The 144179-nt window shown below is 37.5% G+C and overlaps 4 protein-coding genes and 1 long non-coding RNA gene across 9 annotated transcripts in view; 4 read left to right on the forward strand and 1 right to left on the reverse strand.

Moving 5' to 3' along the window:
- The window catches only part of LOC101841800 (aldo-keto reductase family 1 member C18), a 12272-nt gene extending 5535 nt beyond the window's left edge, over window positions 1-6737 (reverse strand). The window contains exons 1-5 of one of the 3 annotated variants that reach the window (XM_005071745.4): window positions 6654-6737; window positions 4090-4257; window positions 3258-3374; window positions 2250-2327; window positions 1283-1405 (exon numbers count right to left, since the gene is read on the reverse strand). In XM_005071745.4, coding sequence (XP_005071802.1) covers window positions 1283-1405; window positions 2250-2327; window positions 3258-3374; window positions 4090-4257; window positions 6654-6737 — 570 coding nt within the window. Of the gene's footprint in view, window positions 1-1282; window positions 1406-2249; window positions 2328-3257; window positions 3375-4089; window positions 4258-6644 lie in introns of all 3 variants that reach the window. The other 2 variants (XM_005071746.4, XM_021228169.2) reach the window with 2 other exon arrangements.
- A 27356-nt stretch (window positions 6738-34093) lies between these two features.
- Window positions 34094-46080, forward strand: LOC101842245 (aldo-keto reductase family 1 member C13-like). The gene is made up of 9 exons (NM_001310556.1): window positions 34094-34177; window positions 36787-36954; window positions 37365-37481; window positions 38665-38742; window positions 39200-39322; window positions 40007-40116; window positions 40649-40814; window positions 44044-44126; window positions 45831-46080. Exons 1-9 carry the CDS (start codon window positions 34094-34096, stop codon window positions 45871-45873), a joined length of 972 nt encoding a protein of 323 aa, NP_001297485.1. The 3' UTR covers window positions 45874-46080.
- Window positions 46081-57734: 11654 nt separating this feature from the next.
- Window positions 57735-79473, forward strand: LOC101838853 (aldo-keto reductase family 1 member C13). 3 transcript variants are annotated; one of them, XM_040755560.1, is made up of 10 exons: window positions 57735-57886; window positions 64500-64627; window positions 66866-67033; window positions 67820-67936; window positions 68764-68841; window positions 69352-69474; window positions 74124-74233; window positions 74473-74638; window positions 78048-78130; window positions 79208-79473. In XM_040755560.1, the coding sequence occupies exons 2-10, from the start codon at window positions 64544-64546 to the stop codon at window positions 79248-79250; spliced, it is 972 nt and encodes a 323-aa protein (XP_040611494.1). In that variant the 5' UTR covers window positions 57735-57886; window positions 64500-64543; the 3' UTR covers window positions 79251-79473. The 3 variants fall into 3 exon arrangements, with proteins under 3 accessions (XP_040611494.1, XP_040611496.1, XP_040611495.1); XM_040755561.1 differs by having other exon boundaries at window positions 57805-57886; window positions 64506-64627; XM_040755562.1 differs by lacking the exon at window positions 69352-69474.
- An 18722-nt stretch (window positions 79474-98195) lies between these two features.
- LOC101842874 (aldo-keto reductase family 1 member C13) lies at window positions 98196-115767 on the forward strand. The gene is made up of 9 exons (NM_001310569.1): window positions 98196-98279; window positions 100954-101121; window positions 101530-101646; window positions 102983-103060; window positions 103545-103667; window positions 110492-110601; window positions 111116-111281; window positions 113704-113786; window positions 115516-115767. Exons 1-9 carry the CDS (start codon window positions 98196-98198, stop codon window positions 115556-115558), a joined length of 972 nt encoding a protein of 323 aa, NP_001297498.1. The 3' UTR covers window positions 115559-115767.
- A 19609-nt stretch (window positions 115768-135376) lies between these two features.
- LOC121132733 overlaps window positions 135377-144179 on the forward strand; it is a 14873-nt gene continuing 6070 nt past the window's right edge. The window contains exon 1 of the long non-coding RNA XR_002383052.2: window positions 135377-135524. This is a non-coding gene — a long non-coding RNA (uncharacterized LOC121132733). The remainder of the gene's footprint in view (window positions 135525-144179) is intronic.

The following is a 144179-nucleotide window of genomic DNA, read 5'->3' on the forward strand; positions in this document are numbered from 1 at the left end:
AGACAGGCAAATTTCTTATATATAAGTTATGAAAAGTATCTCAGATCAGAGAATCAGCACTCAATAGATGTTGTCAAGCAGCAGATCAACTCTAAGCATTCCTGCAACTTCCTGTGTATGTATTACATCAACTACCAGGATTGTTGTATTTTACACTGTTCCTTTATTATTTTTTTTACACACAGATAGCATTTAATGCAGATACCGATTCACCTGCTATAGGAATACGACACTGTTTTGTCATTTCAGAAATATCAGTGTAACACAAGAAAGCACAAAACCAAAAAAGTTATCTAGGTAGATGGAAAGCAAGAAGCAAGCTATGCAGAATTACTGTGGCCTTGTAGAACAGCTCAGATAGGGGCCCTTAGTCACCTGGTAAGGTACAAAGATAAGCAACAGTTTTCTTTGCTTTCACTTACATTGTGCTAGGCAGAGCAAAAGTACTATATGAGCTCTTTATAAATTAACTAGTTGAAGTCATTTGCTAAACGCACATGCTATGTATTCCACTGTCTACAAAGAGATAGACATTACACAGTGACCGACTGGAATAGAAATGGGAGAGACAATGAGTTCACCTGTATGTCTGGAAAGGGCAAGCAAGAGTTGACTAAATTAGAGATCATGTTTACTAAGACTGAAGTTATATATGCTTATTGTTATTTGTTTTTTCAGTTTAAATTTAGATAAGAAACAAGGTTGCTTCACAATTCAGTTCCAGGTCCCTCTCCCTTTCCCTCCCCTCCTCCTCCTCCCATGCCCTCCTCCCAACCCCCCACATTATCCCCTCATTTCCCCAGGGAGGGTGAGGCCCTCCATGGGGGTGTCCATAGTCTGTCATTTCATATAGGGCAGGGCCTAGACCCTTCCCCAAGAGTTCAGGGTGAGAGTGCACCTCACATTGTTGGATGGGAGTCCAAAGTCCATGTGTATACTCGGGATGGGTACTGATCTGCTGCCCAAGGCTCAATAGATTACCTAGGCCTCCTCACTGACAATCACATTCAGAGGGTCTTGATCAGTCTCATGCTAGATTCCCAGGCTGATGCCTGGGTTTCAGGAGTTAACCTTTGTCAGGTCTGTCTCCCTTCATCATTGTTTTGCTTTACCAAACAATGATAAAATTACAAGCCCTGCAGGGAACCCTGGATGAAGGCTCTATTCTTAGCACCTTTTGCTCCATAAAAGAGGTTGAACAAGTAGGGAGGACACACAGACACTTGTCAATGGGACATGAAGAAAGCAAAGAGCCTGAAGGAAAATAGGTAAGGGAGCTCACCTGGTTGCACACAGGCTTATACTTGAGCCCTGGCTTGTTCAGGATCATCTCCAGCTGCCTACAGTTGAAGTTGGACACCCCAATGGACTTGGCTAATCCTGCATCCTTACACTTCTCCATGGCCTGGGAAGAAAACATTGGTGAAGAATACATACACAGTTGGAATGTGATTGCCAGAAATACAAAGCTGGAAAGGAACAGTGCCAAGAAAAGAAAGTGAAGTTGACTGGTATTTATTGGTAAGAACTGATAATTAATAAAGTAAATGACAGAAAAGTCCTGTGCTCTTCTTAGGCACTCCTGATTGTTGTATAGGGAGGAAATCAGGTTACGATTATTCTTCCTACTTACACTTTGTTTTTACTGTGCATTTCCTTACTACTTAAGCAGAGAAAGACCATAATGTCTACAGCAAAGATACCTCATCCCTTTACTTCTTGTGGAGTTGAGTGAACTTGACCTCTCTAGTTTTTTCAGTCACACTCACTGAATTGGTTCTTTGAAAATGCCCTCTCACCCTACAAGCCTCTTTCCCACATTCATTTCTTTTGTTTTGGGGCCTTTTGAACTTAATCATGATTATCTATGTGATCATGGATTTGGAAATATCTATTGGAGTCTGGTGGTTTCCTGAGTGGATACCCAACCGAAGACAAAGATTGCCCCTTCCCCAGAATCTATTGCCAGTAGCCAGTTCAACAGGGGGAGAAGGGGTAGGACCACATGATTCCTTCCAAGATTTATGATTGACTGCCGACAGACTCGAACTTGCACAGGTTTATTTGGGGGTTAGAGGGATAATGTCTGTATTGCCTGTATCATGCCCTGAAGACACCATTCTTCTCTCTGTCTTAGGACTCTTCCTTCCTTCCTGCCCAGAGTAATAGACATTCTGATCACTCAGCTATCATATTTTCTTGCTTTCTCTTCTTCTGTTTTCTCTGTGGTGTTTATTGTAGTCACTCACCTCCCATGTGGCACAGAGATCCACTGTGTCAAGTATTATGTTTCCATGTTCATCTTGAGGTAAAATATCATCCCCTGGCTGCAATAGTAACAGTCATTAGAGAAATCTTATCATTTTAACATCTCTTCCTGTAGCTGTGTTCCCAGATAAATTTATGGTTGGGAATCAAACCCATAACATAATTCATATACTAATGAAGTACCTTTCATGCAGTTCTAAGAGATGTCTTTCAGCAACAGTACTTTATGTTTTCATATGCTGTGTGTGATAATAAACAATACATTTCCATGTCCTGTGGCATGTACTAGTTGACACATTACTTTTAATACACCTATACGTCTTCCTATTGTAGTGTCCATCTTTCTCTGACAATGTCATTAGTGTCATTGAAGTGATTTCAGGCGATTACACATTGTAACCTTGACACAGGATAATCAGGGCTCCAATGCATGGACTTTAGTGTTTTGAGTGCATGAGTGATAGAAAGTTAGGAAAGTGAGAAAAAGTCAATTGGTTCTTTGCAAGATGGACTTTGATGATGGAACATATAGGAAGCCATCTAATATTATTGTGCATGAGCATTGAACTAAAGGCCTTATTTAATCAGCAGTAGAAATGGTTGAAAAAATACTGACCAGTCTTCTAATAATATAGTCAGGGTATGCATAAGTGGAGACATTTCCAAAGACCACTCTTTACCTCTGCTCCTTTGTACGATGAAGTAAATTTTTCATGTAAGTTATCTTGAGTAGTGTTTTAAAATATTCTTTTTATAATTTATTTATTTTTTGATTTTGGTATGAGTTCATGCAACATGGCAGATGATCAGAGGACAACATGTAGGAATCAGTTCTTTCCTTCCATCATTTCTGTAGCCATACCTTGTTTTATAACTTGTATAAGTAAATTGTGATTACATAAATTTTTATAAATTAAATACATCTACTCACAAAATGAAAGTCATGTTGACAGGTGAAGTTAGACACTTCAATTTTACAGATTGCCTACCTTCAGAGACACTGGGAAATGAATGAGATAGAGGTCAATGTAGTTCATATTAAGCTTCCTCAGTGAATTTTCCAAACTGGGTCTGACCAATTCTGGACGATGGGAAGTTGACCAAAGCTACAGAGTATAAATAATGGGAATGTGTTAGATTAATACATTACCACAGTCAGTGGCTTTCTGTCCCCTAGTATTGAGATGTTTTCAACTGCTTAAAAATTGACCACAAGACAAAAAAGAAAAATACTGGCTTTAATCCTGAATATACTATGGTGCTGTCCATCTACATAAACTCTCATATGAGTGGTTGTTATTAGTAAATATTTTAATTCCTTCACCCACCGAACTCAATGGGGGAAAATTCAGTATTCCTTTAATTTATATGACTAAAGAAAAGGGTTTTAGTATTTTAATATTTTGTGAACATAGTCCTAGACACTTTAGTTATTTCTTAATTTAATACCCAAAGTGCTATTTTATGATGTTCTGTCTTACCTATAAATATGACATATGTTCATAATTTAGAACATCATTCAGCACATAAGAGAACTTTGTAGACACAGCAGAGTCCTCTCTGATAACATAGTTAATGCTAAGTCATAGTACTTTCATCAGTCTCAGAAAAGCAAGGGGAACAGTAAACTTACAAATTTAAATACAGCAATGCTGAGACAGCCATCATCTCCCACGTTTGATACTGAATGCAATATGTAGGCATGCATGATTAAATGATTGCTTTTAAACACAATTCACCAACTACAGGTTAATCATACTATATCATCTAAATACATCCCCCATCACTAATTTGCACAATCATGCACTGTATATATGATACCTTTGAAGTACAGAATATATCTTCCCTTTTCACAGTGCCATCTTCAATCTTGTTTCGAATGGCCTGTCCCACCTCTTTTTCATTTTGGTAGAAGTGAGAACAATCAACATGGCGGAATCCAACATCTATAGCTATTTTGACAAAATCCATAGGCTTTTTATTGAGATGCTAAAGAAACAGAAATAAATAGTATTTAAAGGTCTCCATGATTAAGTTTAGTACAGGCAACAACTTTTATAAAAAACAATTTCTACCCGTGTTGTCATTCAGTTCTGCTTGGAGTGATGGATCCAACCATTGGTAAGAAATCTAAGTTTCCAGAAATCAGAAGACAATAGTCTTAGAATAGTAACTAGTATGCTATGTTAAACTTATTTTAGCAGTTAAATAATATACGTGTTACAAATAAATATGCACAGTGAAGATAAATCCTCAAATGACAGATTTATACAAAGAAACTATCCAGCTTACAAAGGAAAATTTCAAGTAGTTGTCAGATTTTACAAGGAAATTCATAATTTTAGGAAAATTATATATAAAGCAAAATTTAAAATTCTATTGTCCTCCAACTTTGGTTAAAAGATAAAAAATGATGAACCAGCATATTCTTCCTTATTATTTACTAATTAAATTTACCTTTTATTTCAAGCTTTCGGTTTGAAGGTAGGAAGAATAAAACAATTGTAAACATTCTTTTATGAAACAGTATTAAAGGTTTTTTCAGACAAGTAATAATCATACTATTTTTAAAATAGGAGCAAGTAAAACAGATGATGGCTGCCCTGAAGGAGAATCCTCAGAGGGATGTAGCTAGAGATCTTTGGAATGTGAATTATCACTTTGGTTGCTCCTACAGGCACCTGTGTGACTAGAGCTGCCTGTGATAGGAGAGAGGGGAAACAATTAAACCAGTATGAAAATATTTCCATGTTTTATTAAACCCTTCAAAACTAAATATAGGAACTCATCAGTTGGATATATATACATATATATATATATAGTCTGTTCTTAACCTTGCAATTTCATAGAGATCTAAATGTGTTTTTTTAATTATTAAGTCAAGAATTTGACATCACTACTGGAAGAGAAAGTTGTGAACCCTGCACGCTTCAGTAATGACTTAGCAAGATATGCCCACTGCTAACATAGTTGCATGAATATTATGGCAGTAACTAATTGGTTTTGAGTTAAGCCCTAGACCACAAGACACATCCCATGCCTGGCATCCTTCTGGGGTCATGAACCTGTGATCAGACAAGTCATAGGCCCTAGAGAAGAATTTAAATAGACATAGAATTAAACTGATTCCTAATGACTTATTTATCCTTACATCCATACATTAATGAATGTCTCAACTGTCATCAGAGAAGGTAATCAGGATATATTATATGAGAAAAAAATCTATTCTCAATAAAAGGGAAAAAGTAAAAAGCCATAAGTATGAGAGAAAACAATCATTATGTATAATAAAAATGATAGCTATTTTTAGCAGTTTTGTAGGAAATTAAAACGAATTGTGGTACTGGCATGAAAGTGATCACATAGATGAAGGGAATAGACGAGACATCATAGAAGTGATTTATTCTCCAAATGATTCTCAACAAAGGCACTAAAACACAAATTATAAAAATCACAGGGTTTTCAAGCAATGAAACTAGGAACACTGAATATCCCCATGCAGAGGATGGAAATGTGACTGAAATCTGTTACATGGTATAAACATCAATCAAAACAAATCAAAGACATTAATATAAGAAATGGGATGAGCCGGGCATTGGTGACACAAGCCTTTAATCCCAGCACTCAGGAGGCAGAGGCAGGCAGGTCTCTGTGAGTTCGAGGCTACCCTGGTCTACAGAGCAAGTTCCAGGACAGCCTCCAAAGCAATACAGAGAAACCCTGTCTCGAAAAACCAAAAAAAAAAAGAAATAAAAAGAAATGGATGAGAAAATGATTAGAAGGATCATGAAGGAATCTCTTTAAACATTGCATAGGTAATTTTTGGATGATTTCTCCTAAGCAATGGCACAATAGCAAAAGTAGACAAATGATAGTATACTAAGTTAAGGACTTTTTGCATAATACTGGTAATGATCAATAGTGTAAAGAAAACAATTTACACAATAGGAAAAAAGTGTCAGTCGGTTATCTCATAAAGACTAATACCCAGAATTTATATCAAACTCAGAAATAACAAAAACCAAGTAATTAAAATAAGCATAAATCGATTGAAAAACATATTTCAATGGTTGACAAATAATAATATGTTAACAAATAACTTAATATGTATTATCAGATAACTATAATAACTAAGCTTTATTTTTTCTCCTTTTCTGGGAATCAGATCAAAACAGAAGGAAGCACTTTGATAGTTGGACCAGAATAGTGAATGATCACATGATTAAACCCTGGTAGAGAACACAGAGTCTGCCTCTCTCTTCTTACATGGCATAGCTATAACCTGGTGAAGCAGAGGACCAGAAGCCCACCAGGATTGCACAGGAACTGGTAACTTCCATTCTTGTATTTATTCCAAACCTCCAACCCAATACCACACCCATTACCTCTTCAGTTGTATAGGTGCCAAAGCCCAATACAGGAATGTAGTGGCCATCATTTAATTTCATTTTCTGAGTTTTGGAAATCATTTTTATCCACTCCTGTGACCTAGAAGACTCTCTTCTGCTCTCACATGGCAATGATCAAGCCCAAATTATAGCTCCAAATGTGTGTGACTAATCATTAATCAATGATATGGAGGTGGAATCAATTACAACAACATTCTGCTTGTAAGGAAACAATTGGCACCAGTCCACCTATTTTTATACAAACTGGAATTTGTTAGAAACTCCTACAGAGTGACCTCCAAGTGATTTTATTTAATAAATGCTGTCATTAGAATACTCTATACATTATTTTAAACTGCAGTAAGAGAATGAGTGATTATTGAACATTTCTAGAGTGGAAAACTTGAGATGTCTATTTTCTTAGTTTTTTGTTATGTTATGAAGAAAACTCATTGTTCATATACTATGTGACAATCTAGAATATTTCAACAACCTACAATTGTAACTTTTGACTTTCTTTCATTTTTTCCTTTTTTTAATTTAAATTAGAAACAACTTGCTTCACATGTCAATCCAGCTCTTTCTCCCTCCCCTCCTTCCCTGCTCCCCACCAACCACCCAGTTCCCTCTTCCCTCCCCATGGAGGGTGCGACCAAAGTCTGTCATAACATCCAGGGCAGGGTCTAGGCCCTCTTTCATGTTTCCAGGCTGAGAGAGCATACCTCCATATGGAATGGGGTCCCCAAGAGCATTCGTATACCAGGGATAAATACTGATCTACTACCTGAGGCACCATAGATTGTTGAGGCTTCCTCACAGACACTCCCTTTCAGGGGGTCTGGATCCATCCCATGTTGGCCTCTCAGCCATCAATCTGGGGTTCATGAGCTCCTCCTTGTTCAAGTCACCTGTCTCTGTGGGTTTCACCAGCCCGGTCTTGACCCCTTTGCCAATCACTCTTCCTTCTCTGCAACTGGGTTCCAGAAGTTCAGTTCATTATTTAACTGTGGGTGTCTGCCTCTGCTTTGATCAGTTGCTGGATGAAGGTTCTGTTTTCCAGACTCTGGCAATGGGATTGTATGCTGGCACTCCCCTGATTTATGTCTAAAACCAATAAATGAGTGAGTGCATACCATGTTTCTCTTTTTGTGATTGGGTTACCTCACTCAGGATGGTTTCTTCTAGTGCCATCCATTTGCCTGCAAATTTTAAGATTCCATTGTTTTTTTTCAGCTGAGTAGTACTCCATTGTGTAAATGTACCACATTTTCTCTATTCACTTTTTGTTTGAGAGGCATCTAGGTTGCTTCCAGGTTCTTGTTATTACAAATAATGCTGTTATGAACATAGTTGAACAGATGTCCTTCTTGTATGAATGTTCATCTTTTGGATATATGCCTAAGAGCATAATTGCTGTATTTTGTGGTAGACTGATTCCCATCAGTTTTCCTTAAATAGTTTCCTAGATAGAGTGATCCTCAGTTGTCTTTGAATATGGTCAGGACACTTTTTTCCTTTGTCTACTTTCTGTTTCTGTTATCTTTTTTCTCATATTGCAGTTTTAATGCAGTTTTCTCTTTTTGTGCTTTATACTTCTTGGAGAAGTGAAGAATTGGAGATGTGTTGTTTCATTTTCTTACATAGGATATTTTAGAGATTGAGGTGAAATTTAAGGTTGATCTAAATAACAGAAAGTTCAACTCTACTGAAGTGTGAGGGCTATCCTATTTGATCACATACCCCTTGAACCTAATCTGTCAAAACTAGTACTATAACAGAAATAGCACAAAATAAATGATAAAGTTCACACTGAAAAATTCCCAACACCACAAATGTCTAGACCAGAGAGATTTTCATTTCAAAATAATTGGGAATAATGATCCCTTAATTTTTCCAAAAGAGTTCCTCGCTTGTTTTATGAGGTCCATTTCTATAGAAATGAAGACTATAGAACATCATCATTTATGAATATTTATGTGAAAAATCTTTCAAAATACATAGGCACTCCAAATTGAGGAGTGTATTACAAGAATCAAACACAATATTCTATGTAGAATTTCAAAGATGATTCTATATAGAAACTTTTTCCAGTGTAATACACATTAGGGAAAACTTGGTCTTGAAAACTCATACAGAAAACCACCTGGTAAAGTATAACTTTCAGGTGTGAAACAGAAAGCAAACTAGGAAACTCCTCAACACAACAAAGGGTATAAAAAATAGCTTTGGGCATCCATTAATGGTCTTGTTATCTATTCTTTGTCAGCATTTAACATCATGTTGTATATATATTTTGCAGTTTCTGAGAAGAGACTGCTCTGTCCTGATTTCTTTTGTCACTTTAGAGATACTTGTCTTACATATATAAACTCAACTTTGGGGAGAAAGTTAAGATATAACACACACACACACACACACACACACACACACACACACATACACACACACAATATTGAGTCTAATTTTATAACTGGATATGTTTAATTGTTTAAAAGATAGTCTTATTAGAGAAATGTTAGCTTTTCTCAGAAGGGCAAATATCAAATACTATAAGTTACTTCTAGATTTGTATCAAAAATATTTCAAATCAGGTCATCAGAAGGATATGGCAGTATTTAGGCAGCCATATTCACTCAATTCATAATATTGGGGACAGTCAACATTGGGATACCCAAAAAGATACTCATATCATCCAATAACATGGATGAAACTTAGAGATATTTTTCTGAAGTTGAGCATATTTATGAATATATAATTATTATATAGAAAAATGAGTACATTTTCTTCAGAATACAATATCATAAGCAATGTAGCAGTATGTTTTGATGAGATATATCTACACATCACACAAGCTTACTTTATCCTCCCTTTCTCCTGTTTAAATCCCTTTTGTCTTACCTAATATTTCTCATGAATGGTTATGATACCTTTCCCCCATAAATTCCATGTAAGGAAGTAATTTCTGACTCTTTGTGAGTCTGGATTACTTTGCCTATTTCTATTTGTCTATTTCATCACATTACTAATACCTTACTTCTCAAAACAGAAAACCTCATCCTATTATTCATACAGAGGAGGCACAAAACCTCAGTAGCCTCAACAAACTTGAAAAGGAATTACACAGCGATACTCCCACTTCTGTATATCAAAATTTACCACAAAGTGGCATTAATCAGACTAGTATGACCATGTAATAGAGGTGTGTAATTCTGAGGAATAAAATGAGAATATCTGGAAAATCCCATTATTTATGTGGTATTATGATGCTTGACAGTGGTGCCAACAACACCCAATGAGGAAGGAACTACCTTTCAGAAAATGGTGTTAGGGAAACTTGACATCTCAGAATAAAACAGTGAACTTCAAACTGTCTCACAGTCAATACAAAAATATCTTTCAATGAATCAAAGATTTAAGTATAAGAAAAAAACCTTCACCAATGAAAGAAAACATAAGAAAAAAATCTTAGCTAAACTGGATTTGACTATGATTTCCTGGTTCAGACATTGAAAACAGGCAGCAAAAGGAAAAAAATAGAGTTTTAAAAGTTTATTTATTTTATGTATATAGGTGTTTCATCTGCATGTAAGTCCGTGTACCATGTGCATGCCTAGTGCCTGTGAAAATTAGAAGATGGTGTCAGAAAACCCAGAACTGTACGGGGAATTGATCTGGATATCTCTGAAGATGCAACACATGCTATTAAACACCATCAAAATGTAAAACATATTGCAACAAAGGAGGAACATCTTCCTGTTAGTTCCTGTCATGGATGTCCCAGAAACTCCCCAAACAATATAGATGATTGCCATTGCTCTTGGTACCCACTAGAGCTCAATAGTAAGACTTTATTATTCAAGGTATAGCACAACTGGGTCACAGGGCATAAAAAATGGAGCTGGAGTTGAGCTAGAAGCTTCCTCACTACTAGCTACTCTTTATAGTTCTAGAAGGCACTATGTAGGTTACTGGGGGAGAAAAGTCATCAATGATCTTACCCAGATATGAATCTTACTGTCTTCAATAAGGATATGATTGACAACGTGTGTTTTCCTGTGCAATAGTGGCATGATTGTTATGGTGTGACCATTTTTTTCTAATTCAATTTTAGGCTTACTTCACAGGAGGACCCCAGGCTGATTCTATAAATCTGGTCAAGAAGACCCTGTAGTTTGATGGTATCATCTCTCCCAGGAGCAGGGAAAACTGTAGAAAAGAAGTTGGGAAAATGTAAGAACCAGAGACAGGGGAAGATGTACATCAAAGCAACTTCCTTTGAACATGACATAGCTACTGTGCACATGAACACACTGTAGCTGAAGTTATTTGCACAAGATGTATACACAACTAAGCTTGTTAACATGTTTTCACAGATGGAAGAGGGGTCCATGAGGCCCCAGTCTTCCCTGTGGGAGTGTTGGCAATTAATGGCTGTTGGGTGAGGGAGTGTTATTTTCTTTAGTCATGTAGCTTCTGGAAAGTTAACATTGCTCAGGGAAATAATTCTCCACCTATGCTGAGGCAAAAAACTCCAGTTAAACTCAGGGGGATACACACTAAAATGAAACACAAAAGTAAAGGGAGGCACTGTTGGAAGAAACATTTTAAGGGATTAAGGAAGAAGGTGAGAGACGGGAGTGGAGATAGGACATTAAAATTATCATATGAACATATAAAATGCTTAAATAGCAACAAATGTTTGGAAACATAGAACCAAACAATAAAAAAAACTTTTGTCACACCAGGGAATACTATCCAGGTAGTCAAATGACAATCCATAGCATGGATAAAATATTCACAAATTGTGTCTCTAATGAGGGATCAATACAAAGAATATGAAGGATCCTTATTAACACAATTACAAAAGTGCCAACATATCAATTTGTGCATTTGTAAAGGCTTAATGGTTTTCTTTTAAAAGACAATGTTCAAGTTATCAATGATATAAAACAAAAACTGTGAAAATGAAAAACAAAATCATAATGAGATATAATTTTGTGATCATTATGTGGGTACTCAAAAAAAGGATACTTAGGGAAAATCCCAAATTTCTAGAATTTGTGTGAACAATGTTGGGAATGAAATAGGAGTTATTTCTGTACTGAGAATGATCCATGATAGCTATACTTTGGGTTTTCATTAATTTTTTTTGCATATAGCAAGAGGGAGTATAAGAATAAAGCCTTAAGCAATAGATGAATAGAGATCATCAGATCACAAACATCATCCAGCAGGGATGACCGGGGAAGTGATTTTCCTTTTTCCTTCCCCTAGAGTCTGTTAGGGAGCACAGCCCATTCCTGAACAAGGGATCTTGGAGGACACTTTGAAACAAATGTGCTTGGATCACAGATCCAAAGGGCCAGCAATACCTCCAGAGTCATCTTCTCAGTAACCTTAAACACCACATGACAGTTTACTGATATAGTAAATCCTATGCTTGACATAGTGTAGGTGATGGGTCTAACATATATGGTGTCATTACCCTCCCCTTTAAGTTTGGTTTTGGCATCCTCAGTTTTGTTTACCAAGAATCATCTGCTGGTTGAACATATTAAATGTAAATTATTGAAATAAATAATCCTTGAGCTTTAAACTGAGAGGTATCCTGGTTAGCCTGATGAAATGTGGTGCCAACATTTTCTGTTCTGGTGAAATGAAGATTATCCCCCTTTTCTGTGTAAATAACTCTATGTCACTTACTGGCATCTTGCTCTATGTTGACGCATTATTTCAATGACTACTTTGCAGTAAAACTGATTTATTAACTTAAAAAATTTCACAATTAAAATGCTATTCTACTTACTTCTTTGTGCGATCATGTAGACACTGGCATCTTCTTATGTTGCAATAACCACTGCAGGACAGTAAATGATTTTTTTAGAGAAAGAAAACAAACTTACTATATAATATGGCTATACTTTACTTTCCTGAGCTACTATTGCTGATTTACTTTTTACTTTATTTTCAAATTAGACTTCATTATGTGTGTAAGGTAGACTAAACTATTAAACCAACATGGATAGACTCTGAAGTTTTCTATAGATGTAGATATCCACTCTGAAAGTCTTAGCATTTATACCAAGGGAATATTTGGAGAATATTATAGCTACATATTGTATCACATTGCATATATAAAACCATTCAGTCTTCATTTGATGGCTAAATTGCCTAAGTGTTTAAAAGATGATACTCTTGTGAAGAAAAATTAACTTTGGTCAGAAGGTTAAATATTAAATATTACTTGAGACCATTGTATATTTCCTATATTTCCAAAGATTTCAAAGTAGCAACTAAAAGAGATATTTTAGCACTTTATTTGCCATACAGAAGCCTTTTAATTTCACGAGGTCCCATTTGTTGATATTTAGCCTTATTTCCATTGCTGCTGGAGTCCTGTGAACTGCTTTCTGTGCCCATACCCTACTTTTCCCCTAGCATTTTCAGAGTTTAGGTTGAATGTTATGTTTTTTGATGCATGTAAAGTCGATTAAAACAGATATTTTTATGACAAAGTTCAAAGTAACCTTATTTAAAAACCCAGAATAAGTGGAAAATAAGAAGATAAAGAGAATAAGCAAGAATATGAGTGTAGCACGAATTCTAATTGGTATTAATAGCAAAAACATGCAGTCAGATATATTGGTGGGGAGGCTGAAAGATCAGAGATGCAAAGAAGTCAGCCTGTAGCTCTTACCTCTACCTCAGAACAAAGGGGCAATCCTGTATCCACAAACCCTCTGACTGAATGTTCAGACTGACTGCCTCAGACTTTATGCTTAGATTGCCCTGAGCTCCTGTCTCATCTGGCCTTATAATCCTCTACCCACTCAGCCATATCACTCCAGTCTCCATATCCCAAGTTATGGCATCACCTTTGTGCAAGCTCTGTTTCTCTTTTAGACAAATTCAATTTTGTGTAGTCTAGGGTGGCCTTGAACTCACAGAGATCTGTTCTGTCTGCCTCTGTCTCTCAAGTGCTGGAACTGAAGGTATGTGCCACCACTGCCTGGCCTCTATGGCTATCTAATGTGGCTTGCTCTGTGTTCTGTGCTCTGAACCTCAGGCAAGCTTTATTTGTTAGATTATAAGCAAAATATCTCCACATTTCTTCCTTTTTTGTCTAAAATAAAAATAATATAAGGAAAAACTATATACAATGTATATAGACAATAAATACATCAACAATGTCTAGTCTGTTTGCATTTGACAAATTCAGAGAAAATACTCCATATTATCTATCCAATCTTGGTGAGTCCAAAGTCTTGTACCTTATTCACTTTCTATCCTAATTTGCATTACCAATCAAAACTACCTTTTGATATCTCTCAATCTTATACACTTTATACCTCTTTAGTGAACTTTTTTTGGTAAACAAGGATAACTACTCTTCAACTTCCTCAGAGACCCCAAAAGGAAATAGTATTAACTGAATAAGCAGGAAATGCAAGCAAGTGATGTCTGAAAAATGTGAGAAATAACAGAAACAGATGACTGCCTGGATGGTTATACATTGTTCCTCTGTAACATTGGAGCATTTAACTTTGGTGTATAGGCCTAGAATATTCAGCAGACTTTTCTATGTAGCAGGATTTTTGAAGGACTGTGCACCTCCTCTTGGCAAGGCTTGGCAGTCACTCTCTTTTGTGTCTTTCTTGTCCATTTAGGACAGCATGCTGTCAGTAGTAGAGGCAAGGGAATGTTCTTGCCCAGTAGCTTACTTTTGCCACAAAGAAAGTCAAATCCATGTGGAGTTTCTTTGATGCCTGTCATCTTCTCCAAAGTAGATTGCTGCTGCCAGGAGCAGACATATCTCATAGTATTAAAAAAAAGAACTTATGCTATTAAAACATCTTAAATGCCATGTTCTGTATATCTCTGAAGTGTTCGAAGATGACCTGCCCAGGTAGGGTCTGACCAGATCTCACTAGCTCACATGCTTGGGCTCAGGGCCTTCTCACCTGTATAAATGGCACTAGGGCTAGCTCTTTTGTCCTGCTAATGTGAGGTGTGGCATCTGTTCTCCCAAGTGCTGTAGCTGGTAAGTGGGGAAAGGTTGTTTTTGGTGAACAATTTTTCAAAAGTTTGTTCTTGTGCATAGTTTCCAAATAATAATCAGTATCTCTATAACAGGCAGATCCTGATTCATATGAACATATACTAAGAGGTTTCAGGTTTGGGTCTTATGGTAGTGCTAATTTTAGTTTTAAGACAAATTTTTATGCTTTCAATGTGCTGTGGGGTGATCCTTCTTTATGGTGTGAATATGTTTTATTCTCATTGGTTAATAAAGAATCCACTTTGGTCTGTAACAAGGCAGAATAAGGCTATGCAGGAAAGCTAAACTGAAAATACAGACAGATAGACAGACAGAATCAGGGGAGATGTCAGCCAGCTGCACGGAAAGCAAGAGATACTAGAGGACAGGTAAAGCCACAAGACATGTGGCAATACATAGATTTATAAAAATGGGTTAATTAAAGTGTAAGAGCTAATTAATAATAAACCTGCACTACAAGTTGGCCATTTTTGTAATTAATGTAAGCTTTTGTGTGTTTTTTTGGAGCCAGGTGGTTGACAAAAGAAAAGCTCCATCTCCATTTACAGGTTAAGTTCTTATGAAATGTAAAAATGGTTCTTGCTACTTCAATACACAGATATGTGGAATCACATATCCACCATGAAAAAATCCTATGATAGAGCTTAAACTTAAAAAAATTAACTTGATATTTTCCTTCCTGAATCATGTGTCCTGCCTATATCTTCTCCTATCTCCTCACATACATTACCATATTTTAGTCTTCTTTCTAAATTTTTAGACTTACCCACACTCACAGATTACATATGTACATTAATATATTATAGGCCAGGGTCCACACATGAGGGAGAACATGCAGTTTTCCATCCCTGTGTTTGTGTCACCATGACTTATTTCATAATTTCCAGGTTCATCTGTCTTCTAACACATTTTATCTTTCTTTTTCAGCTTAATAATATTCTATTGTTTATATGAAGACAATCTCATTATGTATTTATCTGTTGGTGGATAGCATTTCCTTGCTATCATGAATAGAGCAACAATAAATATGGATGTGTGAAGATTGTATTTTTTATTATCAATCCAATTCAATTATCATTTTCAACTCATTTTTATGTAAACTTTACTCCCCCAGAATGCTTGTACACACACACACACACACACACACACACACACACACACACACACATCTTAGTTCTATTTTTGATCTATTAGTATTCCATATTACCCACAATACACACAAACAAGGTACACAATGCTTCTATCTCTCCACAAAAGTTCTATATTCTTCCTTGTGACTATTACTATTAACTACTGGCTGAGTACTATTTGATTTTCTGCTTATTGTATATTAATTTGTTTCATACAAGATCATAGGAACCTTTATTATATTTTGTTTAACAATTGTACTACATTTACATTCTCTAGAACAGTGTAAAAGAGTTTGTCTATTTTTATTTAGTTTACAGTTTGTGGAGGCTGAAGGGCATGATGGTGACCTGACTAAGCTCTGATGAGTTACACAATCCTGATGGTTCACCAAGGAAGAATTATATGCAGAGATTCCACCACTAGATAAGAAGACAAAGAACAGCTGTGAACCAATGATGTAATTTGCTTTTGCGTTCACTACCAAAGATCCCACCCTACTACGAGTTCCACCTACACAACTATATCTTTCCCCTCTCTCTTAAATCCTTAAGTGGGCCCAGAAATCGGTTTTTATTTTCCCTTAAAGAAAACAGAAATGGTGCAGTGCGGGACATATTCATTATTTTGATTGAATTGTTCTACAATGCATACACAGAGAAAAATACCACACTGCGTTCTATATAGTTACATATTTTGTCAACTAAAATATGTATTTCACAAAGATTTAATAGCTGGGTAGGATGGAGCTTCTTTGTGGTTTGATATTTAGGAAATATCTTTAAAGACTTTGACTAATGACTTGAAAAACATCTAATCATGCCTAGTAGATACCGTCTATATGACACAAATATTTCTATGCAAGGAATTAACATCTCCCTACTTAAGCGCTCTCTCTCTCTCTCTCTCTCTCTCTCTCTCTCTCTCTCTCTCTCTCTCTCTCTCTCTCTCTCTCTCCTGACCATGACCTAGCTGGCCACTAGATTCTGAATGGGTTCTGAAAAAATATGAAAGGAAAATAGTGAAATGTGATCCAAATCCAACAAATTTATGGTCATAATACCACACCACCAGCTATAAAGAGTGGGGTTTTATTTGTTTCATTGGTGCCAGGTTTGTGACTCTGGTTCCACAACAGACATGAGAATAGTGGGAATAAACCTACCACAAGACCCAGCAACTCCACTCTTAGGCATATATCCAAAAGTTGCCCATTCATACAACAAGGATGTCTGTTCCACTATGTTAATAGCAGTATTATTTGTAATATCCAGAACTTGGAAGCAACCTAGATGCCCCTCAACTGAAGAGTGGATAGAGAAAATGTGGTACATTTACACAATGGAGTACTATTCACAGAAAAAAAATGGAATCCTGAGATTTGCAGGCAAATGGATGACACTAGAAGAAACCATCCTGAGTGAGGTAACACAGTCACAAAAAGAGAAACATGGCATGCACTCTCTCATATATGGATTTTAGACATAGATCTGGGGAGTGCCAGCCTACAATCCCTGTTTCTGGGAAACAGAAACTTCATTCAGTGGCTGATGGAAGAAGAGGCACACTGCCACAGCTAAGTACTGAGCTGAACTCAAGAAAGCCAGTAACAGAGAGGGAGGACTGATGACCAAAGGAGTTAAGACTGGGCTGGTTTAACCCTAGAAACAGCTGACCTGACAAGGGTTAACTCTTGAATCCCAGGCTGATGCCTTGGAATCCAACATGGGACTGATCAAGACCCCCTGAATGGGGGTGTCAGTGAGGAGGCCTAGGTAATCTATTGAGCCTTGGGCAGTATATCAGTATTCATCCTGAGTATACACATGAACTTTGGACTCCCATCCAACAATGTGAGATGAACTCTCACCCTGAACTCTTGGGGGAGGGTCTAGGCCCTGCCCTGGATGAAATGACAGACTATAGACACCGCCATGGAGGGCCTCATCCTCCCTGGGGAAATGAGGGAATGATGGGGGAGTTGGGGGGAGGGCACGTGAGGAGGGGAGGGAAAGGGAAGAGGGAGAGGGACCTGGAATTGACTTGTGAACAACCATGTTTCTAATCTAAATTTAAACTTAAAAATAAAAAAAATTTAATAAAGAGAATAGTGGAAGCCTATTTCCTCCTACAAGGTAACATGTAATAAACTTTGAAATCCAGGGACATAATTTTTAAATCTTTTTTTAAATTTTAAAACAATCTTTTCTCATTTTACATACCAATCCCAGTTCCCACTCCCACCCCTCGCCCTGCTCTCTCTACCTTTTCCCCAGCCCACACCACTCACTCCTCAGAGAAGGTAAGCCTTCCCATTGGGAGTCAAGGAAGTTTGGCTCATCACTTTGAGGCAGGACCAAACTGCCACCCTATATCTAGGCTGAGCAAGGTATCCCTCCAAAGAGAATGGGCTCCAAAAAGCCAGTTCCATCACTAGGGAAAAATCCTGGTCCCTGTGCCAGTGCCCCACAGATTGCCCAAGCCACACAACTGTTATCCACAATCAGAGGTCCTAATTTGGTCCTTTGCAGGTTCTCCCACTGTTAGTCTAGAGTCAGTGAACTCCCAGTAGCTCAAGTCAGTGCTTTCTGTGGGTATCCCCTAAATTGTCTTGATCTCTTTGCTCATAGTATTGATCCTCCCTCTCTTTGACTGGATTCTGGGAGCTTATCCCAGTGCTTAGATGTGGATTTCTACATATGCTTCTGTCAGTTGCTGGATGAAAGATGAAAATTCTATGGTGATAATTCAGGTAGTCAGTCTGATTACAGGAGAGATCCAGTTCAGGTACCCTTTCCACTAATGCTTAGGGTCTTAGTTACGGTCATCCTTGTGCATGCCAGATTTCTCCATAGCTCCATAATGACTCCTTCAATCAAGATATTTCTTTCCTTGTTCTCCCTTTCTGTCATTCCCCCATCTGGACTATCCAGTTGCCTCATGTTTGCCTACTCCCTCCCTCCTCTCCCCTTCTGCCTTCCCCTTTCCCACCTTTTCTCCCCCACCCCTCAAGCTCCTTGCTTTGGCTTTTTTTCTGGTCCAATCTATTTAGTGTTGTATGCTTTCTGTACTGCGATAGGTATCTCCTTTTTTTTAGGATAGGGAAATTTTCTTCTATGATTTTTGATGAAAATATTTTCTGTTCTGCTCATCTGAGTTTCTTTTCCTTTTTCTATTTATGCTAGCATTAGGTTTAGTTTTTTTCACAGTGTTCCATAAATCCTGCATGCTTTGTGTCAGGAAGTTTTTAGATTTAAAAATTTCTTCGACAGATACATCCATTTCTTCAATGTCTGAGATTCTGTCTTCCATCTCTTATATTGTGTTTTTGAAGTTTGCCCCTAAAGTTCTGTTTTGAATTTCTAAATTTGTCATTATCATAATTCCCACAGTTTGTGGTTTTTCTTTCTTTCTTTTCTGTTTGTTTTAGTTGTTTCTATTTCTATTTTAAGGTCTTAAATAGTATTGTTCATTTTCTTTAATGGTTTTTCTCTCTCTGACACCCTGATTTTCTTTAAGAGACTTTTTTCATTTATTCCAATTGTTTGTGATTTCTTGGCTTTCTTTAAGGTATTTATTTATTTCCTCCAGTTGTTTTTGTGTTCCTGGATTTCTTTGAGTGGTTTATTAATTTTCTCTTTAAGAACCTCTATTCTGTTGACATAGTTGGTTTAAAATGTTTTTCTTATGCTTCAGCTATGTTGAAATATTTAGGACTGGACTCTAGTAGGGATATATTGTTCTGTCTGTTATTTGTTGTGGAAAACTGCTTTAATTATGTTAAGTTATGTTACATTTGTTTATGTTGCAGAATATTACTTTAAGTATGTAAATGTGTGTTGCATTTGTTGAACTTGGCAAAGGGGTGCTACATTTGTTTATGGTATGATTATTTAATTATGTGACGATGTGTTGCTTTTCACCTTACCTGCTAAGAGACATGATTGACCTAATAAAAAGCTGAATGGACAATAGCTAGACAGGGCTGGTGGGCAAAGAGAACAAATGCAGGAGGAATCTATGCTCAGGAGAACGGCAGAGGAGAGGATAGAATGATGGGGAAAGAGAGGGAGATACCGGGGCCAGCCAGCCAACCAGCTGTCTGTCACACAGACGCAGAGCAAGCAGTGAAGTTAGGATCTACAGGAAGAAAGGCAAAAGACCCTGAGGAAAAATATAGATGAAGTGAAGCTGATTAAATTAATTTATAAGAGCTAGCAAGAATTGAGCATAAGACAAGGCCAAGCATTCATAAGTAACCTGTCTCCATGTCATGATTTGGGAGTTGGTTGGTGGCCCAAAAGTAAGCCCATTACAGTTAATGATTGTGTTTTTACATTGGCATCTAATATCTGTGTTTGTTGTGGATATAGGTCTAGGTGCTGATTATTGAGTTTATCTTTGTTGGGTGTTTTTGTTGTTCCTTGGTTTCTTTTTCCTCAATGTGTTTTCATAGAGTGTGATGGCTGTGTGTTTCCTGTTATGCTGGTCTTCTGGGCTGATGGTTCATAGGGGATGTCTGCTGGTGATGGAGACTGGAATGCGAGGAAGAATCAGGAGGGGAAGGTCAGGAGGGGATGGTCTGTGGGATCATAGAGGGAAGAGAAGGTCTGTTTGCAGGCTACCTGGTCTTCTGGCAGGTGTGGTCTGTGGTTGAGCAGGGGGTGTCCATACAATCTGGGGCCTAGGACACAGCAAAGAGTGGGAGGAGGGAAAGCAAGACTGGGTGGTCTGCATCATCCATAGACAGGGGAAAGGAGGTCACAGCTGGTGTTCTGTTGTAGTGCTAGAGAGGAGCCTGATAGATTGGCTTTGGGGGAACAGAATACATCTAACAACCATTTATAATTCAAATAAAAGGAATTTGACATCTTTTGCCTCCTCTGGGGCCGGTGCATGCACACACATGCGTGCACGTGCACACACACACACACACACACACACACACACACAGAGAAAATAAAAAATAAATTAATATAAGTTTAACAGTGCTTTTTTATTCTGCCTATTTAGATTTGCAACAGTTCCAGCACCTTAAGTTTTAAAGATTAATGCACCAGAAATATTTTTAAAAACAGACTTTTTGTTAATTACCATCTAACTGTATGAAGAAGCTTCTCTGAGGAATGTTGAATGATGCTGTTTTACATTGTAAAGCGATATGTCATTAGGAGTCATTTAATGACTATGTCCCTTTAGAATAATAATAACTTGGTTTTCCTATAGGGTCTATTACCTATATTGGTTCAGGATTTTGGCCACTTTAGTGTCATCTGTGAGTTCCATTTCACATAGTGGGCCTTAAATTCAATTTTAAATAATGTGGTTGGGTGCTTCCATAACATGTATGCCACTATTGCCCCTGAATATCCTGTGGGCAGGTCTTTGATGTATGTTATAGGATTTTTATCTTGTGAAATCGATGATAATTTGTCTCTGATAGTGGGAAAAGTATTTTCCTGTTAATAGTGGTGAAACTTCTAGTTGGACACAAGCTCATGTTCATTGAAATGAGTAAGCTGTGTTTTCAGCTAAAGGGTCTTACCATCAGGTTAAGGAGAGTAACCAGTGCTGTGGCAATGACCTGTGATCTTTGGGGGGTGTCTGTAGATCCCTTTGGACAGGAATTCAACAATATGTAACCTATTACTTGCACTGGAGGTTTAACTTGGTGGCATAAGGAATTGGTTGTGGCCCAAAAGAAAGCCCATTGCAGTTAATGTTTGTGTTTTTACCCTGGCATAATCTAGTTGGGGTATTATCTCCTCCATATGATGACCTCATTTAAATTCTTTTCACACACACACACACTCACAATATATATGTATGTATATATTTGAGAAGCATCTAGAATTGTGTGGCTTTTAAAAAGGCCGTTAGTGTCAGTTGTCCCTCCCCATATTTCCCCCTTTACCCTGACCTCCCATCCCCCTTCCTTTTTAACCTTCCTATTCTAGTTTTCCCTTATTTCTCCAAAACACTATATTCTATTTCCCTTTTCTTAGAAGGAGATCCTCTCCTTTCCTGAGTCCCTTACTATCTACGTAACTTTTGTGTTTATTTGGGTTGAAACACACAAATTTCAAGCTTAAAAGCTAACATCCACTTATACAAGAAACATACCATATTTGTCTTTGGGGTCTCTGTTACTTCATTCAGGATAATTTTTTTCTATTTCCATCCATTTAACTGCAAATTTGGTTATTTTATTTTTCTAAACAGTTAAATAGTATTCAGTTGTGTAAATGTAACACACTTTGTTATCAATCTATGAGATGATAGGCAGTTAGGCTGCTTCCAATTCCTAGCTACTATGAATAGAGCATCTATGAACATAGATGAGCTAGTATCTTTGTAGTAATATTTAGAGACTTTTAGCTATATGTTCAAGAGTGGTATAACTGTAACACCCACCAAAACACCAGACTCCGTGGGGAAGCAAGTTGTGTGGTGATATATTCTTTATGATTTAATAAAGTTTACCTGAAGATCAGAAAAGCTTAACAGCCAGTCAGTAACTCTGACCTCTACCGAGGCTGAAATGGAGACCCTGTCTTCCCTGTGATTGGAAATTGATACCCTTTGCTTCTTCCTTATATACTTCTCTAGTGCTGGTATTAAAGGTATGAGCTCTCTGTTGTTTTATCATTTTTTATTTTAATTTTAAATAGCTTGTTTTACATGTCAATCCCAGGTCCCTCTCCCTACCCTCCTCCCGCACTCCCCTTCCCCCCCGGCCCTGCCCCCCCCCGCTATTGCCAAATCTTTCCACATAGGGGATATCTAGAGTCTGTCATTTCACTCTGGGTAGGGTCCAGGCACTCCCCTAAGAGTCCAGGCTGAGAGAGCATCCCTCTTTGTGCTATAGGCACACGATGACTGTTTGTATTCCAGGGATAGACACTGATCCACAGCTCAGGGCCCCATAGGTTTCCCAGGCCTTCTCGCTGACACTCACATTTGGGGAGTCCAGATCAGTCCCATGCTGGCCTCCCCACTGTTGCTCTGGGGTCCAAGAGCTCTCCGCTGTTCAGATCAGCTGTCTCTGCTGGTTTTGCCAGCCCATTCTTTGCCAATTTACTCATCACTCCTCTCTCTCTGTCACTGGGTTCCTTGGGTTCAGTTCAGTGCTTAGTTGTGTGTTTGCCTCTGCTTCCATCAGTCACAGGATGAAGACTCCCGGATGGTTATAGACATCAAGTTCATTATCAGGAATGGGCATTCGAGGTGGTCTCTTCACTATTGCTTAGCTTGCCAATTGGTGTTATCCCTTTAGATCACTCGAGGTCACTCTGGTGCCTGATCTGTATTCGATCCTATGATTCCCTCTTCCCCCTATTCTACCCCCACACACTCAACTTCCTGTTCCCCCATGACCAACTCTCTTCCTCTTCACCCCCTCTCTTCTTCCCAGGTCCCACTCCCCCCCACCCCTCGCCGTGTTCCCCATCCATTCAGAGGATCTTGTGTCAATCCTCTTCTCTTGGGTACTATGCGTATATGCATATCTTTTAAGTTCTTTCCTGTTTCCCAGACTCTCTATCAGTGGAAGTGCAGACTAGCACTATCCTGATCCATGTCTAACATCCATATATGAGTGGGTACATACCATGTTTGTCTTTTTGCGACTGGGTTACCACACTCAGGATGGTTTCTTCCAGTGCTATCCATTTACCTGTGAATTTCAAGATTCCATTGTTTTTTTCTGCTGAGTAATACTCCATTGTGTAAATGTACCACATTTTCTCTATCCACTCTTCAGTTGAGGGGCATCTAGCGATTGTATCTGGAACCTTTCCAGTTTAAAGTTTATTGGTGAATGTTAGTAATGAGTCTTTTATCATATAGATGTATAACCAAGGCCCCAAGTTGTCTTTCTAGTAGACATTCTTTGCTTCCAGCTAGGCATTTATTATCAAAATGCTTTATTCCATCCATAACAAGCAAATGAATGAATAGAACCCAATTTCATTTCCTACAAGTATGTTATGGATGGATCCTGGTATAGCTTTTGGAAGAAAAGGGTCTACTCTATGAGATCTCATTTCTTATTCTCCATGGCATGGAAAATTTTCTCATAAGTAGTACTGGAAATTACACATCATGAATCAAAATTTTGGCCTTCACCGAAGCAAATCAAGGATTATTGCTTAAATGTAGTACACCTTGTCCTGTTTATCATGTTTTGAAATATGCCTCACAACAAGGCTATTTCACAATATCTAGTTCAAATAGTTCAATGTTTCTGATAAAAAGAATTATTAATGAATTATGTAACTTGATACTCTTTTCAGATTTTAATATTTACTTTGATTTGTAATATTGGCACTCAAATTAATGTTACATTATAGGGAGTCTCTTCTGGTCACATATCTTCAAAGTTCTAAATGTCTCTTCAAGTACAATATTGAAAAGTTATGGAGAGAGTGGACAGCCTTGTCTTGTTCCTGATTTTAGCGGAATCATGTTGAATTTCTGTCTATTTAGTTTGATGTTGGCTGTTGGTTTGCTGTATATAGCTTTTATTATGTTTAGGTATGTTTCTGTTATCCCAAATCTCTCCAAGACCTTTATCATGAAGGAGTGTTGGATTTTGTCAAAGGCTTTTTTTGCGTCTAGTGAGATGATCATGTGATTTTTGTTTTTCAGCTTGTTTATATGGTAGATTACATTGATGGATTTTCATATGCTGAACCATCAGTGCAACCCTGGGATGAAACCTACTTAATCATGCTGAATGTTTGTTTTGTGTCTTCTTGGATCCGATTTGCCAGTATTTTATTGAGTATTTTTGCATCAATGTTCATGAGGGATATTGGTCTGAAGTTCTCTTTCTTACTTGTGTCTTTGTGTGGCTTGGGGATCAAGGTTATTGAAGCCTCATAGAAAGAGTTTGGCAAGGACCCTTCTACTTCTATTGCATGGAATACTTTGATAAGAATTGGTATAATCTGTTCTTTGAATTTCTGTTAGAATTCTGTATTGAAGCCATCTGGACCTTGGCTTTTTTTGGTTCGGAGACTTTTGATGACTGTTTCTATTTCCTTAGGAGTTATAGATCTATTTAAATTGCTTATCTATTATTGATTTAATTTTGGCAAGTGATAGATATCCAGAAAATTGTCCATTTACTTTAGATTTTTGAATTTTGTGGAGCACAGGTTTTCAAAGTATGACCTGATAATTCTCTGAATTTCCTCAGAGTCAGTTGTTATGTCCCCATTTTCATTTCTGATTTTATTAATTTGCATGTTCATACTATGTCATTTTTAAGTTTGTACAAAGGTTTGTCTATCTTGTTTTTCTCAAAGAACCAACTCTTCATTGCATTGATTCTTTGTATTGTTTTCCTAGTTTCTACTTTATTGATTTCAGCCCTCAGTTTGATTATTTCCTGGCATCTACTCCTCCTGGGGGAGTTTGCTTCTTTGTGTTCTAGAACTTTCAGCTGTGCTGTTAATTCTCTAGTATAACTATTCTCCAGTTTCTTCATGTGGTCACTTAGTGCTATGAACTTCCCCAATAGCACTGCTTTCAAAGTGTCCCATAGGTTTGGGTATGCTGTCTCTTCATTCTCCTTGAATTCTAAGAAGTCTTTAATTTCTTTTTTTTATTTCTTCTTTGACCCAGGAATGGTGCAGTTCTGCATTATTCAATTTCCATGAGTTTGCAGGTTTTCTGCAATTTGTGTTGTTGTTGAATTCTAATTTTAAAGCATGGTGGTCTGATAATGCATGGAGTTATTCCAATTTTTTTGAAGCTGCTGAGGTTGGATATGTTGCCAAGTATGTGGTCGATTTTTGAGAAGATTCCATGTGGTGGTGAGATGAAGGTATATTCTTTTTTATGTGGGTGAAATGTTCTATAGATGTCTGTTAATCCCAGTTGGGTCATTACTTCTATTAGAGCCTTTGCTTCTTTGTTGAGTTTCTGTCTGGTATTCCTGTCTAGTGGTGAGAGTGGTGTGTTGAAATCTCCTACTATAAGTGTGTGGGGATTTATATGTGATTTAAGTTTTAGTAATGCTTCTTTTACAAATGTGGATGCCTTTGTATTTGGGGCATAGATGTTCAGGATAGACACTTCATCTTTGTGGATTTCACGATGAGTAGTAATGACCTCCTTCATCTGTTTTGATTGATTTTATTTTAAAGTCTAATTTGTTAGATATTAGGATTGTTACCCCTGCTTGTTTCTTGGGTCCATTTGGTTGGAAAATTTTTTCCCAACCTTTAACTCTCAGGTAATGTCTGTCTTTGCGGGTGAGGTGTGTTTCTTGTGTGCAGCAGAAGGAAGGGTTCTGTCTTTGAATCCATTCTGCTAGCCTGTGTCTTTTTATTGGCGAGTTAAGGCCATTGATGTTGAGGGATATTTACGACCATTGATTGCTCATTCTTCTTTGATTTGCAATAGTTGTTGTTGGTGGAATTATGTGTGGAATTTCACCCCTTTGTTCTTTTGGCTGTTGGTAGAGAGGGATTCTCTAATGCCTATGCTTTTCTGGTTGTAGTTAACTTCCTTGGGTTGGAGTTTTCCTTCCAAAACTTTCTGTAGGGCTGGGTTAGTGGATGCGTATTGCTTGAATCTATTTTTGTCATGGAATATCTTGTTTTCTCCATCTATAGTGATTGAGAGCTTTGCCGGGTATAGTAGTCTGGGCTGGCATTCATGGCTTCTTTGTGTTGGTAGAATATCTGTCCATGACCTTCTGTCTTTCAGAGTTTCCATGATGAAGTCAGGTGTAATTCTGATACGTCTGCCTTTATATGTTAGTTGACATTTTTCCTTAGCTGCTCTTTATATTCTTTCTTTATTCTGTATATTTGGGGTCTTGATTATTATGTGGCAATGTGACTTTTTTTGTGATCCACTCTATTTGGTGTTCTGTAAGCTTCTTGTACCTTCATTGGCACGTCTTTCTTAAGGTTGGGAAAGTTTTCTTCTATGATTTGGTTGAATATGTTTTCTGCCCCTTTGAGGTGGTTTTCTTCTCCTTCTTCTATACATATTATCCTTAGGTTTGTTCTTTTCATGGTGTCCCATATTTCCTGGATGTTTTGTGTTAAGGATTTGTTGGACTTAAGATTTTCTTTGGTTAATGAATCTGTTTCTCCTAGTGTATCTTCAATACCTGAGATTCTCTCTTCCATCTCTTGTATTCTGTTGGTAATGTTTGTATCGGTAGTACCTGACTGTTTGCCCAGATTTCCTATTTCCTGCTTTTCTTCAGATTGTCTTTTTTTATTGTCTCTATTTCAGTTTTCAATCCTTTCACTGTGTGCATTGTTTCTTGCAATTTTCATCCATTTGTTGCCTTTTATGAATTTTTTGGTTTGTTCTTTCTTCCATTTCTTGCATTTTTTGGTTTGCTTTTTCTTCCATTTCTTGCATTTTTTGGTTTGCTTTTTCTTCCAGTTCTTGTATTTTTTCAGTTCTTGTATTTTTGGTTTGTTTTTTCTTGCATTTCCTGCCTTTTTTGGTTTGTTTCTTCTTCCATTTCTTGCCTTTTTTGCTTTGTTTCTTCTTACATTTCTTGCATTTTTTGCTTTGTTTCTTCTTCCATTTCTTGCATTTTTTACTTTGTTTCTTCTTACATTTACTGCCTTTTTTGGGTTGTTTTTTCTTCCATTTCCTGTATTTTTTGTTTGTTTTTACTTCCATTTCTTGCATTTTTTGGTTTGTTTTTTCATCAATTTCATTGAGGCTCTTTTAGGGCCTCTATCCTTTTTATGAAAGTGGTTTTAAGGTTCTTTTTAATGACAGTGTGGCATGTCTGCTCTTGGCAGCACCATTCTCTGTCAGAGTAGATTGATGGTTACCGAAGAAACTCCACACAGAGTTTACTTTCCTTGTGGCAAAGTTAATATATTGGGCAAGAAAGTGACCTTGCTTCAACTGCTGACAGTATGCTGCCTATAATGGACCAACAGAACACCAATAAGAGTGACTTCAAACTTTTGCAAGACAAGGCAGGAAAGTCCTTCAGAATATCCTGTTTCACAGAAATGTCTGTCAGATATACTAGGACTATAGATTGAAGATGGGTTCTCCAACATTGCAGGGCAACCTTTGATGACTGTCCAGGCATCCAGATGTTTCTGTCTTTTCTCAAATTTTTTGGAAGTCACTTGCTCTTACTTCCTGTATACTCAGTTAATAATATTTCCTTCTCAGGTGTCTGAGGGAGTTGCAGACTAGATAGTATAGTTATAGTTTTCTTTGTTTACCAGACTCAGTAAAGGAACTCACTAAAGTTGCGTAAAGTGTAATAGGTTTGAAAGACAATATAAAATAATTTGATAATGCAAATTAGAACAGAAAGTAAATTAGGTGCAAGACTCTGTACTCATCAAGAAAGAACAGACAATGGAGTATTATTTCTGAATTTGTCAGATAGTAATGCACTAGACCTTGTTGATGTACTTATTTCTTGTATACATTGTATATAGTTATTATACTTATTATATGTAGTTTTTCTTATATTAGTTATAACTTTTTAAAATGTTAGACAAAAGGGGTTATGTGGTGATATCTTGATTTTATGAATAAAGCCTGTCTGAAGGTCAGAGACTGGAGCTTACCACTAGCTAACCATAGAGAGCTGGAAGTCTGTACAGACAGACAGGAAATGAGCTAGCTAGGTAGGTAGCAACAGGTTTTAGCAAGGAGAAACTGGATCTCACTCTCTTGTGTGCTGAGTCTGCTAAGAAGGTGAGGTGTGGTGGTGGTTTGCTCCTTCTTCTCTCTGATTTCTCTACATCCTTCTCTATATCTGACTCCAAGATTTTATTAGTTAGACCAATTAAGAACTCCATTTAAAAGTACCGATATGTCTCAGTTTCCATTCTAGTCTCTGCTCCCTTTAAATTTTCTCTCACTAACTCAATCTAGGATGTATCATGTATTATTTCTATAATGAATGTCTGTACTAACCCATTCATTTTTCACACGAATTTCAGGGCATCTAAGCTGGAAATTATTTTCCTACTTTATCTAAATATATGTGTCATTTGCACAACTCTAGGCTTAGTGGCAAAACTGTCTTACACACTCAGGTGGATATCAGTAAACTAAAATATAATGAGTTTAAAATTCAGCTCATTGTCTTCCTGAGAAAATCTGCTTGATTCTTGTCTTCTCAGCCAGCTCAATCAGTTGTTGGACTTAACTAAAGTTCTGGAGTTAACCTGGACTCCATTTCCTTTTTCTTACTATGTGTGTGATATATTAGAAAATCTTGTCAACTCTGGTCTTCAAAATTAGCTATTTTACTAAACTGCTGGTCACCTTCTCTCTGATCTGATCTTGTGCCATTTTACGTATGAAAATTGTGAGAAGCCCAAGAGAACTTTATTAACTATGAGAACACAGAGAGAACTTATTTTCCTTCATACTTTCAGCACATTCTTAATAAACACAGCAAATGACCCTTTGAAAACACACTTGTCATGTAGCAATCATTCTGACAGGTCGTAATTATTCTCCTTTCCTTTCTGCATAGATATGAAAATGTACAAGTAATCATCAAGAAGGTATAAGGAAGAATCAGAATTCTTTTTTAATTTGTTTTTTTGCTTTTTAAATTTAAATTAGAAACAATCTTATTTTACATATCAATATCATTTCCCTCTCCTTCCCATCCTTCCATGCCCCCTACCAACCCCCCTATCCCAACCCCCTTCTGCTCCCTAAGGAGGGTGAGGCCTTCCATGGGGGATCATCAAAGTCTATCACATCATTTGGGGCACAGTCTAGGCTGAGAGAGTATCCCTCTATGGGGAATGGGCTCCTAAATTCCATTCATACACTAGAGATAAATATTGTTGCTCCACTACTAGACACCTGATAGACTACACAGGCCTCCTAACTGATACCCACATTCAGGTCACCTAGTTCAGTCCTATGCTAGTTTCCCAGCTACCAGGCTGGGGTCCATGAGCTCCCTCTTGTTCAGATCAGCTGGGTTTCCCCAGCCTGGTCTTGACTCCTTTGCTCATCACTCCTCCCTCTCTACTACTGGATTCCAGGAGTTTGGATCAGTGCTTAGCTGTGGGTCTCTGCTTCTGCTATTACAAATAAAGCTGCTTTGAACATAGTTGAGCAAGTGTCCTTGTGGTATGATAGAACATCCTTTGAGTATATGCCCAAGAGCAGCATAGCTGGACTCTGTGGTAGACTGATTCCAAGTTTTCTGAGAAAGCCCAATATTACTTTCCAAGGTGAGTGTCCAAGTTCATACTCCCAGCAGCAATGGAAGAGTACTTGTAGTATACCTGGGCATTCTGGAAGATTGATTCCAAGTTTTCCGAGAAACCACCACACTGACTTCCAAAGTGGTTGTACAAGTTTTCACTCCCACCAGTAAAGGAGTAGTGTTACCCTTATTCCATATCTTCTCCAGCATGAGCTGTCACTTGTGGCCTTCATCTTAACCATTCTAGGAGTTTTTCTTGGCCATTTGAATTTCTTCTGTTGAGAATTCTCTATTTATATCTATACCCCATTTTTAATCAGATTTTTTGGTTTGTTGATAACTAGTTTCTTGAGTTCTTTGCATATATTAGAAATTGGCCCTCCAGGCCGGGCAGTGGTGGCGCACGCCTTTAATCCCAGTACTCGGGAGGCAGAGGCAGGCGGATCTCTGTGAGTTCGAGGCCGGGCTGGACCGACAGCCTCCAAAACAATACAGAGAAACCCTGTGTCATAAAAACCAAAAAAAAAAAAAAAAGAAAAAAGAAAAAAAGAAATTGGCCCTCTGTCAGATGTGCAGTTGATGAAGATCTTTTTTTCCCCATTCTACAGGCTGCCATTTTGTCCTATTGACAGTGTCCTTTGCCTTACAGGAACTTTCTAATTCCATGAGGTTCCATTTACTAATTGTAGATCTTAGTGACTATGTTACCAGTATTCTGTTCAGGAAGTTGTCTCCTATGCTAATGTATTCAAGAATATTTCACACTTTTTTTTCTATCAGGTTTACCACCCTGAACGCACCCAATCTTGTCTGATCTTGGAAGCTAAGCAGGGTCGGGCCTGGCTAGTACTTGGATGGTAGAATTCTTTTCTTTTTAAATTTAAGTTAGAAACAAGCTCATTTCACATGTCAATCCTAGCTCCCTCTCCATCATCTCCGCTCCCACCCTTCCCACAAGGCACCCAACCCCCCCACCCAATCTCCACTCCAATCCCCAGGGAGGGTGAAGCACTCCATGGTGGATCTCCAGAGTCTGTCATTTCATCCAGGGCAGGACCTAGACCCTCCCACAAGAGTCCAGGCTGAGAGAGTATCCCTCATTGTGGGATGAGGACTCAAAGTCTATTTGTATGCCAGGGATAAATATTACCCAAGGTCCCATAGATTACCTAGGTCTCCTCACTGATACCCACATTCAGGGGGTCTGGTCAGGTCAGTCCCATGCTTTCCACATAGCCATCAATTTGGGGTCCAATAGCTCACCCTTGTTCAGGTCAACTGTTTCTGTGGGTTAAACCAGTCCAGTCTTAACTCCTTTGCTCATCAGTTCTCCCTTTCTGTTACTGGATTCCAGGAGTTCAGTTCAGTGTTTAGCTGTGGGTGTCTGCCTCAGAATCAGAATTATTAAGGTAATAAAAGAATCCCCAAAAGCAAATGGAGGAATTTGATATTACCTTGATGTTACCAAGCAGTTTAGGTGGAAAAACCAGACCATGTAGGAGCGTCAACTTCTGATTCTAAAGGTAGTCCTCTCCTTTCTTACCCTGGGAGCACATGGCCGAAGAAAGCATGGCTATGTATGAAACATGGGGCATGTTCCCATACCTGAGAACTTACCTCAGCATCTTGCCGCGACAGATGCTCCTCAGTTTTTACTATCTGATTCTTTGCTCTTGAAGCTCTTCACTTTCACACTACATTGTAATTGGTAGCACAGAATTACTTGGTCTGGAGTTTGTAGCTTTTGGTTAACACAGTTAAGATTGGTATTTTTCAGACCTGTGGGCTACCCACATCAACTTTCACACTGAAACATTTATAAACACACACACACACACAAACACACAAAAGCATTTTCCCCAGATAATAAAAAATAAAGTATGGTAACATTAAAAAAGTTTCATGAGTTCAGCAAGTGGAATGAACTGAAATTTCCATCAACAGATGAAGGTATAAACAGTATGTGACATACATGTAAAGAAATGCAATGTTATTAACCAATCAATCGAAAGAACTACTGGCTCTGTCAGTCAAATTGATGGATCTCTGTTTCTGTGCAACAGAAACTAGGCACAAATGAATTATAGTTGATACTTTTTTCTATTTCTTTAAAAGTACTATTTTTCATGTGCCTACATGTGTGTCTATCCACCACATGCATATAGTGCCCATGGAGGACAAAGAGGGCATCAGATCCCTTTGTGAACTGCCAATTGGTTGGTAAAGTAAAACCCTGGTCCTCTGGAAAAGGTGTTGATAGTCTTAACAATTGAGCCATCTCTTCAGCCCTCTTTTTAATTTCTTAGCAAACACTTTTTTTTTGCAGAATCCTACTTGATAGATATTAATTCTATACTTGAAAGTATATAAAAAGATATTAATCACCATAACCATTTCTTTCAGAAGAATGAAGTTTTATACATTTCAGTCTTACTTATATAAGGCACATTGTATGGCCACATTACATTAATAATTGTCACATATTCTACTCTCAAATGTTCTGGTTTAGTGAAAATATTCTAAGTTTAATAGCAAAAAGAACCTGCACCATCAAAATGTCACATTTACTCTTCAATTCCAAACTCATAGTAATTTTATTATTTTTAATTAGGTTTTTAATGAATGATGAATGAGGCTACAAACTATAAAATATTGATCTGCATTTTGGCATCTTGTTTATAGTTATGTAGAAACCAGGCACTAGAAAGATGACTAAGTGATTACAGGTAGTTGCTCTGAAGTTGTGGGACCAGAAGTTTTTACTTACATTCATATAACAAGCTAGGTTTTCCATGACTGCTGTTAACAACAAGCCCCAAGTGATCAGACACTCTTTTGGACTACCTAGCATACACATTAATATTTCAAAATTGCCTAACAAATTAGGGCTCTAGTAATATCTAAGTCTCCTTGCTTGTTGTAAAATAATACCCAGTAACTACCCATGGTTTATCAATTACTAAGCACTATTCTGTCTTGACCCCTTTATGCATTTCAGGATTGCACTTGTGACAATGAAAATGGAAAAATACAGGTAAAAATTTAAAAAAGACTAACCTTTTCTATTTTAATTTTTGATTAAATTTAATTGTTGAGCATCAACAATTTTTAAAATGTTCAATTGTGGCTTCTTTGTTCTTTGGATATGTTTATATGGTTAATGGTATCTCATTATTTCCAATGATGCCTGGTTAAGCAGAGGCTTCATAATGTCTAAAGGACAGTAAGTGTCTTAAGTATTGTAATTGGCCAATCAATATCTTCTCAAATATATGTGATAAGAAAGGGAAATTTACAGAAAACAAATTCTTTATCTGCATATAGTACTTTGTTTAGAATTCATCCTTCTTATGAAAATGAGTGGATTCTCTTCTTCCATGTGAGATAATGCTTTATTATACTGCCTCCTCTTTTCTGTTGGCTGTTAATTTATACATTAGGCATTCATTAGTATTGTTTAAAAATTAGCCAGGTTGACTGATCAAGACCCCCTGAATGACGGTGTCAGTGAGGAGGCCTAGGTAATCTATTGAGCCTTGGGCAGTATATCAGTATTCATCCGGAGTATACACATGGACTTTGGACTCCCATCCAACAATGAGAGATGCACTCTCACCCTGAACTCTTGGGGGGAGGGTCTAGGCCTTGCCCTGGATGAAATGACAGACTATGGACACCCCCACGGAGGGCCTCACCTTCCCTGGGGAAATGAGGGGATAATGGGGTGGGGTTGGGGAGAGGGCATGGGAGGAGGGGAGGGAAAGGGAGAGGGACCTGGAACTGACTTGTGAAGCAGCCTTGTTTCTAATCTAAATTTAAACTTAAAAATAAATAATAAAAAACAATTAAAAATTAGCCAGGTACTAGCACTAGCTAATCATTAGCCATAGAGTAGAAATATTTAAACATTGGCCAGTAAATAGGAATGTTTAACCACCACAATGGAAGTGTTACTTGTTAGCCATTAGACAGAACTTTGATATATGATGTTCACTGACTTCCCCCTTTAGGGCATCAGAAAATTCAGGACTTGCTTAGGCAGAGGAGTAACAGGTAATGAGTTCCAAACAGCAGTTTGTCGCTCTAAGCGATGGACACTTCATTCCTGCTCTGGGTTTTGGCACCTATAAACCCAATGAGGTAAGAATACTTGATTCTCATCATTTCCAGGACAGCGCTATTCCATGTATAAGAAGACAGATAGTCAAGCAGACAACAGGGTTTGATTGGGTCCCCACAGGTTTATTATTCCTGTTAAACAGATGTTACAACAGCTGCAATTGGTGGCTGTGGGCAGGAGACCAAGCTGTTTTCTTAGACAGGTTGAGTCAAGATTGTGTCAGAATAGGGTCTGTATTCATGCTTGTACTTGTCTGGGGAAAAAAATCCCTGCTTCTGGTGATCCAGCAGAGAGGCACACTTAATAGAGAACAAAGGGAAGGCCTGACTCTTCAAACATTTTCTTTGAGGGTGGGTGTTAGAGTTGGATATGATGGCGCTATAGGGCATATGCATCAGTGATGTTGGGACATTTACTATAATAACTCTGTCAGGGACTTCAGTGATAGGAATAAAATTTGTTTATGTTCCCTGGTTTTTCTTGTTGTAGGCTTGGCAGAATGAGGCTGTGTCTTTTTGCTTAGTTTTGCTTTTCTGGTCAGGCCTGCCTGTCAATTTACTGTTCATGTTTGGGGCCTGTCAGCTCTACAAGTGAAGATGTGAATCTTCATTCAGTGAGCTCTTACCTTAATGAAACATGTCTATGACCTAACAATTCTCGGCACTATATTTTTCCTATGTCTATGTTTCTCAGCTTGATAGAAGAGAAGAAAGTCACCAGATTACCTATCAGTTTTCTTGTATTAGTGTAAGAGGGCACTTTTCTGTTTATTTATATAAAGCATGACACCATTTTCTAAGAAGGCAAGATGCAGAGAAATTAGTGTGGTAACTCAAGGAGTTTCCCTGTAGATTAATTCATGAAACAATATCTGAAGAGTACTTCAGTTTTGTTTTGGTATAGTCTTCAGCATCACACAGTGAATGCTGCGCCAGGGCTAAGAAAGGTATCCCATTTACAAATTCTCAACTCTGGGAAACTTATTAGGACTTATAACTTATCCTTATGACAGGGGGAAGGACAACCTAGAAACATAAGTGTGAAATATTAGTCTTCATTAATGCATGTTGGATTTAGAGTATTCTGTTCTCTAGATCTGAAAACATCAAGGTTTGCTGTCTCTTAATATGGAATGAATTTCTTATTTTGTAAACCTCCTGAGACTTTTTAATTCTGTGTCAAAAGGTTATTTCCCTTAATGTCAAATTTGTGCATTTCCTTTGTGTTAGATTTATGCATAGAGAAATATGGAGATAATCACAGTATTTGTTACTTTTACAAAGTAGCACAAAAACCAGGAATAGGTCAAGGCCACTGTTACAGCCTCAGGGTTGTTGACTCATAATGTGACTTCATTCTTAGAAAAGTGAGAGCTGGTATTCAGAGATGGTGGTACAAGCCAGAATTTTAGTCACTGTGTTTATTATGGAAAGATAACTGTAAAAGTTATCTAAATAATCAGAAAAGGTAGTCTGATTTCCTTTTTAAACAACTTTGTATGTGTTTTATATATACATGTTTGTGTACATTTGTGTATGCTAGAGGACAAAGTCTTCCTCCACTGGTCTCACTTTATTTATTTATTTTTTGAGGTCGGGTCCCCCAGTCAGTCTGGAACTCAGGCATTCAGCTGGGTTGGCAGTTCTGTGAGCTTCTGGGATCACCCCGGTTTTGCTTGCCCAAGCACTGGGTTTACACGTGTATGCCACCATGTCATACTCTCCTTTTACATGGGGATTGGTGGTCTGAACTAAGATTCTGAGCATTGTTTCAAACACAATTGATTGAGATATCTCCCCAGCCCACACCTTATCCTTTAATCAAAGAACTGCCATACAGTTATCCAAATCTCACAGTCAAGGCAGTAATTTTAGATTTAATTCCAGTCTTACCATTTTTAAACAAATGATCTTTGATTGAAAGTGCTGACACCCCAAAATGAATAATCTCCAACTTGGTTTAGGTAATTTGTGTTTAATGTGGATATAGTCCTAGGGTAGATTTTCTTTTCCTGCTAGTATTTAAGTCTCTCAGACGAAGAGAATGGATATGCAGAAAGACTTTATCTAAGTCCCTGGCCTTGCTTGGAAGCTGAGCTCTTTGCTTTCTCATCCTTTTGTGACAGTGTCTTAGCTGGGGTCATGCAAGAGTCTTTATGTAATTGTGCTTTGTCCCAAGCAGACTTCCTTGTATTCATTTTGCTTAGTAAATCCACTATGTAAATTGAGTGTGACATTTAAGCAAGCAGTTGAGCTTGGTATTCATCAGTACCAGTGAGTAAGCAGGATACATGGATATAAAGAGATTCTTGAATCTGAAAGTCTTTCTATTAATTAGGGAAGACCCTGAGAAAGTGGATTTTGTCTCATTGCCTCAAGCATGGGACAAAGTGTAGGCAAACTCTGAGTCTGTGGAGATACTTACTTTTCTGTGATATCTACAGTATTTTTGGAGAATTCATTTTGTTTTACAGAATAGAAAGTGGGAATTCAAGGATTGGGGATTAGTGGTCTGAGGATGACTTTGAAAAAGAAAATTCTTTCTAGTCTAGTAAACTCCCATCTAGTCTCACTCTGAGCTAGCACTCAGAACATGCCTATCTAAATACTTCTTTTGGTTGTTCCTCTAGGTTCCAAAGAGTAAGTCAGTGGAGGCTACAAAACTAGCTATAGGTGTTGGGTACCGCCATATTGATACTGCTTATGTATATCATGTAGAAGAGGAGATAGGACAAGCCATTCAAAGCAAGATTAAAGCTGGTGATGTAAAGAGAGAAGACATGTTCATCACTACAAAGGTACAGTGTTTATAGTATACAAGTGCAAATTATTGAAATATAATGTAGGGAAATGAAAATTATGATACTGGACCAGAAAATGGTTAAAGGTCTCAGTTGCATAATTCTGTAAGAGAAAGTAATGGTAGATTATAATCTGTATGAAAATAATTCAGTTATTAGACATTATTATTAGTATGAATTTTATTTCTTGAGTAATTTCCTTTCATTGTTCATTAAATGAACTACCAATAACAAAAATATATAACTGAATTTACATTGCTAAGTAAGGGTAAAGTAAATTGCGTGTTAAAGGGAATGATTATAACTTTCCTTCTAGTACAGAAAATATTTCAGTATTAGTATAATTAAGCATGCATGTTTGGGAAATCTATTAATTGATCACAATTTCCCTCATTCAACATTTGTAGCTTTGGTGCACTTGCTTTCGGCCAGAGCTGGTCCGGCCCAGTTTGGAAAAATCATTGAAAAATCTTCAACTGGACTATGTTGATCTTTACATTATGCATTTCCCAGTGCCGATGAAGGTGGGTGATTTGTATTTTCAAATGTACGCATTTTTTCATGGAGACATGGATATCATTTTTTATGTATGGTTGAGGCAAGTTTCCATTACAATTAAATATAAAGTTGATTTTTGTTATTAATCTTCTGAATGGGTTTCCTAAAGAGTTTACTAGATTATGAAATGAGGTGTCGAAGAAATGGTCAGAATGACAGATTAGAAGTAACTTCCAGAAAATCTTATATTTACAAGTCTTTTATATATATTTTTATTATTAGATTTTTTTTGGATGGCAAATGTGGCCCCAAGATGGTTTCAGCTTCAAGGTCATTGACACCTTATGGCTTCTCTGCATCTTTTCTTATCACAATCAATCTTGCCCACAGTCCTGATTGGCCACCATTGACTCACATGTATTCATATGTATTATTTATCCTGGGGCAGGATTGGTATAAATTCTTGCTGGAGGTCAAGGATATGCAATGACTTCTTCCCAGTGAATGTGAAATATTTCCTTTTTTTCCAAAAGAAAGAGTAGACAAAAACTACAAGTCAATTATGACGTCTCATTTTGTTGTTTGAAAATATTATTCAGGTGAAGGAATTACACATATTTGTGTGTGTGTGTGTGTGTGTGTGTTTGTAATAACAACTAAGGAAGGCCATGAGACTAAGAGATAGCTGAGCATACATGTGAGGGGTTCAAGGAAGGAAGTGATGTCATTATATTATAATTCTGAAAATAAATTATTCTAAGAAAATATTTAATTATTCATATAATTGATGTAAGAGAAAACAGTGAAACTAAGCTCCTACAGATAATTTTTACAACTCCTCATAAGTATCATTGGTAAGCACAGTAAATATAATGATACTTCACTCTCTATGTCAGTTTAGTGTCTTATTTCCAAGATATTCTTTAAAATTTAAGGTATTTATTTAATTGCATGAATATGTTCTTTGTATGTATATCTGTGCCCTAATGTGTATGGAGGCAGGAAGAGGGGAGTAGGATCTATGGGACTTAGTTACAAATAGTTGTGATCCACCATGTAGGTGCTGGGAATTGAACCAGGTCTTCTGAAAGAGAAGCAAATGTTTAGTCAATAAGCTATCTCTCCAGCTCTTCCAGGATATGCTTAAAACATTACTATAGGTGTGACACATGTTTTGTGAGATTTTCTTTAATAACACTTGTCTTTTAGTCAGGGAATAATGATTTTCCAGCAGATGGACAAGGGAAATTACTGTTGGACACAGTGGATTTCTGTGCCACGTGGGAGGTGAGTACTTTTCAAAAGGACAATAAAGCAAGCAGAGGGAGGGAGAGAGAATCATTTTGTTTTCCCTTGGTTGTAGAAATTCATTTACATAAATACATATTTGCTGGAGTGGGAGTGGAAGGTGTTTAGGATAATAGGATATGTGGTTTTATTTTTGGCACCTTACATAGCAGCATCATGACATTTCTAGTGATGTCATGAAAATTCCTCTTTGGCTGATATCATAGTTTTCATTATCACCATTATCTTGATTTCTTCATATATAAGTTCAGTGATCATTTGGGCAATGCACCGGTCTCCACCTTTTTTAGGGCCGTTTACACGAGGGTACTGTTATATGTCTATATGTCTATATGTCTAGCTCTAGATAATTTTCCTTGTAAGTGCTCCATCTTCTCTTTATATTGACATAGAAAATTGCAAGTATAACCCTTCATAACCCCTTTCTCATCACCAGGCATTGGAGACGTGTAAGGATGCAGGATTGGTCAAGTCTATTGGAGTGTCCAACTTTAATCACAGGCAGTTAGAGAGAATCCTGAATAAACCAGGGCTTAAGTACAAACCTGTGTGCAATCAGGTAAGAATTCATCCTCCCTCCCCATCTTTCATGCTTTTCCTCACTCTGTACTATGACACTTGTTTATTTGCCCTACGTCCAAATTCCAAGTGATTTTCATTTTGTGGAAAGGAAGATTTGGAGAGCAGCACCTCTGTTTCAAAGACATGGGAGGGTCTAAATTTGAGCATGGACTATTAAAATATTGACGAGAATGTAGATATACTCCACTGCTGGCAAATGTGTAAATTTAAAGTTGGTCCAGCGGGCAGAAGTTCAGGGCAGGAAAAATGATCTTCTCCCTGAACAGAGACTAATAGGTAGGCATGACATATTTTGTTGAAAGACTGAGTTATAATAAAAAACACTCAGTGTTCAAGACTTATGTGGAGGTTAGATGGTCTCACCATCATATTGTAGTTTTTCTTTATGATTTTTGTTATCTCAGCAGCTGACATCTTTAAACACTGAGCTGCCTTAAGGATCACTAACATTTTTTTTGGCTCCAAAACTTACCCAGCCAAATGTTATTAGCAGAATCCTCCAAAAGTAGTTCTTTCATCTGAAGAAAAACTGAAACAGTTTGATCTTTTAAATTCAAGTGTGACATTGCATACAATTTTCTTATTTTATTAATTTCAAGAATTTTTGTCATGTATGAGCATTTTATATACTCTGATATCTTTGTATCATATTCTTTCATAGGTTGAATGTCATATTTATAATAACCAGAGTAAGCTGCTGGATTACTGCAAATCAAAAGACATTGTTCTGGTTGCTTTTGGTGCTCTGGGAACACAAAGATATAAAGAATGGTAATAAAGAGTATACTTGAAAAAGAATGTCAACTAGCATCATGACCCTCAGTTCTCAGGGAGAGTGGGATCTTCCTTTAGAAGAATCTGCTGAAGCCAAACCTGCTGGTTTAGTAGACTTGGCATCTTAGTTCTTTTTATTTCCTGTTGCTCTGATAAAATACTCAGACAATAGTAATCTCAGGGAGAAAGGGTTACCCATGGTTCACAGTTTCAGTGTATAGACAATAATGGCAGGCATGTTAGGATGTCAGGTACTTGAAGCAGGTCATCTCTTCAGTTCAGTCAAGAAGCAGAGAATGACAAATGAACATGTATTCTCTGACCACTTTCTCCATTTATACAGTCCAGGATCCTCTGTCAGGGAAATGGTTCATCCCCTGGCTTATTGTCCAGATGGTTCTACTTTGTCCAGTTGACAGCTGTCCATAACCAATATGCTTAGTCTGGAATGTACCTTCGCATATGTTTTGTAGCACCATAGCAAAACCAAAACCTTGCCCTCAGGAGCTCATTTCTACTTTGCTACTAGTGTGGACCAGAACTCTCCGGTTCTTTTGAATGACCCAGTTCTTTGTGATGTGGCCAAAAAGAATAAGCGAAGTCCCGCCCTGATTGCACTTCGTTACCTTGTTCAGCGTGGAGTTGTGCCCCTGGCCCAGAGTTTCAAAGAAAATGAGATGAAAGAGAATTTGCAGGTGATTAGTTCTGTAAATAGTGTCTTCCATATACTTGTTTCCTTCAACTATCTGAACATTATTGAAATCAAATCTATATTTCTAACATTTCCTATGCATGTGAGCTTTCAGGTGCATTGAGAAATGTTTTGTATATGAAATAAACAGCATCATGACTTAATAGATTTAGTCTTGGAGTCTATGTAGAATTTGCTTTGGGTTGTTAGTCAAATACTACATACCTCTTTTCCATGACCCTCTGTTTTATTTTCTGAAATAAGGGTTCTGGACTGAGTAATTTTGATTCTAGAAATTTCTATGCTTTACTTTTAATTCATTGAATGCTCAGGTATTAATATATATTATTTTCCAGTCTTTTTCATTTACCTGGGCTGATTTTTAAAATTTTCATGTACGTATGCTTTATTATAGTATAAAATGTTTAGTTACTAAAGAAATCATTCTTAAGTAGAAATTTAATATAAATAACATTTATTCCCTTAGTGTTCTTTGATTTAAATACTTGCTTTACTTTAGCCTGAATTCAGTGAAAAGTATTTGTTTATGCTCAGTTGCTTCACATATGTTTGAGGAACTACTGTACATATCGTCAGGACAATGAGGCCTCTCCAGTACAGTAGACTGATTTAACTTTTCCTCCATTCCATATAGGTTAGATACAAGTGACAAGTTTCCTAGGGCTTATGTCTGCACTTAGCCCTACACCAAGGCAGTGAGAAGCCTTTTATGACAAGCACAGGGTTGACACATCGTGGCTTCTGTGAAGTTTAGCTATCCAATGCAAGTTACACAGCAGTCAATCTTCAAAGGGTAGGAAATAGACATCATCTCAGTGGGTGAAGGTGTAAAAACACTTCAATAGTGTGCAGATCAGTAAGTGTGGATTGACTCCCCAAAGCCAGGCAAAGGGTTAGTGATAACTTTTGTTCTCACTAGGGGAAGTCCCACAAATAGAGAAAACTATGCCATTGCCACACATATGTATATAGCGAATAGATTGGTCCCACGCAGGCTCCCTGGCTGTCAGTCCAGACTCTGAGCTCTTATGAGCCTAGGAGTGTTGTTTTTATGGGTTCAAGGACATGTGATGTCCTTGAACTACCCCTCTCCCCCATTCATACAATACAATCTTTCTGCCTTCTTTTAAGCAGGATTCCCTGACTCAGTTCAGTGTTTAGTGGTAGGTCCCTGCATTTGTTTCCATTAATTACTGGATAAAGTCTCTCTGATCACACTTGGGGTAGTAGACAAAACATGAGTGTAGCAGAATATCATTAGGCATCATTTCCTTGCCTTTTTTTCTTCTCAATCATGTTTGGTTTTATCCTAGCTCTCTGGGCCCTCCAACCTCTGTGTCCTGGTGCTCTAGGTAGTATCAGGGTTGGGCTCACTAATATGATATGGGTCTAAGGCTGGACCAGTCATTGATAGGTCACTGCCACAATGTCCATGCCACCTTTACAGCCCACCCCATATACTTCTCATAGGCAGGACAGACTGTTGGTTAAAGGTTGTGTGGCTGGGCTGCATCCCATTCCCTCCATTAGACATCTGCCACAGACACAGAAGGCCAACTCAGGATAAGAATCTGCCATTACTAGAAGGCTTAGCTGGGGTCATCCTTGTAGATTTCTGGGACCTTCCTTTGTACCAGGTTTCTGCCTTAACCTTTAATGCCCTGCCCCCACTTCCCATCATGTCTTTCAATACTCTCTCCCTTCATCTACCCCTAACCAGATGCCACATGTTCCCATCTCCATCTGCACCAGTCTCTTCTATTTCCTTTCCCAGGAGATCCATACCTCCTCCTTGGTCCCTCTTTGTTACCTGTCCTCTCTACGTCTGTGAATTATATCACGATTATCCCTTATTTTACAGGTAATATTCACTAATAAATGAGTATGCTGACTTGTCCAGCCTTAATACATTTGGAGGAGCTTAGTCATGTCTCACCTTGGTATGCCAAGTTTTGTAGTCCCAAATGAGAGGCCTGCCCCTTTCTGAACAGAAACAGGATGAATGAATTGAGAGGGGGTGGCCAGAGTGGAGGAGAGAGGATGAAAGGAGAGGAGGGAGGGGAACTGCAGTCGGGATGCAAAATAATGACTAAATTTAATAAAAAATTGATATTAAACCAGAAAAGCAATTGAACCAAAGGTGAGTCTGATACTTAAGCCTGACGGGCAACTACAATTGCCTCACTGTTGTAGTCAAGTATTGATTGTGTTCCTAGGAATACTGCTGGAGTAGGACCCTAAGTCCAGTTCTTGTAATAAATAACTTGGAACATATGCAGAAGTGTGTAGGGGTGATTCCTTGATGATGTTGGAATTTATATGTATTTATATGTGTGAAAAATATATATGGAAAATCATACATCAAATATACATAATATTTATCATATGTAAATATATGCAATGTGATGTGATATCTATAATTATTTGAAACTGACATATGTATGATCATTTGAAAATGATACACACACACACACACACACACACACACACTCAACAAATGAGCACTGGTCATTCAAGGGTAAAAATATGACAATGCAATAATTTGTAAATCTAGGTAGTCAAAAAAGAGATGATCTATTTTCTCAAATAAAAAGAAGCATGGTCTATCAGTTTGCTGTATTTACATAGTCTCAATAGTGATTGTTATGCAAATTCAGAAGTTTGCTAAATTGCCTTCTCCCAATTTTACTTATTTTCCTTCTCTTTTTATTACTTGCTTAAAAACTGGTTCTTACTCCAATCTTCATACTTTCACTCTGTGATTGAGCATCATGTCTTTTCACTAATCAGGTGTTTGAATCTCCTTCATTAGTTTACCAAGGCTTTGCATTTACTTTTCCCCAAAACTGTTCTCTAAAATGCAGTTCTTGGATTACAAAATCTAACTCCCCATTCAACTCACTGTGTGATGTATTTCAAATTTTTGTTTTAGATTTCTTGGAAATTATGTATGTGTGGCCACCATCTTTGAATGATGCTAAATGTTTTTTATTTTTCTCAGGCTTCCATTGAGATTTCCTGGTTTCTGTGTTATTGTGCAATTTTAATATATCTCAACAGTAGTTTTCTTTCATTTTATTTGGTATTTTTAAGCCAAGAAAGTTCTAGTAAAAATGTTCATCATTTTTAGGCGCATACATACTACTCACATTGCCTTTGCTATATAAAATCTGCTTCATTCAAATGCTAAAACCTTTGTGTTTTTCTGAAAGGTTTTTGAATTCCAGTTGTCTTCTGAGGATATGAAAACCCTAGAAGGCCTGAACAAAAATTTTCGATATCTTCCAGTTAAGTGGTAAGTACTATTGATAAATGACTCACCTCAATTTTTTTCCGGACTAAGTCTCTCCCTCCCTCTTCCATCCATGATGGTTCAGAAACCAAATACCTAATTTGTCTGTAGCAAGTTTCCCATGGAGATAGCAAATCTAACATTTTTTCCAAGATTTTGAAAATCTGGTTGTGTCATTGCAAAACATATAGAAGGCTTTGAAAATAATGCTCAAAACTAGGTAAAGAACCTTCAGGAAAAAGCACTATTGCTCAGGAGAATTAATAGCCACTCAATTATCTTTAGTTTTCCTTCATGATCCTCTGTTACAAAAGTTGATAATTTAAAATAGGTTATAAATTACAAGCAAAGACTGCATATTTATACATATATTGCATATTCATATATCTATCAATCATCTTCTATCCATCTATAATCTGGCTGTATCTATCATCATCTATATATCTATATCTTCTGCTTGTTAGAATTTTACTTCTCAATAGAAGAAAATAAGATAATGTTTGAAAGAGGATAAGAAAATCAACAGTATCTTGTAAAATTGGAATATATGGTATTGTTATTAAGACTTTTTTAGTATAGAGAAGAATGAAGGCAAAGAAGATATATAATTCAGTGAGTGAATCATTTTGTAAATAATAATTCTTGTCACACTTTAAGAATTAATGATCTGTAGTGATATATTATTTATGATTTATTAAAGCTTGCCTGAAGATTCAGAAAGCAAAGCCAGCCACAAGCTATAGAGATCAGGATGTAGTTACATATACCTTTAATCCCAGCACTCAAGAGATAAAGGCAGAGAAATCTTTGTTAGTTCAAGGCCCCCAGGGATACATTAGAGTGAATCAGTCTAAAAGAGAATTAGAGCTCACACTTTTAATCCCAGGACATGTGAGAGGTGTTTAAGACAGGAACAGGTTCTCCAGTCACATCGAGGATAGGAAGACACTGAAGTCTCACCATGGGGAGAGTATAGCAGTCTGGGATTACAGTCTGAGGTTTGATGGAATGAGAATCACCTTTTCTGATCTTCAGCTTGAAGCTTGAACCCAAATTACTAGTCTCTGGGTCTTTTATTAATTGTGTTACAATGGTTTTATCACTACATATTTTGGATTGTTGTTTATATGAAGAGGTCTACAAATTGTATAGTTAGCTCCTTGGACATGGAACCCCATTTTACTAATCTCATTCCTTCCCCAACTGAATCTAATACATTACTTTGTACATAATGGGCAGTGAATGAATAATTAACAGATTACTAATACTTAAGTGGAAGTGAAAGTAGTAGGCATAAATTATATATAAGGCATATTAATATATTTTTGTGTTGATCAATGTATGGAGTTACTTGAACTAAGGTGACATGCTGTATTCCTTTCAGTAGGAGACGGAAGTTGGGAAGGATTTTTGGCTCTTCTTTCTTTGATTGATGCATAGATGAAGCTAAGGTAGATGGATATATATGAATACTGGTCTTAGTGTGTTATGTTCTAGGCAATGGGAAATAAATGGAAAATAGTTTATAAATGATATTTTAAAAACATTTTTATACATAGTTGCAAATGTCTGTAAGAATGTTACTTTCAGGAACTAATCAGGGAACAAAATGATTAACTTTCACTTAGATGGTAACTTCCTAGATGTCATACCTTACACTGAAGAAATGGATCATTAACTGAGTGTTTTTTTTATTTCCTATTTTAGTTTTGCTGACCACCCTGAATATCCATATTCTGAGGAATATTAACATTAGCACCTAAACATGATTCTGCCCAAAGTCACTGTGTGGTGTTCGTCATGTGACCCATATGCTGTTTGGTGGATGTCTCATTTCTGGTGATCAAAGGCTACATCGCAACTCTCACATTCAGTTGAAGCTCCAGCTAATGGTTTTGAAGAACAGGGGTTTAATTTTCATGATGTTTTGAAATAAATATTGCTTGCTATCCTCAAATTATGCTTTATTTTTAATGAGCTTTTATGACACAAAATTGGTTTTGGTGGAAGTCTGTGCATGGTGTTTGGAGACGATGATTTCCATTTCATAAATATCTAAGACTTGGGGTAGGTTGTGTTTCTAGACCAGAGAATGAATGTTAATAATTGTTTATGAGTCAGCACTTCTCTAGTCATGAGTCAACAAGAGAACACTGCACACAGTCTGGAAGGTGAGATACACCTGGGAATGCTGGCCAATAGTCCCCATGCTCTCTTGGAACTGAAGAGTGAGGCATTCCTGAGATAGGCTAGCCTGAAGAGTTAACATGATAATCAGCTTAGTAGGACTATTGAAAGTCAGGATGGGGCACTTTAGGATGAAGGAGTTGATCATAGCTCTACCTAGAAATTATGCCAAGGATGCTTTATTTTTTTCAATTTTTTTCTTAAGAAAATTGCATCTTATAAACAAAAGGTAATCTTTACAAATTTAATTCAATAATACATCAGAGGGTATGTCCTAGCATTACTTTTTAAATAAATAAGAAACAGAAACAACTTCAATTTTAATAAATTTAGAAAAAACATATAAAATTGATTCTTTTTTGATGTAATTTTTTAAAAATTTAAAACAATGTTTTCTCATTTTACATACTAATCCCAGTTCCCACACCCTTACTTCTCCATCTTACCCCCTTTCCACTACTACACATCATACTCTCCTCAGAGAGGGTAAGGCTTCTCATGAGGAGTCAAGGAAATCTGACACATGTGTTTGAGGCTCGACTAAGGCCCTTTAAACTAAATCTAGACTGCACAAGGTATCCCTTCAAAGTGAATGGGCTCCCAAAAGCCAGTTCAAGTACTAGGAATAAATCCTGGTCACACTGCCAGTGGCCTCACAGACTGCTGAATGTTTCCCACATTCAGAGGGCTCAGTTTGGTCCCATGCAGCTTTCTCAACTGTCAGTCCATAGGCATTGAGGTCCCACTAGCTCAGATCAGGTGTCTCTGTGTGTATCTCCAAAATGACCTTGATACCTTTTCTCATATTATTGCTCCTCCCTCTCTTTGACTAGACTCTAGGAGCTTAGCCCAGTGCTTAGCTGTGAATCTCTTCACTTGCCTCCATCAGTTGGTGGATGAAGGGACTGTGATGATAATTAAGGTAGTCATCAATCTGATTACTGGGAAAGACCAGTTCAGGCACCTTCTCCACTAATGCTTACAGTCTTAGATGGGGTCATCTTTGTGGATTCTTGGGAATTTTCTTAGTGCCAAGTTTCTCACTAGCCCTGTAATGACTCACTCAATCAATATATCTCTTTCCTTGCTTTCCCTCTCCATCCTTCTCCCATGTCCAACATCCAGTTCCTATATGTTCTCTTCCTCACTCCCCTTCTTCCTTCTCTCCAGCCTTTCCTTCCCTTCTCCATCCACTGTGCTTTCAATTTTCTCAGGGGTTATTCTATTTCCCAGGGGGATCCACTTATATCTCTCTTTGAGCACTCTTGTTACCTAGCTTCTCTGGAGTCATGGCTATAGGATGGCTATCCTTTCCTTTATTATCTACTTATGAGGAAGTTCATACTGTGTTTGTTTTTCTGGGTCTTAGTTACCTCAGTAAGGATGGTTTTTATTCTAGTTTCATTAATTTGAATGCAAATTTCATGTTGTGAATATTTTTTCTGATGAGTAGTACTCCATTGTTTTTAATCCATTTTCTTTATCCATTCTTCAACTGAGAGGCATATAGGTTCTAGATATTGTAAATAATGCTGTTATGAACATAGTTGACTTAATGTCTCTATGGTTTGAGAGTGTCTCTTTTTGGTATATACCTAAGAGTGGTGTTGTTGGGTCTTGAGGTAGATTGAGTCCCAATTTTCAATGAAATGGCAATACTGATTTCCAAAGTGGTTGTACAAGTGTGCACTCCCAAGAGTTGTTCTCCTTACTTATTATCTCCATCATAAGCTATTATTGGTGATTTGGATCTTAGTCATTCTGACTAGTGTAAGATGGTATATCAGAGTTGTTTTAATTTGCATTTCCCTGATGGATGTGTAAAGAACTTAAGAAACTAAACATCAAAATACCAAATGATCCAATTAAAAATGGGATACAGATTTAAACAGATAGAAGAATCTCAAATGTCTGAAAGACAATCAAGTAATTGTCCAATATCCTTAGCCTTCATGGAATGAATTGTGATTTTCCCCTATTTTTAATTTAAATTAGAAACAAGCTTGTTTTACATGTCAGTCCCAGTTCCCTCTCCCTCACCTCCTCCCCTATCCCCCAGTAACCCACTGTCCCATCCCATTTCTGCTCCCCAGGGAGGGTGAGACTTTCCATGGGGGATCTTCAAAGTCTGTCATATCATTTGGAGCAGAGCCTAGGCCCTCCCTTGTGTGTCTAGGCTGAGAGAGTATACCTCTGTGTGGAATGGGCTCACTGCAAGTGGATTCCAGGAGTTCAGCTCAGTGTTTAGCTGTGGGTTTCTGCTTCTGCTTCCATCAGTTACTGAATGAAGGCTCTAGGACGGCATATAAGGTAGTCATCAATCTCATTATCAGGGAAGGGCATTTAAGGTAGCCTTTCCACCATTGCTTAGATTGTTAGTTGATGTCATAGTTGTAGATCTCTAGACAATTCCCTAGTGCCAGATTTCTCTTAAAACATCTCTCTCTATTATGATATGTCCATTTTTTGCTCTCATGTATACCGCTGATTCAAACTTTCTGTTTTCTCATGTCATCCTCTCCCCCTCCTCTTTCTCCTAGCTCCCTCTGCCCTCCCCCATGCTCCAAATTTGTTCAGGAGATCTTGTCCTTTTCCCTTTCTCTGAGGTACCATGTATGTTGCTCTTAGGGTCCTCCTTGTTTCCTAGCTTCTCTGGAGGTGTGGAATGTGGGCTGGTAATCATTTGCTCTATCTCTAAAATCCATATATGAGTGAGTACATACCATGTTTGTCTTTTTGTGACTGAGTTACCTCACTCAGGATGATTTCTTCTAGTGTCATTCATTTGCCTGCAAATTTCAAGATTCCATTGTTTTTTTTATCACTGAGTATTACTCCATTGTTAAATGTACCATATTTTCTCTATCCACTCTTCAGTTGAGGGGCATCTAGGTTGCTTCCAGGTTCTGGCTATTACAAATAATGCTGCTATGAACATAGTTGAACAGATGTCCTTGTTGTATGAATGGGCATCTTTTGGATATATGCCTAAGAGTGGAGTTGCTGGGTCTTGTGGTAGACTAATTCCCATTTCTCTGAGGAATCTCCATACTTATTTCCAAAGTGGCTGTACAAGTTTGCACTCCCACCTGCAGTGGAGGAGTGTTTTTCTTTCTCCGCATCCCTTGCAGAATAAGCTGTCATTGGTGTTTATGATTTTAGACATTCTGACAGGAGTAAGATGGTATCTCAGAGTTGTTTTGATTTGTATTTCCCTGATGACTAATGATGCTGAGCACTTTCTGAAGTGTCTATCAGTCATTTTAGACTTCTGTATTGAGAATTCTGTGTTTAATTCTGTATCCCACTTTTTATCATTTTTTTATTTTAATTTTAAATAGCTTGTTTTACATGTCAATCCCAGGTCCCTCTCCCTCCCCTCCTCCTGCACTCCCCTTCCCCCCCCACCCTCCCACCCTATTGCCAAATCCTTCCACATAGGGGATATCTAGAGTCTGTCATTTTACTCTGGGTAGGGTCCAGGTACTCCCCTAAGAGTCCAGGCTGAGAGAGCATCCCTCTTTGTGCTATAGGCACACGAAGACTGTTTGTATTCCAGGGATAGACACTGATCCACAGCTCAGGGCCCCATAGGTTTCCCAGGCCTTCTCGCTGACACTCACATTTGGGGGGGTCCAGATCAGTCCCATGCTGGCCTCCCCACTGTTGCTCTGGGGTCCAAGAGCTCTCCCCTGTTCAGATCAGCTGTCTCTGCTGGTTTTGCCAGCCCATTCTTTGCCAATTTACTCATCACTCCTCTCTCTCTGTCACTGGGTTCCTTGGGTTCAGTTCAGTGATTAATTGTGTGTTTGCCTCTGCTTCCATCAGTCATGGGATGAAGGCTCCCGGATGGTTATAGACATCAAGTTCATTATCAGGAATGGGCATTCGAGGTGGTCTCTCCACTATTGCTTAGCTTGCCAGTTGGTGTTATCCCTTTAGATCACTCGAGGTCGCTCTGGTGCCTGATCTGTATTCGATCCTATGATTCCCTCTTCTCCCTATTCTACCCCCACCCCCTCAACTTCCTGTATCCCACTTTTTAATTGTTTTAGGCACAAAGGAAGACCTAAGATTTTATCATATAAGATTATGAGAATTTTGATAACGTATATAAATTCTTTATATACTAAAGATTCATATTTATAGATATAAAACTTTTCATGTTGTAATCTCAATTACATTTGTTTAAATTTGCTTCCATTTTTTCACCATCCTCAAGGTTCTATAGAGAAGATAATTTATCATTGTAGATTGTGGGCAGGATACAACAACATTACAATTTGCTGTTCATGGAGCAAAACAGTTATTTTCCTGTTTTTAGGATATCCAAACAGTTTTGTGGGCATATAGTTTAATGTCCAAATAGATCAACTGGGTAACCAAGTAGATCAACTGGGTACCGGGATTAAAAACAAAAATATTCAAATCACCAGAGAGATGGCCAGTTGTGGTAGTATGCTGAATTCCAACCAAAGGGTACTCAGGAGTTATTAATATCCATATTTGCATTCATAAGAGCAGGTTAGAGGGGTTTAATAATGAACAGGAATGTAATGATGGAGATTGAAGGACATAGTGTTTGTTATATTGAGTAAAGGCTGAAATAAAGTTAAGAGTATTATTTTTCTGCAGTGAAAATTCCAATTTGCTCCCATGGTTAAGAGCATAGCTTTGTCTTTTAAAAAACTTGTTTAAGAGACCCTTACTTTCCCCGAATCTGGACAGAGAAGCTAGGAAACAAGGACCCTAAGAGAGACATATATAGTACCCTGGAGCCACTGTAGATTTAGAGTGAATTCTGGCACTAAGGAATATTCGAGAGACCTACAAGGATGACATCAACTAACAATCTAAGCAATAGTGGAGAGGCTACCTTAAATGCTCTTCGCTGATACTGAGATTGATGACTACCTTATATGCCATCCTAGAGCCTTCATTCAGTAACTGATGGAAGCAGAAGCAGACATCCACAGCTAAACACTGAACTGAACTCTTGGTATCCAATTGCAGAGAGGGAGGAGTGACTAGCAAAGGGATCTAGGCTGAAAGGGTATCTCTCTATGTGAAATGGACTCCCAAAGTCCATTCGTATGCTAGGGATAAATACTGATCCACTACCAGAGGCCCCATAGATTGCTGAGGCCTCCTCACTGACACCCACATTAATGGTGTCTGGATCAATTCTATGCTGGTTTTCCAGCTATCAGTCTGGAGTTCATGAGCTCCCATTGTTCAGGTCATCTGTTTCTGTGGGTTTCACACACGAGGGAGGGTCTAGGCTCTGCTTCAATTGATATAACAGAATTTGAAGGTCCCCATGGAAGGCCTCACCCTCCCTGGGGAGCAGAAAAGGGATAGGATAAGGAGTTAGTGGAAGGCACAGGAGGAGGGAAGGGAGCAGGAACTGGGATTGACATGTTAAACAATTTTGTTTCTAATTTAAATAAAAATAAAAAACTTTTTTAGATTATATTTATATATACTGTCTTTCCCTCCCTCCAAGCTTTCCCCTATACTCACTCCTCCCTGATTTCTTTCATATTCATGGCATTTTAACATTAAATTGTATGCAGGCACACATACACACATATATGTCTGTATAATCTTACATATATATGCTTTGGTCATTGACCATTTGGTACATCATACCAATTGGAGTACTCTTCTAGAAGACTATTTCTTCTGTCTCAGCATTCCCTTAGTTGCTTGAAAAGAGTGCTTCTTAGAGTTGAAAATTAAATAATTACTGAAAAATCACATAGGATATAAAATAACCACAGTGCATTCTTTCAGAAACAATGACTGATTAAAAGTTCCAGTCTTTAATTTTTTATTAACTATAACTATGTCATATGACCATGTGACAGCATGGGTGATAACATATTCCCTGCTCTTGGAATGAAATGCATTAAAATACCCTAGACCTGTGCTTAAACATTCTTTACTAATGTGAAATATATATGCTCTGTTTACAATTATTTTGTTGTATTTTGACACTAATATTTCAAATCATATGCAAGTAGTCTCAAATTTACAACTATGAAGTGCTTCCCAGTTCCTTTTCTATGAATAATTCTGAATAAGGTCACACCAAAAGGAAATAGTCTTCTGTGTTTTCACTATATTGACAGAGTCTCATAGCTGTATAGGTGTATCACAGGTGAAAGTCATACTGAGTCCTAAGGTTCTGTGGACCTTTGGCACACAATTTTATACAGTGGTTAATCATTCTCCGTGTAATCAGTGCACCGGTATGCTGTCCTTTTATTGCGTAGTGGTCTCATTACAGTGTCATGGCTAAGCACAATAATTACAAAGCAATTTCTATTTGTCAGTGAGAAAGTTGAAAGTTTTATCCTTCTTCTCAATTTTTAATTTAGCTTCTGAAGAGTCAAAAAGTTGAGAAACAACTAATTGTCATATTTTTAACGTCTCCCTGTGAGATTTTCTGTGTGCATAGTATAAGACATCAGATTATTTCAAGGAATGTCCGATTAGGAAGAGGCTTCATGGGCTGGGTAGATGGCTCAATGGGTAAAATGTTTGTTGTTAAATATAAGAGTTGAGCTCAGATCCCAGGGTCCCTGTAAAACCTGTATGGTAGCCTTTGTCTGTAACCCCAATGTCTATATAGTGGGATAGAAGACAGAGATGAGAGAATGAATCCCTCATTGCATGTGTGTGAGATATTCTAGCATAGCATGAATAACAAGATGTACAGCATAGCTATAGATGTACATAGCATGAACAGCAAGAGATCTGTCTCAACAAAGGTGGAAGTTAAGGAGCAGAGTCTGGCTCCTGAGGTTGTCCTCTAATCTCCATGCTGAGGCATGTGTGCTTCCACACTTACACACATGTTCATAAGCCTATCATTCAAACTCTACCTCCACATACATAGATAGAACAAAGGGTGCATAGTAACCAAAAAAATCAGGAAATTAGGAGGTTAATGCGTCCTAGCCTAACAAATGTTAATGTATCCAATAAATATATTGTATAATTTAATATGCTTGAAAAATTCTATAAATATGTTTCTTTGTCATGATTCAGTGTTATATTTAGTAATTCTAATTCACATACAAACTGAACAAGTTTTAGATGTAATGGTTTCTGTTATTATTATGTCTTGTTAAGGAAAAAAGAAACAGCATATGCGCATCCAGAAGAGTGACAGGAATTGAATTTCACACATCAGTTTGTGGAATCATATGTAGGAATAGCAGTGATGCTGGTGTTGCCGGATCAATGAAAATAGAGGTAGAATGAGTAGGGACTCAACTGGTTTGCCAAGTCGCCTGCTTCTGGTTCTTAGTTTCTTCATGCTAGAACTAGTTCATGAACAGGAGACAAGACAGATGATTAGAACTTTGTCTACCTCAGAGTCTGATCATATTATCACCTATTGGCTGTGCTGGGTAGTGTTTCGCCTTTTTCAGTTTATTTTAGCTTTGTAGAAAGTTTAGGTCATTGCCTGTTGGCTTCCTGGTTCTCGATATTGATTGTAATGGGATGGAGGGGATTCTTTCTTTATGTAGACTAAAAGAAAAGTATTTTTTACTTCCAAGATGATTACATACAAAGAAATGAATATTCTAAATGGTAATGAAGATGAGATACATAAGGTGTACTGCATTTTTATGAAGTAGCCTCAGATACTTTTCCTGGATGCTTGACCTGGGCTATAGGGACTCTCCTGTGTTATTTTCAGCTCTTGAGTTTCAAGTGGTAAAGTTGGTTCTCAGAAATGAAGTAACCAAAGTGAATAGTTTCCTAGACTGGGAAGATGTTTTTACTCAGGTAATGACCTCAGGACAATTAGTTGTGTGATAAAGGAGTAGTTTAATGATCTTTGAATTTGCATTTTTGTTAGATATAGATGTGAGAGAAAATGTTTTTGTCTTTCTCCCATTATCCTCTCTGGTCCTCCTCTCTTTATATCTCTTTCTGTACAACATGCTCCTTTGTTTATTTTTATATGGCATGGTATGATGTTATGTAATGTGTTTATTTAAAATGTAGATTCTGCATACGAGAAAAAGCAACTATGTATGTTTTTCTGAGTCTCCATTATTTACTTAATATTACTATCTCAGTTTTATCTATTTTCTTGCAGGTATCATTCTTTATTTCTTTATTACAGAATAAATTCCATTGTGTTTATATACCATGTTATCTTTAATTAATTGATCAGTTCATTCATCAGTTCATCAAACCATCAATATAGATGTACAAGTGTTTCTGTGGAATACTGATTCAAGGTTACTTCAGTATTCAAACATGGATGATACTGAAGGATCACATGATTGGTCAATTTTTAGTGGTGTATTTTTAATCTCCATACTGAACTACACTCTAAATACACTAGTTCAAATTTCCAACAATCGTGTATTAGGGTCCTTTGATCCTTGTCAGCATTGGTTTTAGTAATACCCATTTTCAGTTGGGTCAGAGGGAACCTCAGTGTAGTTTTAATTTTTATGTCCCTCATGCATAGAGAAGGTAATTTTTTATAAGATTATTGGGAATTTGTGTTTATTCCTTTAAAATCTGGTTGATCAGTTCAATTTCCCTTTCATTGATTGGATACTTTTTTGGGGCTTAATTTATTGAACTTCTAAAATATTTTGAATATTAATTGCCTATCAGATGTACAGTTGGGGAAGATTTTCTCTCACTCTCTCTGCTGCCCCTTCACTCTGCCAATTACTTTCCTTGCTTTTTAAATTTCATCCAATTCCATTTGTTTGTTCTTACCATCACTTTCTAGGCTATTTAAGTCCTTGAGCCCTTACTTTTAACTACTATTGCAATATTTTCCTATGGTTTTTATATATAGCAAGCAATAAGTATCTTCCAGAGTACTGGCTTTAATTTGCACTGGCCTTCAAATGTTTTGTTTTCTCTTGATTAGCCATTATTTGCTTCCAAATCTTGAAATAGATCTCATACTCTTCTGGATTTTAGTTTGTGTTCATAGGTCTGATATTATTCTGATGGCTTTACCTATATAAGTGAATTTACAGCTTTCTTTCTCTTGGAGCTTTCACTTCTGTTGTTTTGCCATCTCAGTTATAGTCTGTCATAGTGAGGTTCTTGTTTGTTAATGCTTACTTGAGGTTTTAAATGTACTTGTATTTAAATGTTCTAGATTTGGGTAATTTTCTTCTATAATTTTATTGATTAGGCTTCCGGTGTCTTTAGAACTGATCTCAGTTCCTTCTGTCTCATGGTTTCTTAATTTCTGGAATGTTATGGTCATTCTTATTTGCTTTTCTTCATTCATATATAAATGTATTTTCTCAACTGTGTCATCTATCCATAATATTCTATATTCAGCTTAATCTAGCCTGCTATATGGAGTTTTTACTGTGAAATTTTATTTGATTACTTGAGTGTTTCTTTTCCAACATTTCAATTTGCTTTTTAATTTTCAAAATTTATATACTCCACAAATTTATGCATGTCATATAGATGATAATCAAGGATTGAAAGGTATGTAACTGCTCTACAAAAATGTGAAGAAAAATTGATTAACAAGTATAAAAATAAAAATGTAAATGTTTTTTTAAATAACAAATTCAAGCACTACTAAAATATATTAATATTACAAAGAGAAAAACACATTATGAAAGAAAATACAAAGCATTATTGAGCTTCTTTCTGTGCCTTGTAAAGTTGTATTTGACTAGGTGGTTTGGGATCACTTGAAACTAGAATCTCTTACCTTTCCTACCACTTAGACTTCCTTGAAGTTCTTCAGTGTTAAGTGCAATAAACTCACCAGAGCATTTCCACTTGTGTGTGTGTGTGTGTGTGTGTGTGTGTGTGTGTGTGTGTGTGTGTACCAGGAGTGGCCTCTACTGGCTACACTTAACATTGCAGCATGGAGCCTGGCAGGACTTTCCCTGTTCAGGACTCCCTAGCTTGTACACTTCAGGAATGACTAACTTATTTATCTCAAGTTAAAAATCTGAAGAAGATGAAGCTAAATGGTTTGAAGAGGAATAACAGAATATATATAATGTTACAAAAATATCAATTAACACAGAGGTTCTACTTAGGTGAGCTAAAGGAGGCTAATAAAGAAGAAATCACATAGGAGTAAATTTGTATGTGTTAGGTTGTTTAGAATCAATTGTTATTCATTTATTTTTTCTTATTCTTTACATTGAATGCAAGTTGACTTTCTTAGAAATAGATCTATTTAGAGAAAAATTTTAAAAACAAAACCCCAAGTTTAAAGTATTTATGTTCAGTTGTAATAGATGTTTAACATTTTTTGTTAGAATTTTCAGAACAATAGATTTAATGATCATTTAAATTTCCATTTGAATTGAAATATTTTTCATGCTCATTTTTATAGCTCTAATTAAATGGAGCTATTATATAAGTATGTTTTTCTTGTGTATTATGCCAAAGACAACTTCCTAATGGTCATTGATGCTGCTTAAAATTATGTAAGAAATGTAAAAACTGCAAATATTCTAAATTTAGGTTCAAAATAAATGAATAAATAAAAGTATTCTTTGTATGTTTCTTGTAATCCATGATTCAAAGAATGCAAAACTTAAAATGCTCTCTGTGTTGAGGTCATTCAAGCTAAACATAAACACTTTCACAGGGCATATGTCTATTTTATTTACCATTACTATCTGCATATCTGAACGGGATCCCTGAGTTGTCCCAGCTGAAATGAGCACTATCATGCTGTGAAGTATGTATAATTATCTACTTTGGTCAAGATGTGGTCCCTTTTGGGTGCAATTCCTCCTGAAAGGCAGTCTAATGCATCATGAATCATTCTCCTGGGGACAGTTTTCTCTTCTGGCTCAGCCTGTAACCTCAGCTTTTCCTTCTCCAAATACAAGATTCCTGAGGAAAACCAATTTCTTAAGACCCACTATTTCAATAGCCTGATAACCCAGGAGGGACAAAAGCATCTTTTGTAGAATATCCTATATCTTTCAAGGCCTGTAATGATGGCTCTTTGTTTCTTGTGTTCTGTGATCAATTAGACACTTCATCATAGTAACAAGCTTTGAAAATTAAGCACACATAATCTTTAGGGAGGGGATTAGCTCAGGGAAGCACGGGCCCATACCTGCACCCAGGAACAGGACATAAATAACAATAGGTGATAGAAGCTGAGTCACCTTAAGCTGGCATGCCCAGGCTAGCATGCACTGTGAACTTTTCTAATTTATGGGTAATTAAAATGCTGTGAATATTTTTGACCCTTCTGCAGTTTAGATGGAAACCCGAGGAAAATGGGCTCTTGAGAAAAGCGGGCCTCTTTCCTAGAAGTGCCCGCCCTGGAGGACTGAGGCCAAGTGTTATGAAGGAGAGGAGAAATAAAAGTCCCTGCCTGCCAGGCCCCAGGCTTTACTGCTGGCCTCAGCCTGCTCTTATTATGAAGACAATTTTTATTTCCTCGTTTTCGAAAATGAAACTTGGCTCATCTCCCTATTGTACATTCTTCACTTTGGATTGGAGAAGAAGCAAGACTGAAGCTGGAATTGAGATCAGTGGAAACTGGAGACCTCTCCCAGGACGTCTGGTGCTCAACACAGGTCCACACTTTTTAGCTAAGGGTACAGTGAGGTATTCTCCTCCTCCCTAGCCCATCCGTGGCAAGGACTCTGCTTCTGTTTGCCACCTGCATCTTCTTATTTCTTTCATTTATCTTAAGGGTGCTGAAAATTCCCCCTGTTGCCTTTTCTGCTATAAGAATTCCTTAGATCAAATGGCTCTTCTCTGTCCACTCCCTCTTATCTGTCTGCCACACTTCTACCACTGGCTTAGTTGCCACTGCCACCCATCCTTTAGGTTTCATTCTTTTCTTTGATCTGTGGCTTGTTGCATCTGTGACCAATATTGAAACTTGGAATGGTCCAGGACCGTGCCTTCCTCCTTTTCCTACAGTTTTGCCCAGACGAAACCCCTTTGCTTCCTCTCACTTGTCCTGGAAAGACACTGGAGTCCCCTGGCTGGTTATTCTGATGTGACACTTGGATGTCTGGGGAAGCTGCAAGATTTTACGGATGAATCTAGAGGATCTTTGTTCTGAGGGATGAAGAAACTGATTTTTTTTTAACCAAGCAGCTTTCTCTTATTATGCAACCCTGGTATAGCCTTGGAAAACATGAAAATTTTTGACAGGTGTTGACTGTTAACAGTCCTTATCCCTTATAAAGGGATCCTTGCTCCCTTTGCTTGGATTCTTTGGGTTGTCTTTTAAAAATATTGTGTTTAAATTGTTATTGTTATTATTATGATTATGATGATTATAATTATTTGGTTGTGTGTGTGTGTGTGTGTGTGTGTGTGCATAATGTTTTGGGGTGTTGCATGTCTGGCCTGCACGGAGAAGTCAAAAGACAGTTCAGCAGATGGCTTTCTGCTTCCACTTTTATGTAAGTTCTTGGGCATTACCTTATGTCTTTAGACTTGCACAGAAAGTACCTTATAGGCTAAACCACCTCATAGGTCCAAATAAAATGTTTTCTTTCTTTTTTACAATAATAGGGATTGAACCCAGGGCTTTGTACATATGAGACATGCACATTTCCACCGAGTCATGCTCCAGGCTTGTGTGTATTCTTCAAAGATCCTATATGAACTCCTTTCCCCTAAACAAAGCAGAGACTCTCTTTGATTCTGTTGTTTGATGACAGACGCCGGCCATGTTTTCAGGAAACCAGCAAGTTCAAACAACACAAAACGTGGCCACAATTATCTAGGAGAAACTCCTTAATTGTGGAGTGTAGGACTGATGAATATCTGGGAGGATAGCCCAAGTGTAAAGGGAGAAACCTGAGAATGGTGGGCATCTGGCAAAGATGACTCAGAGACTGGTCACGTCAATCTCTGAGGAAGAGTACCTGGTGATACCTAAAGGGATACAGGACTGCCCCCTGGAGGCTAGACCATCTATAGGAAAGTGTGCACATCCAACCATGGTTGGGGAATAGCCTGAGTACACAGAGGGACCCCTCATCTGAGATGCTACTTGCCTTTCTGGTTTATGTTCCCTCTGTTTGTAGATTGGGAATCAGGCCCATCTTCATGTCATCAGATGCCCCCATCCTGGGCTGCATCCTAAAAAAACTGGGACAATTTAAACCCAGACATTTTAAAAAGGAGGCCATATATTTTTTTTTGCAATAAAACCTGACTCTACTATAAGCAAGGGGTGGAAAGACTTGATCTCTGGATGGGAGCATAAATCCAGATTCCATACTACAGTTATTGACATGCTCTTTAGGATAAAAAAATGCAATGAGATCCTTTATGTTTAAGACTTTCATGCTAATTACATCACTGTCCTCCTGCATGATCTACTTTACAGGCGAAAAAAGAAAAAAGGAGCAAAATTTCCTTTGTTCATTTGTGTATCAGTAAAGGATAATTTCAGCTTCTGCAAAAACTGCAAATTAGATCCCAATTCATGTGAGCCAATCTGCTTTTGCACTTCAGAATTACTATGGATTCAAAAATTCCGAGGGGAAAGAAATTTAGTACAATCTGGTCTTATTGCAACATGGAGATCATTAAATAATTTCATATTTGAAAATGTCATGTGATAGCCCTTCAACATCGTATCCTCTTATTTATGAATGACAGAGGTGATCACTCTGAGGGAGAAAGGCCTATTTTCTGTTGGTCTTCAATTTGTAGTCTCTCACCATACTTCCCTGGAACAGCACTTTCTGTCTCTCGAACTGCAGCTGCAAGGAGAGCATGCAAATGGTTTTGGCTCTTTGTGTGTTTTCTTTCTTGCTTTTTCTTTCTTGATAGATCACTGTTCAAGGCCCTTGAAAGCTCCTATCAGGTCCAGGCCTTGGCAGAATGTAACATTCAAAACTCCTAGAATCATATGAGACCAAGAAAAAATATTTAAAAGAAAATTTAAATTATCCAAGCAGATTAAGTCTGCCTAGGATTTGCAACAGACGAGAATCTTACTGTTTAAAAACATGTGGATGGTACCATGGGTTACCTTTAGCTATGAAAATTATTTGTATTCAGTTCCCTTTGAGTAAGTTGGTATAGTTGTTGATGCTACTCTGTTTCAAGTTAAGGAAGGGAATTAGACAGAAAAGGATCAGTAATTAAGAATGAGAGACTATAAGGGAGGATGCCAGTCACAAGGTTTTGTGGAAGAGGGATTTACAGATGGCATGCACATGATAAGTAAAGGTTATTAGAATTTCTAAGGTCAGAATTCAGTGTTTAACTCAGTGTAAAAGTATCTAGTTTGTATCATTCATAAGGGCTGGGTTAGAGAAAAATGTATGTTTAATCAAGATTATTATATTTTTGGTTAATTTGTTTAATATCTGTTCTTGTCTAAGCTTGGAGTGTCACAGAAAAGTTAGAGTTTAAAATATCATCTCTTACCACAAAAAATTGACAAAACTTTCCTTGTGGGTGTTTAAAACCAAAGTTTCAAGGCTTAGCCAACGAGAATGCAAGGTCTAGAAGGATAGCCAGTATTTTGTCTCTTACCTTTCAAAGTCAGTTTAAAAAAGGGAATCCTTCTAAATGTTTTGCTGCTCTGGTAAGTCACCTGTCATCTTAATTGGAAAGGCCTTAGAATTCCAAATACTGAACTCTAAGCAGCACATATTCTTCAAATGTAGTCAGAAAAAATAGAACCTTGTCTGCGCTTCTGTGGTAAGCCACATGGTCTGCAAGAATCTGACCCGTTCTTACAGATGGTACACTTGGTAGGTAGGGGAGAATAAAAAAAAATGGAAAGCCCCTAAAAATTAGCCAATTTTTAAATTTTAAATACATGTTTTCATTTATTTAAAAACCAACTGTAGTTTCCCGTCTCTCCTTTCCTGCCAGTGCCCTCCACCTGCTTCCCATCTACCCTTTTCCAATCCCATCCCTCCTCTGTCTCCATTCAGAAAAGGGTAGGCTTCCTATGGGCTTAGACAAAGCGTGGCACATGAGGCAGGACCCGGTTCTTCTCCTTGCATCAAGGTTGGACAAAGTAATCCAGAACGAGGAACAGGTTCTCAAAAGCCAGCTAAGCTCCAAGGACAGGTCCTGATCTCACTGCTAGGAGCCTTACAAAGAGAACAAGCTACACAGCTGTCACACACATGCAGAGGGCCTAGTTTAGCCAGGAAACCACTGTGTCCTCAAACACATATACAGACAGTCACTCAGGTGACTGGTTTTGGTGGGTACAAAGGGACAATATTCAAAAGGATGTCAAACTCCAAGGAATAATAACTGAATCCTCAGCACAGGATAAAACCTTATTTTTCAGAAAGGCTCAGAATGAGAAACAAGAGAATCACTGCAGCAATAAACCAATTATCCACTTGTGCTTTCCGTTCAGAACTCCTGATAGTGAAATTATCCTTATGGGAGGTGTCCTGATGACACAATCACTCTTAACCTCTGGCCTCTCCAGATAATCCTTTCTTGACTCCCATAAAAATATTTCCAGATTCTTTTCTAACATAAGTAAACAGGTGTGACCCTGGTGAGCCTCTCATTTCCCACGATGCTGAACATTTTTTTTATTATTTTAATTTAATTTAATTTAAATTAGAAACAAGTTTGCTTCACATGTCAATCACAGCTCCCTCTCCCTCCCCTCATCTCCCGCCCCCTTCAAACCTACCCCAACCTCTCCTCCAATTCCCACTCCACTTTCCAAGGAGGGTGAGGCCCTTCATGAGGGATCTCAAAAGTCTGTCATATGATCTGGGACAAGGCCTAGGCCCTTCCCCATCTGTCCTGGCAGAGACAGCATCCCTCCTCTTGGAATGGGCTCCTAAAGTCCATCTGGATGACAGGGCTAAATGCTGATATATTGCCTGAGGACCCAAAGGATGCTGAGGCCTCCTCACTGATACCCACGTTCAGGGGAACTGGATCAGTCCCATGCTGGCCTCTCAGCTATCAGTATGGGGTCTATGAGTTCCCCCTTTTTCAGGTCAGCTGTTTCTCTGGGTTTCACCCAACAAGTCGTAACCCCTTTGCGCATCACTCCTCTCTCTCTGCAACTGGGTTCCATGAGTTCAGTTCAGTGTTTAGCTGTGGGTGTCTGCCTCCTCCTCACTTCAGCCACTGGATGAAAGCTCTAGGATTGTATACAAAGAAGTTGTCAATCACATTATCAGGGAAGGGCATTTAAGGTAGCCTCTCTAGTATTGGTTAGATTGCCAGCTGGTGTCATCCTTGTAGGCCTCTGGACATCTCACTGGTACCAGATCTCTCTTTAAACCTATAATGGCTCCTTCTATTATGGTATCTCTAATCCTTCTCTCCTCTATTCTTCCCCCTACTCAACTATCCTGCTCCCCCATTTTCAGTCCTTACTCTTCATTTAATGGGAAACCAAGTTTGTTTCAGAATCTAATAGTTTACTTTTCAAATAGTTATGCAAAATAAATTGCTTCACCTGTCCTGGTTCAGATCCAGTTACATCATAGCTTGCACTGGACCAAGTGAGACAAGTCTTCCTTAGGAATTTCAAATAAAATATACATGTTTCTTATACCAACAGTCTCCTACAACATATTGCTCATGGTTTGATATTTGTCTTGTGTCTTTGGTTCTTGTTCTCTTAGCATCCTGGTAAAACTGATGTCTTCAGGACTCCACATCCCAAACTTTAGCAGATGGTGAACAAATGATGCTAATCCATGACCAGTATTTGTTTTAAAGAGTCCCTGAACTTCTTTCCTAGGAGGAATCTATGATCCCTCACCTGGATGTTCCTTAAGACAATTCCCTCACCCATAAAGAAATAGCCAGAAGCCACTTCCCTTGTCCCTGAAAGATTTCAAGGGGTGAATGTTGAGCAGGAGGTTAGCTGACCAATGGTCTCGACAATCAGGATATAAACAGTAATAGGAGACCCCTGAGTCTTAGGTACAGGTGTTGTGTTGTAGATGTATCAGTTGGGACTGGACTCCACAAATGTGCTTTTTGGTTAATTGTGATTTTCTATAATGATCTATGCCTGCTGCAAAGAGAATTTTTCTTGATGAGTAGTGAGGATTACACTTATCTTTGAATATAAGGACAAATATTTATAATGTAGTTAGGGATAATAATGGCTTGATAATGGAATGGTTATAGGTTCTTCCCCAAAATCCATGATTTCACTAGTCCTGGGTAGCTGGTTAGGTTTTCAATACCAGGACTGTTTTCCCCATTGTTGAGTAGGCCTTAAGTCCAATTAGTCAGGTGTTAACACCAAATATGTATGCCGCTACAGCACACTTGTAGTTATTGTACCACAGTAGTGGTCATTTTAATTGGGACAACTCAGGACACTCAGTAGACTGTGTAGATGGTGTAGGTGGATGAAATAGGATGCAACAATATTTGTCAGTATTCATTCTCAGTAGGCCAGTAGGAGGACTCCCAAATAGGACACAAAGAACAACAGGCAGGAGTGACTGATTCTACCTGGATAAACTCAAACTGGCCTCAGGAATTTCCTCACATGGGAGTGTGTACCCACTGCTATTACCCATTTTCTTGTTAACTTTGGGGTTATTTAAACTTCTTTTCCTACTTGTTAGATTGAATTTGGGGTAAAATCTAAGTGATGCAGTCTCCTTTCCTTAAAGTGCCCACACTGAGGGAAATGTAGGTGAAGATATAATAGAGAGGAGAGTGTGCCTGTCAGATCAAGGCCTCTGTTGCCCAGCTTGGTCTGCTCTTAATTTGAAATCTATTCTTGTTTCCTTGTTTACTAAAATTCAGTGCTACCCTTCTGGCTCAATTGCTGTGCTGTATTTGAAGTCTTTTAGAGCCAAAGAACTAATAGTGCTACTGAGCTTGAGACTAGGGGAGACTTAAGACATCTCATAACCACAAGGGGATAGGTTTCTATGTAGAAACAATCAGCAATTGTTCATGTAACATTTTGTAATAGTTTAGCATAAAGAAAAATTTTACTGAAACAAACTATGATTCACTACAGAGTTATCAATATATGATAACTTTAAATTACATACCTCCTTTTTCTATTGGTTAACTGTTAAACAGATAATGTCACTGGTTAACCATTAGACAGGCAGAAGTATTATTTAATCATTAACCAGACAGTAACACTGGTTAGCTATTAGGGAGGGGTGTGCCTATGGTTATCCATTAGCCAAGAAGTTGATGTATGGCCTCTATATGTTCATTGTTCCACAAAAGGTGCAGGAGAAACAGAACCTCCTGAGTCAGAAGAGTGATAAGCAATGAGTTCCAAGCAGCAACTCGTGAAGCTAAACGATGGTCACTTCATTCCAGCACTGGGCTTTGGCACATATAAACCTGAAGAGGTAAGAACAGTGGTGCTGTGTTGGAGGACTCAAAATAAAATAGACTAAGGGAGGGTGCAAAAGATAAAGCTGTCAAGTCACCCACTTCCCAAGTGACTCTGCAGAACTCACCTGGTTCTCTTTCTCTAGATTAGAGCTATTCTGTGTACAAGAAGATAGTTTGGTTTTTATCTGAGTCAGTTTCTGATTATACAATCACTTGTCAGTTGCTTCAGTATTTCTTGGCTTTGTAGAAGATATCAAAGTCACCAGCCTGAATACTGTCAGCTTCCTTGATTTAAAGCTGATTGGAAGAATGGAAGTTTCCCTTTGTCAGTTGTATATTCAGGGTATCTCCCCCATATTAAAAATGCAAGACTTAAGGAAATCAACATGTTGAATGTTTTCAGAGATGAAAAACATGAGACAAATGTTTAAAGACTTCTGCAGCTCTGTTTCTGGGAATGGTCAGTAAATGCTGCACTTGAGTTAAGTAAAACATCCAATGTACCCCTCTTAACCAGGGAGTGAGTGGACACTACAACATTATGATAGTACAAATTTTGTAAAATGCTGATCTTTGCTAATACATATCTGGTACATAGCAAAGTAATCCAGAGATTTCTCTGAAATGAAGTGACCAAGAAGTGCAATTTACGAACCTGGAAGGAATTTCATATTTTAAATCCTGAAATTATAAGATTGAGTGAATTATTTTTTAAACGTTGAGTGCATGTATTTTTATCTGTAAGATTCACAAAGATATTTATGGAGTGCCAAAGAGCCATACTTCCTGGAATACAACTAACCATGTCAGCAATATCCAAAACACGAAAGTGAAGATCTGGGCTTAACTACTTAGTAGGATAAAGTGGCAAAAAGAAGAGAAGGCAAGGGGGCTGGAGAGGTGGTCAGTGGTTGAAGGGCATCTGTTATTCTTTCAGGGACCCAGATGTTGTTTCCATCAGCCACACGGCAGTTCACAACCACTCCTGTGCTGGTGATAAGACTGCCTTTTCTGTCCTCCACAGGCACTTCACGGGTGTGATGCACAGACATACATGCAGGCAAACATTCTGACATAAAATTAGTAACAAAAGCAGTGTAAAAAAGAAAGAGAAGGCAAGTGCCAAGATCACTCCAGAAACCACAGCCTGAGTAGCCCTGTAGCTCAAAAAGCAGGGCAGGCTTCAGGGCTCAATGCTAAGAGCCACCATTTCATTTACTGTAATTTGGTCATGAAAAGAATTTTCTTTTTTCTTTTACTTTTTTAAAAATTTGGCCTGACATGGGGTCTTACTGTGTAGACCTGGGCCTGGAATTTGCTATATAGGCGACACAGACCTGGAATTCAGAGATCTTCCTGCCTCTGCTACAGAAATGCTGGAATTAAAGCTATGTGTACCATGTCGGGTTCTGTTGTTTTTAAAATAATGCAAAAGTAGTTTGACATAATACTCTATCCTTTAACACACAAAAGTTCACAGAATTATCCAAGTCTGGCAGAGTAGACAATAATCTTAACTTTAAGTATAGTTATATTTTTACTAAACAAAGTAAATTTTGCTTTAAAGTTGATAACCCAACATGAAAAAAATCTCTTATAAAATGAGGAGCAAACAGCTTTATATACAGATGATATTTCCCATATATTGTCACAATTTGATGCACAAAAAGAACTCAGTATTTTCTAGGAGTCTTCACTGGGGCAAGACTCATAATGCTGCATGAATTTGTATTTCTTTTCTGTTTTGTACCAAGAACCTTTCTCCTGTGTTGATTGTAGTTGTGAACCTGCTATATAAATTGTAACAGGACTGTTCCTATATGCTCTGTTCTGTAAGCCCTTCTAGAATATGGACTGAATTTTAGGTCTATTTGAGGTCCTCTGGTGCAAATGTTTTACCATGACTGAGAGTGTATGAAGAAGTTATGGGATATGAAGTTATAGTTATTTTCCAGGAGGGCCCCAGTGAAACTAAGTTGGGACCTATCAACCCATATGCTCAACTAACCTAAAATATGGGAAAGGCAAGTCTCCTGAAATCACCTCTGAATGAGTGATCTTCGAAGTTACTGCTTGTGGTTTTACAGGAAGTGAAATTTCAGTGGCAAGGAAACCAGTCATTTTAGGTAGTAAAGTGGTGTGATGATGACATAGGAATATAAAATTCCTCCTTTTGTAGAGAACTATCCATTAGATATATTTGAACTACCTCTCTGATGTGTCTTTAAATACTGCTTTTGGTTCCTTCTTAGGTTCCCGAAAATAAGCCACTGGAGGCTATAAATTTAGCTATCGAGGCTGGGTTCCGCCATATTGATACTGCTTATGTGTATCAAACAGAAAAGGATGTAGGGCAGGCTATTCAAAGCAAGATTGCAGCTGGTCTTGTGAAGAGAGACGACATATTTGTCACTACAAAGGTATTGTGTATGTAGTGCTCAGGTGTACAGATGAATTGAAATGTGATATAAGCAAATGCTTATTTGATGACTCAATTTATTAATTGATAAAATATATATAGTGGTAAGCTTTTATTTACATATAATTTGTAGATGAGTTCCAGCATGAAAAACAGAAAAAGATTATGATGTCTGCAAACATATCACTCTATCTTCCTGAGCCTCAACTAAAATTAGTGTATTTTAACACGGGATGTGAATTCAGGTGAAACTATGAAACTGTGGCTTTATGTATCTCCTTGATAGCCATGTAAAATCTGTTATATCCCAAATACTGACTTTTATCTATAATTACTGAAAAGCAGAAAAAGAGAACTTTCATATTAAAGGGTAAATTACTTTTATTATTGTCCATCATATTAAAATGTCATCTGTTGCTTCTGTACAATTAATTATATAAACAAAGGGATGCTACCTCTCTAATGATAAGAATGAATCAAATAATTTGATTAATAATTTCTTGGAACCTCTGTGAGATATAATTCAGAGACTGAATATTATTATTAGTAGATAGGAGTTTTATTTTTTGAGAATTTTTGCTTTTGTTCTTGAAGGATTGAAAACAAACTTATGATCATATTCATATGTGTAAGTCAGATTAGTGGAAGCCATAGAAGAAAGGGACTTTAAAGTCTTATGATTATAAGCTTCTATATAGTATGAATGTATCAGTATTATGTAAGATAAGGCCTCCATATTTGGATAATTAACTAATCCAGGATTACTTCCATTCTTTCATGTAAATAGCTTTGGTGTACTTTCCTTAGACCAGAGCTGGTTCAATCTAGCTTGGAAAAATCATTGAAAAATCTTCAACTGGATTATGTTGACCTCTATATTATTCATTACCCGATTTCGATGAAGGTAAGCAATTTGAATGATCAGCCTTAATCAACTATGACAAGGACATAGTAATCATTTTTCTGGATGATCATGATAAAGTTCCATTATATTTTTCTGTAAAACCAATTTTTGTGCTCCATAATCTAATCAAAGTAGGTTTTACAAATGGCCATAAAATAGGATGCCCAAGAAATTGCTAGAATAAGAGAGTCAATAAATAATCTTCAAATTTTCACTATTTATGTATTCGTTATATTACATTAGTAGGTACTTGGATTTTATTCCAGCATTTTTTCTTGTGCTACTAAGACAGTTTAAGCTTTCTGGCTATTACCTCCTTATAGTATCTTTGAGTTTTCCACCATCAAAACTAGTTTTGCGTATAGCCTTGGTTGATCATCTTTAGGAGACATAGTTTCCCTTTGCTCAAATATACCCAGATATTAAAAGACCACTGATTGGCCTGTGTCAGGATGAAATCCTTTATTACTATCAAGATTGTATGTCTACTGAGTTTCTCAGTGAAAGAAAAATATCTCACCAGAAATGTGAATAAGAAGTGCCAAAATGATGGACATCAGCTAGAAGACTCCAAGTACATCTGTGAGAAAACTGTATAATATATATATATATGCATATATGTATATATGTATATATATGCATATATAGTTCATATTGGAGGCTAATTCAAGTATCTAATAATATTCTTATAATTTCACATACAAATCACCTTGTAAATATATGTAGAATGATGCTCTACTTAATACACATTTAGTGTTCTACTTCTAGCTATTCCTATTAGAGTCTCGTGTTTATTAAGATCACTGTGAAAACTGCTTCTATTCCAGCCAGGGGAGGATCTGTTTCCAGTAGACGAACATGGGAAAACATTATTGGACACTGTGGATATCTGTGCCACATGGGAGGTGAGCAGTTGAAAGAGTTTCAATGGAGGAGGTGAGAGAGGGAAATCAGGTCATGCTTGAGAAAATGGGGCATATGACTCTGGGTATAGAAATTTATTATGCTTATTGGGTGTGTTACTGGAGTGAAGGGGGGTCATATATTACTACAATATAATAAAGGAAGATGAAAGGACACTTGGGACAATAGGAATGAATGCATCTTGCAAGCATACATATTGTGAAAATCTCTGCTTCTCAGGAATTCCTTATACAGAAGAATTCATTCTTGCCTGTCACTTTTTTTCTCTTTTCTCTTCACTTTTTCTTCATACTCAATTTCAGTCATCATTTGGGCAGTGTCTTTGTAGCACCATTTTTTCAGTGTTAGTATGAAAACAATCAAATTCAGGGTCTTTCACATACTGCTAAGTGGTTTGCCACTGAGCTGTATATCCAGAGATAGATGATATATTGTTCCATCTTTTATTTATTTTTATGTAAAATGACTCTTCACAACTCTTCCATTTATAGGTCATGGAGAAGTGTAAGGATGCAGGATTGGTCAAGTCCATTGGGGTGTCCAACTTTAATAGCAGGCAGCTAGAGAAAATCCTGAATAAACCTGGGCTTAAGTACAAGCCTGTGTGTAACCAGGTGAGAACCCTCACACTACTTTTCTTCTCACATACCTTTCCTTATTTCTGTTCTGATGCCTCCAGGACATCTTCCCCTTCCTTAATTCATCTTATTTTCATGGAAGAGAAGATTCTAAGAGCAGTGTCACTGTAGCAAAGGACATTTGTGATTATAAAATTCAAATTTTGGGCTATTAAATTTTGTGAAAATGAGGCCATACCATGGTGCCCAACTGGTGCAGCATGAGGAGCTTTAAAGTAGTCCAGGAGAAGATGTCATTAGTAGTATTTCAGAACCAAAATAGGCTTATCCATGAGCTGGGAAAAATGTAAGATATCAGACTAGTGAGGTGATGGCAAGTGGACTAATTTATAGTAAGAAGTTCATAAAAACATGAAATGAGCAGGAAACAGAGAGAATTAAAGTGAGAGAGATGAGTAGGCAGCTTCTGAAGTAAAGGAGTTATTCATTTCTCATAGCATGTCTGGTCTTGGGATCTTGAAACAGAGACATAGCTGCAGGAGTGTAAACTTGAAATTCAAAAACTATACCCATTTGACCTATTACCTATTTATGGTGATATTAATGTTGGATAAAATCCACACTCAGATATTGCATGCAGAACATACAATTGATTCTGTGATAAAATTTCTTGGTGAGCTTTTCTCTTTTCCTCATATCCTATAAGAAACTTCAATGCATATATTCTATGAGTGGTCCTATGTTCTCTGTTACAGTTTAACACAATGACCTTTGGATAGGAACTGTAGTGAATGGGCTACTATGGTAATGAAGAATAAATTGGCAGGTAGTTAAAGTATTTCACTATAGTTCAGAATAAAACAGCATCCTACTGAGTCACTAGAATAGGGCAGTGTGCTGGAAATAACAGAAGCATTGCCTGGCATAGGCCCCACCACCACTTCACCAAACTATTTGTTGGAAGGCCTTGCTGGCTGGTCAGAAGTTGTAGTCTATAATGAACTGGAAGCCTTTTCCACAAGCTTGGCACATGGAGACTCCCTACTCAGGAAAACTTCCTGCTCTGTATCTGCCTTTATCTGGAGAATGTCCCTGGGTTCAAAGGACAGACCTTACCTGACAGGCATCTCTAAGTCAGATGCCTGATTTATCTTTAGTTTGACCCTTGGCACAGATTTCTTCTAGAAGACTTTTGCTTGGAGCTCTGCCATAGGACCCTACAGTGACATATGAAACCTTGTGATAGAAAAATGCCACATAATGAAAACTAAGGTTTGTTCACAGGCTCCTCAATTCTATATGTTCCTTATAATTTGGAATAAAGTTGAGCTGATTCACTGAAGTCTGTCTCCATCACACCTATAGCTTTTCTAATCCTGTTCTCCAATTCTGCTCCCTCCATCCTCATGGACCAAAGCAGACAGCCATCTGAAGGAAGAAGTAGAACCACACATCTCCATCCCTCCTTTGTTTCCAATTCAGTTTGTCTTTAGTGTGAAGTCATCTGTACATGTAGGATTTCATGTATCTACAAGGTCTAGAGCTCAGAATTGAGGGAAAAGATGAGGTACTTGTGCTTCTGCAACTAATTTAATTTAGTTACTGTTATTGTCTCCAATGCATTAATTTTTCTGCAAACAGTTTAACTTTATACATTTTTATATCTGAAAATTTCCATTGTGCTTGGAAATCACATATGCTCTATCCTTTTCCTCCGTTGTTAGCAGCAATGTTGTTTCCCTAACTTAGCTGTCATGAACTGGCCTGCTATTTCCTCTGACAGAAATACAGTTTAAGTTATTAAGTTTTTACATAATGACATGAAATTGTGACTTTCCAACATAAATATTATTTATATGTGAGGTTTGACATTAATTTTCTCAAAAATTTCTTATCATAATTTTCATCAAATATCCTGAATAATTTACAGGCTGATGCAGAATATTTCTGCTTCCTAACCTATATCTAAAAATAGTGGAACAAATAAATGTACCCTTATAAGACATATCTCCACATATATGCAATATTTTCAGAAATTTCTGAAGTTACATTTATGTGTGTGTGGATGTGGTTTGTGTATGTGCTTGATTGTGTGTGTGTGTGTGTGTGTGTGTGTGTGTGTGTGTGTAGTACTACAGGGGATAACTTGTGAGTTTCATGGAACAAACTCAGGTCTGACTTGGCAGCAAGCTTCTGAACACCCTGAGCAGTCTCACTGGCTCTATTACTGCAACATTCTTTTTTTTTTTTTTTTTTTTGGGATTTTATAGTTTTTATTTTTGATTGCTCAGTTTGAACTCAGAATCACTATGACTAGGTGATTATGACCTCGACCATCTGATTCTACCAATGAGTGTTAATACCAGGCTTGTACCAACATGCCTGGTTTCTGCACTGTGGATCCAACTCAGACTCCTGCATACTAGACAAGAACGCAAGTACTCACTGACTGAACTACGTTCTTAAAGACTGGTTTCTTTTCTCTTTTAAATTTCTAATAAATTCTTTCTTTTTCTTTTTTTTTTTTTTTAATCATTTTTTATTTTAATTTTAAATAGCTTGTTTCACATGTCAATCCCAGTTCCCTCTCCCTCCCCTCCTCCCGCACTCCCCTTCCACCCTCCCTCCCACCCTATTGCCAAATCCCTCCACATAGGGGATGTCTAGAGTCTATCATTTCACTCTTGGTAGGGTCAAGGCACTCCCCTAAGAGTCCAGGCTGAGAGAGCATCTCTCTTTGTGCCATAGGCACATGAAGACAGATTGTATACCAGGGATAGACACTGATCCACAGCTCAGAGCCCCATAGGTTGCCCAGGCCTTCTCACTGACACTCACATTTGGGGGGTCCAGATCAGTCCCATTCTGGCCTCCCCACTGTCGGTCTGGGGTCCAAGAGCACTCCCCTGTTCAGATCAGCCGTCTCTGCTGGTTTTGCCAGCCCATTCCTTGCCAATTTGCTCATCACTCCTCTCTCTCTGTCACTGGGTTCCTTGGGTTCAGTTCAGTGCTTAGTTGTGTGTTTGCCTCTGCTTCCATCAGTCCCAGGATGAAGGCTCCCGGATAGTTATAGACATCAAGTTCATTATCAGGAATGGGCATTCGAGGTGGTCCTTCCACTATTGCTTAGCTTGCCAATTGATGTTATACCTTTAGATCACTCGAGGTCACTCTGGTGCCTGATCTGTCTTCGATCCTATGATTCCCTCTTCCCCTATTTTACCCCCACCCCCTCAACTTCCTGTTCCCCCATGACCAACTCCCTTCCTCTTTACCCCCTCTACTCTTCCCAGGTCCCACTACCCCCCTCGCCCTGTTCCCCATCCATTCAGAGGATCTTGTCTCCATCCTCTTCTCTTGGGTACTATGCATATATGCATATCTTTTAGGTTCTTTCCTGTTTCCCAGACTCTCTATCTGTGGAAGTGCAGACTGGCACTATCCTGATCCATATTTAAAATCCATATATGAGTGAGTACATACCATGTTTGTCTTTTTGCGACTGGGTTACCTCACTCAGGATGGTTTCTTCCAGTGCTATCCATTTCCCTGCGAATTTCAAGATTCCATTGTTTTTTTCTGCTGAGTAATACTCCATTGTGTAAATGTACCACATTTTCTCTATCCACTCTTCAGTTGAGGGGCATCTAGGTTGCTTCCAGGTTCTGGCTATTACAAACAATGCTGCTATGAACATAGTGGAGCAGATGCCCTTGTTGTATGAACCTGCCTCATTTGGATAAATGCCTAAGAGTGGAATTGCTGGGTCTAGTGGTAGATTAATTCCCATTTTCCTGAGGAATCTCCATACTGATTTCCAAAGAGGCTGTATGAGTCGGCATTCCCACCAGCAATGGAGGAGTGATCCTCTCTCTCCACATCCTCTCCAGCATAAATTGTCTTCGGTGTTTTTGATTCTAGCCATTCTGACAGGAGTAAGATGGTATCTCAGAGTTGTTTTGATTTGCATTTCCCTGATGGCTAAGGATGTTGAGCACTTTCTTAAGTGTCTCTTGGCCATTTTAGCCTCCTCTACTGAGAATTCTCTATTTAGCTCTGTGCCCCACCTTTCAAGTGGATCCTTTGGTGTTTTGGAGACTTGTTTCTTGAGTTCTTTGTAAATTTTGGAGATTAGCCCTCTGTCAGATGTAGGGTTAGTGAATATCTTTTCCCATTCTGTGGCCTGCCTTTTTGTCTTTTTGATTGTGTCCTTTGCCTTACAAAAGCAACATTCTTATGAACTTGTTCAAAGTAGTTTCTTTGAGTGTTCACCTCCAGGGAACTCAGAAACTGTCTCCCAAGAATGAAGATGTTATCAATCATTGTTAGACTTATATTTAGAGAAAGTAACAATAATTCTCTTACAGAATCTGAACCCGTCTGCATTTAAATTTCCCAATGATTTCTGGAAACATCTTCAAGTCATCACTATGTTTTCCCTTTGTAACTCCAATTAGAATTTGAACTTCAAGATTTGTTTCATTGAGTTAGTTTATTGTAAGAATTTTTGTGAGTCATATTAGTAATATGGGTACGAGATTAAGCTTTAATAACACAGATTAAATTAAACTGATAATCTAAATATGTTACATTTTATTGTTCATGTACTTAACTTTAATGCTTCTCTTTTACATAAACATTAGCCTCTTATGTAATCAGATACCTTTGTGTTTGTCTGTCTGTAGGTGGAATGCCATCTTTACCTGAACCAAAGCAAGCTGTTAAACTACTGCATGTCAAAGGACATTGTTCTAGTTGCCTACTGCGCTCTTGGATCTCAGCGACCTAAGCGATGGTAAGGACAGTAGGAAGTTTACTTCAAATACAAGTGCTGGTGAAGTCTTCTCAATACTATAAACTCATGTTTCAGAAGCTCAATTTGAACTTTCCCAGAGAGAGAATTATTTGTATTTTTGAGGAAATCTCCATGATGGAAATGTAGCTGGTCCAAGGACTCCTTAGAAGACTCCTGGTTTTAGAACCTCCTACAAATTCTCAGCTTTTGAAGCTAAAGACATCTGTCCTTATTTCTAGGGTGGACCCAAATTCCCCAGTTCTCTTAAATGATCCAGTTCTTTGTGAAGTGGCAAAAAAGCACAAGCGAAGTCCGGCCCAGATTTCTCTTCGTTACCATCTTCAACGTGGGATTGTGGTCCTCGCCCAGAGTTACAAAGAGAATGAGATAAAAGAGAACTTACAGGTAACCAGGGAGGCAGTGGGCATAAGACTGCTATGTATCATCTCTCTTCTTACACATCTTCTTACACACCTCTCTTCTATTTTCTTCTTTGAAATCTCTCAGAGGATATTTTTGCTGAGACAATCTCCCCAGCATTTCCTATTTATGTGAGATCTCAATTACATTCAGAAATGTTTTCTTCTATTATGTAACACAATCAATGATATTAGATTTAAAGAGAGCACAGAAATTTAGGATTCAGACTTAAGTTAGCATGTACTGTGAGCACCTTCGCAATGGATTTATTCCTTGTTTGATGAAATGATAGTTTAGGGGTAGATATTTTCATATGATATATTTTTTGTGGCTTCATTTGTATTTGGCCTGCATATCCACATATTTTATTTATGTGTATTAATTTTGCTTAGGTGTATAGATGCTTTGGCTGCATACATGTCTGTGTACCATGTACAAGCTTGGTACCTTTAGAGGCCTGGAAATGGAGTTGTGGATGATGGGGAGCTGTTCTGTGTGACCTGGGACTCTAACCTGCTCTCTAAGGGCAGCTGCTGTCTAAACCACTGAGTCATCATCAGCATCATGCTCATGTATTTTAATATGGATGTACTTACCTTTTGAGTTGCTTTACTGGTTACGTGCATATTCTTACCTATGTTGATGATCTACTTTCAATGATGAGAACTTTGTTATATTACTACCTACAGCATTTACAAAATAAACTAGCCCCAAAAATATAGCTTTAATATAAAGAGTACTCATTGAGTTCATTATTCTATGACTTTTACAGTTTTCTAGAGTTCACTTAAGTATATTCACAGAATTGTTGTATATGTTTGCAAGATGATGAAGTTCATCTGCCTCAGGATACAGTTTGTCTATTACCTCACATTCTTTAGCTTCCCATAGTTTTCATCACTTAGTCAATTGGCATAGACTTCTTTTCTTCACATGTTCCTCCTGTTTTAAGACAATGGATATATACTTGAAAAGACTTTAAACCTCAAAAAATAATTATCATATCTTTTATTCTGTTAAGAGTTGTAGATGACTAAATGACTAAAGCTCTTGCCAAGGAAACATGGGGAGTGGAGTTTATATGCACAGAACTCATATAAAATTCCAGGTAGATGTGGTGTACTTTCTAATTAAGTTGTTGCATGCAGTAATAAGGCATTCCCAGAGTAAGCTGACTAGTGAAAATAGCCACATTGGTGATTTCTGGTCTGATGGACAGACCCTGTCTCAATGCCTCAATGAATAATTTACAAGAGCTATGATGATGAAGCCTGGTGTCAACCTCAGGCTTCCACATCTCTCTCTCTCTCTCTCTCTCTCTCTCACCCCCACACTCACACTCACCCCACACTCACACTCACACACACACACACACACACTCACTCACTCACTCACTCACAAGAGCCCTTACATATGCAAACATTAAAAACAAACATGGAGATAGAAAATGATAGAAATAGCTAAGATTAAAGGAATGATAATATGGAAACCGTCTTGTAGTAGAAGTAGGTGCAGATTTGCATGGAGTGTTAAGATAGGAAATACAAGTTGTAGTTAATTTGTAGCATTTATATCTTCACACTAATTACCTTTCAAATTCAGATACATTTATATATCCTAAATTCTGCTGTTTTCATACTTTTTCTCTTTCTCTATTGTGTTTAATTTCATGAGCAAAAGTTTTTCTTCTATTCCTTTACTTTGTGGTTTAATGTTATGTCCTTTTCCTCATTGGGAATAGAGGATATATATATTAAAGCATTACAGTATATCTTTCCAACCTAAACTGAAGTATAGTTTCTAAAATTATGTAAAATAAAAATTTAAAGAACACTTAAATAATTTTCTAAGTGGCTATGTGGTGTTCCCAGGAAGAATTATTATATTCATGGATTATCTTAATCATATTTATGCTCACCCATTTTCAAATTATATTGGAATATCAGTTTTGTGGAACAAAATAATAATCCTTTTGATCTACTTTCCCCTATTTAAAATATGACAAATTACCTCAACAGTGTGGCTTCTTAAACAAAACCTGGATAAGGGCAATGCCAATAGACACACCTACATGTAAGGCAGAAATCTTATAAGGGAACATAAAAAAGAACTACAGATAATTAAAGAATTCTAATGAGCTCAAGACCTGAAGAACTGATCTTCCTTAGGATGAGCTCCTTAACTGTTTATCCAATCCTAAATGGTTAGCCATGAAATCATATGCATATAAGCAACACCAAGTAGATTCAACAGGCTGTATTTGTGTGTGTGTGTGTGTGTGTGTGTGTGTGTGTGTGTGTGTAGAATAATAGAACAAAACAGATCATGTGTTTGGGAGAGAGTAGCAGGAAGACCTAAGAATTCTAGAGTTGAAAGCATGGATGAGATAACGCAATTCTATTTCACTAAAAAGTATAAAAAATTCTGGGAAGATAGTTTATGTATATTTATATATATAATAATTTCATCACTTATTATTGTTTACCTTGATTACATCTTTTAGTGTTAAAATATGTAAGCTTTCAGATAGGTGTTAAACTTGTCCATCAATTGAGGAAGAGCTGAAGTTTTGAAATATTAAGAATTTTAATATGTAACTAAAATAAGAATTTTCAATTTTAGGTTACTTTTTAATATATTAACTTTCTTAGTTTTTTCTATTAGGGCATTTGAATATATTCTGTTAGGTTTAGTGATACAGAAGTGGTTCTGCTTATCATCTTTTAATAATGTATTCTTTGTTATTTTGTTAGTTTTTAACATAAAGAAATGTTTACTCAGAGCTTTTTACTAGATGCATCAGTTGCTAGATTTTGGTACTTCAAGCTTTTTCTCCTTCCTCCCTCCTTCTCTCCATCCCTTCCTACCCCTTTTCCTGTCTTCTATTTATCACAGTTTTTGGAGAAATACAAAGGATTTGATAATCTATTTGTGTCATTATCTCAGTAATTAGTAAAGATTGTATTTATGTAAATTAACCCAAGGGCAGCCAGTGAAATCCTCAAGTCAAATCCTTTCTTTTTTGGAAATGATAAAATTAATAATTGAATAGTTTTTGCCGTAAATATGTTTCTATTCATGTAACTATGTGAATTTGTGAAGTATAGGGTTCAGAAATTTACTCTGGATTGTTTGGAAATTATCATTATGGTCTTTGAATAGTATCAACTCTGTATCTGCTATAGATCATTTTGATATATTGTACTGCTTCAACATATCTCAAAAGTGGTATCTTATGCCCATTGACCACTTGAGTATCTTGCTTGATTTTTAATAACTTGCAGAAATTTTTTGTATGTTAAAAAGTTGCCTTTGCAGAACAAAATGTGATTCACTTGAGTTATAAATATTTGCAAGAGGGCAGTGTCCTAAATTTTTTCTAATTGTTCAATAGGTGTTTGAATTTGAGCTGCCTTTAGAGGATATGAAACTCCTAGATGATCTGAACAGAAATTTAAGATATACACCTGCTCCATTGTAAGTCACTCTTATTAATTATGCCACAATTTATTTTAGGTTATGTCTTTTCCTTTTCAGTGAATGTTTGTTCATGGAACCAAACACTTCATTAGTGTTTGCCAGTAAGACACTTATTTTAACTCTTATTTTTCTAATTTCTTAATTATGTATATCTCAATATTGAAAATAGTTTATGCAGAAAGAGATTCAAGACTAAGGGAATATTACTTAGGAAAAAATCTCTATCACTGGTGAAATTGATAGTCTTAAAAATCTTTCCTCTTTCTTCTTTCTCAGTGGTTAATCTGATATGCTATACATATTTGAAATAAAGACACACTAGGAATATATAATGCCTCTTACTATGAAGATTGTAATTCACAAAGAAAGTAAATATAATAGGTTTTTAAATGGGTGCCATATATATATCCTCTTCATTAATAGAGTATTTTATTAATAGAACAAAATGAAGGATAAAGATGAGACATAATGTATGTTAGGAACTGGCAAACCTTTAGTAATCCTTGTCACCTATTAAATATTTTAGTTAGCTATAGTTTTGTCAGTTTATGTTTTATAATGGTGCTAAACTATAGAAACATACAAATTATACGATAAGCATGACTCTTAGACATATCTTATTAGAGACATTCTGAATGTAACACATTATGTTGCAGGAGATGGCAAGGAAATTAGTACATCTATGCTCTTTTCTCCACATTGTTTTGTGATGATTAATGTTTGCACTTTCATTAAATATGATATTCAGTTTCTGATTTTATTGAGAGGGTGAAATGGGACATAATCTTTCCTTATGTGCTTTGGCAGACTGAATATAGAAGCAAAAAGAAAGGACTGTGTGTTAATGTTTGTATTTTTCTGCTCTAGGCTAGGGAATTCAATTTGAAAAAAATCAGTTATGCTTTTTCAAAAACATTTCCTTCATTGTCAAATTTGTGAAAATGAAAATAGCAGATTTTGTAACCATTCAGGAAAATTAAGTGGTCAAGTCTAAAGATAGCATCATAGGTTTCTGCATTACTGCAGTAGAAATAAATCCAAGCATTAACATTTTGTTTTTCTTTTCTATTTTAGTGGTGAGGGCCACCCAGAATACCCATTTTCTGATGAATTTTAGTGTGAAGGCCTGTACCATGACTTCTATCCCAAGTCTAGAAGTCCCTCTATATGGATACTGATGTGGCTGACACTAGAGATGCTGTTAATGAAAATGTATCACTTCTGCTCCATCTGAACTGCTTAACAACTCAACTTCAGCTAGAACTGGACCCACCAGTCCACCATAACTCATTACACTTTCATTATGTTTTGAAATAACATTAAAGTTTCCTATAAAGGTCTTTCTTTAGCACTGTCTGTGTTTGTTGCCTGATTTGTTTTCTTTTGAATCTTTGAGAACAAAAATTATCTTCTGTAGAATCTGGGGGGAGTTTAGGAAATGATAATTTAAGGGGTTGTAGTGGGTGTAGACATTCTGCTCTAGCAAAGTTATAGGTAGCAGATATTTGTAAGAATGCTCATCTGGCCTGTGAGCCGAAAAGAAAACAGATTGCATGTAGTTCATGGTTCTCAGTCTGGAAGGTAAGGCATTCCTGGAAAGACTGACCAACCATGCCAGGGTTTCTTCACAGCATCTAAATCCCAGAGTCCTGGAATAGTGAGTAAGACATTCCAGGGAAAGTATTGGCTCATGAGGTAACAGGGTCATTGAGTGAGGTACTGACCTTTGGGTGTAGAAATATGTCATTAGGAGTTGCTATGTTCCTTTATTAGAACAATAGTACTAGGTTTCTCCCTAGTGCCCATGACCTATTTAATCTCAGGTTCTTGAGCTCATTAACTTGTTAGGTGTGGGTTGCATGATTTGGAGCATGCCTTAAATCTAATAAAGTGGGGCTGGTCTACATCCATAACATTTATGCCACTATTCCACCAGTATATCTTGCCAACAGGTCATCGTTGTAGGTTGCGGGGTTTGTAGATGAGTGATATTGATGTTTGCCTTTCTTCTCTGGTAGCATGAACAGTACTTTTTAGCACCATGAACACTAATCAGTAGGGCTGAAGCTTCTAGTTGGGCAGCAGATTTATTTCTCTACATTTGATGACATAAATAAATATTATCTTACTCACAAAGAGCCTGACTGTGTTTCACAGACCCTAGAGCATCTTATTTTCATAGTAGTAATAAAGTATGACTACAAGTACATGAAAATAGCAACAGCAAAACACCAAAAAAAAGTGTGGGGCTATGAAGTTTCACATACTCTCTTAGAAACATCGATGAGTTACTTAATATTTGCTAATTGACATTATACAGATTCTTGGAAACAGTCAAGTATCTACAAGAACAAAATAAAAAGCCAAATAAAATGAATGAGATTTCAGTTGGCAGGAACTTTTACTGTTTTTTTTCAGCTTTGCCAAACATGCTAGTGTGATCTTGATTGATAGGTCATGTCCATAGTTAACCAATTTCTTGCTTTAAAGTAGAGTAATTATCCTGGAAGTTACAATAACCTAGGCCTCTGGGCTGTCTAGTCTTTGGTTCTTGGTCACCTAAGCAGTGTAGTTTATGAATTGTATTTTGTGGAATGGGTCTTAAGTCAGATCAGAAATTTGTTGGTTACACTTGCACAAGCTTTGTGTCACCATTGCCCTAGCATATTTTGCATGCAGGAAACCGTTTTAGATGCAAGGTTTTGTATCTGGGTTGATGTTTACATTTTTATTTTGGGAGCCTGCAGAGTACCTTCCCTTATCAAAGACACTGGAATATAGGAGTGACGGCTCTATGTAGGTACCAGCTCAAACTCTCCATTTTCAATGTGTTGTATGGGTGTTATCTTCAGCAATGGGGCCTTAGTGTTAGTATATGCAGAACAACCGAGTACCCTGACAACATGTAGTATTGTTTGGGGATTTTCATGGGACTCTTTTTGTTAATATTTCAATTGGATGCGACCTAGTCCTAATACTAGAAGCTTCATTTGTGACAAGAGATGACCAGTTGGGACTCCATCTTACCCATTATTTGAAGACTTTATTAGCATCACCTTCATATATTTTTAAGAAGTTTCCACTGTTCTATGTTGTCATATCACACCTCCATTGCCCCTCAGTTCCAGCTGTCTTGCCCTTCATTCACTCTATCAACCCCATTTCCCCTCCCCCTTCCTACAACAGCCTCACATTCATATCCCCCTTGTTTCAACTCCACCAATAAGACCTATTCTATTTACCTCTCCCAAAGAGATCCATGTGTCCTATATATTCACTTCCTTTATACCTAACCCCTCAATGTCTACAGATTGTATCCTGGATATCATTTATTCAATGACTAATATCCACATAGAAGCAGAACTCACACCACATATATTTTTCTGGGTCTGAGAAACATCACTCAGGGTGATTTTTTTCCATATTCATCTATTTGCCTGAAATTTTCATGATGTCAGTTTTTAAAGAGCTGAGAAACACTTCATTGTGCAAATGAACCACATTTTCTTTGTCCATTCTTCTGTTGAGGGACATCTAGTTTGTTTCCAATTTCTAGCTTTTTTGAATAGAATAATAATGAACATGGTTGAGCAAGTGTCCTTATGGTAGGAAGAAGCATCATTGGGCATATGCCCAAGAGTGGTATTGAGGGATCATTAGGTAGATAAATTCCCATCTTTTGTGGAACTGCCACACTGATTTCCAGAGCATCTGCACTGCCACCAGCATTGGAAGAATGTTCCCATTGTTTCATAACCTACATAGCATGAGCTGTCACTTGTATTATTGATTTTAGTCATCCTTATAGGCTTAAGATGGAATCTCAAAACAGTTTTGATTTGCATTGCCGTAAGACTAAGGATGTTGAACATTTAAGTGTTTCTCAGCCATTGAGTTTTCTCTACTGAGAATTCTGTTTAGACCTATATCCCATTTTAAATTTAATTATTTAGATATTTATATATTTAGTTTCTTGAATATACATGTATATATATAGTATTAAATAGTAGTATTGGATATATGTCCTATATATAATTATTAATTATATATTATTATTAATCCTCTACCAGATGTAGAGTCCATGAAAATGTTTCCCATTATATAGGCAGCTACTTTGTCCTCTTTATGGTGTCCTTGGCTTTAAAGAAGCTTTTTGGTTTCATGAGGTTCCATTTATTAATTGTTAATCTTAGTGCCTACACTATTGGTGTTCTGTTCAGAAAGCCTTCTCCTGTGCCAATAGGTTTAAGACTATTTCCCACTTTCTATTTCTATGTTCATTGTACCTGGTTTTATGTTGAGATACTTAATCCATTTGCATTTCAGTTTTGTGCTGGGTGATAAGTACAGATCTATTTATATTCTTCTACACACAGACTAAAGTTTGACTAGTTCTATTTGTTAAAGATGCTATCTTTTTTCTAGTGTGAATTTTTTATTTCTTTATAAAAAGTCAGGTGACCTTAGTTGTGTGGAGTTTTGTGTGTATTTTAAATTTGAGTCCATTGAGAAATGCTTCTGTTTTATGCTAATAATAAGACTTTTTCTTTATTACTATAGCTCTGTAATGCACTTATCAGGAATTGTGGTACTCCCAGTAGTTCTTTTATTGATAAGAATTGTTTTAGTTCTCCTGGTTTTTAGTTTTTCCATATGAGACTGAGAATTGTTCTTTCAAGGTCTGTGAAGAATTGTATTAGAATTTTGATGGGGGACTACAATGCAACCATAGTTTGCTGTTGACAGGATGACCATTTTTACTATGTTAATCTTATGAATCTATGAGCATGGGAGATCTTTTCATCTTCTGATATCTTCTTCAATTTCTTTTCTCAAAAACTTGAAGTTTTTTTTATCATATAAGTCTTTCACTTGCTTGTTTGGAGTGACTTACCTCAATATATTTTATTAGAGACTACCATTTCTCTGATTTCTCCCTCAGTCAATTTGTCATTTGTATTTAAAAGGTCTACTGATTCTTTGAGTTAATTTTTTATCCAGCTTATTTGCTGAAAGTGTTTATCAGCTGTAAGAGTTCTCTGTTTGAATTTTTAGGAACACTCATGTATACTATCATTTCATTTGCAAATAAGGATACTTTGACTTTTATTTTCCAATTTGTATCCCCTTGATCTCCTTTAGCTGTCTTGTTGCTCTAGCTAATATATCAAGTACTATATTAAATAGATATGGAGAGAGTGGAAAACCACACCTTATTTCTAATTTAGTGGAATTGCTTTGAGTTTCTCTCTATTTAATTAGATGTTGACTATAGGCTTACATTTAGGGATGTTCCTTGTATCCCTATTATCTCTCACGAAGGGGTGTGGATTGTCAGAGGCCTTTTCTGCATATATTGAAATGATCATGCCCTTTTTTCTTTCTGTTTGCTAATATAGCAGTTTGCCTTTATTGATTTTCCTATATTGAGAGATCCCTGAATCTCTGGAATAAATACTGCCTGATCATGGTGGGTGATGCTTTTGAGGTATCCGTGGAGTTGGTTTGCAAATATTTTATTGAGAATTGTTTGTGTCAATGTTCATGAGGGATATAGATCTGTATTCATATTCTTTGTTGGTTATAGATGTGGTTTGGGTATCAGGGTAACTGTGGCCTCCTAAAAGGAATTTGGCAATGTTCCATCTGTTTTAATTTTGTGGAATAATTTGAAGAGTATTGGCATTAACTCTTCTTTGAAAGTAGTGTATAATTCAGCACTAAAACTGCCTAGCCTTGGCCTTTTTTGGTTGGATGAGTTTTAGTGACTACTTCTATTTAACAAGGGGTCTATTTAAATTGTATATCTGATATTGATTTAAGTTTTATAAGTGGTAAGTATCAAGGAAAATATCCATTTCTTTTAGATTTTTCAGTTTGGTAGAGTGAAGGTTTTTAAAGTCTGTCCTTTTCTTGTGTTCTACCATTGTCAGAATATTCAGATTCTGCTGTGGAAGGGTTGCTGGGCTCTAGTGGAGACATACTGTTCTGAATGTTACTGATTGTGTTTTTATGCTGGCATCTAGAAACCTGGGATTGGGAAGAGTATAGTTTTAGGTGCTGATATCTGGTCTTGTCTTTGTTGAGTGAGTTCCTTAGTTTCTGTTTCCCCTCTGGATTTTAGGAGAGTATAATGGTTGTATGTTGCCTGATAGGAAATTTTCTGTGATCTTGATGGGTGTGGCCATTGGTGGGTCTAGGCAATATGTGTCTCTGGGTATTGGGAGCTGAATGGGGATAGGCTAGGAGTCTCAAAGGATTCATGGGGTGGAAGAGCAGAATTTTCCAGCAGGATCTGCTTATTTAGTCTCCTTAGAATGGGAGTAGAGGGTAAAGAGAGCTCACCACAAAAAGTCAGTGAAAGAGCTAGTAATGAGAATGGTAATTCTATCTGGAAGAAGAAAAGGATGAGGGAAGATCTATAATTAGCTAACCTGTTACTCTGGCAGGAGTAGCTTGTGGGTTAGTATGGAGTACCTGCTGGAGGGTTGGGGGAAGGAATAAAACAAGATTTGGATTGATGCTGTAACATCAATCCAGCCACAATGAACCTCTTAGAAGAGGAAGTGGGAAGTATCCTTGAATGAATTGGTACAGGAGACCACATCCTGAATATAACACAAGTAGCACAGACACTAAGATCTACAGTTAATATATGGGTCCTCCTGAAACTGAGAAACTTCTGCAAGGCAGAGGACACAGTCAGCAAGACAAAAAGGCAGCCCACAAAATGGGAAAAGATATTCACTCACCCCACATCTGACAGAGGGCTGGTCTGCAAAATTTACAAAGAACTCAAGAAGCAAGTCTCCAAAAACCAAAGGGTCCAATTAAAAAGTGGGCTACAGAACTAAATAGAGAATTTTCAATAGAGGAGTCTAAAATGGCTGAGAGGCACTTGAGAAAGTGCTCAACATCCTTAGCCATCTGGGAAATGCAAATCAAAACAACTCTGAGATACCATCTCACTCATGTCAGAATGGCTAAAATCAAAAACACCAATGACAATTTATGCTGGAGAGGATGTGGTGAAAGGGGAACACTACTCCATTGTTGGTGGGAGTGCCAACTGGTTCAGCCACTTTGGAAATCAGTATGGAGATTCCTCAGAAAAATGGGAATAAACCTACCACAAGACCCAGAAACTCCACTTTTAGGCATATATCCAAAAGATGCCCATTCATACAACAAAGATATCTGTTCCACTATATTCATAGCAGTATTATTTGTAATATCCAGAACTTGGAAGCAACCTAGATGCCTCTCAACCCAAGAGTGGATAGAGAAAATGTGGTACATTTACACAATGGGGTACTATTCAGCAGAAAAAAACAATGGAATCCTGAGATTTGCAGGCAAATGGATGACACTAGAAGAAACCATCCTGAGTGAGGTAACACAGTCACAAAAAGAGAAACATGGCATGTACTCTCTCATATATAGATTTTAGACATAGATCATGGGAGTGCCAGCCTACAATCCCATGGCCAGAGAGTCTGGGAAACAGAACCTTCATTCAGTGGCTGATGGAAGAAGAGGCAGACTCCCATGGCTAAGCACTGAGCTGAACTCAAGAAATCCAGTGACAGAGAGGGATGACTGATGACCAAAGGGATTAAGACTGGGCTGGTTTATCCCCAGAAACAGCTGACCTGACAAAGGTTAGCTTTTGAATCCCAGGCTAATGCCTGGGATTCCAGCATGGGACTGATCAAGACCCCCTAAATGTGGGTGTCAGTGAGGAGTCCTAGGTAATCTATTGAGCCCTGGGTCCTGGGTATACAAATTGACTTTGGACTCCCATCCAACAATGAGACATGTACTCTCACCCTGAACTCTTGGGGGAGGGTAGGCTCTGCCCTGGATGAAATGACAGACTATGTACACCCCCATGGAGGGTCTCACCCTCCCTGGGGAAATGAGGGGATATTGGGGGTGTTGGTGGGAGTGTACACGAGCAGGGGAGGGAAAGGGACCTGGAATTGACATTTGAAGCAACCTTGTTTCTAATTTAATTTTAAATTTAAAAAATAAAAATAAATACAAAATCTAAAGGATATGGACAATTTTCTGCATAGATATCACTTACCAAAATTAAATCAAGAACACATAAGCAATTTAAGTAGACCTATAACCCCTATGGAAATAGAAGCAGTCATCAAAAGTCTCCTAAGCAAAAACAGCTGAGGGACAGATCATTTCACAGCAGAATTCTGCCAGTACTACCCAAATTGTTACACACAATAGAAGCAAAAGTGTAGGTTTTAACTAACATAGAAAATTGATACACAATAAGCACAAAAACAATATAAAATATACAGGTAAGGATTACATTAACAATGTGCAGTTAATTTGCATTTGACAAATTCATAGAAAATACTCCATTATGTCCAATACTCCTCAAAGTATTCCACACAAAAGAAGCAGGAGGCTCACTGCCTAACTTTTTTTTACGGAGGCTACAATTACCTTGATACCCAAGCCACACAAAGACACAACTAAGAAAGAGAACTATAGACCAATTTTCCTCATGAACATCGATGCAAAAATACTCAACAAAATACTCGCAAACCGGATACAAGAACACATCAGAAAAATCATCCACCATGATCAAGTAGGCTTCATCCCAGGAATGCAGGGATGGTTCAACATTAGAAAAATCTATCAATGTAATCCACCATATAAACAAACTGCGAAAGAAAAACCACATGATCATCTCACTAGATGCTGAAAAAGCCTTTGACAAAATCCAGCACCCCTTCATGATAAAGGTCCTAGAGAGATCAGGGATAACAGGAACATACCTGTATATAATAAAAGAAATATACAGTAAAACAACAGCTAACATCAAACTAAATGGAGACAAACTCAAAGGAATTCCTCTAAAATCAGGAACAAGACAAGGCTGTCCACTCTCTCCATATCTCTTCAATATTGTACTTGAAGTTCTAGCTACAGCAATAAGACAACAAAAGAAGATAAAGGGGATACAAATAGGAAAAGAAGAAGACAAACTTTCGCTATTTGCAGATGATATGATAGTTTACATAAGTGACCGAAAAACTCCGCAAGGATACTCCTAGAGCTGGTAAACACCTTCAGCAGTGTGGCGGGATACAAGGTAAACTAAAAAAAAATCAGTGGCCCTATTATATACAGAAGATGAAGTGACTGAGAAAGAAATCAGAGAAACATCACCCTTTACAATAGCCATAAACAGCATCAAATATCTGGGGATAATGTTAACCAAGGAAGTGATAGACTTGTGTATCAAGAACTTTGAGTCTTTAAAGAAAGAAATCAAAGAGGATACCAGAAAATGGAAAGATCTCTCATGCTCTTGGATTGGTAGGATCAACATAATAAAACAAGCTTGCTTCACATGTCAATTCCAACTCCCTCACTCTTCCCTCCTTCCCTGCCCCCAATAGCCTCCCCATACTCCCACCCCATCTCTACTCCATTGCCTAAGGAGGGTGAGGCCCTCCATGAGGGATCCCCAAAATCTTTCATATCTAATGGGGCAGGACATAGGCTCTCCCCCATGTGTTCAGGCTGAGAGAGCATCCCTCCATGTGGAATGGGCTCCCAAAATCCATTTGTATGCTAGGGATAAATACTGATCTGGTAACAAAGGCCTCATAGATTGCTGAGGCCTCTTCACTGACACCTAAATTTAGAGGGTCTGGATCACTCCCATGCTGGCCTCTCATCCATCAGTCTGGGGTCCATGAGCAGGTCAGCAGTTTCTGTGGGTTTCACCAGCCCGGTCTTGACCCCTATGAGAGCAGTTAATTTTGTAGTGGATGTATTCTATAATAGGTAGAAGTGAATAGTTTTTTTCTATAATTTATTTTCAATGAGTTCACAAAACATTAAACACATGTGTGTAGATGTTGGAATTTGCACTTTTCTGTATTATGGAATATGGTATAAATCAATCATTTTAGATCAGTGGGTCTCAACTGTGGGCTGTGAACCCTTTGGATTGAATGACCCTTTCACAGTGGCCACATACCTGATATCCTGCACACCAGATGCTTACATTACAATTCATAATGTTAGCAAAATTACAGTTATGAAGTAGCAATGAAAATAATTTTATGGTTGTGAGTCACCACAACATGGGGAATGGTATCAAAGGGTTCTAGCATTAAGAATGTTGACAGCCACTCTTTTTGATACACTGATATTTTGTATCATTATTCCAAATGTTCTAAATGTTTAAATGTGATTAATTATATAATTGTTATTAGTTCTTTGAAATTTATATTTGAAAATAAGGTCATTATGTATCAAACACATACTTGCCACATTTTTCCAAAAGAGGAAACATTTCTTTCTTTTTTTTCTAAGACAGGTTTTCTCTGTGTAGTCCTGACTGTCCTAGAACTCATTTTGTGGACCAGGCTGGCCTCAGATTCTCAGAGATCCACCTTGCCCTGCCCTCTGAGTGCTGGGATTAAGGGCATGCATCACCACTGCCCAGTCCAAATTTCATATATATATATATATATATATATATATATATATATATGTTATAGAAAGCATTTAAGATAAGGGAATCAGCACACAATAGATGTTGTCAAGCAGCAGATCAACTCTAAGTATTGCTGCAACTTCCTGTGTATGGATTTCATCAGCTTCCAAGATTGCTGTACTTTCACTGTTCCTTTATTGACTCAGTGTCAGCCATCATTAGTATCTCAAAGATAAGTGGATCTTCCTTCTGAAGTGTGACTAATGAGTTTGTCTCCAAATGATAGCTTTGGCCTCTCTAAAGTCTTTCCACAGTATGGTTACCTTCATCAGTGTTTTGCTTTATCAAGCAAAGATAGAGTTACAAGCCCTCCAAGGACCCCTGGATGAAGGCTCTATTCTTAGCACCTTTTGCTCCATAAAAGAGGTGAACAAGTAGGGAGGACACACAGACAGCTGTCAATAGGACATGAAGAAGGCAAAGAAAGCCTGAAGGAAAGTAGATAACGGAGCTCACCTGGTTGCACACAGGATTATGCTTGAGCTGCCTATAGTTGAAGTTGGATACCCCAATGGACTTGTCTAATCCTGCATCCTTACACTTCTCCATGGCCTGGAAGAAAACATTGGTGAAGAATACACAAACAATTGGAATCTGATTGCAAAGCTGTGTTGCTAGAAAGAACAGTGCCAAGAACTTCAGGAAAGTGAAGTTGATTGGTATCTATTGGTAAGAACTGATAATTAATAAAATAAATGGCAGAAAAGTCCTTGCTATTCTTAGGTAATTATGGTTATCATATGGAGGGAAGCAGGTTACAGTTATCCTCCCCACTTTAACTTTGTTTTTACTGTGCAGTTTCCTTGCTAGTTAAGAAGAGCATTGATGAGAAAAACATAAAGTCTACAGCAAAAAGAACTCATCCCTTTCCTACATGTGGAGTTTTGTGAACTTGATCTCTCTACTTTTCTTCAATAATACTCACTGAATTGGTTCTTTGAAAATGTCATATATGTATATAGTGCCTGCTGAATACTATAATCCCCATACCTTCTAGCAATCTCCCTGTCACATTTATTACCTGTCCTCCCACCTGACAAGCCTCTTTCCCACATTCATTTCTTTTGTTTTGAGGCCTTTCCACTTTAACAAGGATTACCTATGTGATCGTGGATTTGGAAATATCCATTGGAACCTGATGGGTTCCTAAGTGGGTACTCAAGTGAAGACAAAGACAACACACCCCAGAATCTATTGCCAGTAGCCATTTCACCAGGGGCTGTGGAGATAGGGCCACAGTAGTCCTTCCAAAATTGAGGATTGTATCCTGACAGACTCTATTGTACAGGCTTATTTGGGGGTTGGTGGGCACCTGCTGAAGGATCATGTCCCCATTGCCTGTACCTTGCCCAGAAGACCCCATTCTTCTCTCTGTATAATGACTCTTACTTTCTTTCTGTCCTTCCTTATGGGATATGCCCAGAGCTGTAGAAGGGCTGATCACTCAGCTATCACATTATCTTGCTTTCTTTTCCTCCATTTCTTCTGTGGTGCTTATTATAGTCACTCACCTCCCATGTGGCACAGAAACCCACTGTGCCAAGTATTAAGTTTCCATGCTCATCTTGAGGTAAAATAACAATCTGTCAGCTGTTGAGACAAGGGAATTCTCTTGCCCAGTGGCTTGTTTGTGCCACAAAGAAAGCAAACCCCATGTGGAGTTTCTTTGATACCCTTTATTCTCTCCAAAGTGGGATTGGTGCTGCCAGGACCAGACATGTCTCATAGTCATAAAAAGAACTTATGTTATTAAACACCTTAAATGTCATGTTCTGTATATCTCTGAAGTGTTTGAAGATGACCTACCCAGGTGAGGTGTTTGATCAGCTCTCCCAGACTCACATGCTCAAGCTCAGGGCCTGTTTACCTGTTTCATACAAGATCATAGGAAGCCTCATTATATTTTGTTTAACACTTCTTCTATATTTATGTTCTCTAGAACAGTGTAAAGGAGTTTGTCTATTTTCATTTAGTTTACAGTTTGTGGAGGCTGAATGGCATGATGGTGACCTGACTCAGCTCTGATGAGTTACACAATCCTAATGGTTCACCAAGGAAGGATTATATGCAGAAATTCCACCACCAGATAGGAAGCTAAAGAACAGCTGTGAGCTAATGATGTAATTTCGCCTTAGTGTTCACTACCAAAGATCCCATCCTACCATGAATTCCCACCTCCACAACTACATCTTTCTCCTCGCTCTTAAATCCATAAGTCAGCCCAGAAATTAGAAGTTTTGTTTTTTCCTTACAGAAAGTGCAGTGCAGGACATATTCATTAGTTTGATTGAATTGTTCTACAATGCATACACAGAGAAAAACACTGCACTGCATTGTATATAGTTATTTGTCAACTAAAATATGTATTTCACAAAAATTTAATAGCTGGGTAGGATGCAGATTTTTTGTGGTTTGATATTTAGATAATTAGGAAAAATCTTTGAAGACTTTGACTAATGAAGTGTACTTGAAAATCATTTAATAAAGCCTAGCAGATACCAAAGACATAAATATTTCTATGCAAGGAATTGTACATCTCCCAACATAAACTGACTGTCTCTCTCAAAAATTTCCTATGCAAGGAATTGTACATCTCCCAACATAAACTGTCTGTCTCTCTCTCCTGCCCTTGCCCTGGCTTGCTCACTGTATTCTTTTTTTTTCGATACAGGGTTTCTCTGTATTGTTTTGGAGGCTATCCTGGAACTAGCTCTGTAGACCAGTCTGGCCTTGAACTCACAGAAATCTGCCTGCCTCTGCCTCCTGAGTGCTGGGATTAAAGGCATGCGCCACCAATGCCCGGCTCACTGTATTCTGAATAGGTTCTGAAAAAATATGAAAAGAAAGTAGTGGAATTAGATCCAAATCCAACCAATTTATGGTCATAGTACCATACCACAAGGTATAATTTGTGGGGTTTGATTCATTTAATTGGTTCAAGGTTTGTGTTTCTTGTTCCACAACAGACAATGAGAATAGTAGAAGCATCTTTCCTTCTACAAGTTAACATGTAATCGTATTTGAAGTCCAGGAAACTAATTTTGAAAATCTTTTTAAAATTTGAAAACAATCTTTTCTCCTTTTACATACCAATTCTAGTTGCTGCTCACATCCATCCTCCTGCTCTCCCTACCTTCTCCCCACCCCCATCTGTTAAGCTGAGGACTTGCTGAAGGTGGCGAGATATGTCATTAGGAGTCATTAATGACTATTCCCTTTAGAAGAATAGTAAGTTGGTTTTTCTCTAGGATCCATTACTTACATTGGTTCAGGGTTTCGGCCACTTTTGTCATCTGTGGGTTCAATTTCACATAGTGGGCCTTAAATTCAATTTTAAATAGCATGGTTGGGTCCTTCCACAACATGTATGCCACTATTGCCTCTGCATATCTTGTGGGCAGGACTTTGATATATGTTATAATGTTTTTGTCTTGTAAAATCGATGATAGCTTTTCTCTGGTAGTGTGAAAAGTACCTCCCAGTTAATAGTGGTGAAGCTTCTAGTTGGTCACAAGCTCTATTTCTCTAGGTTCATTGATATGAGTAAACTGTGTTTTCAGCTAAAGATTCTTACCATCAGGTTAAGGGGAGTAACCAATGCTGTGGCAATGGCCTGTGCTCTTTGTGAGTTGTCTATAGATTCTTTTCAACAATATGTATCCCATTATTGGCACTGGAGGTTTAAGTTGGTGGCATAAGGTATCTAGTTGGGGTATTTTCTCCTCCTTAGGCATTCACCTCATTTAAGTGCTTTATATATATAGAATCCTGGATATGATGCATCTAGGATTGTGTGGCTTTTTAAAAAGGCCATTAGTGTTAGTTGTCACTTCCCATATTTTCTCTCTTTACCCTGTCCTCCCATTCCCACTTCTTTTTAATCCTCCTATTCTAGTTTCCCCCTATTTCTCCATAGCTCTATATTCTATTTCCCTTTTCTTGGGAGATCCTCTCCTTTCCTGAGTCCCTTACTAACTACCTAACTTCTGTGGTTATTTGGGTTGAAACACACATATTTCAAGCTTAAAAGCTAACATTCACTTACATGAGAAACATACCATATTTATCTTTGGGTTCTGTGTTACCCAATATTTGTTTCTGTTTCCATTCATTCATCTGCAACTTTTATTATTTAATTTTTATTAGCAGTTAAATAGTATTCAATTGTGTAAATGCAACATACTTTTTTATCTATGACATGATAGACAGCTAGGCTGCTTCCAATTTCAAGCTATTATGAATAGAGCATCTATGAACATGGATGAGCTAGTATCTTTGTAGTAATATTTATAGTCCTTTAGGTGTATGATCAAGGGTGGTATAACTGTAACTTCCACCAAAACACTAGACTCCATGTGGAAAGCAAGTATTGTCATGATGTATTGTTTATGATTTAATAAAGTTTGCCTGAAGATCAGAAAAGCAAAACAGCCAGCCAGGAATGCTTACCTCTACCAAGGCTGAAATGGAGATCCTATCTTCCCTTTTACTAGAAACTGAATCTCACATGAGACCTGTTGGCCACATTCCCTCTGATCTGACCCTGTGCCTTTTTACATATGAATTGTGAGAAAAACTTTTGTTAACTGTTAGAAGTCTGAGAGACCATTGCCATTAAGCAACAAAAGGGGATCAAGGGGATACAAATAGGGAAGGAAGAGGTCAAACTTTCACTGTTTGCAGATGTTATGATAGTTTACCCAAAGAACTCTACCAAGGAACTCTTACAGCTGATTAACACCTTCAGCAAAGTGGCAGGCTACAAGATCAACTCAAGAAAATCAGTAGCCCTACTATATACAGATGATAAAAGGGCTGAGAGAGAAATCAGAGAAACATCACCCTTTACAATTGCCACAAACAACATTAAATACCTTGGGGTAACGCTAACCAAACAAGTGAAAGACCTGTATCATAAGAACTTTGAATCTTTAAAGAAAGAAATTAAAGAAGCCCTCAGAAAATGGAAAGATCTGCCATGCTCTTGGATAGGTAGGATCAATGTAGTAAAAATGGCAACCCTGCCAAAAGCAATCTACAGATTCAATGCAATCCCCATTAAAATCCCGACACAATTCTTCACAGACCTTGAAAGAACAATAGTCAATTTTGAATGGAAAAACAAAAACCCAGGATAGCCAAAACAACCCTGTTCAACAAGGCAACGTCTGGAGGCATCACCATCCCTGACCTCAAGCTCTATTATAGAGCTATAGTCCTGAAAACAGCTTGGTATTGGCACAAAAATAGACAGGTAGACCAATGGAATCAAATTGAAAACCCTGATATTAACCCACACACGTATGAACATCTGATCTTTGACAAAGAAGCTAAAAATATACAATGGAATAAAGAAAGCATCTTCAACAAATGGTGCTGGCATAACTGGAGGCTGGTATGTAGAAGACTGAGGATCGATCCATGTCTATCGCCATGCACAAAACTTAAATCCAAATGGATCAAAGACCTCAACATAAGTCCAGCCACACTAAACCTGTTAGAAGAGAAAGTGGGTGGTACCCTTGAACGAATTGGTACAGGAGACAGCTTCCTGAACATAACACCAGTAGCACAGACAGTGAGATCAACAATTAATAAATGGGACCTCCTGAAACTGGGATGCTTCTGTAAGGCAAAGGATACAGTCAGCAAGACAAAAAGGCAGCCCACAGAATGGGAAAAAATATTCACTAACCCCACATCTGACAGAGGGCTGATCTGCAAAATTTACAAAGAACTCAAGAAGCAAGTCTCCAAAACACCAAAGAATCCAATTAAAAAGTGGGCTGCAGAACTAAATAGAGAATTTTGAATAGAGGAGTCTAAAATGGCTGAGAGGCACTTGAGAAAGTGCTCAACATCCTTAGCCATCCAGGAAATGCAAATCAAAACAACTCTGAGATACCATCTCCTGTCAGGATGGCTAAAATCAAAAACACTAATGACAATTTATGCTGGAGAGGATGTGGTGAAAGGGGAACACTCCTCCATTGCTGGTGGGAGTGCCAACTTGTTCAGCCAGTCAGCAAGACAAAAAGTCAGCCACTTTGGAAATCAGTATGGAGATTCCTCAGAAAAATGGGAATAAACCTACCACAAGACCCAGAAACTCCACTCTTAGGCATATATCCAAAAGATGCCCATTCATACAACAAGGATGTCTGTTCCACTATGTTCATAGCAGCATTATTTGTAATAGCCAGAATTTGGAAGCAACCTAGATGCCTCTCAACCGAAGAGTGGATAGAGAAAATGTGGTACATTTACACAATGGAGTACTATTCAGCAGAAAAAAACAATGGAATCCTGAGATTTGCAGGAAAATGGATGACACTAGAAGAAACCATCCTGAGTGAGGTAATTCAGTCACAAAAAGAGAAACATGGCATGTACTCTCTCATATATGGATTTTAGACATAGATCATGGGAGTGCCAGCCTACAATCCCATGGCCAGAGAGTCTGGGAAACAGAACCTTCATTCAGTGGCTGATGGAAGAAGAGGCAGACTCTCATGGCTAAGCACTGAGCTGAACTCAAGAAAGCCAGTAACAGAGAGGGAGGACTGATGAGCAAAGGAGTTAAGACTGGGCTGGTTTATCCCCAGAAACAGCTGACCTGACAAGGGTTAACTCTTGAATCAGCCTGGGAATCCAACATGGGACTGATCAAGACCCCCGAATGTGGGTGTCAGTGAGGAGGCCTAGGTAATCTATTGAGCTTGGGCAGTAGATCAGTATTCATCCCGAGTATACTTATGGACTTTGGACTCCCATCCAACAATGTGAGATGAACTCTCACCTTGAACTCTTGTGGGGAGGGTCTAGGCCCTGCCCCGGATGAAATGACAGACTATGGACACCCCCATGGAGGGTCTCACCCTCCCTGGGGAAATGAGAGGATAATGGGGGCGTTGGGAGGAGGGTAGGGAGGAGGGGAGGGAAAGGGAGAGGGACCTGTAACTGACTTGTGAACCAACCATGTTTCTAATCTAAATTTAAACATAAAACTAAAAAAATTAATAAAAAATACAAATAAAAGAAGTCTGAGAGAACTTATTTTCCTTCACCACTTCAGCAACTTCTTAATAAACACAGCAAGTGACCCTTTGAAAATACACTTGTCATGTAGCAATTGTGCTGAGAAATCGTAATTATTCTCGTTTCCTACCTGCATAAATATGAAAAGTACAAGATATCATCAAGAAAGTGGAAAGAAGAATCAGAATCCTTAAGGTAATAAAGGAATCCCCAACCAAAGGACAGGGTTGTGATTAGCTTGATGTTACCAAGTAGTTTAATTGGAAAAACCAGACCATGTAGGAGCTTCAACTTCTGATTCTAAATGCAGTACTCTTCTATCTCACCCTAGGAGCACATGAAAGAAAGAAGCATGTCTCTGTATAAAACATGGTGCATGTTCCCATATCTGAGAAGCTACCCCTGACACCTCAGCATCTTGCCTCGACAGATGCTCTTCAGTTTTTACTATCTTCTTCTTTGCTCATCGAAGCTCTTCACTTTCATACCACATTGTAATTGGAAGCACAGATTTACTTGGTCTGAAGCTTGTAGCTTTTAGTAAAGACACTTAAGATCAGCTTCTTTATGACATGTGGGCTATCCACATTAGCTTCCATACTGAAACAAGTCTACACATATGCCCCCCCTACTCTCCAGACAATCAAAAATAAAGTATAGAATTAAAAAAGAGTTTCATGAGTTCAGCGAGTGGAAGGAACTAAAATTTCCATCAACAGATTGTGACATACATGTCAACAAAGGCAATATTATTAAGCAATCAATAGAATGGACTACAGACTTTTAGTCACATTGACATATCTCTGTTTCTTTGCAATAGAAAGTAGGCACAAATGAACTATAGCCAATACTCTTTCCTATTTCTTTTAAAAGTTGTATTTATTTTTATGTGCATAGGCATTTTGCCTACACATGTGTCTATCCACCACATGCATGTAGTGTCCAGGGAGGCCAGAAGAGGGTATTGGATCGCCTGGAGTTATATAATTTGGTGAACTGCCAAGAGGTTGCTGACATCAAATGTTGGTCCTCTGGAAAAGGAGCTGAGACTGTTAAGACCTGAGCCAACTCTTCAGTCCTCATTTAAATTTCTCAGTAAATACATTTTTTCCTGACTCCTGCTTGATAGATATTAATTCTAGGTTGAAAAGCATGTAGAAGAGTTATTAATCACCACAACCATTTCTTTCAGATGAATGAATTTTATATTTCTCAGCCTTACCTTGTGTATAATGCTCATTGTATAGACACCTTACATTAAAAATTATCACCAAATATATTCTAGTCTCATATGCTCTTCATTAGTGAAAACCCATACATTCTATGTTTAATAGAATAAAAGAACCTGTCCCATCAATCCTTTAAATTTCTCTCCCACTCCAAAACTCATAGTATTTTGCTTATTTTTATTTTAGTTTTTTTTATGAATGTTGGATGAGGCTACAAACTATAAAATATTGATCTGAATTTTAACATTTTACTTATAGTTTTATAAAAATCAGGAACTGGATAGATGGCATATTGTTTAAGAGTGATTGCTGTGAAGTCGTGGGACCCAAGGTGTATACTAAATTCATATAACATGCTAGGTTTCCTATGACTGCTGGTAACAACAAGCCCCAAGTGACTTTGCACTCTTCTGGCATAAATATTTCAAGAGTACCCAACAAATGAGGGCTGTAGCAATATCTAAGTCCCCATGCTTGTTGCAAAATAATATTCAGTAGCTGCCAATGGTTTATCAACCACTAAGCACTATTCTATGTTGTCCTCTTTATGCATTTCAGGTTTGTACCTGTGACAATGACAATGGAAAATTAGAGGAAAATTTTTCAAAAAATATAACTTTTTCTATTGTAATTATTGATCAAATTTAATTGATGAGTATCAAAATTTTTTAAATGTTCAATTGTAGCTTTTTTGTTTTTTGGATATGTTTATATGGTGAGTGGCAGCTCATTATTTCCAATGACAAGTGGTCAAATAGAGGTTTCATAATGTCCAAAGAACAATAAATGCTTGAAATATTATAATTATTCCATTAATCTTTTCTACTTAAATATATGTGATATTAAAGAGAAATTTATAGAAAACAAATACCTTTTCAGTACGTACTACTTTGATACAATTCATCCTTCATATGAAAATGAGTGGCTTCCCTTCTTCCTTGGGAGGTAATGCTTTTGCTTTACTGCCTCCTCTTTTCTTTTCTGTTGCCTGTTCATTGGACAGTCAATAGTAGTATTTACACATTAGGCATATAGTAATATTGTTTAACCATTAGCCAGATAGTAGTACTAGCTAATCATTAGCCATGGAATAGAAATAGTTTAAACACTGGCCAGCAAATAGGAATGGTTATCCACAAGAATGAAGGTGCCACTTGTTAGCCATTAGACAGAAAGTTGATATATGATGTTTACTGACTTCTGCTTTAGGGCACCAGAAGATTCAGGACTGGCTTAGTCAGAGTAGTGACAGGCAATGAGCTCCAGACAGCCTTTTGTCAGACTAAATGATGGTCACTGCATTCCTGCTCTGGGTTTTGGCACCTATAAACCCATTGAGGTAAGAATACATTATTCTAAGTATTTCCAGGCTAGAGCTATTCCAGATACAAGAAGACTGATCGTGAGGCTTGCCCTGCATCAGGGTTTGATTGAGTCACCACATGTTCTTTATTCCTCTTAAACAGAGGTTACAGCAGCTGCAGTTGGTGGTTGTTGGCAGGAGACCAAGTTTGTTCCTTAGATAATCTGGTCCAGATTGTGTCATAAAAGGGTATGTAATCATGCCTGTACTTGTCTGGGGAAAGATCCCTGCTCCTGGTGAGCCACCAGAGAGGCACACTTACTATAGAAGAAAGGGAAGACCTAAATCTTCAAACATTTTCTTTGAGGCTGGGTGTTAGAGCTGGATTTGATGCAGCTACGGGGTACATGCTTCAGTGATGTTGGCACATTTACTATAATAACTCTGTCAGGGACTTTAGGAATAGGGAGTAACTTTATTTATATTCCCTGGTTATTCTTGCTGTAGACTCAGGACTCTGGGTTGGGCAAGATGTGGCTGTTTCTTTTTCTTGGTTTTGCTTTTCTGGCCCAGGCCTCCCTGTTTACTGCTTTTGTTTGGGGCCTGTCAGCTCTACAAGTAAACTTGACATGAATCTTCAGGCTGTGAGCTCTGACCTTAAAGGGACATGTCTATGATCTAACAATTCTCAGGACTATGTTTTCCATGTCTCTGTTTCTCAGCTTGATAGAAGAGAAGAAAGTCACCAGATTGCCTGTTAGTCTTCTTGGTAATGAGAGAGGCAACTTCTGTTTATGTCTACAATCCATGGCACCATTTTTCCTTTCAAGAAGGCAAGATGCAGAGAAATCAGCTTGGTATTTCAGGGTGTTTCCCTGTAGATGAATACATGAAGACATGAAGAGTTTTGTTTTGGTGTAGCCTTCAGCATTACACAGTGAATGCTGTACCAGGGCTAGGAAAGGTCTTCCATGTACAAATTCTCAAATGTGGGAAACCTAGTTGTATTTATAATGTGTTCTTATGACAGGGAAAGGAGGACTTAGAAAAAATCAGTGTGAATTATTGGTCTTCATTAATGCATGTTGGATTTAGTGCATTTTGGGTCCTCAGAACTGAAAACAATAAGGTGAACTTTTTCTGAACTTAAAGGGACTTTCTTATTTTGTCAACCTGCTGAGATTTTTTGATTCTGTATCAAAGGGCCACTTCCTGTAACTTCAAATTTGGCATTTCCTTCATGTTAGATGTATGCATAAAGAGATGTTGAGATATACACAGGATTTCTGAGTTTTGCAAAGCGGCATTAAAAAAAAAACAGAAACAGGTCAAGGCCAGTGTTAAAGCATCAGGGTTGGTGATCCACAGAATGGCTTTAGTCTTGCATAAGTCAGAGCTGGCATTCAGAAAAGGTGGTACAAGTCAGAATTTCAGTCACTGTGTTTATTATAGAAAGGTAAATGTAGAAATTATTAAAATAAACAGAAAAGGTAGTCTAATGTTCTTTTTAACCACTTTGTATATGCTGTATAATTATATATGTGTTTGTGCATGTGTATGTATGCTATAACTCAAAGTCTTTCTCCACTGCTCTCACTTTTTGACATGGGGTCTCATAGTCTTTCTTGCACTCAGTGATTAAGCTAGCTTGGCAGTCCAGTGAGCTTCAGGGATCACTCTGAATTTTGTTTCAGCAAGCACCGGAATTATACAAGTATGCCTCCTCCATGTTATACTCTGCTTTTACATGAGATTTGGGGGTTTGAACTAATGTTCTGAGAGTTTTAGCAAACACTTTATTGGTTGAGACATCTCCCCAGCCCACAATTTAAATCCTTTAATAAAGAACTGTCATATCCTTGTCGAAATCTCACAGTGTAGGCAGTAATTTTAGATGTAATTCCAGTCTTACTTGTCCTTTTTAAACAAATTATTTTTGGTTGAAAAGGCTGACACCACAAATAAATAATATTAAATTTGATGTAGACAATTTACTTTTAATGAGGATATTTTCCTAGGGTAGATTGATTTTCTTTTCCTGCCAATATTTACATTTCTTAGACAAATAGAATGGATATGTAGAAAGGCTAACATAGGACTCTCTTCTCTGTTCAAGTTCCTGTTATTAATTTGGCCTTGCTTGGTATCTGAGATCTTTGGTTTCTCATCCTTTTGTGACAGTGTTTTAGCTGGGATCATGGAGGAGTCTTTATGTAATTATGCTCTGTCCCAAGTAGACTTCCTGTGTTCAATTTCTTAGTAACCCCACTACATAAATTGAGTGCGACTTTTAATCAATCAGTTGAACCCAGGGTGAGCTTGGCATCCATCAATGCCAGTAAGAAACCAGGGTTAAATTAATATAAAGAGGTTTTCAGATTTGAAGTCTTTCTCTTAATTAGGAAAGACCCCGAGAAAGTGGATTTTGGCTCATTGCCCAAACATGGGACAAAATATAGGCAAATATTTAGTCTGTGGAGATATTTAGTTTTCTGTGACATCTACAGTATTTTTGAAGAATTGATTTTGTTTTACAGAATAGAAAGTGGGAATTCAATGATCAGGGGACTAGGCTGTTGCCCAACAAGTGTTCTGAGGATGACTTTGAAAAAGAAAATTCTTTCTAGTCTAGTAAACTCCCATCTAGGCTCACTCTGAGCTAGGTCTCAGAACATGCATCTCTAAATACCTCTTTTGGTTGTTTCTCTAGGTTCCCAAGAGTAAGTCACTTGAGGCTGCAAACCTAGCTATAGGTGTTGGATACCGCCATATTGATACTGCTTATGCATATCAAATAGAAGAGGAGATAGGACAAGCCATTCAAAGCAACATTAAAGCTGGTATTGTAAAGAGAGAAGACATGTTCATCACTACAAAGGTACAGTTTTTATAGTATAGAAGTACAAATTATTGAAATATAATATAGGAAAGTAAAAATTATAATACTAGACCAGAAATGGTTAAAGGTGTCACTTGCATAAATGGGTAAGAAAAAGTAATGGTAGAGTATAATCGTTATGAAAAATAATTCAGGTATTAGTAATTATTAGCAGTATTTTATTTTTTGAGTAATTTCCTTTCATTGTTCATTAAATGAACTACGAATAACAAAAAAACCATATAACTGAGTTTACATTGTTAAATAAGAGTAAAGTAAATCCTTGATTTAAGGGAATGATTTTAACTTTCCTTCAAGTACAAAAATATTTCAGTATTAGGATAAATAAGTATGTATGTTTGGGAAATCTATTAATTGATTACAACTTCCATTCTTGAACATTTGTAGCTTTGGTGCACTTGCTTTCAGCCAGAGCTGGTCCGGCCTAGTTTAGAAAAATCACTGAAAAAACTTCAACTGGAGCATGTTGATCTTTTCATTATGCATTACCCGGTGCCAATGAAGGTATGTGATTTGCATTGTCAAATATATATGGATAATTTTTAAGGATAGTTGAGACAAGTTTCAATTATAATTTTATATTAGGTTAATTTGTGTTATTAAACCTTTGAGTGGGTTCCACCAAGAGTTTACTAGATTAAGAAATGACATGTCCAAGAAATGGACACCCACACACACACACAGACAAACACACAAACACACACACACACACACACACACACACACACACACATCTGTATTCTTCAAAGATGTCAAGATCACCGAAGACAGTAGACAGAGGAACTTTTTTGGCCTACAAAAGGTTAAAATCAGGTAACTAAATGCAGTATTTATCCAGGGTATACAAATGGACTTTGGACTCCCATCCAACAACGAGAGATGCACTCTCACCCTGAACTCTTGGGGGAAGGCCTAGGCCCTGCCCTGGATGAAATGACAGACTATGGACACCCCCATGGAGAGCCTCACCCTCCTTGGGGAATTGAGGATGTATTGGGGGGTTAGTGGGAGGGTGCAGGAGGAGGGGAGGGAAAGGGAGAGGGACCTGTAATTGACATGTGAAGCAACCTTGTTTCTAATTTAAATTTAAAAATAAAATATAAAAAATAGAAAATATCTAAATATGCAGCATTTGGGGAGACAATGTATCAGTTTTTTAAGTACATGGTGGAATTTTATTAAATTTGCAGTATGTTACAATAAAAGAAAATCTTAATACATTCCAAATAAACCAAAGAGATCTAATTTTTAAAATGATTTTTTAAAGTGAAATATCATTAAATCCTTTTCCTTTCCCTCTCCTTCATCTATCCACTCCCATATAACCACATTGCTATTTCAAAATCAAGGCTTCATTCCTATGCATATATGTCTACATACACATATATACGTTATAAATACAATCTGCACAGCATGTATAATTTTACTTGCATGCTTGCACTATGCACATAGTTAATGTACAGATAATTTTTGTTTCTCATCGAAAGTATCACTTGGTAAACACATTATATAGGATGATGCTTCATTCTCTTTATGGCTGCTTCCTGTCTTATTTCCAAGATATTCCTTAACATTTAAAGTATTTGTTTAATGTGTATGGATGCTACCTTTGTGTGTATGTCTGTGCACTAGTGTGTATGGGGGCCAGAAGAGGGAAGTGGGTCCCATGGGACTTATTTCCAAGTAGCTGTGACCCAGCATATGGGTGCTGGGAAATGAACCCAGGTCTTCTGAAAGAGAAGCCAGTGTTTATCCAGCTCCTCCAGGATATCTCTAAAAGTATTACTATAGGTGAATCATGTGTTATGTGAGATTTATTTAACAAACACTTCTCTTTCAGGCAGGGGATAATGACTTTCCGTTAGATGAGCAAGGGAAATTACTGTTGGACACAGTGGATTTCTGTGCCACGTGGGAGGTGAGCACTTTTCAAAAGGACAATAAAGCAAGCAGTGGGAGGGAGAATCATCTCATTTTTCCTTGGGTATAGAAATTCATTTGCATGCATACATATTTGCTGGAATGGAAGGGGAAGAAAGCATTACTAAAATATAAGGGATGGAAAATGAAGTATTCAGGATAATAGGATTATGTGTTATTTTGTCACTTTATGTAGCAGCATCCTCAAGTTTCTCCTGATGTCATGGAAATTCCTCTTTGGTTGACATCTTATTCTTAATTGTCACCAATATATTGATGCATTTATATTTAAGTCCAGTGATCATTTGGGAAATATACCTGTTCCCACCTTTTTTAATGTCTGTGATTGAATTTAGGGCCTTTTACACACTGAAAAGTATTCTGACACTGATCTATATATCTAACTCTAGACTCCATATTCTCTTTATATTGACATAGTCAATTGTAAGTTTGACCCTTCATAAACCCTTTCTCATCACCAGGCATTGGAGAAGTGTAAGGACGCAGGTTTGGTCAAGTCTATTGGGGTGTCCAACTTTAACCACAGGCAGTTAGAGAGAATCCTGAATAAACCAGGGCTTAAGTACAAGCCTGTGTGCAATCAGGTAAGAATTCTCCCTTCCACCCATAGCTCATGCTTTTCCTCACTCTGTACTATTTTTTTTATTTTATTTTAATTTTAAATAGCTTGTTTTACATGTCAATCCCAGGTCCCTCTCTCTCCCCTCCTCCCGCACTCCCCTTCCCCCCCCTATTGCCAAATCCTTCCCCATAGGGGATATCTAGAGTCTGTCATTTTACTCTTGGTAGGGTCCAGGCACTCCCCTAAGAGTCCAGGCTGAGAGAGCATCTCTCTTTGTGCTATAGGCACACGAAGACAGTTTGTATACCAGGGATAGACACTGATCCACAGCTCAGGGCCCCATAGGTTTCCCAGGCCTTCTCACTGACACTCACATTTGGGGAGTCCAGATCAGTCCCATGCTGGCCTCCCCACTGTTGGTCTGGGGTCCAAGAGCTCTCCCCTGTTCAGTTCAGCTGTCTCTGCTGGTTTTGCCAGCCCATTCTTTGCCAATTTGCTTATCACTCCTCTCTCTCTGTCACTGGGTTCCTTGGGTTCAGTTCAGTGATTAATTGTGTGTTTGCTTCTGCTTCCATCAGTCACAGGATGAAGGTTCCCAGATGGTTATAGACATCAAGATCATTATCAGGGATGGGCATTCGAGGTGGTCCCTCCACTATTGCTTAGCTTGCCAATTGGTGTTATCCCTTTAGATCACTCGAGGTCACTCTGGTACCTGATCTGTCTTCGAACCTATGATTCCCTCTTCCCCCTATTCTACCCCCACCCCCTCAACTTCCTGTTCCCCCATGACCAACTCTCTTCCTCTTCACCCCCTCTCTACTTCCGAGGTCCCACTCCCCCCCACCCCTCGCCGTGTTCCCCATCCATTGAGAGGATCTGGTCTCCATCCTCTTCTCTTGGGTACTATGCATATATGCATATCTTTTAGGTTCTTTCCTGTCCCCGGGCTCTCTATCTGTGGAAGTGCAGACTGGCACTATCCTGATCCATGTCTAAAATCCATATATGAGTGAGTACATACCATGTTTTTCTTTTTGCGACTGGGTTACCTCACTCAGGATGGTTTCTTCCAGTGCTATCCATTTCCCTGCGAATTTCAAGATTCCATTGTTTTTTTCTGCTGAGTAATACTCCATTGTGTAAATGTACCACATTTTCTCTATCCACTCTTCAGTTGAGGGGCACCTAGGTTGCTTCCAGGTTCTGGCTATTACAAACAATGCTGCTAAGAACATAGTGGAGCAGATGCCCTTGTTGTGTGAACCTGCCTCATTTGGATAAATGCCTAAGAGTGGAATTGCTGGGTCTAGTGGTAGATTAATTCCCATTTTCCTGAGGAATCTCCATACTGATTTCCAAAGAGGCTGTATGAGTCGGCATTCCCATCAGCAGTGGAGGAGTGTTCCTCTCTATCCACATCCTCTCCAGCATAAATTGTCTTCGGTGTTTTTGATTCTAGCCATTCTGACAGGAGTAAGATGGTATCTCAGAGTTGTTTTGATTTGCATTTCCCTGATGGCTAAGGATGTTGAGCACTTTCTTAAATGTCTCTTGGCCATTTTAACCTCCTCTACTGAGAATTCTCTATTTAGCTCTGTACCCCACCTTTCAAGTGGATCCTTTGGTGTTTTGGAGACTTGTTTCTTGAGTTGTTTGTAAATTTTGGAGATTAGCCCTCTGTCAGATGTAGGGTTAGTGAATATCTTTTCCCATTCTGTGGCCTGTCTTTTTGTCTTTTTGACTGTGTCCTTTGCCTTACAGAAGCTTTTTAGTTTCAGAAGGTCCCATTTGTTAATTGTCGATCTCAGTGCCTGTGCCACTGGTGTTATGTTTAGGAAGTGGTCTCCTGTACCAACTCGTTGAAGAGTATCTCCCACTTTCTAAAAGTTTCAGTGTGGCTGGATTTATGTTGAGATCTTTGATCCATTTGGACTTAAGTTTTGTACAAGGCGATAGACCTGGATCTATTTGCAGTCTTCTGCATAATAGTACCCAGTTATGCCAGCACCATTTGTTGAAGATGCTTTCTTTTTTCCATTGTACAGTTTTAGCTTCTTTGTCAAAAATCAAGTGCTCATAGGTGTGTGGGTTAAAATTAGGGCTTTCAATTCGGTTCCATTGGTCTACCTGCCTATTTTTGTGCCAATACCAAGCTGTTTTCAGGACTATAGCTCTATAATAGAGCTTGAAGTCAGGTATGGTGATGCCTCCTGAAGTTCCTTTGTTGTATAGGGATGTTTTGGCTATCCTGGGTCTTTTGTTTTTCCATATAAAGTTGATTAATGTTCTTTCCAGGTCCTTGAAGAATTGTGATGGAATTTTGATAGGGATTGCATTGAATCTATAGACTGCTTTTGGCAAGATTGCCATTTTTATTATGTTGATCCTACCAATCCAAGAGCATGGGAGATCTTTCCATTTTCTGGTATCTTCTTTGATTTCTTTCTTTAAAGACACAAAGTTCTTGATATACAGGTCTTTCACTTCCTTGGTTAACATTATCCCCAGATATTTGATGCTGTTTTTGGCTATTGTAAAGGGTGATGTTTCTCTGATTTCTTTCTCAGTCACTTCATCATCTATATATAATAGGGCCACTGATTTTTTTGAGTTTACCTTGTATCCTGCTACATTGCTGAAGGTGTTTATCAGCTCTAGGAGTAACCTTGCGGAGTTTTTTGGGTCACTTATGTAAACTAACATATCATCTGCAAATAGTGAAAGTTTGACTTCTTCTTTTCCTATTTGTATCCCCTTTATCTCCTATTGTTGTCTTATTGCTGTAGCTAGAACTTCAAGTACAATATTGAAGAGATATGGAGAGAGTGGACAGCCATGTCTTGTTCCTGATTTTAGAGGAATTCCTTTGAGTTTGTTTCCATTTAGTTTGATGTTAGCTCTTGGTTTACTGTATATTGCTTTTATTATATTCAGGTACGTTCCTGTTATCCCTGATCTCTCTAGGACCTTTATCATGAAGGGGTGCTGGATTTTGTCAATTTTTGTTAATATGGTGGATTAAATTGAGAGATTTTCTAATGTTGAACCATCCCTGCATTCCTGAAATGAAGCCTACTTGATCATGGTGGATGATTTTTCTGATGTGTTCTTGAATCCGGTTTGCGAGTATTTTATTGAGTATTTTTGCATCAATGTTCATGAGGGAAATTGGTCTATAGTTCTCTTTCTTAGTTGTGTCTTTGTGTGGCTTGGGTATCAAGGTAATTGTAGCCTCGTAGAAAGAGTTTGGCAGTAAGCCTCCTGCTTCTATTGTGTGGAATACTTTGAGGAGTATTGGAATTAGCTCTTCTTTGAATTTCTGGTAGAATTCTGCACTGAAGCCATCCGGGCCTGGGCTTTTTTTGTTTGGGAGACTTTTGATGACTGCTTCTATTTCATTGAGGGTTATAGGTCTGTTTAGATTGTTTATCTGTTCTTGATTTAGTTTTGGCAAGTGATATCTATCCAAGAAATTGTCCATTTCCTTTAAATTTTCAAATTTTGTGGAGTACAGATTTTCAAAGTATGCCCTGATGATACTCTTGATTTCCTCAGAGTCCGTTGTTATGTCCCCTTTTTCGTCCCTGATTTTGTTAATTATCATGCTCTCTCTCTGTCTTTTGGTTAGTTTGGACAGAGGTTTGTCTATTTTGTTGATTTTCTCAAAGAACCAACTCTTTGTTTCATTGATTCTTCTCAGTGTTTTCCTGGTTTCTACTTGATTGATTTCAGCTTTCAATTTGATTATTTCCTGGCATCTGCTCCTTCTGGGGGGAGTTTGCTTCTTTTTGTTCTAGAACATTCAGCTGTGCTATTAATTCTCTAGTAAGACTGTTCTCCATTTTTTTTTCATGTGGGCACTTAGTGCTATAAACTTTCCTCTCAGCACTGCTTTCAAAGTGTCCCATAAGTTTGTGTATGTTGTGTCTTCATTCTCATTGAAATCGAGGAATTCTTTAATTTCTTTTTTTATTTGTTCCTTTACCCAGGGATGGTGCAATTGTGCATTGTTCAATCTCCATGTGTTTGTAGAGTTTCTGCGATTTGTGTTATTGTTGAATTCTAATGTTAATGCATGGTGGTCTGATAAGATGCAGGGGGTTATTCCAATTTTTTTGTATCTGTGGAGATTTGCTATGTTTCCTATTATGTGATCAATTTTAGAGAAGGTTCCATGTGGTGCTGAGAAGAAGGTATATCCCTTTTTATTTGGGTGGAGTGTTCTATAGATGTCTGTTAAACCCAGTTGGGTCATAACTTCTATTAGTTCTTTTGTTTCTTTGTTAAGTTTCTGTCTGGAGGTCCTGTCTAGCGGTGAGAGCGGAGTGTTGAAGCCTCCTACTATTAGTGTGTGAGATTTTATGTGCATTTTGAGCTTTAGTAATGTTTCTTTCACGATTGTAGGTGCCTTTTTATTTGGGGCGTAGATGTTTAAAATTGAGACTTCGTCTTGATGTATTTTTCCTTTGATGAATATGAAGTGCCCTTCTTCATCTCTTTTGATTGATTTCAATTTGAAGTCTAATTTGTTAGATATTAGGATTGCTACACCCGCTTGTTCTTGGGGCCATTTGATTGGAAGATCTTTTCCCAGCCTTTACTCTGAGATAACGTCTGTCTTTGATGTTGAGATGTGTTTTTGTATGCAGCAGAAGGAAGGGTTCTGTCTTCGTATCCATTCTGCTAGTCTGTGTCTTTTTATAGGCAAGTTGAGGCCGTTGACATTGAGGGATATTAATGGCCTTTGATTGGTGACCCTTGTTTGCGCTTGATTTATTGTTAGTGAAGTTATTTTGTGTAGTTTCTCCTCCCTTTTTCTTTTGGTGTTTTGTAAAGTATGATTATATATTGCCTGTGTGTTTGTGAATGTAGTTATCTTCCTTGACTCTAGGTTTTCCTTCTAGCATTTTCTGTAGAGCTGGATTCATGGATACGTATTGTTTAAATCTGGCTTTGTCATGGAATATTTTGTTTTCTCCATCTATGGTTATTGAGAGCTTTGCTGGATATAGTAGTCTGGGCTGGCATCCTTGTTCCCTTAGCGTTTGTAGGACATCTGACCAGGATCTTCTGGCTTTTATTGTTTCCATTGAGAAGTCAGGTGTAATTCGGATAGGTCTGCCTTTGTATGCTACTTGGCCTTTTTCTTTAGCTGCTCTTAATATTTTGTCTTTACTCTGTAGGTTTGATGTTTTGATTATTATATGGCGAGGTGACTTCTTTTTCTGGTCGAGCCTATTTGGTGTTCTGTAAGATTCTTGTGCTTTCATAGGCACATCTTTCTTTAGGTTAGGGAAGTTTTCTTCTATGATTTTGTTGAATATGTTTTCTGTACCTTTAAGTTGAATTTCTTCACCTTCTTCTATGCCTATCATTCTCAGGTTTGGTTTCTTCACGGTGTCCCATATTTCCTGGATATTTTCTGTTAAGGATTTGTTGGTTTTGAGATTTTCTTTGGTTGACGACTCTATATCCTCTAATGAGTCTTCAGCACCTGAGATTCTCTCTTCTATCTCTTGTATTCTATTGGTGATACTTGCATCTGTAGTTCCTGATCGTTTACCGAGCTTTTCTATTTCCAGCATCCCTTCATTCTGTGTTTTCTTCATCGTTTCTATTTCAGCTTTCAATCCTTCAACTGTTTGAGCTGTTTCCTTAATTTTTTGGTTTTTTTTTCTTGGTGCTCTTTAGATTCTATGAGAGATTTGTTTATTTCTTGAATTTTCCCCCCCATTTCATGAATTTTTTTGTTTGTTTTTTCTTCTATTTCCATCATCTTCATGAAATAATTTTTAAGGTCTGTCTCCTCTTCTTCGTCTATGTAGTGCTTTTCGGGTCTTGCTGGTGTTGGATCCCTGGATTCTGGTGGGGTCATGTTGGTGTTTCTATTGCTGAGTGATCTCTTATTCTGTCTTCTTCCCATCTCTTCTTCCAGTGGGTGCTGGTGGGGTCTTTCTGTCTCCACTCGTCTCCTTCCTTCCTGCAGCTGAAGCTGGGGATGCTGAAGCTGGACTCGCTGGGGTTGGGGTCTTGGAGGGGCTGATGTCTTTCCTGTGTGGGCGGGTCTTCTGGATGCCGGGAGCAGCCCCCGAAGATCAAGGGGGATGGGTGATGGGCGGGCAGTCCCCGCCGGAGACCCAATCTCACCTGAAGCTGGACTAGCTGGTGTTGGGGTCTTGGAGGGGCTGATCCACTTTGTACTATTGACACTTGATCATTTGCCCTCTGCCCAAGTGGTTTTCATTTTATGGAAAAGAAGATTCTGAGAGCAGCACCACTTTTTGAAACATATGGGGGAGTTTAAATTTAAGCATGCATTATTAAAGTATTGGTGAGAATGGAGACATACTATAGTTCCTACTCCTGGAGAATGTATAAATTTAAAGTTGTTCCAGCAGGCTGAAGTTGAGAGCAGGGCAAACTGATCTCCTCCCTGAACTGAGACTAATGAGTAGGCCTGGGATATTCTGTTGAAATACTGAATTCTATTAAAAATCAGTCAGTGTTCAGGTCTTATGTGGAGTGTAGATGCTTCTCACCATCTTATCATGGTACTTTCTCATGATTTTGTAATCTTAACAACTGGCATATTTACACACTGTACTCCTTTGAGGATTACTAGCTATTAATTCGGTCCCAAAATTTACCCAGGCAAATGTTATTCACAGATCCCTCCAAAAGTAGTTCTTTTATTCTTCAAGAAAAATTGCAACAGTTTAATCTTTTAAATTCAATTGTAATACTGCATATAATTTTCTTAGTCTATTGATTTTAAGCATTTTAATTTGTTATAATATGAGTATTTGATATGATCTGATTTCTTTCTTTCATATTCTTTCATAGGTTGAATGTCATGTTTATAATAACCAGAGTAAGCTGCTGGATTACTGCAAATCAAAAGACATTGTTCTGGTTGCTTTTGGTGCTCTGGGAACACAAAGATATAAAGAATGGTAATAAGTTAAAGAGTATACAAGAAGTAAGAGTGTAAATTAGCATCATGACCCTCAGTTCTCAGGAAGAGTGATCTTTCTTTAGCTTGTGGTTCAGTAGGCCTGGCATTTTAGTTCTTTTTGTTTCCCTGATTCTCTGACAAAATACTGAGACAAGAGCAACTTCAGGGAGAAAGGGTTTATGGTTCACAGTTCCAGGGTACAGTCCATAATGACAGGCAAGTCAGAGAGTCAGGGACTTGAAGCAGGTCATCACTTTACATTAGGTCAAGAAACCGAGAATGACAAATGAACACTTATTCTCTGATCACTTTCTCCATTTATACAGTCCAGAATTCTCTGCTCAGGGGAATGGTTCATCACATGGTTCATTGTCCAGGATTTCCAATATTGTCCTGTTGACTACTGTCCATAACCATCATGGCCAAACTAGAATGTGCTCTCAATGTGTTTTGAAGCACTATAGCAAAACCAAATCCTTGTCCTCAGGAGCTCATTTCTACTTTCCTATTAGGGTGGATCAAGACTCTCCAGTTCTCTTGAATGACCCAGTTCTTTGTGGTGTGGCCAAAAAGAATAAGCGAAGCCCCGCCCTGATTGCACTTCGCTACCTTGTTCAGCGTGGAGTTGTGCCCCTGGCCCAGAGTTTCTACGAAAGTGAGATGAAAGAGAATTTGCAGGTGATTAGCTCTGCAAATAGTATTTTCCATATGGTTGCTTCCTTAAAATCTCTGAACATCATTGAAATCAAGCCTGTATTTCTAGCATTTTCAATGCATTCCAACTTTCAGGTGAATTGAGAAATGCTTTGTATATGAAATAAATAGCATCAAGGCTTAATAGATTTAGTGTTGGAGCCTATACATAATTTGCTTTGGGTTGTCAGTCAAATACTGCATACCTCTTTTCCATGACCCTCTGTTTTATTTCCTGAAATAAGGGTTCTGGACTGAATAATTTTGATTCTGGAAATTTCTATGCTTTACTTTTAATTCTTTGAATACTCAGATATTCATATATATATAATATATATATTTTCCATGTCTTTTTTCATTTACCTGGGCTGATTTTTAAAATTTCATGTAAATATGCTTTATTATAGTACAAAATGTTTAGTTACTAAAGAAACCATTCTTAAGTAGAAGTTTAATATAAATAACATTTATTACCTTAGTTTTCTTTGATTTAAACATTTGTTTTACTTTATCCTGGATTCAGTGAAAAATATGTCTATTCTCAGTTATTTCACATATGTTTGAGGAACTCTTATACATATTGTCAGGACAATGAGGCCTCTCAAGTACAGTAGACTGATTTAACTTTTCCTCCATTCCATATGGGTTTGATACAAGTGACAAGTTTCCTAGGGTTTATGTCTGCACTTAGCCCTACACCAAGGCAGTGAGAAGCCTTTTATCATAAGCAGGAGACCCATGCATCCCTCCTTGGAACATCTTTGTTACCTGTCCTCTCTTTGTCTGTGAACTGTTGCATGGTTATCATTTATTTATACTAAATATTCACTTAGTGAGTACATTTACTTACCCAACCATAACACAAGGGTAGTAGCTTAGTCCTATCTCAACTTAGTATGCCATGTTTTGTAGTCACCAATGACAGACCTGCCCCTTTCAGAACAGAAACAGAGTGAATTGAGGGGATACACAGAGGAGAGGAGAAAATGGTAGCATAGGGTGGTGGGGCACTGTAGTTGGGATGCAAAATAATGACTATATTTAATTCTAAAACATGATAGTAAATCTTAGCAGCAATTGAATCAAGGTTTCTTCTGATACTTGAGCCCGGCATACAACTACAACTGCCTTGCTGTTGTCTGCAAGTATTGCTGGTGTTCCTAGAAGTGCTGTTGGAGAAAGACCGTAAGCCCATTTTTGTGATGAATACCTTTGGGATTTTGCAATGAGATGTGATATTTATGGTCATTTTAAAATGGCACACACACACAAATGAACATTGGTATTTTAAGGGTAGAATTACTACAGTGCAATAATTTGAAAATCTAGGTAGTCAAGAATGAGATGTTCTATTTTCTAAAATAAAAAGAAGTATGGGTTATCAGTTTGTTGAATAATCTCAATACTAATTGTTATGCAAATTAAGAAGTTTAATATATTGCCTTATCCCAATTTTGCTTATTTTCCTTTGCTTTTTATTAATTTATCAAAATGGCTCTTACTTCAGTTTTCATACTTTTACTCTGTGATTGAGCATCATGTCTTTTCACTAGTCGGGCTTCTGAGTCTCCTTCATTATTTACCAAGGCTTTGGATTATTTCCCCCTAAACTGTTCTCTAAAATACAGTTCTTATAAGTTGTAAAATATTAATGAGAGATAGATAGGTAAATTTAAATGACTTATCCAGTGTGATTAACTTTATGAATTCTTTTCTCTGTTCATTTGTTTTATTTATTCTTTTCCACTACCTTAATTAATTGTCTTACTAGATTTATCAGTTGTTAAACTGTTGGCAAATTTCCTTGTCCCTCTTCCCTATTTCCATATTTTATGGCTCCAATGGAGTTACACTTGCATATGCTTTAAAATGTGAAAAATCATGAAAATCATATTGATGTTAAAATGTCTCAAATTAAAATAAGAAAATCATTTATAAAGCAAGCTCTTTGTCCTACATGAGCACGATATAAGTAGAATTTTGTACAAATCCTGATGTACATAATCTTGCAAAGAGCAATTGTTTGAATTCTTCTTATTTATTGATGGAATACAAAATCTAAACTCCCTATGCAACTCAAAGTTTGTGTGATATATTTCAGATTTTTGTTCTATATTTCTTGGAAATTATATCTGTGATGTCATAGTCTTTGGGTGATGTTGCCTGTTTTTGTTTTTTGTTTTTTTTTTCTCAAGCTGCCTTTGAGATTTCCTACGGTCTGTGCCATTGTGCAATTTTAATATATATCAACAGCAGTTTTCTCCAATTTTTATTTGATATTTATTAACCATGAGTGTTTTAGTAAACAATGATCATCATTTTTAGGAGCATACATCCTACTAACATTGCCTTTGAGACATAAAATCTGCTTCATTCAAATGCTAAAACCTTTGTATTTTTCTGAAAGGTTTTTGAATTCCAGTTGTCTCCCGAGGATATGAAAATACTAGATGGCCTGAATAAAAATTTTCGGTATCTTCCAGCTCAGTTGTAAGTAACGCTGAGAAACACCTCACCTCAATTCGTTCCAAGTCCCAGTCTGTCCCTCCCTCTTCCACCCATGGAGTTTCTGAAACCAAATGTGCTGTTTGTCTGTAGCAATTTTTCCATGAAGACAGTTAATCTAGCATTTGTTTCTGAGTTTTTCAAAATGTGGATGTGTCATTGCAAAACATAGAGAAAGTTTTGAAAATCATGCTCAAAACTAAGAACCTTTAGGAATAATCACTATTGCTCAGGAGAATTAATAACCACACAACAATCTTTAGTTTCCCTTCATACTCTATGATTACAAAAGTTGATACTGGAATAGGTTATAAATGATTAGCAATGACTGCATTTATATATGTATATGAGCATATTCATCTATGTAGCATCTATCCATCTATCATTTATCTGTCATCTATCTATCATCTATTTATATCTTCTACTTGTCACAATTTTACTTCTCAATAGATATAAATATGGTAATGTTTGAAGGAAGACTAGAAGATCTACAATGCCATGTAAAATTGGTATATAGATTACCGTTATTAATATTTTTGTTAGTGTAGAGTAGAATGAAGGTAAAGAAAGGCTATAATTCAGCGAGTGAATTGCTTTTTAAATAATAAATAATTGTTGTCATGTCTTAACAATTAATGATTTGTAGTGATATATTATTTATTGTTTATTAAAGCTTGCCTAGGGATTCAAAAAACAAAGTTATTCATAAGCTCTAGAGGTCAGGATGTGGTGGCACACACCATTAATCCCAGGGATTCAGGAGGTAAGGGAAAATGGGTCTATGTTATTTCAAGACCACCAAGAGATACATTAGAGTGAATTGGTTTAAAAGAGAATTAGAGCTCACACCTTTAATGCCAGTATTTAAGACAGGAGCATGGTCTCAGAGGTGGCATTCATTCTCCTGCCACACTGAGGATAGGAAAACATTGAAGTCTCAGAATTCTCCAGCCACTTTGAGGAGGGAATAGGAGTCTGAGATTACAGTCTGAGATTTGGTGAGCCAGGGTTACCTTTCAGTCTGAGGTAGAGGTGAGAGCTAGTGGCCTGCTGCTTTGCTTTTCTGATCTTCAGCTTGAAGCCTCAACCAAAATATCAGTCTTTTATTAATTGTGTTACAATGATTTTATCACTGTATATTTTGGATAGTTATTTATAGATAGAAGTCTACAATTTATATAGTTAGCTCCTTGGATATGAAACCCCATCTAATTAATGTAAAATTTCCCCAGCTGAATCTACTTCACTGCAATGTACATAATGGGCAGTGAGTGAAAATTAGCAAATTACTAATACTTAAATGGAAGTGAAAGTTGTAGACATAAATAATATGTAAGGAATATTAAGATATTCTTGTGTTGATAAATGTATAAAGTTACCTTGAACTAAGGTGACATGTTTATTTCTTTCATTGGATATTGATATTGGGAAGGATTTTACTGTTCTTTCTTTGATTGATGCATAGATGAAGCTAAGGGAGATAAATATATGAACACTGGTCTTTGTGTGTTCTGTTCTGGTCAAAGGGACATAATTGGAAAATAATATATAAATGATATTTTAAAAACATTGCATATAAATATTTGTTAATGTCTGTAAGTGTATCACGTTCTGCAAATATTAACTTTCACCTCAATGGTGACTTCATAGATGTCGTGTCTTTACACTGCTAAATGGATCATACAGTGCATGTTTGGTTTATTTCCTATTTCAGTTTTGCTGACCATCCTGAATATCCATTTTCTGAGGAATATTAACATGAAGACCTAGTCATGACTCTGCCTGAAGTCACTGTTTGATGTTGGTCATGTGGCCTAGATGCTGTTTGATGGATTTCTCATTTCCAGTCACCTTATGCTGCTTAGCAACTCTCACATTCAGCTGATGCTTCAGCTAATGGTTTTGAAGAAATGGGATTTAGTTTTCATGATGCTCTGAAATAAATATTACTTTTTCCTCCTCAAAATATGGTTCATTTTTTAATGAGTCATTATGACACAAAACTCGTTTTGGTGGAAATCTGTGGGTTGTGTTTGTAGATGATGATTTCCCTTTTATAAATATCTCAGACATGGGGTAGGTGGTGTTTCTAGACCAGAGAATGACTGCTAGTAGTTATGTGTCAGCAGTCCTCTAGCCATGAGTCAAGAAGTGGACACTGCACACAGTCTCCAAGGTGAGATACATACGAGAATGTTGACCAACAGTTCCCATGCTCTTCCTAACTGCTTAGATTTAGAGTCTTAGAACTGGAAAGTGAGACATTTCTGTGATAGGTTAGGCTGAAGGCATGTCATGAGAATCAGTTTAGTTGGACCATTAAAAGTCAGAATGGGACTATTCAGGAGGAGGGAGTTGATCATAGCTCTACCTAGAAATGATGTCAAAGTTGGTTTTTCTTTTTTTGTCTTTATCTTAAAATAATTACATCTTCCAAAAATTTTAATCCAATGACACATCAGAGAGTTATTCCTAACATTAATTTATAAAATAAATAAAAAACAGAACCAATTTTAATTTTGATACATTAAGAAAAACTTATAAAAATTGAGTTTTGGACGTGATTATTATTTTAAAACAATCTTTTCTCATTTTACATACCAATCTGAGTTCTAGTCTTTACCCTCTTCCACCTCTCCCCAACTCCCCTCTACACCATCTCAAGAAGTATGGCACATCTCTTTGAGGCAGGATCAAGGCTCTTCCCCTAAATCTAGGCTAGGGAAGGTATCCCTCTAAAGAAAATAGGTGCCAAAATACTGATTAAACACTAGGGATAAATTCTGGTCCCACTGCCAGGGATCTTACAGACTACCCAAGCCACACAACTGTCACCCACACTCAGAGGGCACAATTTGGTTACATGCAGCTTTGTAGAAAAAGGTAGAGCTTTGCCTGTCTGCTTCCTGGTTTCTATATTGATTGCAATGGGATGGAGGAGGATCTTTATCTATATAGATTCAGAAAAATAATTTCCTAACAAGAAGGCCACATTCAAAGAAATGAATGTGCAACATGTTAATGGAGATAAGATGCATGAGGTGTATTTCATTTTTGTGGAGTAGCCTCACAATCTCTTGCTAGATGCTAGATACTGGACTTGGTCTTAGGGACACCTATGTGTCCTTCTCACCTGTTGATTTTCAAGTGGTAAAGTTGGTCCTCAGAAATGCAGTATCCAAAGTGAATAGTTTACTAGATTGAGAAGAAGTTTTTATGCAGGTTTTGACCTCAGAACAATTAGTTGTCTGATAAAGAAATAGTTTGACGGACTTTGAATTAACATATTATTAGATATAGATATTAGAGAAAATAAAATATTTGTCTTTCTCCTATTATCCTCTCTGAACCTTTTCTATATCTCTTTTCTACAACATATTCCTTTGTCTATTTTTATATGAGATGATATCATGCTATGCATTGCGTTTATTTAAAATCTGGATACTATACATTAAAAAAAGAGAGTATGCTTGTTTTCCTGAGTTTGGTTTATTTGCTTAATTTTTCAATTTCATCTACTTTCCAGCAGGTGACAAAATTTACTTCTTCTTTATTGCAGATTAAAACTCAATCATTTTTATATACCATGTTCTCTTCAATTCATTTATCAGTTCATTTATTAATTCATCAAGTGATCAAGACAGATGTTTAGGTATTTATGTGGAATTCTGACTCAAGGTAACTTCAGGATACAAACATGCTTGGTCAATTTTAGGGGTTTATTTTTAATTTCCATACTGAACTTCAAAATAACTGCATTAGTTCACATTCCTACCAATAGTGTATAAGTGTCCCTCAATCCTTGTCAGCATTTTTTAAATAACACCCATTTTCAGTGAGGACATAGGGAACCTCAGTGTTATTTCCATTTCAATTTCCTTAATACACAGAGAAGGTAATTTTGTTGTAAGTTTATTGGGAATTTGTGTTTATTCCTTTATATCTATCTGGTCAGTTCAATTTTCTTTTCATTGATTGGCTACTTTTTGGTGCTTAATTGATTGAACTTTTATTATATTTTGAACATTAATCACTTGTCAGATGGATATTTGGGGAAGATTTTCCCCCACTCTGTCAGCTCCCACTTCATTCTGCCAATTACTTTTCTTGTTGTGAGGAACTTTTAAAATTTCACTCAATTCCATTTGTCTGTTTTTTAAGTCCTTGACCCCTTACCTTTAACTTACTTATTGCAAAGTTTCCCTATCATTTATCTATGTAGCAAACATTAAATATCTTCTGGAGCACTAGCTTAGTGGTCAGAAATTTAATTTGTACTGGGATTCAACTGTTTTGTTTTTTCTTCCTTGATTAATCACTATTTACTTCTAAATCATGAAATAGCTCTCATATTCCTGTGGATGATACAATTTTTGCTCATAGATCTGATGTTATTCTGATGGCTTTACCCATACAAGTGGAGTGACAGCTTTTCTTGGAGCCTTTACTTTTTTGTTTTGGCATTTCAGTTATATAGTGTCATGGTAAAGTTCTTGTCTGTTAATGTCTACTTGAGGTTTTATAATATCTTGTACTTCAATGTTTTAGATTGGTGCAATTTTCTTGTATAATTGTATTGAGTAGACTTTCTGTGCCTTTAGTACTGATCTTAGCTCTATACATGCCATCTGTAATTAGTCTGGAAAATTAATATGAGTTTGTATAAGTATCTAGGAAATGACCAAGAATGCTATTTTTCAACTATAGAAAAAACAGAAATCTAAAGTGTTTTATATGTTATTTTCAGAGTGATGCCAGAATATTTTGACTTACAACATTAAATTTTATTTTGCTTTCACTTATTTATCTCATGTTAAAATCTAAAGAAGATAAATAAGCTATTATATAAGTGGGCTGTACTTATGCATCAGGTCAAATAAAACATAATGGTCACTGCTAGTGCTTTAAAAATTTGTAAGAAATGTAAAAAAAATTTAAGCATTCTAAATTTAGCTCCAAAACAAACAAACAAATAAATAAATCACATTGTATATTTATTGTAGTCCATGATTCAAAGAAAGTAAAACATAAAGTGCTCTGTGTGTTGAGGTCATCCAAGCTAAACTTGTTAATAATCACTTTTCACATGGCATAAGTCTATTTTATCCACTAATACTATTTGCATATTTGAACAGAAGCTCTCAGTTTTTCCAGCTGAAATGACCACTTCCATACTATGAATTGAGTATAATTATCTACTTTGGTCAAGGTGTGGTCTCTTTTGGGTTCAATCCCTCCTGAAAGGCAGTCTAATACATCATGTATCATTCTCCTGGGGAAAGTTTTGTCTTCTGGCTGTGCCTATAACATCAGCTTTTTCTTCTCCAAGTACAAGATTCCTGAGTGAAATCTAATTTCTTGAGGTTCACTGTTCCAATAGTCAGACAACCCAGGAGGGACAAAAGTATCTTTTGTAGAACATCCTAGATACTTCAAGGTCTGTAATAATGGCTCATTGTTTCTTGTATTGTGTGATCAAGTAGACACTTTATCATAACAACAAGATTTGGAAATTAAAACACCAACTTGAGGCAAGGGGATTAGCTCTGGGAAGGACTGGCCCATGCCTGCACCCATGAACAGGACTTAAATAACAATAGGTGGTAGAAGCTGAGTCACCTTAAGCTGGTTTGTTCAGTGAACCTTTCTAGTTTATGGGTAATTAAAATACTGTACATGTTTTTAAACTTTTTATATCTTAGATATAAGCTGGAAGAAAATGTGCTCCTGAGAAAAGCAGGCCTAGAAGTGCTGAGCCTGGAGGAGAACAGAAATAGACATCCCTGCCTGCCAGTCCCCAGGCAGTGCTACTAGACCCTGTGTGCTCTTATGAAGAGAATTCTTACTTCCTTGTTTTTTAAAATGAAACTCTTGGCTGCTATCCATATTATTCATTCTTCACTTTGGAATGCAGAAGCAAGACTGAAGCTGGAGTTGAGACCATGGGAAATTGGAGACCTCTTACAGGACATTTGTTGCTCAACACAGGTCCACCCCTTTTAGCTAAGGACACGGTGAGGAATTCTCCTCCTCCCTAACCCACTGAATTTTTCTTTTCTGGATTCCCTAAAAGATGACATCACCCCCCAGACAGCAGGAACTAACTTTAAGAACACAACACTCACATTCCCAGGAGGTGGGATGGGTGGGTTTTGGTCACTCTTTGCATTAAGGATACTTGTCATTGTTTAGGGGGATTGGTCATAAAATGTTGCTTAAGTTCAGGAAGAAAGTTGAACAAAGGGGATTATATTCTAGCTTCTTTTTTTAAAAAAGAATAATTCAGATATAATAGGATAAAAGGGTAGATTATGGAGTATACTATGAAAAGAATAAAGAGAGGATATAGCTATATAGATATAATAAGATGAAAAGGTAGCTTATTGCATCTACTCTTAAATGTATCTACCTATTTTAAATATTTTACATTTGATTGGATTTCTATATGTTGTTTATAAATGTTGTATATTGATACAAATATGAAATTAATTTTGCTAAAACATACTGTACATACTTTTCTAATAGTGTTTAAGATATTGCATCTATAAAGCTTATTTAACAATGTAATACAAATTTCTAGTCCTTGAAATTTAGTATTATCAACTATGTAGGGCAATAGGGAAATGTAGTTTAATAATTAGTCAACTATTATAATCAAACTCATAGTAACATTAGGTATGTTTACAAGGTCAAACAGATATTGTAGAAAGACAGGTTGTCTCCAAACACTTCAGATATCTACAAAATATGACATTTAATATGTTTTAATAACATAGGTTATTTTTATGACAATGGGACATGTCTGCTCCTGGCTACATCAGTTTATATCTGAATAGATGATGGTCGTTGAAGAAACTCTACATGGGGTTTACTTTCTTTGTGGCAAAGATGTCATTGCCTCAAGTGCTGACAGTCTGCTGTCCAAATCAGACCAACAGGACACCAATAAAAGTGACTGCAAACATTGCCAAGATAAGGCAGGACAGTCCTTCAGAATATTCTGCTTCACAGAAATGTCTGCCAGATATACTAGGCCTATAGGCAGAAGAAGGGTTCACTGACTTTGAAGAGCAAACTTTGGTGATTGTCCAGGCAGTCAGCTGTTTCTGTCTTTTCTCACATTTTTTGGAAGTTGCTTGCTCTCACTTCCTGTTTACTCAGTTAATATTATTTCCTTCTCAGGTGTTTGAGGGAGTTGAAAACTAGACAGTTTAGTTATAGTTTTCCTTGTTTACAAGATTTAGTAAGAAAAACCTCACTAAATGTGTGTTAAGTATAATAGGTTTGAAAGACATTATAAGATATTTGATAATGCAAATTCTAATAGAAAGTAAATTAAGTACAAGACTTTATACTCATCATGAAAGAATAGAGAATGGAGTTTATTCTCTGAATTTGTCAAAGAATAAAGGACTAGACATTGTTTATATACTCATTGCCTATTTATATTGTGTATAGTTATTATACTTATTGTACATAGTTTTTCTTATATTTGTTAAAATCTTTTTAAATTTTAGACAAAAAGGGTGATATGTGGTGATATCTTGCTTGTACAAATAAAGCCTGTCTGAATAGAACTTGCCACTAGCTAACCATAGAGGTCTCGAGGTGTGCACAGACAAACAGGAAATGAGCTAGCTGGGCAGAAACAGGATATATACAGGGAGAAACTGGAATTCAGTCTCTTGTCTGCTAATACTCTAAGGAGTATGGTGGTAGCTTGCTCCTTCTTCTCTCTGATCTCTCAACATTTTCCTTTATATCTGACTCTGGGTTTTTTAGTTAGACCAATCAAGAACTCCATTTACAAGTACCTGCATTTCTCAGTTTTTATTCCAGTCTCTGCTCCTTTTAAACCTTCTTTCATCAACTCAACCCTCAAATGTCTTGTATACTATTTCATTGATGTCCATACTAACCCACTCATTTTCACACTAAAGCTGGAAATTATTTTCCAACCATATCTAAATATGTGCCATTGGCACAGCTCTAGGCTTAGTTTTAAAACTGTCTTACACACTCAGTTGAATACATGGAAACTGAAATGTGCTTAAAATTCAACTCATTGTCTTCCTGGGAAAATCTGCTCCATTCTTGTCTTCTCAGCCAGCTCATTCAGTTGTTGGACTTACTAAAGTTTTGCAGTTATCCTGGACTCCAATTCCTTTCTCTTGCTATGTGTGTGATATATTAGAAAATCTCATTGATTCTGTTCTTGAAATTTAGCCAATTTGCTAAACCGCTGGCCACCTTCTCTCTGATCTAACCGTGTGCCATTTTACATATGAATTGTGGGAAGCCCAAGAATACTTTATTAACTATGTAAACCCAGAGAGAACTTATTTTCCTTCATACCTTCAGCACATTCTTAATAAACACAGAAAGTGGCCCATTGAAAACACACTTGTCATGTAGCAATTATGCTCAGAATTCATAATTATTCTCCTTTCATTCCTGCAAAATATGGAAAGCACAAGTAATCATAGAGAAGGTAGAAGAATCAAAATCCTTAAGGTAATAAAAGAATCCCCCAAAGCAAATGGATGGATTTGTTATTACCTTGATGCTACCAAGCAGTTTAAGTGGAAAAAACAGACCATGTAGGAGCTTCAACTTCTGATTCTAAATGTAGCCCTCTCCTTTCTCATCCTGGAAGCACATAGAATAAAGAATCATGACTATGAGTGAAACATGGTGCATGTTCTCTTATCTGAGAGGCTACCCCTGATATCTTAGCATCTCGCCTGATCAAATGCTCCTCAGTTTTTACTACCTTTATCTTTGCTCATTGTAGCTCTTCACCTTCATACCACACTGTAACTGGTAGCACAGAATTACTTGACCTAAAGTTTGTAGCTTTTGGTAAAGACACTTAAGATTAGCTCTTTTAGGACATGTGGGCTATCTGCATCAACTTCCACACTGAAACATATTTATAAACACAGACACACTCCCCAGATAATAAAAATAAAGTATGATAACATTAAAAAAAGAGTTTCATGTGTTCAGCAAGTGGAAGAAACTAAAATTTCTATCAACAGATGAAGGTATAAACAGTATGTGACATACATGTAAACAAATGCAATGGTGTTAATCAATCAATTGAATGAACTACTGGCTCTTTCAGTCAAAACTAATGTATCTCTATTTCTGTAAAAAGGAAACTAGGCGCAAATGAATTATATTCAATAACTTGTTCTATTTCTTTAAAAGTACTATTTTTATGTGCCTACATGTGTGTCTATCCACCACATGCATGTAGTGCCCATGGTGATCAGAAGAGAGTATCTGATCCCTTTGTGAACTGCCAATTGATTGTTAAAATACAATCCCACTGCCAGAGTGTCTAGGAAACAGAACCTTCATCCAGCGACTGATGAAAGCAGAGGCAGATACACAGACAAACACTGAACTGAACTCCTGGAATCCTGTGTCAGAAAGGGAGAACTGATGGGCAAAGGAGTTAAGACTGGGCTGCTTTAACCCACAGAAACAGTTGACCTGAACAAAGGGGAGCTCTTGGACCCCAGACTGATGGCTGTTTGGAAAGCATTCATTACATTAAAAATTATCATGTATTCTATTCTCAAATGTTCTAGCTTAGTGAAAACCCATATATTCTAGGTTTAATAGAATAAAAGAACCTGCCTCATCAATACTTTAAATTACTCTTCCACTCCAAACTCATAGTAAGTTGATTATTTTTAATTTAGTTTTTTCATGAATGTTGAATGAGGCTATAAGCCATAAAAGTTTGATTTGTATTTTAGCATATTGTTTATAGTTATATAAAAGCCAGGTAGTAGAGAGATAGCTCCGTGGTTAAGGGTAACTGCTGTGAAGTCATGGGACCACAGGTGTATACCCACATTCATATAACAAGCTAGGTATCTATGACTGCTGGTAACAACAAGCCCCAACTGATCAGACACTCTTCTGGCATACCAGCACATACACATTAATATTTCAAAATTACCTAACAAATGATGGCTAACAGAATTACCTAACAAATATCTAAGTTCCCTTGCTTGTTGCAAAATAATACCCAGTAGCTGCCAATGGTTTATCAACCACTAAGTACTATTCTGTGTTGTCCCCTTTGTGGATTTCAGGATTGTACTTGTAACAATGACAATGGAAAAATATAGTAAAATTTTTCAAGAAAGACTAACCTTTTCTATTTTAATTTTTGATTAAATTTAATTGTTGAGCATCAACAATTTTTAAATGTTCAATTGTGGCTTGTTTGTTCTTTGGATATGTTTATATGGTTAGTGGTAGCTCATTATTTCCAATGATGCACGGTCAAGTAGAGACTTGATAATGTCCAGAGGACAGTAAGTGTCTGTAATTGGTCAATAAATCTATTCTCCAATATATGTGATAAGAAAGAAGAATTCACAGAAAACAAATACTTTATCTGTATATACTACTTTGCTTGTAATTCATCCTTCATATGAAAATGAGTGACTTCCCTTCTTAAATGTGAGGTCATGCTTATACTTTACTGCCTCTTCTTTTCTCTTGACTGTTCATTAGACAGTCAGTAGTAGTATTTATACATTAGGTATACAGTAGTATTGTTTAACCATTAGCAAACTAACTAAACGATGGACACTAAATTCCTCCTATGGGTTTGACACCTATAAACCGAATGAGGTAAGAATACTTAATTCTTGGTATTTCCAGGATAGAGCTATTCCATGTATAAGAAGACAGATAGTCAAACAGATTTCAAGGTTTGATTGAGTCACCACATGTTCTTTATTCCTGGTCACCAGAGGTTAGAGCAGCTGCAATTGGTGGTTGTGGCCTAGAGATAAAGCTGGTTCCTTAAATAGGCTGAGTAAAGTTGTGTCAGAATAAGGTCTGTATTCATGCTTGTACTTTTCTGGGGCAAGATCCCTCCTCCTGGTGAGCCAGCAGAGAGTCATACTTAATGGAGAACAAAGGGAAGGCCTGACTCTTCAAACATTTTCTTTGAGGATGGGTATTAGCGTTGGATATGATGGAGCTACAAGGTACATGCCTTAATGACATTGGGGAATTAACTACAACTCTATCAGGGATTTTAGTGATAGGGAGAAAGTTTGTTTATGTTCCCTGATTGTTCTTGCTGTAGGCTTGGGAATCTGGGCTTGATAGGATGTGGCTGTTTTGTACTTACTATTTAGTTTGGGAGTTAACCTGGAGTTCATTTCTTTTTTCTAGGTGTGATATATTAGAAAGCCTTGTTGACTCTATTCTTGAAAAATACCCATTTAGTTCAGAGATCTACAAGGTTGATCCCAACAAACAAAGTAATAGTGGAGAGGCTACCTTAAATGCCCTTCTCCAATAATGAGATCGATGACTACCTTATATGCTATCCTAGAGCCTTCATCCAGTAGCTGATGAAATCAGAAGCAGACACCCACATCTAAACACTGAGCTAAAGTCTGGAATCCAGTTGCAGAGAGGGAGGAGTGATGAACAACGGGGTCAAGACCAGGCTGGAGAAACCCACAGAAACAGCTGACCTGAAAAAGGGGCGCTCATGGATAGCAGACTGATTGCTGGGAAACCAGCATAGGAATGTTCCAGACCCCCTGAACGTGGATGTCAGCTTGGAGGTCTTGTTAATTTATGTGTCCTCAGGTAGTGGATCAGTATTTATCCCTAGTACACGAATGGACTTTGGGAGCCCACTCCACATAGAGGGATACTCTCTCAGCTCAGACACATGAGAGAGGGTTCTAGGCCCTGCTTCAAATGATGTGACATACTTTGAAGATTCCCCATGGAAGGCCTCATCCTCCCTGGGGAGCAGAGAGAGGATGGGATAGGGGGCCAGTTGAGGGCAGGAGAGGAGGGGAGGGAAGAGAACTGGCATTGGGATGTAAAGCAAGCTTGTTTCTAATTTAAATTTAAAAAAAAGGAAAAAAAGAAAAATATTTATTTTACTAACACTTCTGACCACCTTCCCTCTGCTCTGACCCTGTGGCATTTTACATATGAATTTTGAGAAGCCCAAGAATACTTCATTAACTATGAAAACCCAGAGAGAACTTATTTTCCTTCATAGCTTCAGCACATTCTTTTTTTTTCTTTTTCTTTTTTTCCTTTTATTTTCCAGTTTAAATTTAGATAAGAAACAAGGTTGCTTCACAACTCAGTTCCAGGTCCCTCTCCCTTTCCTTCCCCTCCTCCCGTGCCCTACCCCCAACCCCCCCCCATTATCCCCTCATTCCCTCAGGGAGGGTGAGGCCCTCCATGGGGGTGTCCATAGTCTGTCATTACATATAGGGCAGGGCCTAGACCCTTCCCCAAGAGTACACGGTGAGAGTGCACCTCACATTGTTCTATGGGAGTCCAAAGTCCGTGTGTATACTTGGGATGGGTACTGATCTGCTGCCCAAGGCTCAATAGATTACCTAGGCCTCCTCACTGTCACCCAGATTCAGGGGGGTCTTGATCAGTCCCATGCTGGATTCCCAGGCTGATATCTGGGATTCAAGAGTTAACCTTTGTCTGGTCAGCTGTTTCTGGGGGTTAAACCAGCCCAGTCTTAATCCCTTTGATCATCAGTCCTCCCTCTCTGTTACTGGCTTTCTTGAGTTCAGCTCAGTACTTAACCAAGGGAGTCTGCCTCTTCTTCGATCAGCCACTAAATGAAGTTTCTGTTTCCCAGACTCTCTGGCCATAGGATTGTAGGCTGGCACTCCCCAGATCTATGTCTAAAATCCATATATGAGAGAGTACATGCCATGTTTCTCTTTTTGTGACTGGGTTACCTCACTCAGGATGGTTTCTTCTAGTGTCATCCATTTGCCTGCGAATCTCATGATTCCATTATTTTTTTTCTGCTGAATAGTACTCCATTGTGTAGATGTACCACATTTTCTCTATCCACTCTTTGGTTGAGGGACATTTAGGTTGCTTCCAAGTTCTGGATATTACAAATAAAGCTGCTATGAACATAGTGGAACAGACATCTTTGTTGTATGAATGGGCATCTTTTGGATATATGCCTAAGAGTGGAGTTGCTGGGTCTTGTGGTAGGTTTATTCCCATTTTTCTGAGGAATCTCCATACTGATTTCCAAAGTGGCTGAACCAGTTGGCACTCCCACCAGCAATGGAGGAGTGTCCCCCTTTCACCACATCCTCTCCAGCATAAATTGTCATTGGTGTTTTTGATTTTAGCCATTCTGACAGGAGTGAGATGGTATCTCAGAGTTGTTTTGATTTAACAAAAGACCCAGGATAGCTTCAGCACATTCTTAATAAACACAGAAAATGGCCCATTGAAAAAACACTTGTCATGTAGCAACTATGCTAAGAATTCATAATTATTCTCGTTTCCTTCCTGCATACATACAAAAAAGCACAAGAATTCATCAAGAAGGTATAAAGAAGAGTCAAAATCCTTAAGGTAATAAAGGAACTCCCAACCAAAAGGACAGGGTTGAGATTAGCTTGATGTTACCAAGCAATTTAAGTGGAAAAAACAGACCATGTATGAGCTTCAACTTCTGATTTTAAATGTAGTCCTCATCCTGGAAGCACATGGAAGAAAGAAAGAAGGCTATGAGTGAAACATGATGCATGTTCCCATATCTGAGAAGTTACCCCTGACACCTCATGCTCTTAGTTTTTACTATCTGATTCTTTCCTCATTTAAACTTTCACTTTCATACCACACTGTAATAGATAGCACAGAATTACTTGTTCTGGAGTTCGTAGCTTTTGGTCAAGACACTTAAGACTGGATTCTTTAGGATATGTGTGCTATCTACATCAACTTCCACACCAAAACATATGTATACACACACACACACACACACACACACACACACACACACACACACACTCCCCAGACAATAAAAAATCAAGTACGACAACATTAAAAAGGAGTTTCCTGAGTTCACCAAGTGGAAGGAACTACAATTTCCAACAATAGATGAAGGTATATGTAGTATGCGACAGGTAAACAAATGCCATAATAATAAACAATCAATAAAATGAACTATAGGTTCTTTCAGTCACATTGATGAATATCTGTTACTTTTTTCCTGGTTTTTATTTAAATTAGAAGCAATTTTATTTTACATACCAATCCCAGTTCACTATCCCTCTAATCTTCCCATACCCCCAACAACCCCCCATTCAACCTCCCCATTCACTCCCCAGGGAGAGTGAAGCCTTCCTTAGGGGATCATAAAAGTCTGTCACATCATTTGGGTCAGGGTGTAAGCCTTCTTCCACGTATCTAGGCTGAGAAAGTATCTCCCCAAGTCTGTGCACTATGGATAAATACTAGTTCCACTGCTAGAGGTCCCATAGATGGCCCTGGTCTTCCATCTGACAAACACATTCAGGGGACCTGGTCCTACCTATGCTGGTTCTCCAGCTGTCAGACTAGGCTCTGTGAACTTTCACTTGCTCCGGTCTCCTGTTTCTGTGGGCTTCCCTAGCATGGTCTTGACTCTTTTGCTCATCACTCCTCCCTCCAAAACTGGATTCTAGGATTTCTGCTTAGTGTTTAGCTGTGGATCAATGCTTCTGCTTCCATCATCTACTGGCTACTGCAACTTAAACTAGTCACAAATGAACTATAGCTTATATCATTTTTCTATTTCTGTCAAAAGTGCTATTTATTTTTATGTGCATAAGCAGTTTTATTTAGTTTTTATTACTTTAATTTTAAATAGCTTGCTTCACATATCAATCCCAGTTCCCTCCCCCTCCCCTCCTCCTGCACTCCCCTCACCATCTCCTCCCAGCCTCCCACCATATCCCCACTTCCTTCCACATAGGGGATATCTAGAGTCTGTCATTTCACTCAGGGCAGGGTCCAGAATCTCCCTTAAGAGTCCAGGCTGAGAGAGCATCACTCTTTGTGTTAAGGACACACAAAGTCCGTTTGCCCGGGATAAACACTGATCTACTGCCCAGAGCCCCATAGGTTGCCCAGGCCTCCTTACTGAGTCTCACATTCAGGGGGTCAGGATCAGTCCCATGCTGGACTCCCAGCTGTTGGTCTGGGGTCCAAGAGCTTCCCCTTGTTCAGATCATTGGGTTCCATGGGTTCAGTTCAGTGTTTAACTGTGGGTGTTTGCCTCTGCTTCTATCAGTCAGTGGATGAAGGTTCTAGGATGGCTATAGACATCAAGTTCATTATCAGGAATGGACATTTAAGGTGGTCTCAACACTATTGCTCAGCTTGCCATTTGGTATCATCCCTTTAGATCACTAGAGGTCTCACTGGTGCCAGATGTGTCTTCTAACCTATGACTCCCACTTCCCCCTATTCTGCCCCCCACTCAGCCTTCCTGTTCTCCCATGACCTCTCTTCCTCTTCTCCCCCTCTCTTCTTCCCAGCTCCCCCCCCACACCCCTCACTATTTTCTCAATCTGTTCAGAAGATCTTTCCTCATTCCTTCTCTGGGGTGAAATGCATATCTCTCTTAGTTTCTTTCCTGTTTCCCAGACTCTCTGTCAGTGGCAGTGCAGATTTGCACTACCCTGATCCATGTCTAAAATCCATATATGAGTGAGTACATACCATGCTTGTCTTTTTGTGACGGGGTTACCTCACTCTGGATGGTTTCTTCTAGTGCCATCCATTTACCTGCGAATTTCAACATTCCATTGTTTTTTTTTCTGCTGAGTAGTACTCCACTGAGTAAATGTACCACATTTTCTCTATCCACTCTTCATTTGAGGGGCATCTAGGTTGCTTCCAGGTTCTGGCTATTACAAATAATGCTTTTATAAACATAGTGGAGCAGATGTCCTTGTTGAATGAATTTGCCTCTTTTGGATATATGCCTAAGGGTGGAATTGCTGGGTCATGTGGTAGATTGATTCCCATTTTCCTGAGGAATCTCCATACTGATTTCCAAATTGGGTGTATGAGTCGGCACTCCCAGTAGCAGTGGAGGAGTGTTTCCCTCTCTCCACATCCTCTCCAGCATAAATTGTCTTTGGTGTTTTTGATTTTAGCCATTCTGACAGGAGAAAGATGGTATCTCAAAGTTGTTTTGATTTGCATTTCCCTGATGGCTAAGGATGTTGAGCACTTTCTTAAGTGTCTCTTGGCCATTTTAGCCTCCTCTATTGAGAATTCTCTATGTAGTTCTGTACCCCACCTTTTAGTTGGATCTTTTGGTGTTTTGGAGACTTGCTTCTTGAGTTCTTTGTAAATTTTGGAGATCAGCCCTCTGCCAGATGTGGGGTTAGTGAATATCTTTTCCCATTCTGTGGACTGCCTTTTTGTCTTGTTGACTGTGTCCTTTGCCTTACAGAAGCTTCTTAGTTTCAGAAGGTCCCATTTGTTAATTGTCGATCTCAGTGTCTGTGCTACTGGTGTTATGTTCAGGAAGCCGTCTCCTGTACCAACTTGTTGAAGAGTATCTCCCACTTACTCTTCTAACAGTTTCAGTGTGGGTAGATTTATGTTGAGGTCTTTGATCCATTTGGATTTAAGTTTCGTGCAAGGCAATAGACATGGATCTATCTGCAGTCTTCTGCATGCCAATACCCAGTTATGCTAGCAACATTTGTTGAAGATGCTTCCTTTTTTCCATTGTATAATTTTAGCTTCTTGGTCAAATTCAAGTGTTCATAGGTGTGTGGGTTAAAGTCAGGGTTTTCAATTAGGTTCCATTGGTCTACCTGTCTATTTTTGTGCCAATACCAAGCTGTTTTCAGGACTATAGCTCTATAATAGAGGTTGAAGTCAGGTATGGTGATGCCTCCTGAAGTTCCTTTATTATATAGGGTTCTTTTGGCTATCCTGGGCCTTTTGTTTTTCCATATAAAGTTGATTATTGTACTTTCAAGGTCTGTGAAGAATTGTTCCAGAATTTTGAAGGGATTACATTGAATCTGTAGACTGCTTTTGGCAAGATTGTCATTTTTATTATGTTGATCCTACCAATCCAAGAGCATGGGAGATCTTTCCATTTTCTGCTATCTTTTTGATTTCTTTCTTTGAAGACTCAAAGTTCTTGATATACAGGTCTTTCACTTCCTTGGTTAACATTATCCCCAGATATTTGATGCTGTTTACGGCTTTTGTAAAGGGTGATGTTTCTCTGATTTCTTTCTCAGCCACTTTATCATCTGTATATAATAGGGCCACTGATTTTTTTTTAGTTAACCTTGTATCCTGCCACTTTGCTGAAGGTGTTTATCTGCTCTAGGAGTTCCCTTGCGGTTCTTTTTTGGGTCACTTATGTAAACTATCATATCCTCTGCAAATAGTGAAAGCTTGACTTCTTATTTTCCTATTTGTATCCCCTTGATCTCCTTTTGCTGTCTTGTTGCTCTAGCTAGAACTTCAAGTACAGTATTGAAGAGATATGGAGAGAATGGACAGCCTTGTCTTGTTCCTGATTTTAGAGGAATTGCATTGAATTTCTCTATATTTAGTTTGATGTTAGCTGTTGGTTTCATGTATATTGCTTTTATTATGTTAATGTATGTTCCTGTTATCCCTGATCTCTCTAGGACCTTTATCATGAAGGAGTGCTTGTTTTGTCAAAGGCTTTTTCAGCATCTAGTGAGATGATCATGTGGTTTTTCTTTCACAGTTTGTTCATATGGTGGATTACATTGATAGATTTTCATATGTTGAACCATCCCTGCATGTAGCCTCATAAAAAGAGGTTGGCAGTGAACCTCCTGCTTCTAATGAGTGGAAGACTTTGGGGAGGGGAGTGAGAGCTGGGAAAAGATAGGGGAGAAGAGGTGGAGAGAGTAGGTCATGAGGCAGCAGCAAGGTTGAGTTGGGGGAACAATAGCGGGAGAACAGGATGAGAAATACCATAATAGAGTGAGTCATTATAGGCTTGAAGAGAGATGTGGCACCAGTGAGACCTCTAGTGATTGATCTACATGGATGACACAAACTGGCAAGCTAAGCAATAGTGGGGAGACTACCTTAAATGCCCATTCCTGATAATGAACTCAACGACTACCTTATATGCCATCCTAGAACCTTCATCCAGTGACCGATGGAAGCAGAGGCAAACACCCACAGCTAAACATTGAACTGAACCCCTGGAACCCAGTTATAGAGAGAGAGGAGTTATGATTAAATAGACAAAGAATGGGCTGACAAAACCAGCAGAGACAGCTGACCTGACTGACAGCTGGGAGTCCAGAATGGGACTGATAAGACCCCCTGAATGTGAGAGTCAGTGAGCAGGCCTGGGCAACCTATGGGGACCTGGGCAGTAGATCAGTACTTATCCCTGGCATACAAATGGATTTCATGTGTTCATAACACAAAGAGGGATGCTCTTTCAGCCTGGACTCTTGGGGGAGGGTCTGAAGCCTGCCCTAGGAGAAATGACAGACTCTGTATATACCCTATGTGGAAGGGAGTGGGGATAGGGTGGGAGGCTTGCGGGATGTTGAGGGAGGTGCTGGAGGAAGAGAGGGAGAGGGAGCTGGGATTGACATGTAAAGCAAGCTCTTTTCTAAAAAAATGTAATAAAAATAATGAAAAAAGTACTACAAAAATGTATACACAGATAGAAAAAAGATACAGTACACAATAACGCAATGACTAAATTATATAAAGCCAAAAAAAAAACCAACTTCAACAGTGTTCAGATCAAGAAATGTGGATTGGTTCCCAAAAGCTAGCCAAAATTTTAGTGATGGCTCTTGCTTCCACTAGTGGGAATCCCACAAATAGAGCAAACTACACACCTGACACACATATAAGGAGGGAATAGTCTGGTCTCATGCCAACTTAGTGACTGTCATTCTAGATTCTCTGAGCTCATATTAAGATACTTGTTTCTGTGGGTTTCCTTGTGATGCAATGTCCTTGAAATCCCCCCTCCTTAATCCCTTCTCTTAATCAGGGGTTCTTGGACTTAGTCCAGTGCTTAGCTGTGGGACTCTGCATCTGTTTCCACCAGTTACTAGATGAAGGCTCTCTGAAGACAATTGGAGTAGTCTCCATACCATGAGTATAACAGAATATCATTAGGCATCATTTCCTTGCCTTTTTTTCCTCAATCATGTTTGGTTCTATCCTACCTCTCTGTACCTTCCAACCTCTGAATCCTAGCCCTCCAAGTAGTTTCAGGATGAGCTTAATCTGGACATGTGCAGATGTGTGTAGAGTCAGTAGTTGATGATGTATAGAGTACACATGCATGTATTTATAGGTGTGAAAATACATATGGTAAATCATATAACAAATTAATGTAATATATATCATATTCAAATATATTAAATATATGATATTTATGGTAATTTGAAATTTATATATATATACATATGATCATTTGAAAATGATACAGACACACACACGTATATACATATAAATCACACAAACACAAATGAACAATGGTGTTTCAAGGGTAGAAGTAGGACAATGCAAAAATTTATAAATCTAGGTAGTCAATAAAGAGATGTTCTATTTTCTCAAATAAAAAGAAGTATCAGTTTGCTTCATTCACATAGTCTCAATTGTGATTTTTATAGAAATCCAGATGTTTGCTGAATTGCATTCTCCCAAATTTTGCTTTTTTTTCTTCTGTTTTTATTACTTCCTCAAAAATTGGATCTTACTCCAGTCTTCATACTTTTACTCTGTGATTTAGCATCATGTCTTTCCACTAGACAGGCTTTTGAGTCTACTTCACTGTTTTACCAAGGCTTTGCTTAATTCTCCCCCTAAACTCTTCTCCAAGGTACATACATATCTTATAAGTTGTAAAATATGAATAAGAGAGGTATATGTAATTTTAAATAACTTATCTAGGGTGATAACCTTTATGATTTCTTTTCTGTGTTCATTTGTTTTGTTTTTTTATGATTTCTTTTCTGTGTTCATTTGTTTTGTTTACTCTTTCCTACTGCCCTAATTGTCTTACTAGAAGTTTCCATTGTTAAACTGTTGACAAGTTTCCTTGTCCCACTTCCCTCAATCTTTTTATGTCTCCACATCTTATGACACCAAAGGAAGTACCCCTGCATGTGCTTTAAGATGGGGGAAAATGCATGAAAATCATGTTGATGTTAAAATGTCTCAAATTTAAATAAGAAAAATACTCTATAAAGCAAGCTAGTGGTCCTACAAGAACACTATATGATTAGAATTTGGATAAATTCTGACTTACATAATATTGGAAACATCAGTTGCTTACATTTTTGTTATTCATTGATAGATTACAAAATCTAACTCCCCATGCAACTCACTGTTTGTGTGATGTATTTAAAATTTTGTTTAAGATTTCTTGGAAATTATACCTGTGATGCCACCATCACTGGATGATATTAACTATCTTTTTCCTCAAGTTGCCTTTGAGAATTCCTGTTGACTATGGCATTGTGCAGTTTTAGTATATCTCAAAAGCAGTTTTCATTCATTTTATTTGGTATTTATTTACCATGAATGTTTTAGTAAAATGTTCATCATTTTTAGGAGCATACATACATACTACTCACATTGCCTTGGGACATAAAATCTGATTTATTCAAATGCTAAAACCTTTGTGTTTTTTCTGAAAGTTTTCTGAATTCCAATTGTCTCCAAAGGATATGAAAACCCTAGATGGCCTGAACAAAATTTTTCGATATCTGCCAGTTAAGTTTTAAGTAATGTTGATAAACAACTCACCTCAATTTGTTTCAAGGCCGAGTCTCTCTTTTCCTCTTCCATTTATGATGGTTCAGAAAGCAAATGCCATGTTTGTCTGTAGTAATTCCCATAGAGACAGTTAATCTAATGTTTGTTTCTAAGTTTTTGATAATGTACATGTGTCATTGTAAAACAGATAAAGTTTTGAAATATCGTGTTCAAAACTAAGAAAGAACCTTCAGGAAAAAAGCCCTATTGCATAGAATTAATAGCCACCCAATGATTTTAGTTTCCATTCATGCTCTATGGTTATAAAAGTTGATATTAGAAATAGGTTATAAATTAGAAGGAAAGACTACACATAGGTACATATATGTGCATATTTATCTACCTATCATCTATCCATCTATCATCTACATATCTTCATCTATCATCTCTCTCTCTATGTTTGAAGGAAGATTAGAAAATCTACAATGCCTTGTAAAATTGGTATACACTTTATCATTATTAAGATTATTTTTAGTATAGAACAGAATGAAGACAAAGGAGATTTGTTTCAATGAGTGAATCATTTTGTAAATAATGAATAATTCTTTCCACAATTAATGAGTTGTGTGATAAATTCTTTATTCTTTATTTTTATTTTTCTCTTCCCCCTTTTTATTTAAATTAGAAACAAGCTTGTTTTGCATGTCAATCCCAGTTCCTCCTCTTTCCCCTCCTCCCTGCTTCCCATGGCCTCCGTATCCCATATTCTTTATTGAAGCTTGTCTAAGTATTCAGAAAGCAAAGTCAGCCAAAACATAGAGAGGCCAGGAGGTAGTGGCATGAACCTTTAATCACAACTCAGGAGATAAAGGCAGAGAGAGGGATATCTGTTAGTTCAAGGCCACCCAGGGATACATTAGAGCAGATAAGTCTAAAAGAGAATTAGAGCACACACCTTTAATCACAGTACTCATGAGAGGTATTTAAGACAGCAACAGGGTCTCAAAACTGGCATTCTTTCTCCAGTCAAATGGCGAATAGGAAGACATTGAAGTCTCAGAATTCTCCAGCAACACTGAGGAGAGCAAAGCAGTCTGAGATTACAGTCTGATATCTGGTGGAGTCAGGATTGATTTTCAGTATGAGGTAGGAGTGAGAGTCACTGTCTGGCTGACTTGCTTTTATGATCTACAGCTTGAAGTTAAAACCCAAATATCAATCTCTGGGTCTTTTATTAATTGTGTTACATTGATTTTTCTCACTTCATAATTTGGATTGTGATTTATATATAGAGGCCTATAAATTATATAGTTAGTTCCTTGGAATGGAACCCCATCTTATTACTGCCTTTCTTTCCCTAACAGGATCTAACATATAATGGGTCATAAGAGAATAATTGGAAGACTGCTAATAATTAAATGGAAATGAAAATAATAGGGATAAATGATATGTAAGGCATATTATGACATTTTTGTGTTTATCAGTGTGTAGAATCACCTTGACATAAGGTAAAATGCTTTAATCGTTTTATTGGAGACTGAAGTTGGGAAGGACTTTTGACTCTTTTTTCTTTGATTGATGCATAGATGACGCTAAGGGATATGAATATTTATGAATGCTGGTCTTTGTGTGTTTTGTTCTAGGCAAAGGGACATAATTGGAAAATAATTTGTAAATATTTGAAAGCATTTCTTGCAAATATTTTTAAATGCCTAAGAGTATCGCCTTCAGCAACTAATCAGGGAATAAAATGATTAACTGTAGATGTCATATCTTTACACAGCAACCTAGACTGCTTAGTAACTCTCATGTTCAATTGATGCTCCAGGTAATTGTTTGAAGAAAAGGAATTTGATTTTCATGATGCATTGAAATAAATATTAGTTTTTCTCCTCAAAATATACTTTATTTTGTTAATGATTCATTATGACACATAAACTGGTTTTGTTGCAGGTCATAGGCAGAGTTTGGTGATAATGATTTTCATTTTATTAATATCTCAGACTTGGTGTAGGTGGTGTTTCTAGACTAGAGACTAGAGAACAATTGTTAATAGTTGGTTGTGAGTCAGTGGTTCTTTAACCATTAGTCAAGAAAAGAACACTGCACACAGTCTGGAAGGAGAGATATACATGGGAATGTTGACCAATAGTCCCCAGTATTTTGCTAGCTTCGTGGAACTGCAGAGTGAAGCATTCCTCTAATAGGTGAGGCTGAAGTCAAGAGAATCAGCTTAGCAGGATCATTAAAAGTCAGCATGGGACTTTTCAGAAGGAGGAAGTTGATCATATCTCTACCTAGAAATGATGCCAAGGTTTTTTGCTGTCAATTTTTCTTTTTTCTTAAGATAATTACATCTTACAAACAAAAGGGGCTATTTATATATTTCATCTAATAACACATCAGAGAGACATTCCTGGCATCAATATTTAAAATAAATATTAAACAGAACAAATTTTAATTTTAATAAATTTAGAGAATGTATAAAAAATTGATTCTTTTTGACATGATTCTTTTATTTAGAATAATCTTTCCTCATTTTACATACCAATTCCAGTTACCACTCCCTCCTCTCCTCCACATCCCCCAACTCCCCAATACCACATAGCATCTACTCCTCAGAGAGAGTAAGGCTTCCCATGTGGAGTCAAGGAAGTCTGGCACATCGCTTTGAGGAAGAACAAGGTCCTTACCCCAAAATAAGGTATCCCTCCAGAGAGAATATTTCAAAAAAGGCAGTTTAAGCACTAGGGATAAACCCTAGTCTTACTGCCAATGGCCTCACAGACTGCCCAAGTCACACAACTGTCACCCACATTCAGAGGGCCCAATTTGGTGTCATGCAGGTTCCCCAGCTGTCAGTCAATAGTCATTGCACTACCTCTATCTCAGGTCAGCTGTCTCTGTGGTTACCTCCAAAATGCTCTTGACCCCTTTGCTCATACCATTGCTCCTCCCTCTCTTTGACTGGACTTCGGGAGCTCTGCCCAGAGCTTAGCTGTGAATATTCCTGTCTGACTCCATCAGTTGCAGGATGAATGTTCTATGAGGATAATTTAGATAGTCATCAACATGGTTACAGGGCCAGGCCAATTCAGTTACCCTCTCCACTAATGCTTAGGGTCTTAGTTGGGGTCATCTTTGTGGATTCCCAGGAATTCCCATAGTGTCTGGTTTCTCACTAGCCCCTTAATGACTCCCTCAATCAAGATATTGCCCTCTCCTCCCTTCCCCTATCTCCATCATCAATTTCCCTCATATTGTCCTCTCCCTCCCATTTTTCCTTTCTTTCTGCTTTCCCTTCTCCCCCCACAATGCTTCCAATTTTCTCAGTAGATCTTGTCTATTTCCCTTTTCCAGGGAAATCCTTTTATGTCTCTCTTAGGGTTCTTCTTGTTACCTAGTTTTTCTGGGGTCATGGCCTATAGGATAATTATTCTTTGATTTACTTATACTTATTAGTGAGTACTTATCCACTTATTAGTGAGTACATACCTAGCTTGTCTTTCTGGGCCTGAGTTATCTCCCTCGGTTTTTTTCTAGGAGCAAATACATGATATAACTATTTTTTCTCTACTGCTGAATAGTACTCCATTGTATAAATGTACCACATTTTCCTCATCAATTTTTTTCAGTTGAAGGGCATGTACGTGGTTTCTGCATTCTGATTACTATAAATAATGTGGCTATGAACTTGTGGTAAAAGAATGCACCTTTAGGTATATGCCCAAGAGTGGTATTGCTGGATCTTGAGGTAGATTGATCTCTAGGTTATAAATCCACTTCGTATTGCCTGAAGAAACATTTATTTTCACAATAAGTCTGGTGGGAGACCAAGCTCTAGATCTTGTCCTTTGAGCATCCTTATCTTCTTCCATTTGTACTAGCATTTCTCCCATGTGTTGACATCATCTTCAGGCTAGGTGAATGAAGCTACAGTAACTTAATATCTTAGAGAGCAACTGTACAAGATGCAACAGAGAAAACACACCTTTTAAAAGCAATGCTTACAAAGTAAAATTGTATAGTGCCCTAGCATGGTCCTCTCTCATGTTGCATTGTCTAGGAATGAATCACAGCTTGCTTTGCACAGGGATCATATGAAAAAGTCAATGACGTTAACAAAACACATCTGAAACAACTACTTTGGAGAGAAAAAAGACATGGTTACTACAGTCAAGGGGAGACCATAATGATTTTATGGAAAGAGGGTTTTTCACCTTACCTAACTTTCAATTGCCTAGCAAATTTTGAACATTTGAAGTGCATGCTTTACTATGGTCCAAATGAATAAGTTTTATATAAATAAACTTAGCTTTAAATATATTGGTCCATGCAAGTTAGAAAAGAATTCTTCCTGTCATTGACATGTTTCTTCCAAAATGTGATGCAAAACAAACCAATAGTCAAAACCAAAGTCTATAGCCATCAGCAGATTTTCTGAATACCCAATTATAGAAAGAATGATCAGATTCTCCTAATCTTTTCCTGAGTTCAAGACTTAACCTACTTAGAACACGTCGACTTGTATGGGAACTGATCTGCCTATGGAACCCAATCTAAATCCAACAAATCACTAACTTGGTAAACACCAGAAATAATGTTTAATGACCAAATGACCACCAAAGCCTTGGTCTTGATTTTTGAGACACTAACTTTATCCTTTGACAGTTTCCAAAATAGGTCAAGTTACAGATAATAGTATTACTAATGATTATCATAGAAAAGAGCTGTGTTCACATCTTTCCTAATTTAGGGGTGGGGTTTTATATATATAATATAGTGATGTCCATGTTCCCAGGAAAAATTACTGTCCTATTCTTTCTTTCTTTTTTTCTTTTTTATTATTTTAATTTTAAATAGCTTGTTTTACATGTCAATCCCAGTTCCCTCTCCCTCCCCTCCTCCTGCACCCCCCTACCATCCCCCATCCTCCCACCCTATTGCCAATTCCTTCCACATAAGGGATATCTAGAGCCTGTCATTTCACTCAGGGTAGGGTCCAGGCACTCCCCTAAGAGTCCTGGCTGAGAAAGAATCCCTCTTTGTGTTATGGAAACACGATGTCTGTTTGTATTCCAGGGATAAACACTGATCCATTGATCAGGATCACATAGGTTGCCCAGGCTTCCTCACTGACACTCACATTCAGGGGGTCTGGATCAGTCCCATGCTGGCCTCCCAGCTGTCGGTCTGGGGTCCAAGAGCTTTCCTGCTTCTGCTGCTTTTGCCAGCCCATTCTTTGCCAATTTTCTCATCACTCCTCTCTCTCTGTCGCTGGGTTCCTTGGGTTCAGTTCAGTGTTTAACTGTGGGTGTTTGCCTCTGCTTCCACCAGTCACTGGATGAAGGCTCCAGGATGGCTATAGACATCAAGTTCATTATCAGGAATGGACATTCGAGGTGGTCTCTACACTATTGCTTAGCTTGCCAATTGGTGTCATCCCTTTAGATCACTAGAGGTCACAATGGTGCCTGATCTGTCTTCTAACCTATGATTCCCTCTTCCCCCATCCTACCTCCCCAGTCAACCTTCCTGTTCCCCCATGACCTACTTCTCCCCCTCTCTATTTCCCAGCTCCCCCTCCCCCCACCCCTCGCCGTGTTCCCCATCTGTTCAGAGGATCTTGCCTCATTTCTCTTCTCTTAGGTACCATGCATATTTTTATGTTCTTTCCTGTTTCCCAGACTCTCTGTCATTGGAAGTGCAGACTGGCACTCTCCTGATCCATGTCTGTCCTATTATTTCTAAGACACCAAAAATATTGCTATGTTATATACATAAAACTTCAACCATAAATTTACTTTAGATGTGATATAGTTACAGGCACATAAGGAGACCTAAGAGTTTATCTTATAAGAATATGAGCATTTTGATTATTCACATAAATTGATTATGTGATAAAGATCTTTATATATAGATATAGCAGTTTTCATGTTTTAATTTCATTTGAATTTTGTTTAAATTTGCTTTCCTATTTTCCCCATCATCGAGGCTCTATAAGGAGGAGAATTTACCAATGTAGATTGTGGACACGCTGCAATAACTTTGAAATTTTCTGTTCAGGTAGCAAAAATGGTTCTTTTCCTGTGTACAGGGCATTCAGACTGATATGGGAAATGTAGTTTAATGCCCAAGTAGATCAGCTGGGTATCAGGATTAAAAACAAAAATACTCAAATCTCCAGTGATATGGCCTATTGTGACAGTGTCCTGGAGTCTAGCCAAAGGGCACTCATGTGTTATTAATATGTATGTTTACATTCATGAGAGCCGGCTAGAGGGGTACACTAATGAACAGGAATGTAATGAAGGTGACAGAAGGACATTGAGTTTGTCATATCAATACTTTTGAAATTGAGTAATGAATATTGTTTTCTGCTTTGGAAATTCAATATTATTCACGTAGTTAAGGTCATAGTTTTATCTCTTAAAAACTTATTTCATTTTTTGAGGTTATAACATATACATATATATTTATCTAATACCAACTGCCTTTTCCTTAATCTAAGCCCTCCCATATATCCCTCTGACTCTTTCAAATTCATGGCTTTTATTATCAGTTGTTGTTATACACACACACACATACACAAACACACATACATATTTCTAAATACATAAATACATTTCTGTTACTTTCATATATGCTATGGGAACTGACCATTTGGTACATCATACCAATTAGAGTACACTTCTGAAATAGTATTATTTCTATGCCCAGCATTCCTTGGTTGTTTAAAAAGAATCCTTCTTAGAGATAATTAATGACATGCCCTAGGACATGAATTAACCATACTCCAAACATTCAGAAATATCAACTGATTAAAAACTCTAGTGTCTGCCTGTGCCTCTCTTTCCCAGAATCCTTCTCTACTCCTAGTCCCACCTATCTTGCTTCCCTATTGCCAAACAGTGCTTTATTCGACAAATCAAAAATACTTTGAGATTTTTTTTCTCATACCTGTCAGAATGGCTAAGTTCCATAAAACTAGTGACAGATCCTGCTTGGAATGTTATGGAATAGGGGAACATTTATGTATTGTTGATGGGAGTGAAAACTTGTAGAGTCACTATTGAAATCAGTGTGATAGATTCTCAGAAATGGAAATCTGTCTACTAGGAGATACAAATATACCACTGTTGGGCATATACATTTTATCATACTATAAAGACTTTACTCAAAGATAAAAAGCTCTAGTGTCTCCACTTTTTATTACCTATATCATATAACCATGTGGCAGCATGGGTGAAAATATATTCTCTGTTCTTTGAAAGAAATGCACTAAAAACTGTAGTCCTCTATTTAAACATACTTTATTCTTGTGAAATCTATTTGCTCCACTTACAATTATTTTGTGGTATTTTGACACCAACATTTCAAATCCTATACAAGTACCCTCAGATTTACAGCTATAAAGGGCTTCCCTATTCCTCTCCTAAATGAGGTCACACAAAAATGAAATGGTCTTATGTGTTTTGACTATATTGTCATAATCTCATAGTTGTATTACAGGTGAAAGGCATACTGAGTTGAAAGGTTCTCTGTACCTTTGGCACAGGATTGCCAACTGTGGTTAATCATCATACATCTAATCAGTGCACTCCTATGCTGCCCCCTGTATTGCATAGTGTCCTCATTAGAATTTCATGACTAAGCATAACAATTACAAAGCAAGAAATATATTTGTCAAGGAGAAAGTTGAAAGTGTTATCTTTCCTTTTCAATGTTCAATTTAGCTTCCTAATTTCTGTACATGGGAAAAGGCAAGTATGTTTGATTTTTCTGAGTCTGGCTTATTTGCTTTATATTGCAAATTCAGTTTCATCTATTTTCCTCTGGGTGACATACTGTATTTCTTTGCTTCAGAATAAAACTCCATCATGTATATATACCATGTTTTCTTCAATTCATTTATCACTTCATTAAGTGATCAACACAAATGTAAAAGTGTATCTGCGGAATGTTGACTCAAAATTTCTTCAGTATACAAGCTTGGGTGATACTGAGGGATCACACGATTGTCAGTTTTTATTGGTTTATTTTTAATCTCCATACTGAACTACAAATTAACTGCAGTAGTTTACATTCCCAACAGTATTGTATAAGCATCTCTCATTACTTGCCAGCATATTTTTTTACTAAAACTTGTTTTCAGTGGGGACAGAGGGAACCTCAGTGTAATTTTAATTTTCATGTTGTTAGCTCACAGAGAAGTTAGTTTTAAATTAATTGTGAAGTTTTGTTTATTCCTTTAAAATCTGGGTGGTCAGCTCAATTTCCCTTTTATTGACTTGATACCATTTTGGTGCTTAATTTATTTAACTTTCACAATAATTGGGGAAGATTTTTCTCCCACTACTTCAGCTGACCCATATTCTGCAAATTACTTTTCTCACAGTGCAGAACATTTTAAATTTCATCCAATTCTATTTGTCTGTTCTTACTATCACTTTCTAGGCTATTTAAATCTTTGAGCCCTTATCCTTTAACTACTTATTGCAAAGTTTCCCTATGGTTTCTTTATGTATCTAGTATTAAATACTTTCCCAGATTACTGATTTAGCGGTCAGAATTTCAATTTGTTCTAGCCTTCCACTGTTATCTTTTTTTATTGATTAGCCACTATTTACTTTGAAATCTTGAACTTGTTCCCATATTCTTATGGATTTTATGGCTTCTGCTCATAGGTCTGATGTTACTCTAATGGCTTTACCTATACAAGTTGGAGCTTTTTCTTTTGTTGTCTTGGCATCTCAGTGTCATTGCAAGATTCTTGTATGGTAATGTCTACCTGAGATCTTATAATACCTTTCACTGAAATGTTCTAGATTTTGGTAATTTTCTTCTACAATTTAATTTCATAGACTTTCTGTGCCCTTAGTACCGATTTTAGCTCAATCTGTCTCATCGTCTCTTAATTTCTGGAATGTTATGGCCATTAGTGTCTGCTTTTCTTTATTCACATATAAATATAGTATTTTCTCAATTTTGTCCTCTATCCCTAATGTTTTATATTCAGCTTAATATAGCCTGCTTTGGGGATTTTGACTCTGTATTTTATTTAATTACTGTAGTTTTTCTTTGCCAACCTTTCAATTTGCTTTTTAATTTTCAAAATTTGTTTCCTCCTCATGTTATTGCTTTTTCTTCTGCAATGCTTACAGACTTTTTCTTTGTCCAACATTTAAATCATTTTTTAAATCTTTGGTTTCCCAGTGAATGGGTTATGATGCTTGGAGGTATCATGTTGTCATTTGTCGTTATTGGTGCTTTCTTTTCTTTTTGAGTGTTGATACACACATGTGTCATTTTGAGTATTTTTTGTTTTATTAGGACATATTTTTAGTAAGTAGGCTCACTAAAATACATAAAAATCTCAATCCCTACTATCACCATGAACATAAATATCAAGCCACTGTAACAGAATAACTTTAACTGCATGAAGAAACACTGAAATCCAATTCAAGATTATACCACCAAGGACAGTGGCTATAGAACACAAAAATAGAAAACTTGATGGATTAAAAATTTTTAGGGTAATCCTACATGTGGTAAAATAATGGAATCAGTGAAAAGGAAGAAAAGGAGAAGTAGAAGTGTCAGTTAATGTTAAACAAAAGAAAGAAAATGTGATTATAGAAGAATGTCATAAGGATGTAAATCATGAAATGAGAGACATATTATATAATTGTTGAACAAATACATGGAAGCAAAATTGATAAACCTGAATAAAAATAAAAGATATAAATGTTTTTTTAAAAATAAAATAAATTCAAACACTACTAAAATATAGTAATGAGA

The sequence above is a fragment of the Mesocricetus auratus genome, unplaced genomic scaffold, assembly GCF_017639785.1.
Source record: "Mesocricetus auratus isolate SY011 unplaced genomic scaffold, BCM_Maur_2.0 Super-Scaffold_100013, whole genome shotgun sequence".
Lineage (NCBI taxonomy): Eukaryota > Metazoa > Chordata > Mammalia > Rodentia > Cricetidae > Mesocricetus > Mesocricetus auratus.

Excerpts from the sequence above, each read along its gene's own strand:
- LOC101842245 (NM_001310556.1), top strand. The coding sequence starts at position 34,094 with ATGAGTTCCAAACAGCAGTTTGTCGCTCTAAGCGATGGACACTTCATT. Across the intron at positions 38,743-39,199 it reads ATTTCTGTGCCACGTGGGAG|GCATTGGAGACGTGTAAGGA; the intron begins GTGAGTACTTTT and ends TCTCATCACCAG. Across the intron at positions 44,127-45,830 it reads CGATATCTTCCAGTTAAGTG|TTTTGCTGACCACCCTGAAT; the intron begins GTAAGTACTATT and ends TTCCTATTTTAG.
- LOC101838853 (XM_040755560.1), top strand. The coding sequence starts at position 64,544 with ATGAGTTCCAAGCAGCAACTCGTGAAGCTAAACGATGGTCACTTCATT. Across the intron at positions 67,034-67,819 it reads ACATATTTGTCACTACAAAG|CTTTGGTGTACTTTCCTTAG; the intron begins GTATTGTGTATG and ends TCATGTAAATAG. Across the intron at positions 74,234-74,472 it reads TCTCAGCGACCTAAGCGATG|GGTGGACCCAAATTCCCCAG; the intron begins GTAAGGACAGTA and ends CCTTATTTCTAG.
- LOC101842874 (NM_001310569.1), top strand. The coding sequence starts at position 98,196 with ATGAGCTCCAGACAGCCTTTTGTCAGACTAAATGATGGTCACTGCATT. Across the intron at positions 101,122-101,529 it reads ACATGTTCATCACTACAAAG|CTTTGGTGCACTTGCTTTCA; the intron begins GTACAGTTTTTA and ends GAACATTTGTAG. Across the intron at positions 103,668-110,491 it reads ACAAGCCTGTGTGCAATCAG|GTTGAATGTCATGTTTATAA; the intron begins GTAAGAATTCTC and ends ATTCTTTCATAG.